The sequence below is a fragment of the Etheostoma cragini genome, chromosome 8 (assembly GCF_013103735.1).
Source record: "Etheostoma cragini isolate CJK2018 chromosome 8, CSU_Ecrag_1.0, whole genome shotgun sequence".
NCBI lineage: Eukaryota > Metazoa > Chordata > Actinopteri > Perciformes > Percidae > Etheostoma > Etheostoma cragini.
The window spans coordinates 11420362-11558805 of NC_048414.1; the positions used below are offsets into that span (position 1 = coordinate 11420362).

The following is a 138444-nucleotide window of genomic DNA, read 5'->3' on the forward strand; positions in this document are numbered from 1 at the left end:
TGTGCTTTATGTATTTAAAGCAGAGATCTTAAACAGGGGGGTCCTTAGAATTAGTCCAGGGGGACTGCCAAATTATGTAAAAAATATATTTATTTGTTTTTGAAAGTTTCTGTTTTAAAAAATTAAAAACAATGTCTAAAAATATACAGTAATATGAATCCAACATATTAAAAGCAAAGATAAATTGGCCACTTTCTGTACAAAATATGTCCATGTATTAACATAGTGAAGATTAACTTCCTATAGACAGGTAGCCACAATGGTACCTGTCCAGTAAGCCTACAGATTCACTGTGCCTTCCACATGTATTTTTAACATTAAAGAATGATGATCATTTATTTTCATCTATTCGGCCCATTTTAATATTATACTCAAGTATACACAATATATGCAGTATGGGGTCCCTACTCAGTCTTTCTTTCAGCTAAGGGACCCCTTATTTAAAGCCATGCAATTTTCAGACTGCAGCAAACGATTATACTGTTGTCTCATTCCAGGTCCCACAATGAAGCTCCGTCGCCCTGTTGTGTTGGAGATGTACCACGAGGTCATTGAAAGCCTCTATCAGGAGTAGTGTCATGCTCCTAGAGCGATGACTGTGCAGCTGTTAGTATGAAAATCACTTGTCACTTGCATATCTCATCATTCTTGGAGACATGCATAAAATGTAATTATGTGTCTTGTGTTCAGAATGCATACAGTAACTAGTAAAGGAACCATATTTAATTTTATATATTTAAGTTTAAAAATTTTACAAAGTCACACTATGTTGATGCATCTTCTCATAGTCTGAATTTGTTTTTAATTCATATTTGTCTTCTGTCAACAATTTATTTGTACTTTAAAATCATACTCATATCAACATGGACATAACTTTCACCAGGTTTTAATTACAGGGCATAGCAGGGGACACAGGTTTAATATACCTTTGAACTAAATATTATTTATATTGCACGTTTTAAGAGCAGACGTCACAAAGTGCTTCACAACAAACAACAATAGCACGTCTGACATTTTGGATATCATTATGTTAATTTCCTTATACAGTACATTCCTATTTGCAGAAAGACAAACAGTATGACACGAAAGACTTAGTGCAAAACATCTGCCACTTTCATAGTACAGAAGCCTGATTACATTTAAATCATTCATCTTTTTTTCACAATATAAATATGAAATACACTACCAGTCAGAAGTTTGGATTCACTTACAAATTTCCGTACCACTCCATTATAGACAGAATACCAGTTGATCTGAGTGGATGGCTGATCTTTAATGCAATATCTATATTACCCATTATCAGAAACCATTCATCTAATGTTCCATTCAGTTTACTAGTCTGATATCATTTCAAAAAACTAACTAGGAGAAAACAAAGCACCCTATTTGCAATTATGTAAGCACATAATGTAATCTGAAAACTGCTGCCCTGATTAAAAAAACCAATGCAACTGATCTGAGCTGGTATGATGAGTGACCCCAAACCTTTGACCGGTAGTGTATATCCACAAACAGTGGAAGAATTTGACTTGTGAGTGTTTCTCAAGTGATCATGGAGGTTACAGATTGCATCTTTTATTTCAAAATACTAGGCTATTAGACAAGTGGCCAATTCAGCCAATAAATAGACAATATCCACCTCAGATTAAACAATTTAGAAATTAAATACATACCACATTTACAGTAACTTTTTTTAAGAGTTTAAGCTTAAGTTTAAGTTTACTTTGGAGTGTGCAGAGGGAATATTAAACCATTCAGGTTCTTTAACACCTGAGTCTTTTGTTTTAAATATATCTGGTTTAAAATGTACAGATACAATGTGACACGATGAAGTTAAGAGACCCTAAAATGTAACTTGGTCTTATTAGCACGATGTTAGTCCAGATCCCGCACTCGTTGACATATTGCTCCTGTGAATTCTGAGCACTTGGAGTTTCCTCCAAGGTCTTTTGTTAGAACCTTGAAGATGGATAATAAAAGAATCACAAATCAAAACGGGAATATACAACCACAACTGCATATCTTCATTTCTTGAAAAGTAATTACCTTTTTATCTCGAATGATGTCAAAGCAGGCAGTTTCAATCTTCTTGGCGTGGCCATGCAGGCCCATGTGCCGCAGCATCATGACTGCACTGAGCAGCAAGGCGGTGGGGTTGGCCATGTCCTTTCCTGCTATATCTGGAGCAGTTCCATGAACCTGACAGGAGAAATCCATCACAATCTTTCGGAATGGTTGACTTTTCTATAAAAACATCTTATTTCTGAAAAGATAAGAAACACGGAGAGGCCAAACTTTGATGTGCCTTCACTAACTCATTGCACACCATGAACATCTGCCGTCCAACATGTACTTTGGTCATGGAAGGGAAAACTGTGAAGATGGGAATGAAAAGAACATACCGACTCAAATATGGCAACACCATTGGCGCCAATGTTTCCACTAGGAGTAACTCCAAGACCTCCAATTAATCCTGCACAAAGATCACTGTAATGGTAAACACATAGTTACTTTTAGATTTATTTTGTTCATACACATCGACCTAATTAGATTTCAGTAGATATGCATACAATGCAAATAATTTTCAACTGATGCAGACAATTTCAGTGCAATTTGCTAATGCACATCATCACCACACATTTGCCATCACTGTTATTATATTTAGTTAGGATTTCAGTTGATTTTTTGCTTGATTGATGTTAAATCATTATACAGTAGGTAGGTCAGCCTAAAATTACTCTGCCTAAGTTTAAGTTTTTGTAATTGTTAAAATATTTCTTGTTGAATCCACACAGTAAACACTACTTTCTTGGTTACAACTCATTTCTACATGTACATTAAAACAAAATTATATAATATACAATAGTGAGTAAATGTGTGTGTTTTTCTTTTTTTAAATAGGCGCTTTTAGCTTTTTTAATAAGACAGAAAAATAATGTAGAGGATATAGCTTATGTATGTATGTATGTATGTATGTATGTATGTATGTATGTATGTATGTATATATATATATATATATATATATATATATATATATATATATATATATATATATGACATGCTCACTATGTAAGAGGTTTACTTACCTTAAGATGTCTCCATACAAATTTGGCATTACTAACACATCAAACTGAGTAGGATCCTGTACCATCTATAAGAACATGTATAAACAACATAACTATTAATAAGGAATCTTAAATATGCAAAACTTCATACAAAACACTGCTTATTAGTCATCTAAAACATAATACACAATGAACAATTTCAAAACAAAAGCTATTCAACTTACATTAAGGCACACAGTATCCAAGTACATCTCAGTGAATTTCACATCTTTGTGATTTTCAGCAGCCTCTCTGCATTTTCGTAAGAAGAGCCCATCAGACATGCGCCTATGGTGAAAAAACAGGACAGAGAGCAAATAACTTTAAACTACAAAATCAAATGACAAATTAATTCAAGTAATTTGTACTAAATACAACTTACATAATATTGGCCTTATGAACAGCAGTAACACTGGCCCTCTGATTATTTCTGGCATATTCAAAAGCATACTCTGCGATGCGTTGGCTGGCTTGCTCTGTAATGAGCTTAATACTCTGCACAACTCCATCAACAATCTGAAAACATACACATCAAAGAGAGAATCAGGTAAAATCTGTTAAGCCAAAATTGTGTTCGAGGGATTTAACAACTAAAATGCTAATAATTCTATTCCCTTACATCAAAAAGTGTTTAAGATGGAGAAACAAACAAAAGACAATGCAATGCAATGTTTTGATATGTATGTTGATTCAGAGAGGAAATACTCAAAATGTCAAAAGAACAACTGTAAACAACAAAATGTAACTAGACAAGTAGTGTGTTATTGAAGGACCTTACCAAATGTTCAATACCACTGTATTCTCCCTCAGTGTTCTCCCTGATGGTGACCAGGTTCACATCACTGTAGGGGGTCTTGTAGCCCTCAATGGACACACAGGGACGCACATTGGCATAGAGGTCAAAGGTTTTCCTCAGCAGTAGGTTCATAGAGGGATGGCCAGCTGCTATGGGTGTCTTCAAAGGACCTGTAGATTGTTAAGTAATTCAAAACAAATTACTAGTTCACCTGCTAAAACAAAACAAAAATCCCTTTTTAAGGGGGAAGATCTACACCAATGTGCCATGTTGGTAATGAACAGTAATGTATCAGTCACAGATTTGTAAAAAAACACTTTCCAACACAAAGTATACACTTATTGCTTAATTTGGCAAGTGTGATTCACATCTCTAAGTCAATTTCACTTCCCAGTTTTTGCTGTGGGGATGAAAGGGGGTGAACCAATTTCTTTCATTTTTTACTTAAGTTGTTTTAATTGTATAACGCAGGTTACCTTTTAAGCCAATTTTGTTCCTGTCCATCGATTCTTTGGCATCAGGAGGGATCATCCACTTGCCACCAGGTCCTTGGATGGCTGTAACATTTCTCTCCTCCCATTGAATAGGTGCCTAGATAAAAAGAGTGTGTACAGGAAATTCATTGCAGCTTCTTTAAAGACTTTAACTGTATTTCTGAGTCGAGTATCAGAGCTGGAGTAATACAAATAAATGTATGTCTATTGCATCCTAAACAGTAGTTTTGTTGAGTTAATGTTCATGGACTTCTCCAGTACTAACTTTAGCTGCATCAAATATCTCCATGACAGCAGTGGAGATCTCTGGACCAATTCCATCACCAGGGATTAAAGTAACAGTTTGAATCTGTGAGGCAAAATAAAGAAACATAACATTCAATGATAAAATAATAATACCACACTTCAGAGTCACAGTTTGATACGAGCAATAAGTCACACAAGTAGCTCCAGAGGAACAAAACATACCCCACGCGTGAATGTCCTGGGTTGTGGAGTGTCTTTCATCAAAGCTCCAACCACCCGTGATACCTGGCAATCAAAAAGGACTAGATTAAAAAATAAATTACTGTTGTGCCAATCCTTGGCCAGTCTAGTAGACCTATCAGAACATGAAAAGCAGTGCAATTGCATTAAACACACAAGCGATTAATGTCTGGATAGACAGACAGACAGACAGATAGATAGGATTTGGGAGCAAATGTCATTCTGACAGAGGAGACACCAACCCAGTTCACTGCAAGAGTTGTCAGTCCTTAGCATAGCATGTTAGCTGTGTTTAGAAGGCGATTTTCTGTCAGTCAACAAATGAATTTGAAGATGATAAACATCATCACCCAAAGGAGGGCAGTGCTGATAAAATAGGAAAAATAGGAAAAGCGAGGCGAGGTCACCTACAGCATCGAAACAAAACTGACAGCTTACAGTAAGTCACACATCGTATCTTAGCTCAGTTGAATTCTAAAAATTGAAGCCGTGCAGTAGCAAAGGCGCTGTTGCTGACGAAAGATAGCAAAACAATGCCCATTTCAGATTTTAATGGCATTTCTACTGCGGGAGATTGCTTGCTAGCCTTAGCTTTTTTTCTAACGCAGCACGAAGAGTGGACGTTTTAATATGCTTAACTTACTTCCTGAGCCTTGATTTTATCCTTGCCATTGTGCGACAAACCCCACTGTCTTAGTAGATTAAGAATCTGTAGATAAGGGAAATTTCATTGACATTTGTTCAACTTGTTCAGCTAAAAACTAACGTTTACAACAATGTATGATTAAATAAAACATGTAGATAGCTAACGAAGTTAACCTTTTCGTTCAATGCTAGCTAACTAGCTAGCTAGCTAGCCAGCTAAATAAGTAAATAGAAGTCAGGTTGCTATAGTAACAAGCAAGTAGTGCTAGCGCCTAGCTAGCTAGGTAAATGGGTAACGTCCTCTGGCGTGCCTGCAGTCTTTTGACTGTGTGAACGACAGTCAACTAAGTTATCTAACGTTAGTTGATTAATTTAAAAAATGTGCCATGCGTTTTGGTGCAATACATACAGGCTTAACAAAACACATTTTCCTACATACCGATGACCTCCACGCCTTTCCTGCCATCTTTAACTAGCCAAGGTTGGTGCAGGGTTTCTTTAACTGTCTTCGTCTATGGGTGCACCCGGGTGCAGCACACAGCTGCGGCAGCAGCAGCAGCAGCACGTTTCCGTTCTAAACGACTTTGATTTTTCAAAATAAACCCTTATTAAATAGGTTCCCACATTAGATAACGTCATGAATTATTTCGTAGTAGCAACGGCCAGTTATGCCATCTTTCAATTTCTTATATACGGGTAACATTGGACACTTTTACACCTGGTGCCAACTGCCACGTTATAGACAGGATTCCCTTTGCTTTTACTCTGAAAGTCTTCCGTTATTGACCTTGTCACTGACATTTAGGGAAGTGACGTGGCCTCGAGTAATACTGTAATGTATATATTATATTTAATAATATAGTCTATACCACACAATGAAAAAACTAAATTAATGCAAATACCAAAGGAAAAAGAAGGTTATATGTGATCATAAACGGGCTAACGATACATGGTTGGTCCGAAGTATGAACGGACCTGTATACAGACAGGGGATGGATAACGACAAGCGCCGACAGTTGTGTAGGAACACCAGCAAGAGGCGCCAGTGGACTGCGTCTAAGAGACCATATCACATCACATCATATAATCACTGTAATGTCCACAAGTTGATCTTACACATAATAAACTTTATGGTATAAAACAAGTAGAAACAGCTGAAGCAATTGTTCAATCACTTTTTTGTGTTCAAAAGTTCAGTTTACAAAGAAAGCATACAGCACACATTAACTCCCCAAATTATCCAGCAATGCAAAATGGAAAAACACTCTTAAATTACTTAAAATCTATAGAAATTCTTAAGCAGCATATAGCTCTCAGCATAAATGCAGGCTACAACATGGTACAAAATGCACACTGTGCAAGTAAAGATATCTTTGAACCAAACTAAAGGGTTGTCAGTATGGATAAAGGTTTTCAAATCACTTCCATGTATTGTCCAATACTCAATGCATAGGATGAGATATAGTTTCAACAAATTCTTCACACTGCAACACAAAGCATGTGTGGCTGGAAATGATACAGTTCAAGCATTTGGATACAGCTTAGTATAACCTAAAGTACATTAGCCATGGTAAATCTAACAACAAAAACTCAGCCCAACTCAAATAGCATACTGCTTTGGCTGCTTCTTCAGGCTCATAGATCGCTCAGTTTGCGAAATTATGTGAGTGGCCCTGTTGTTGAGGAGCCTGCACTCATGCAGTACATCTGTAAAAAAAGAAATGCAGGGCAATGATTATATAGGATACCACACTGTAAACTTTACTGGTTACTGTAGAGTAAATGATCACTTTAGTAAGAGTAAAAGAACCTCTTACCGTTAAACTGTTTGTACGCTTCTTCAATAATGGCATTGTTTGATCTTTTTATCTCCCAGTAATTATCCTCCACCCATGGTTTGCAATCAGAATGTTCAACAAGTTGCCCATTCTTGTATAAACCAGCTAGACATTTATAGAACGAAAAACACTTTAGAAATATTTTACTTGAACAGGAAAACTTTTAGTCAAGCAAGGTCATAGACAATAGCTGCATCCCAGACAGGTCAGTGATACCACTGGATGATTGTGTGGTAGGTAAATACTTTGTTCAACAATTGAACTTAATCTGAGGAATGGAATAACAAGTTACTAGTCACAGTACAATAACACACTAATTAACAAATATACCTTTGATGGTATCATCAATGTCTTTGCATAATTGGTACAAGTCACTTCCACGTCCGACAACTCTTTCACCTACAATTTAAAAACAGAAAAAAATATTTAATACTTAGAGTTAAAGTTATGAAAAAGACTGAATGAAAATAATATGTACAGTATATGTATATATTAATCTATCTTACCATCCAGCACCTTGATGTTGGGGAACATCTCAAGAACTATATTTCTATATGCTGCGTTCCTGCACACTGTGTAGAAAGAAAGCCATTGTGAGTTAATTTATCAAGAATTGCCATCCACCAGATAGCGTACAAATAAAGTCCCCAAAACTTACCTGGATTAGTGTAATTGTAAGTGTTGTCTTTAAGACGTATATTTTCTAGCTTTCTTAAAGGCTGAAGGCAGTGTAGGTTCTCAATGCTGTTCAAAAACCAAATAGATGAGATGGTTTTACAAGACCAATTCAGAATATTGTTATTAAAAATATAACAGTATCAAAAACAATTATGTTTGATATCAAAACCAGATTAAAATTTATTTGTATAATATGTAATCAACTTTGTAGTTGGTGACATATTCACGTTAATTTTGGGTAAGTATTTGGTCATAGTGATACCTGGATATGATATTACCAGCCAGGTTTAAGTTCTGTAAACTGTCACAATTGCGCAGGGGCTCTGAAAGTACAGAAAAAAATAACACTGCATTAAACAATCTAACTATATTCATGTTGGAGTGAACATATAGCATGGAAATAAAAAGGTGCCCCTGAAATCTTACCTAAATTGGAAATCCTGTTGGCAGACAAACACAGTACAGAGACAAGCCGAAGAGATGCTAGAGGTGCTAAGTTTGTGATGTTATTTCCAGAGAGGTCCAGTTTCTCTAAATTCATACACTCGCCAATGCATCCAAGATCATGTATTCCTGTAAGACATGCAATGCAAAATCTGAAAGCTCAAATAGTATATATATATATATATGTATATATATATATGTATAGTATAGTAGAGTATACATTTTAAATCTTACCAAGACCTCTCAATTTGAGAAAAAGTATAGACTCCAAATCAAATTCCCCTGTACGTGACTTGAGCAGCACAGAAGTTATCTTTTCACAGTCTGCATCTGAAAGAATCAAGACAAATAAGATTGCAGATTAACAAACCATGTTCACTTTTCTATTCTTATTTATGCAATACAATCACAGTCCTTTTTTGTGAGTCAGCGCTGCAAAAGCAGAATGCTTGAAGCACTGTGTCCGATCTGTTCAAACAACCTATGGCTGCAATCATTATCTGAATGGCAAATACAATTCCAGCTGACCAAGATTTTGATATCTGGCGGCACACTGGGCTTTTCGTCTGCCAGCTCGAGAGGAAATGGTCCCTAACAGGCAACTGCACTGTTCTTTGTTGTTTGTGATGGTTTAGCATGTCAGTCGCATCCATGAATAACACGAGTAAGCTATATTTGGTTTAATTTCCTCAGGCAGAATGAGTCTCTAACTCTAACTACACTTGAATACTCTTTCATGAGCCTGCAGAAATAAAACAATACCCTGACGAAAACAAAATACTTATCGAGTTAACCAGAAATAATGATGCTGGGGGCTATTTTCTATTTGCCATTGACATCAACGCAGCAGTTTACATTTTTTTTTTACTTTATATATAAATTATTATGTAAGAACTGGCAGACAGAGTTCTATAACACCACTACAAAATGGGGAAACAATCCTGGGTGGGATAAGTAGGGCCAACAAAAACATATCTTGCTTATGTCACCACCCGCTAAGATGATGTTGTTTAGCTTAGCTTGACACCATTAAATGTTGTTAGCGTTAGTACCTGTTAGCTGTGAGGCAGCGGATGCGTGATTCCATGATATTGATTCAGCCGGATGAAAGTGGGTGTGTTGTTTAATCAAAATGGTAATTGTTCGTTTTTTTCCCTCTGATGATGACACACGTAAAATGTTATGCAACGAACGATACGTTGTAAGCGACATCTTAGCCGCAGCTAGCTAGCACAAGCCGCTAGCAAAGTAGCAACAAGCTATCCTTTACAACTTACCTTGGTCTTTTTCTCGCTTAGAGTCCATCGTGGGCAACTTTGAAACTTAGAAAGCTACCTATCGCAATAAAAAGCGATGGTTTTAATCAATGCAGTGGAGAGACAAGGCAGTGGTTATTTGGGGGAAATGTGAAATTGGAATCTGTCCTGGGGTGCAGTCAGGACAGGCTCACTGTGCTGCAATAGAGCTAGCACGCAGGTGGATGAGACGCACTCTCTGCAGTCCAGCATAGCACCAGCAGAGACAGAGGCAAAGCACCATGAGTTAGATGGAAGATGACGACGTGGTTGGAAAATTGTTGCAGTATTTGTTCAGTGTTGTTTCCGTGCAACAGGTTAAATTTAAATTGTGTTCTAAGGCACTTATTCAACAATTGGGTTTGGTCTTCCATATGTTTAGTGGTGGAACTGTGCTAACGTAAGTCAATTCCGAATAGTAATTAAGTAATTTAGTAACCATAGCAACGTTATAGCCTAATTAAATCTGAAGGATAAAAAATGAACATTCTACTATGTCTTATCCAATCGGGGGTGAAATAACCCACACAGACATGGAATTATCTAAGTTATTTTAATTCATTAATGTAGTTTGTTTTTATTATGATTTTCATTTGTTTTGAAAAAAGAGAGAAGGCAAATTTGATTAAGAGGAAGTAACTGGGTTCCAGACTTTTTGTCAATGCGTACACACATTACCAGTAATGGGAAGTAACTAAGTTTATTTACTCAAGTAGCCTACTGTACATTAGTAAATAAAAAATAAATAAAAAAAGACAGGAAATGCACTTCGAGTATTTCATTTATGTTTCCACTCCACTACATTGCAGGTAAAGGCTAATCAACTGCATTTATGTGGCATAGTTACCATAATTGCAGATTGAGAGTTTATACAAAACATAATATGATTAGTTAAATTTTTTTTATTGCATTTTAGATTAAATGACCTAAAACTGGCCTACAGCTTATAAAGGTTGTTCGCATGCAACTGGCATGCACAGAAAAGCTGGGGCATAAAATTAGGCCTACATATATCATGATAACCTATTTGTTTTTATCAACATTGGACAGCTCCACGAGACAGCCTCTTCATTACCAGCAGGTTATAGAACACATTTATTTATTTATTTAGTTATTTACCTGAGGTCCTATTGCCTTGACTCCGTTGGACAGCAGCTGGGTGCTTAAGCTGATCAGTTCGCAGCTCTTGGACTCTGCAGGCAGCCTCCACTGGCTCCGACACAACTGGACGCTGCTCTTCTTTTATTCTTTTTTCTCTCTCATGTTTTTAATGCATCCGCTAAGCCTACGGTTTACAGTCATGGCGGACATCTTCTCTAAGAACAACAACGACAACAACAACAACAACAACATGTTTTGAGAGTTTGCAGCGTCGTCGGCGCGGAGACTTTGTCTTTGCCGCGGACCCCTATGTCTTTCATTGAGAAAAGGCTTTGGACGTTCAGTGTTGTGAATGTGTACAAGCAACACATTGTTTGATTAAGATGGGAAATAAGCAAACAATATTTACCGACGAGCAACTTGATGCCTATCAGGTAAGCTTGCATGCCCATGCAGCATGTTGGATGAGCTGTGTCCAACTCCAGACCCATGACCATTATGTTAAAGCATAACATTAGTGAGTAAAGAACTATAGGCGTTGTAATGTTCGTACTCATTTAGCCTACTGTCAGTGTTTAAAGGCTTACTTCCACGTTACCTTATTATTATTATTATTAGGCTGCTATTACTTTTCTTAATATTTGTATTATTATATATCACTAGTACCTTTATTTCTTAATAATCACCAAGTCACTCCTCTTGACAGTGGAACCCCATGTGTCTTGGATTTAATAGGCAAAGCAAAAAAGGCTACTGAACATTTTATACGAATAGAGAAAAAGACAAATATATATGTTCAACATTAGTCAATAATACCAGGTGGTTCCCATCAGTTAAGGATAGGCAATCATTATTTTCCTCCTAAAGTGTGGTCAGTTATGTCTTTAAATATGGACAAGGTTTTGATTCCATTGCAAACTGGAGGATCTTGTGTTTGTTCTGCCACCAACTGAGAAGATCTGGCCTGTTTTTCCCTGTAGCAATAATCCAGGTTTTCTTTGGAATAAACACATCTTCATGTACACAGGTGTGGACTTAATAATTGATGCCAAGCGGGTGTGACAGGCTGTGAAACTCTACTCTCAGGAGATGTTTTTTGTTGTTTCTCAAGAGCCTCTCTGGTTACTCCTGCCGCTCTCACAAAAAAGCATAATCACACACAGTTGATATCTGGTTGCCTTATAGTTTCATACTATATAGTTTTTGTTTTCTTTGTTCACCAACACTTCTTTATTATTTTTTCTCTGTATTGGCTTTACTCATAGTGTCATCTAACATGATAGAGACTAGTAAGTCATGATGAATAGTCAGATATTGCTTTACATATACAATCATCATTAACCCAAATAGGTAGGCCTGTTTTGACAAGAGTGGATAGATCTGTCTGTTCAGCTCTCTGCAATCTGTTCTCATTCAGGAGCTCAGACAGAGTGGCTGCAAGGGAAAATGTAAAGTGCTGTGCCTCCTGTAGGACTGTTGGATAATGTCGGTTGCCAACACGTGCATGTCAGACAAGAGCAGATCATGTTCCCCTTGCCACACCATTCCTATTGCAAATGGCAGTTGAGAACACTCGCACACGTTATTACTGAAGAGACACCAGACACTTCAAAGGGACCGTAATGTTATTTTATGTGACTCAGATATGTGTCATTGAAAGTGTTTAATGGAATATCTAAATATGTATAGTAACATAAACAATATGTCATACACTACAGTCCTTTTACCAAAACTTCAGTATTGCTCATACTTGTGCTTTGACATGCTGTTTTTCTCTTGTTGCAGGACTGTACGTTTTTCACCCGCAAAGAAATTCTGCGGTAAGAATTTGATCAAGTGTACTGATCTAGACTAGGCTGGTACAAAGATCTAGAAAGCTCTGTCCTGTAACAGCATCATTATGTTACCTAAACCTTTGAAAGTCATGTTAACCTTTTGACTGCGGTGTTGTTTTCAGTGTCACATTTCTTCCTCTTTTGCTATTTGCAACCTCCAAACCTACAAAAATAAAATAAATATGATTCTACTCTTTGTGATTGCACAAGGTATCGTGGCTCGTCGGGCAGGGTCACTTCTCTCATCCTGTCAGTTGATGACAGGCAGAAATTAAACAAATAGCTTGCTTTTCTTCTTATTGGAATCAACATGATGCTCATGTTTCACTATCTTTTATCAGTGGCTCTAGATGTTGGAAGATAAATAGCTACTTAAAGAAATTAAATGCTGATACTCAAGAATGCTGCAGTATAATATTACAAAAGGATAAAAGTTGCAGTATGCAGGAATTTTGTCTTCTAAAATTACACAAACCATCAAGAATTAATGAAGGATTAAAATTCAACATGCTTGTTCGATCATACATGTGTTTTTAATTGTAAAGCAGAGGTGATAAAGAAAAACTCTATTTTAGGGTTTAACTTAGTACCCTACATTAAAATCACAGTACTGCCAACCTTTCGTCAACAATGAGATATCTGATTTTGTCTTTTTTCCTCGTAAGATTTCACTGCATTTATGCTGCTTTTTTCTTTTCAACAAAACAGTTTGTTCGTGTTCCCCCTCAGTGATATTGGTTTGTCTTTAATTCCAAAGCCATCAGTGAACTGGAAACTAAATTGACAATCAACAGTGGACATAATTGGGTCCTACACTTTTACAAGCTTCAACACTCCTTGTTTTTGTCTCTGGCCTAGTTATGTAACATCAAAGAAGGAGGTTATCACAAATTGTCATCAGGTCATAGTAATGTGAAACCTTCAGCCACACTAGATACTACCCTTTGAGTGTTTTGTATCTTGTTTTGGAAATAAAACCTAATGTCAACGGGCTACATTTGCGGGAGCAGTACTATCCAAGCATTTTCCACGCTTGGTACATTCCAACTGCAGGTGTACCTGTTTATTTGACAGGTTTATCTAAATTAATTGAAGTGAGTGTCCCTGCTGCTCTGGCAACGCAGGTACACCATGATCAGATTAGTCAAAGGACAGAGTGAAAGGGAGGCTGGAGATAAGCACCCCCTTTCTTCACACTATTATTCATCATTATTCTTAATAATGAATGGCATATAATTCAAGGTTCTCACAGAAAAGTGAAGGACAGAAGAGAGAACAAGAGGCTTATTACGTCACTTTGTGCTACAAATTTCTTGAAAAAACAACAGGTTCTCTCAGAATAAATTACGTTTTTTCTTATCATATATATTTAATACTGTTGAACACATGCTTTAAACATGTAAACATCTGATAATATACACTGTTTACTGTCATATCCACCTACCTCAGATATACAGTATAAGCAACATGTTATATTATTAATTCTTCATTTCTTTCAGCATCAATTGCACCTTTGCATTGACCTATTGTCTTACTGTTTATAATCCCCACTGAGCTTTTGGTTTACATCTATATACAGTAGGTGTTTAAAAAGTCAATGTTTGTTTTTTTAGAAGTCGATATAGTTTTTTTTTTTTTTAAATGGCACTAAAGCAGAAACATTCAGCGAAATGTAACTTTTCAAAACATGTGTTTATTTTTTCATTCTAGGTTGCATGGCAGATATCATGAGTTGGCTCCACATCTTGTACCAATGGACTACACCAATGAACCTGATTGTAAACTGCCTTTAGCCTTAATAGTCAACATGCCAGAGTTAAAGGTAAACAATTCTTCTTTTGCAGTATTTCAATAAGTCCTGTGTTGTACTTCTTTCATAATGGATTAGCCGTACTTTGCTTTTCCACCAGCAGTGTGTACCTTTGTTGCGCACCCACTACTCATGTGGACAGACACCCAATCAATACACACTCTCTTTCAGGAGACAGAAATAATTTTTACCTTTTGTCATCACTGATCTGATTTCATGACACCACATTTCGTAACCGCATAAAGGTTTATGTGCCATGTAACACTATGGCTCTCCATCCCTCCTATTTTGAAGCACCTGCCATTTGAAAAGAACATCCAGGATTTTAGAAATGGCATGCTGCAGAACATTGCAGCTACATTTACCTCTACCTTTCTCCTCCGCACCAGACACAAGTACCACACTATGTTATATGGATTCCTTTTCCACCAGCACAGAGACTCATAATGTGTCCTTTCTCTGGGCATAATTGGCGCTTGCCTGTTAAACTGTCACACAGTGGCAGTGCCTGTAAGGATGAAGAAGAAGTTACCTAAATTGCTCTACAACTCCCTAACCATAAATATATGCATATCTTGCTGAGTTTTTATGAGTTGTGTTGAGTCGACTGGACTGATTCAGGCAACATGTCTGATGCGATGTCTGTTTACACAAATAGCTTATTTTGCTGAGCTTGAACATGCACCTCTGGACAACAGCTGTATGTATATTGCAAGTCTCTGAACGCTGCCACTTCAGTGTGAATTTATAGCAAGTCAAGTTACATAGGGTGTAAAATCTTCAGAAGCAACTTATGGTTGAGTAGTCAAGAAGAAAATAATGTCTTCACCATACCAGCAAAGAGAGGAAGTCAGTCTACCTCTGTAGATTATGTAAAAACTGTTTGACAACAGCGTGAAAAAACAACATCTGCACTGTTTATGTAAATGTTGTCAACCGCTTTGTCTTTTTGTAGGAAAACCCGTTCTGCAACCGGATTGTAGAGTCTTTTTCAGAGGATGGGATGGGGAATCTTAGCTTCAATGAATTTGTGGACATGTTCTCAGTCCTCAGTGAAATGGCTCCTAGAGAACTGAAGGCCATATATGCCTTTAAAATATATGGTAATGTGAAATCCTGAAACATTCCATTATTATTCATCAAATTTCTCAGAACTAAATAAACTGAAACTTTGTGCGTTTTTTTTCTATAACTCTTTGTTGCCCACAGATTTCAATGTGGATAATTACCTGTGCAAAGAGGACCTGGAAAAGACTCTAAATAGGCTGACGAAGGAGGAGTTGACTCCTGAAGAGGTGCAGCTGGTGTGTGAGAAAGCCATCGAGGAGGCGGATTTAGACGGAGACAGCAAACTCTCCTTTGCCGACTTTGAAAACATGATTACTAGGGCTCCAGACTTTTTAAGGTGATTAAATGTACCTCACTGAAGTCAAATAATACATTCATTCAATACATTGTATCCACCTGGTTCTATATGGCAAGCCGTGTCCCTTTAAAATCAGGCAATACATGCATTTACCCTCATGCGGCAATGGTGTCCCTGTTTACATCAATCCACAGATGGCTGGTTATCATTTTTATCATTTAACTGTCAGCCTCATAACATTAGTTTAATCCTGAGCCAGATTCATTTATATGCAAATGGCGATCAAAATGCTGATCTGATCTGTTCCTGATTCCTGTGTGTTAATACTCACATTTACAGTGAGTCTGTATGTTTATGTGCACAATATCTCATACTGGTATCTCATATTGTCTTTTGTCACTCCAGTACCTTCCATATACGAATCTGAGAGGGCACCGTGGAAGGTTCCCAAGGACGGCAGAGCGGTGAACCTCAGGACTATACCTGCACCAGATCCTTGCCACAGCACAGTGCCTGTCTCCCACTCCAATTGTCAAAAAGAAATCAAACCTCTCCAGCTTCACTGAAGTCTGCTTAAAAAAAAAGCTAAATGCTAGATTGAAAGGAATTCCAAGGATTGGGAATTTCTTTTCTGCAGATGAAAATGTGTTTTCCTTTTACCACCTATAAAAGGGCTTGACCTGGATTGGTCTTCGGTTTGAAGAAAAGACATTTTGAGGGTGAAAAATGGTCGACAAAATCAGTCTGAAATGAGCCAGACTCTTGATTGCTGCATAAAATGCTCATCTACCTATATTGCACATAAATACCCCAGAGAAGTCTTCCTACAATGACACACTAGATGTTGAGTATTTATAAGGTTAAGGACAACGCTTGAAGTAAATGAAAGCACACCATTGTTATTAGGCTATACAGATCTTTTTTATGAGCTATGCAATATTTATACATGCCGTGTATTGCTTTTAATTATTTTGGTTGTGTTATTTTTGCTTGTGGACCTGATGATGACAATCATATCTTACCGTTCTCCAGTAACATGAAGGGCTCTGCCATCTGAAAAAAATGTTGGTAGCTTTCTTCTGCCTCAGCCATTATCATGAGATATTAAATACAGCCATCTTTTGGATATACTGTACATCTTACAGTATTTTACGTGACTTGAGGTATTTGTCTTACTTTGAATAAATGTTTAATTCAGTGTCTTGGTTTTCGTGTGAATGCATTTGTGAGAATTATTGTCACTGAAAAAAACATGAAATAATCCTTGAATACAGGCGCTCTCACTGTCAACCAAAATGAATCATTTTAAGTGAATGGCCTGACCTGCAACTTTAATGACTTTAGTAATATCCCCTCCTTATTACCAGTTCACTTCAACCCATTATGATCAAGGAGCTTGCACAGTAAAGATCAGGAATTGACTGTGCCTCTGCATAGCTCATCATATGAGCTGTAATAACTTGCAGGATGAGATCATCAGGAGTTTGCTGCCTCAGCAGTCACAAGCATGATTACATCCTGCGCGCACAGTTAATCTAATTGAGAAAGCTGCAGGAAATGGTGCTGTTGTTTAATTAATATTGGTTTCGGAGGTATGTACTGTAACAGGGTACAGATTGCATCAGGTGGCCTACATATTGAGTGCAAGCTTATGTTATTTTTGTACAGCATGGTTTCAGCTCAGGTGCTAATGGGTTATACTGTGCAAGTGTTTGTTGGGCAACTACACAAGCAGAACACTATGTTCATCTGCTAAGAGTCACATTTGAATCATCTTTACGTCTTTGCGCAATGGCTGCAAAATAATTGTGACCTGCTTAATTGCTGCTGGGTCTGACAAATACAGAACAGTTACAACATAGAAATTGGGACACAGGCTGCAGGCTAAAGCAACATAACGTAACAAGCAACCCAGCATAGCCCTAGATCATTTCATCTCAAGCGTGTTGTGAGGCAATAGTCTTTCCTGTTAGCTATTGCTAATAACAACTGCAACCGTTTTTACTGTGTTACTGGAACTGTGCTTGTCGAGTGTACGGGCTGGATTTTGTGTGTGTGACAGAAGACAAAAAATGCATTGGTTGGATGGTGTGATTGTTCTCACGGACATTGCCTGCTATGAAAGATGAGGAAAATGTGATATTGAGTGTCTGAATCCAGCTAAAAAGGGGAGGATGTTAAACACTGTGCAGTCATCAGAGGAGCCAGTTAATTCTTCCATTATCTCCAGTCCCTTTATGAGGGCAGCATCAAATATGCAGGGCAATACAGTGCTGATTGTGTGGCTTCAATAATTACAGGTCTCATGGAGAACATCTGTTTAATTATGATTCCAACAGAGAACCTTCTGGTACAATGTGATACTGGGGCTGTAAAGCAGCCGTTACTGTAAGCAACTGTTTCTGTGGTTGAGAGGGGCCAAATTGTGTAAAACTCACATTGATTTCACTCCTTGGGACCTTTTCTGTTTTAATTTCACGTGATTTAATTTAATTTTAATTTTTAATTTTAATCTGTTTATTGATCCCCAATGGGGAAATTACAATTTACACTCTGTGTCCACAGAGAAGATGGTGCCTCAAGCTTTCAAGCATGAGGTCTGACAAACTGCTCAATGACTGGACAATTATTCTGGAAATTGGTGCTTCTGTGTACTGTATTATATTTCCTATGGTTTGTGTTTTTCTTAAAATTAATGAACTTTTACAAACCCTACCCTGTTTAGCATTTATAAGCATGCAAATACACATGCATGATGCATGATGATGCAATATTGCGTCATTTTAGCATACTGATTTATTTATTTATTTTTATATACATCTTTGTTCACCTTCATGTCAAATGAGCAAACTCCGCTGATGAGTGCCATGAGATACAGCAGAATACTCTAGGAAAAATAAGTGGACCTTTCTTTTCTTTCTTTCTTTTTTCCTTTCAAACTAAAAATAATAATACACCTTTAACTTCAACCTTTGTCTTCATAATTTTTTAACACAATTATTAACAGTTAAAACCCCACTCGTGAGTGAGTTACTATACAATTCATTTTTTATTGCACAATTAAAAATTGTTTACACAGTGTTATCAATCATCCATTATGGCTAATTCGTAATTGTTGAAGAATACATTAATAAATACACATAATACATCATAGCATGTTATAAACAAATTATTAAATTTTTATATACTGCTTATAAATGCTAAAATAGTGCTTAAATTAAAGTGTTTACAAGATTTTCTTTTTGATTTATACTGTGTTTGAAATTATTTGAGTTATTGTACTTCTCTCTTAGCTACCCGCGCCACAGCACCAAAACACTGCTTCATGATAATGAAATGAAGATGTGTTTTCTGTTGTTATACCTATGGTGTATTGTGTTTTGTCAGTGTTATTCACATGTGTTGAAAGCCATTGATACACAGTCAGGCACATCTTATTTTTTTTTGGATTTGTTGTTGTGCTTAACCCTTAATTAGAAAGTGAGAGTGGATTGACAGGAACGTGGAAAGAAAGAGGGGATGACATGGAGCAAAGGGCCGCAGGTTGGATTCACCCGCTGCAAGGGACTCAACCTACATGGGGCGCACACTCAGGTGAGCTAGAGGTCACCCCCACTCATGACATCTTGTTCTCTTTTTTAGAAGTGACATGTTTCCTTCTGTTTTTCAGTGACACTTTATCATCTTTATCTAAGTTGTGAAAGAGACTATGTCAGAAATGTCAAAATATTTTTTATCTTCTGAGCTAAATGATAAGATAGTTAATTGGGTTAATAAATCCTGGTTTGTCTTACATCACTTTCAGGGGAAACAAACCAAGTTCTACATTAAAAACAGTACTGTTCCTTTTCTTGAATGTAATTGCTTATAAAGATAACTATGACCACGGAAAGCATTCAAGTACACAGAAAGGTTGTGCTGTCGTTTTAGTGGCTACAACTATATTTAGAGAGTTAAAAAGGGCAGCGGATGATAGAAGATATTAAATGATATTTCAACATCTTTGACACTCTTTCTCATTTATAATCTGTATGCAAATGAGGTTTCCTGTGAATAAAGAGCAGCATTGATGGTAGCAGGCTGTAGTCAAAATATTTTTTGAGTTCAGGAGTAAAAACAGTACACCCTTTTTCTCCAAAGAAAAGAGTTTTCCTTTTTGAATCTCTCATTTATTTAAATGTAAATGCATCATCATTTTAAAATAAATACATTAAAAAGCAAAAATACAGAAGATGTCATTGGATTAGCTATGAACATGTAAGATTATGTTGAATATGTAAAAGAAGCTTTCACAGAGTGTGCTGTATATTAGGCAGCCACTGTAGTGTCAGAGTAAAATTAGTGAACATTTTCATCAGCAGCTGGCAAGGTAACCTTTTCACCATTTCCTCTTGGCCTCAGGAAACAGCCATTTCCATTTATCATTCTGCAGGAGGTAAAAAAAAAAAAAAGTTAATAAATAAATAAATAGGACAAACAATAAATAAAACTTTTCAAATATTTAAATAAAAGCATTTTGACGACATTCCTAACCTTCAACCCCCAGGATGAGTGGTTGTGTTTGGGTCTGATGTCCTCTAGAGGCTCATAAGTGTTGCTGTTGGGTTTAGGTGTGTTCTCGTGGCCAGGAATCAGCTCATATGTGTTGTCAGGAGGGAAGCGGCCAACAGCGGCTTCAATGGGGACCTCAGCATACACTGAAGCACTGTGCTGCTCTGACGCCAAAGATCTGGCCCCAGAGGGAGTAGTGAGTGGGCTACCAGGCCTGCCAGCCAGGTGATAGACAGCGCTGTCACTCATGTATTCCAGACTGTTGCAGCTGCTTGCTCTGCTGCACGAGTCTGTCCTCTCTGGCGCCGGGCCAAAGTAATTGGCTTGTCTGAGCGGCTTGGGGGAAAGTCTTGGTGGCGTGTCGGGGGGTGCACTCAGCCTGTAAGACTGCTCTCCATCAGAGCTGTTGTCCAGAAGCGTTAGAGATCTGCTCTTGGTGTCCAACAGGCCAAGTTCATAATAAACAGACTCTGGTCCAGCTGGAGGACTACACCTGCTGTGATCCTGGGTTGGTGATTTTCCAGCTCGCTCTGGATTATTGCCAGGGAAATTGTTCTGACAGATGTGTTGGGATCTTGGTATCTTCCTAGGTATTTGCTTCCTGAGCTGAGCATACAAAAGGTCATTTACGGGGCCACCATCAAGGTGCCTGCTCCTCCGAGGCAAAGGTGGTACTTCCTGTTTTGAAAAACAAGTGAGGTTCTTAAAGTCAGCTTGGAGGTATTAATACAGCAACAATTTCCGTCAGCAAATTTTAGTTAGAATGACCTCCTTCTAATTTATGGACTGCACCTACCTCTGTTGTCCTGTTGCTCTTTGGTGGGCGTGCAGGCGGCTGCACTGAGGCCGATATTATCTGTGGTTTTTGTATGTTCTTCACAGCTTCACAGGCCACAGGCTTTTCTTTAGGGCTAACCTGGATGGTATCGTACAGCTCTTTATCCAGTGCCTACAAGAACAAAACAATAGTAAGACCCTACTTCTCGATCAATGCTACTTAAAGAAAGTGACTCAGGAGTTGTGCCTCACCTCAAAACACGAAGATGTCAGGTACTCTCCAAACGGCTGAATGGAGCTCGTCTTGTAGTATTCTATGAGATTAGACACAGAGTTGTGCCCTTTAGTGTCTCCACAAACGACAAACTGCCCTGATTCACTTTGGTTTATCACAAAATGCCGACACCGATCCCTGCCTCTGCAACAGGAAATTAAAATGAATTAGATTCAAAAAACAAAGAACAACATAGGTTCCTGTGGTTAAAATGACTGAAATAAGATTTGTGGTTAAGATAACAAAAATGCTACGATGTTGCATGCAGTGTTAGATTAATGCAAAACTGAAACATCCATTTGTGACTTTTGGAGCTTGGATGTCAACTAACAAAGTAATCTGTTAAAATAAATAACTTAAAGCAATTCCAGAAATATAACTTCAGCTGGTTCTGCACTTAATCCTCACATCATGAGCCCTTTGCAAAACTGTTTACTTTACTGTACTTTAACTTCTAGAAGCATTATTGATTTCTTAAGATATACATGCAACATTACTTGAGCATTTTAAACAGAGGGACACATTTCATTTAAAAACATGCCAAGATTTGATAGTGAGGTTCATTTCCAAATTAGCTTACTGTAAAACAAAAGCAGTAGTTAACAGGTTGTTCAAACCAATACTCACTTAAAAGACAGTATGTATCCGATGGCCTTATCACTGAGACGGATCAGGAAACAGCCTAGCTCCTTTTCTCTGAGTATTTCTTCAGCCTCCCTGTAGATAGACCATAAAGAACTTTAAAACCCAAACTTAGAAAAGTGTCTCCCAAAAGCTCAATTTGGCCTGAGTTTACAAGAACTGTAAGGCTGAGCACGCATTCACCTTGGAAATTACAATGCGTCAAAGGAAAATCCATTTTGTTTCCGGGTTTTTCCACAAACCTGTCATTTACCAATACACAGGTTCTGACAAAACTGTCCCTTGTGATCTTTATGTAGGTGTCTACTGTATGTCAGCCAGGAATGTCCTAAATGTCTGCTTTAAATGTCAATGCAGCAGATGTACACTCTGACCCGTATATAAATAAAATTCACTTAAAATAATAGAGCTTAAGTAATAAACCATAGACATGTATTTGCTTTACCAATAAAACATCTTCTATATTAAAAATGCAGCATTTGTTACTAATCTTTGTAGTATAGAGTTAAAAAGTAGTCGTTTGTAGTAGTTGATATATAGTTCATTATAAAAATAGGACGTATAGGCACTTTTATGGAGAACGTGATACCTTTGTTGTCACAAACAAATTATTAATTCTAAACCGGCAGTTTGAAAGAAATAAAAATCTTGGCTCATAGCCCACTTAAGATGTATTTATACTTACTTTCTTGTGATGAAGCCCAGGAACCAAGTGGGGAAGAAGCCGTTGTGAACAATGAATGGAACTTGAGTCTCTATGAACCACTTTGAAGCCAATTCCCTGAGTCTTCTTTCAGTCCCCTCAACATGAGAATCCACTGGTGGCTCCCTTTGCTCCATCCTCGCCTGGCCCTAATCAAAGCAACACAGACAGATGACGACTATAACCAAGCGTTCATTTCCCTAACGTACGCAGTGAAGGTGCATTTTAACTGTCTAATTTGCTTATTTTCCAGGAGGCGTCAACCAACGACTAAAAGTAGCTCAATATTCCAGCTGTTGCAAGAAATACAGGATCATTCATGAGTACCTAAACTTACACTTTAACATAAACTTTAATATTTGTTTCCTGTTAAATCAAAAACGTTTATTAAAATTGGGCCACTTAAACTATTCAGAACCCACAAAGTCCAAAGTCCATTCACACTCTACAAAAGAGGCCATTTTCCATTTTCAGACAACAAGGCTTTTATTTACATTGACCTCCTCGGCTGTAATGTCACACTGATGTTAAGCACACTGTTACTTTGCATGGCGATATATAGTTAATAAGTTAGTCATTGAAGCAGTAAGGGAAGTGATCTACTAACAGTTATTACCTTAAAGCAAAACGTCAGACAGGTACTAAGGACGGGGGATTTTCTAGGTCTGGGATCCTTTGTCACCGACCGTGATCTGGGTTTCTGTTGTCTGTACCGTACACAGCAGTTTTTTTCAATCCCTAGAAAAAAAAAAAAATTTGACAATGAGACTTTATTCTCAGTTGAATGTAAAGCTCAGAAACTGTTACCATAAGGTGAGAGATGTGTACATACCTTTCCTTAAGAGTGTGCAGTTTGAACCTGGTGTCATTTCAGCAAACTTTCAAATGCTTCTCTCAACTTCTGAACAGTCTGTAACATCCAACCAAAGGTGTTCTGAAGGAGTATGACACTACATGGGAGATATAGACAGATGACATTTACAGTTACACGCATATTTCCATCGGCTTGGAAAGCAGTGCTCCGAAACGGCACAGCCGAGTTCATACAGCTCATTTGCATGATAAAAACATCTAAAGTCTGCTGAACAAAGCAGGAGCTTCCTGAAGAGAAACGGAAAGTAAGCTGTGTTGAAACTGTGGTTTGTACGCACATGAGTGCGTTGGTTGGCAAGAGGAGGTGTTTTTACCCACAGGCTTTGTGATTACTGTAGCAATGGGAGATGAGTTGCGTCAGCAGTTGATCTTCTGTGTTTTCTGTCCTGAGTTTGCAATGAATTTGGATCAAGGCTGGAGCAAAATGTGTGAAAGAATGGAAATGTTTGGGAAGATTCACAGAGATTTAGAGGACATAAACAAAACTCTAATAAGATGAGAAATTTCCCAGCCCTGTTTTTAAGGTTGTCATAGGCTGAATAATAGCTAACTCATTCCCCCCATGGACAGTCACAATGAATCATCTATCTGTTGGTTTCTGCTCAGCAGTTAGGAGTCCCTGTGGGGGAGAGATAAAAACCAGAAGCAGTCTGTGTCTGAGCGGGATGAGATCTCAGCATTCCCCAATGATACCTTTGCTCCACCTTTGATCCCAGAAGCTACACTGATACTTTTTTCTGTGTGAACAGTCTGGTTCTTAATGTCTACAAAGTTTATTTTACCTCATATTTGCATGTAATAGAAATGATAGGCCTATTATCCATCTACCAAGCCACCGTTTACCCAAAAAATGCACTGTTATTTTCCATGTATGACTAAGTGATGCTACGGTGTCACGACCTAGAATTTCAACATCATCTCAACGGTGCTGTCTGTCGGTTTTAAATGTCTTTGTGAGTCATTATGTGCTCCTCTGGGGGACTGAGAGGTTTGGGGTCAAATGTTATCACCGTTTCTGCATTTGTAAAGATTCAACAGTATCAACGGCCTATACTGTAATAACCTGTGCGTGAACAGCATAGAAATGTATTTTTTCTACAGCAGCCAGAGGTAAACAAAAAGGAAGCAGCATTTTCAGAAAGTTATCAGACAAAAGGCTCTTTAGGATCTTTTTTCTGTCTTCCTGAGACAAACGTATGAGGAGGATGTGGGTGTGTAAATGTCACAAGTCAGTTGACGTCTATAAAATGTTCTTACAACACAACTACATCCCATCACCTTTAAATCTAACGGTGAAACAAGCATCCTCACAGACAACTGTGGGTGGCTTGTGGCCACGGTGTACAACAAGGTTGGCTGATCAATCCCAGGTCATTCGGCCATATGTCAAAGTGTCCATGAGTAAAACACTGAACCCCAAGTTAATCCCTGGATGCTCTACGTGTAGATGTCCGTTACTCCTTATACCTAGGGTGAGTTAAATGCAGTAATAGAATTTCACTAAACTGTTAAAATATCACAACCTCCCATAGCTGTAGATAGGTGGGCATTTTTTGTCTCAGTACATGCATTGTTTTAGTCCGGCGCAACACCAATTTCCTAGGCAGATATTGATTTGGGACTATAATGGGTGGAAGCACAGCCAAAGCACTGTCCCAAATCAGTATCTGGCTAGGAAATTGTCTAGTCTTAATCTGCATTGCTATTTGTACTTGTTGTGAATACACAAGCCACAAGAAGTAATTAGGTTGCTGTTGTTTTTTTGTTGGCTCAATTTTACTAAAACAATGCATGCATTGAGACAAAAAATGTGTAGCCCGCCTATCTACAGCTAGGGGAGACTGTGATAAGCTCTATTTCAACAAATGGTTGCGTGTTCCTTTAAGACTAAAGTTTGATGATTTGATCCTTTTTTTTATCTTAACTCTTCCAGAAGTAAGCCAAAGTTCATTCTGACCAAAATGTAATCAACTAAAACAAAAAATCTACACCGTCATCGCATGTGATTCTGGGGATATTACTGCATTATTTCAGTGGGAAGAAATACTGGTGAATCAAGAATAAGACCAGACGTACTACTGTCTGGGACCCACATCCATCATGCCATGGCATGTTCGCACATCTACAACCATCAATCAACCTAAAACATGTGGAAGGGCTTGTTCACTGGTGCAGCTCCAGAATGAAATCTGAGCTTGGCAGGAAATATTCCAACAGTCTAAACTGTGTTCTGTTACAGACCTTTTTTTTTTTTTTTTTTTACTGTATGAGTCACCCTGTGGATGGCACATAGTTAAAAGCATGTCAACATCACGTATTATACACTGGTGAAAAAACAGCTGTAGACTAGAATGATGTATTGTTCAATGTAGGCTGCTGTAGCTCCTTTAAAGAGTAGGCCTACTCTACTGAATTTTAGAGTCAAATATTCAACACAGTCACTAGTTACCTATCAGATTATTTACAACACCTGCAATATTTGTGGATTTTCAATATTGTATTGTCTCCAATTAGGATGGTTTTAATTAGGCCTAGTCGATAAATTGAATACGTCTTCAATTCAAAACATCAAAACAGAAACTACTCTTCTATTTTACTTATAATAGGTAAAACGTGTACGCTTGTGTGTACAGTGTTCACTAGAGAATCTCTGGTTGCACATCTGCTCAAACACCGCCACCCAGCGGTACTACTTCCTCAAACAAGTAGCAGGGTAGCACCCCGTCACTGTTGAAGTCGTAGGTTGAAATACACTACATCTCCCATGCTCCCCCTCTCCAAGAGGCAGGCCAATTATTCGGGCAGGATGTCATGCGGGTGGAAACAGGAGTGGGCATCCGCTGCACTGCGCGAAAAGAGAAACTTCGAGGAATGATGCACGAAGAGGAGGATGGCAGCGACGCAAAGTCATGCACAGCTCCCCGGATTATGGCCTTCAGGTCTGTGGACGTGGCCGAGGTCGAGGGAGCGAAGGAGCAGGCCTCCAAGCTGTGCGGCTACTTGAACAAACTGTCCGGCAAGGGGCCTCTTAGGGGTTACAAGCCAAGGTGGTTCGTGTACGATCCGAGGAAATGTTATTTGTATTACTTCAAGACTCCACAAGATGCCTTGCCACTCGGGCACATTGAGATAGGCGATGCGTGCTTCAGCTATGATGTGGAGAGCGAAGAGGGTCAGTTTGAGATCCGCACTGCTGGGAAGGAGTTCCTTATGAAGGTAGAAACTTTTTCGCATGTGTTGCACTGCTTTGCTGTCATTTGTCACTTCCTTTCTTGTTGTGGAAAGGCAGACACACCCATTCCAACTTGATTCCTTCTCAGCTTTGATTTCGTTCGAACATGAAAATATTTCTGCTGACAGGGTTGTGACTTGACAACTTTTAAGCTGGCTAAAGAAAAAAAAAAAAAAACTATTACCGGTTTACAAGTGGATCATGTTTGCCAGACGATATCTTAACCAGCACAGCTGATTGTCCCAATCACACTGTCAGTCCACTGTTTAGCGTTTACATGTAGAGATCATTTAGGCTCTGATTGACAAATACGTATGTCATGTGATGGTGTCTTTTTTTGTTGTCATTTGACTGATGGGTTTCAGTGCCCAGACCGGTGCTTCTGGTCTCACTCTGCCTGGCTGCCCACTAAAGGCTGGATCCTTTTTAGCATATGGTGTGAATGGGTAATACCAAACAGCTTGCACAGCCCAAGGCTGGAACTGAGACTGAAACCAGCATCTGTGCTTATTCACATGACAGATCCTAATAGTAACCTGCTATTTAAAGTGCACTTGGGCTGTTTCATGTGCTTTAATTAATTTCACAGCTGTCAGTTTTTTTTTCTAGCCAAGGTGTTATTCCATTGATATTGATGTTTGAGTTGCCATTTAACCTTTGTTCTCTATCATAGGACTGAGTTGTGTGGGTAACCCTGTTTTTGAGTATGTGTGCAACTTTGTGTGTGTTTCTAGGCCCCCAGCAGGCAGGTAATGCATTACTGGCTCCAGCAGTTACAGCAGAAACGTTGGGAGTACAGTAACACACGAGGCTCCGGCCAGAGAGACAGCTGGAGCTCCCCGGCCGCGGCCCACTCTCCCACCGGCCTCGTTGGCAAAGACTATGGTAGGCAGGTACACACACACACACACACACACACGTATGATTTGTATGGACACTCGTTTTCACTGCTCTGCTTTATCACGTCCAGGCACCAGGTGAAAGTGAACACCTATATCTGATGGATTAATATTTACACAAGTGCTACATCACAAGCCGAGTTATTTTGTTGCCAGGTTCCCAAGCTCCTACGAAACAAGCATGTAGGGTTGGTTATATCAAGCTCTGATTAATTAGTCATCAACAGAGGGCAAAAAAAGGAGTTCACATAAACTCTGTCTGGGGCGTGTTTTATTTGAATGCACTCGGAGAAAAAAATCTCATTGTGTGAACTGCTTATTGTTATATTGTTATATATTGTATAAGTGTTCTCGCAAGCATCTGCTACTGTAACATGACTAAATGAATAGAAACAATATAGACCAGAGGAGATTTATGTATGTATGTATTTATGTATGTATATATGTGTATAAATGTACATGTGTATATATGTACATATGTATATGTGTACATATGTATATGTGTACATATGTATATGTATATATATGTGTATATATATATGTATGTATGTATATGTGTGTATATATGTATGTATGTATGTATGTATATATATATATATATATGCATTTATATAAATGTGTGTGTGTGTGTGTGTGTGTGTGTGTGTAAGATTGATGCTCATGAAACCCAGACATCTGCCCTGCTGTGAATGGCATTCTGGGTAACTCAAAATATTGCTTCACCTTACTCTGGAAAAACAATTCACGGTCATGACGATCACATTTCCTCCTTGAAGCTAGCTCCTGCAGAACAGCAGCGGTGATATGTGGAATATGATATTATTATAATGTTGTTCTAATGTACTCTGTGTTTTATTTCAGATGCTCTTGTCTTGGAGAAGCTAAGTGACAGCATGGAGAAAGTCCGCAGCGACTTTGCAATGGAGACAGAAACAGATGGCGGGGGAATGGTCGGGATCCACTCAGCCAGAGGGACTTCTGCGGCGTCCACAAACTCCCTCAACTTCTCCCTCAAAAACTTTGGTACAGAACTCAGGTAAGGCTGAATGAAAGCTTTCTGCAGTCTAGCAGGATAATATGGTAACCACAGGTTTTTAAAAGGATGTGTGTTTGTTTTGAATCGCAACTACAGGCAAGCAGGCACTAGTTTGTCTGCTATGTGCCCCTATAAAGCTGCATTGAGAAAAGAAGATACCTCTTCAATTCTTCCTGAGGATGATGGCAGTAGAGGAAATGGTTGCATACATACTTCACTAGTTGCTCTAGTATACACTCCTCAACAGTTCCCTTTTTTTAGCCGTACAACACATATATTCAAATGATGCAAAACACTGAAATGCTAAAAATGTGACATGGTGTGAAATTTTGCTTTGTGACATTTGAGTTGCAATGCTGCCTTATCCTCATAGCATGTCTCCTTACCAGTCTGTTTTACCTTTTTTAATTACAATTAGCTTTCGAGACTTTGAAATGAATAGTTTTGTTTTGCATGATCAGTTCATAAGCAGCTAAAGCTCAAGAATGTTAACACCAGAAATGTGATCCTAAAAGATTCTTTGCATCGCTGCTCATAAAGCATAAGTGCATTCATTACAGGGCTGCTGTAGACATATACTTTATTAAAATCAATGTGTCTTTTCCGTTACATGGACATGAAGTGAAAGACAGAAAAACTTGGCTGAAATCTAGTTTAGTGTATTAGTTTAGAATGTCATGGACAGCCCCCCTTTAATTCACTGTGCTGTAAAACAAGCTACTTTTAGCCTATACGGCTTTTTTCCAGCTGTAGTCCCCGGCCAGCTGACAGTAAGCATCCTAAAATACAATGGTTAACAAATTAAAATAAATTGCATAATCTATAATGTAATTTGTTGTGTGTGCAAGGTTTGACAGCTGCATTCTGAGCACAAATAGTCATGTGGTTTTGTAATCTCACAGTTAGAAGTGTGGAAAAACAGGTCTCCATGGGCTTATGGCAGACATGACACTTTTTTTTTTTTTTTTTTGAGTCAAACCCAGGTCCGCTGCTTGGAGGAGTAAACCTCTATATATTGGTGCCTGCTGATCTATCTGTGCATCCAACATGACACTGTTAATTTTACATTTAGGAATGCCTTCTATTTGTGTTGAAAACTGTAAAGGCCTCAACAAAGCCTGTTTGTGCTCATGTTACCATTTACAAAGTAGCAGAGCATCAGGCTTTGCTGCAGTTTGCCCTCGATCCCTGTGGATTTCAAAAGCTTTCACATTATAGTAGTCGATTAATGGGTAGCCTAGCACTGTAGCTCCACAGTCTTCACCATCTTGTCTGCTTTCTGTTCGGTCAGGAACTCCATGTCATATCTGCGGCCGGGCAGAGGAGGTGAGAGCAGACGCAGTGTGTTTTATACCAACAGATACAACAGTGCAGAGGACTGGGAGCTGGTGGATGCTCCACCCAAGGACTTCCCTGAACAGAAACCTCATCCAGACACGCACAGACGTACGTCCACTCCCTGCTGCATAATTGTCCCTCTGACCAGGGTTTAATACTCATACTCATCTTACATTCTCCAGTGGAGAATTGTTTTTGCTCAATGCTATGAAAAATGGACAAACAATGCATTTTCCACAACGTTTCTGCCTGCTCAGGCCCCCTGAGTCACTTTTATCACGTATTTATCTTTGCTCTGTCAGATTCCTTTGGGTCAGCGTTTTCTTTCGACTTTGTGCGCAACTCATCGCGGCCTAAGAAGCTGCCTTTGGGCTCTGTGAAGTTTGGTCGCAACGCTGAGACGCGCACTGCCGAGAACTCTCCAGTGGATTGTAATGACAGCAAACCTTTGGAGATGCAGCTTCGCCTTCAGAGCCAACAGGAAGAACTGCGTTGCATGCAGCAGGAACAGGCCAAACTCAGAGAAGAGCTGACTAGTCAGAAGGTACAGTTGTTTCATTATTTCACTTATACGGATCACATGTTATCTCTAAAGATAGAAATTACAAAATGTTTCATTCCAAGTTCCATTAATTCAATTTTTTAAAATGTTTCAATTCAATTTTATTTGTAGTATCGGATCATAACAAGAGTTATCTCAAGACACTTTACAGATAGGTACAGTAGGTCTAGACCACATTCTAGAATTTACAAAGACCCAACAGTTCCAGTAATCACCCCAAGAGCAAGCGTTTAGTGCAACAGTGGCAAGGAAAAACTCCCTTTTAGGAAGAAACCTTGTGGCTGAGGAAAGCTTCCTTTTAGGGAGAAAACTTTGAGAGACCCAGGCTCTTGGTAGGCGGTATCTGACGATGCCGTGTGGGGGTGTGATGAACAGTGGCAATAATATTCACAATAAAGATTAATGGAATTATGACTAGAAATAGTAGTTGTAGTAGTTGATGGTGTAGCTGGGCACTGCAGGTTATCCCAATGTGTAACAGGGTATAGCAGGGCACCGCATAGCGTAGCAGGGTATAGCAGGGCATAACAGGGCGCGGGGCAGGACAACATGGCGACAGCTGCAACCATGATTTAGGTGCCACCCTAATCCAAGGCAAACTGCTGGGGACCGAAAAAATAAGGGCTCTGGGGAATAAGATCCCCAGAGCTGGGTTAATAACAAGCATTTCTGGGACATGGATGCACACAGAAGTAAAAGTAGAGGAGGGAGGAGTTCAGTGTGTCAAAAGAAAAGAAGTCCCCCGCCCTGGCAGTCTAAAACTACAACAGCATAATTAGGAGATGGTGTAAGGAACAACTGAGCCAGTTCCATAAGGGTTGGTAGATGACTCTGACGACTAAAAAGAGAAGCAGACAAGAACTAAATAGCACCAGGATTGATTTCATATCTGAATTATCCATATTATGGGATATACCAATAGTATCCAATAGTCTGGAGGGCTTTTACTATAATTTTAGTTAATTCAAGGTTGTGGTGTTTGACTAAGCGATTTGGTGTAATCCTGATGCTCTCACTAATACAGGAAGACAGCAAGTAATTATTCATGCCTAAGTGAGAAACGAGGAAACAGCAGTTCTCTTAACAACAATCACAGCTGTGTTGATTCTTCCCATTTCTCTCTGTTCTTCTTTTAGTGTTTTGAGAAGAGCCGATTGGTCACAATGGCTGCAAAGTGAAGTGGTTTACTGCCTGCTTAAACTTTGAAGTACCCATATTATGCTCATTTTCAGGTTCACAATTGTATTTTGATGTTGTACCAGAATAGGTTTTCATGGTTTCATTTTCAAAAAACACCATATTTTTGTTTTTACTGCACATTTCTGCATATCCTGTTTTCACCCTGTGTGTTTGGGTTTCTGTTTTATCTACAGAGTGAGATATCTAACTTGTTTGAGCTACAGAGTGAGACATCTCACTTGTTTGAGCTACAGAGTGAGACATCTCGCTTGTTTTAGCTACACATCACATCAGCTAGATAACTCTATCTCCAACTTTGGTCAGTACAAGGCAGGATTAGCTGGGATACTTCTTCTAAACAAGGGTGCACTTGTGGAATAACTGCAGAACAAGGTAGTTCTTTTGTAGATAATGGTGAACTAGTGTGTGTTGCAGGGCTGTAGTCAAGACCACCTTTGTCAAGTCCAAGACCAGGACTATTCGAGACCAAGTCAAGACCGAGTCCAAAAAGTTTTGAGTCCAAGTCAAGACTGAATCCGGGACAGAATAAAGTGTTATTGATAACATTATCAAGACAATGATTTTGGGTTATTTTTTTATATGAAAGCAAAAACAGTTTCACTACACCCAGGATTTGTAAGTATAGCCATTCCCCTTGATATCTTAATCTAAAGAAAACAGAATGACATATGGTGATACCTCATATCAGCAGTGTTAGAACTGATACTGCTACAGTAGTACAGTAGTAGCCTACTGACCATTTGAGCAACTAAATGACAATTAGCTTTACTCCAGATGTAGTGTAGAAAAGATGTGACCAGTATTACAGTGTGTACCCCTGTGGTTGGTTAATGCCTTCCCTGAACAAAATATTGTATTATATTGTTATTTGGACGTGAGTTAATAGGAAAGACGTGCATTTAAAAAAAAAAAGAAGAAGTTTGGTTAAACAACAATGAAGAGCGTAATTTAACATATGTTCTTTTTATTTGTGACAAAGTGCAGCATTTTAGTTGTTAAGGGAAGGAGCAGGTTGGGTAGGGTGACCAGACGTCCCCGGCTGGATCTGTCCCCGGAAATGTCTCCGATTTTCACTGTGACTGACGGACCCGAAGTTGGAATGAAAGAAGGAAACATTGACCAAACATAGCCGATAGTCGCTCAAGACAGCCAGAGCAAGCGCTGCTCAGAGATGATTTAGAAAGATGTATTTTACAATACTAAAATTACTGATTATTTACTTATCTTTGTAACTGACAAAGCTGACATTGTATTGGTAATACTATTGTTTTATGGCTTCCAGGTAATGTTGGGCCTTGACTGAATTTGTTAGAAACTTTGCTAAGAAACATAATTTCCCACATACTCTCTCTTGTTTATGATGATCATGGTGTTTTAAAAGAGAGGCAGTGTTTCTCTTGCACATTGTTCACATTATGATATGCAAAGCTATGGTAAAACTTTTGGTAAGAATTTCATACTCTGATCTTAACATATTGGTGGCTTTGTTACATTGTGCTGCTTAGGTCAGTACGACTGTGGCGTCTGTCAAATGGTGTGAACTAGTAGAGTTTCTCTTAGGAAATGAATTAGCCGAGGTGGTAAGCCACCCAGATTCTGATGCATCTCGATGCATGCAAATTAGTTTGTTCATAACGGCCTGAACAAAAGCCACGCTAAATGTAATTATCTCTGAAGTGTGAAATGATGCCTATGTTTTTTTTCCATGAAGTATAAGGTGAATATTTGATATTAATTTTTATGATATTTTCCATTTTAGCCAAGGTGGCCAACCTCTTCCTTAAAACATGCAGGTGTTTGTTAGAGGAGCAAATACAACAGTTTTACAATTCTAGATGCATGCCCTTATGTAAATAGGTTTGTAGTTGGATATGAGGTCCACATAGTAAACTAGTCAATTGTTAAAATAATAAAATAAAAGCATATCATATGATACAATGTACATGTTAGTAAAGAAATGAATAACTTGTTATTTAGCTTACTCTAATCTTGTTATGCCTCTGCACCCTGCAGTGTGAACTGAATTAAAATTCACTCCATAGTAAATATGGTCAGCTTCCTGCTGCATTGCAAGCAAAATCTCAGCAAACAAAATATGCAACTGTCCCTCAAGAGTGCAGTTGATTCATGTTTTACATATTTGTGAATTTGCACCACAAAACAAAATCCTCCTTTCTCAACCAGGAGCTTGTGAGACTCCTACAGCAGACCCTGAGAACCTCCCAGTGCGATAGGCAGCCAGTGCGGCGTCCAGCCCCAGCTCCAGATTCATCTACGAGTTCAGACCAGACTCAAGATTCGTCTGTAACACAGGAAGAGATCGCCCAGTTGGAGGCCCTGCTTCAGGAAAGAGATGGACAGATCCAGTCCCTGTGTGGCCACATGGAGCGTCTCGCCTTGGAGAAGGAGAGTCTGCAACAAGAGCTGAAGGGCCTGAAGATAAAAGTGGGAGAGATAAACGACCAGCTGGGAATGTTGATGGAGACCATTCAGGCCAAGGATGAAGTCATCATTAAGCTCTCGCACCAGAGCTCCGAGCAGAGCGGCAATCCAAACAACGGTTCACCACCTCCAAACAAAGATCAGCAGGAGGTGGACATCCTCAAGGTAAAGTTGAAAGTACTTTTTTTTTAAATGTTTGTAGTCAAGTTTGTATTCTGTTTAACTAAACACGTTTCTCCAATTTCAGGACAGTCTTCAAGGCTACAAATCCCAGAACAAGTTCCTGAACAAAGAGATCCTGGAGCTGACAGTATTACGCAGAAATGCAGAAAGCAGAGAAAAGACTTTAGAAGCAAAGGTACTATATTGTGTCTGTCGGTAAAGGTGCATTATTCTGTTAATAGAAACAGGAAGTCTGACTTGTTTATAGGGGATGTTTGCTGGTGCCCCATACCTAAAAGTAGGAACAATGAAAAACAAACCAAAATCTTGTCAGTTATCATACCGTTTAGTTATTTATGATAACGATACTGATAAGAGTTCTTTTTTAACTTTGCTGCAGTGTACGGCCCTGGAGGCCAAGTTGTGTCAGGTGGAGAGTAAGTATCTGGTGCTGCTTCAAGAAGTGAGGACCCCGGTGTGTTCGTCTTCAGAACAGAGCCCTGCCCGAGATGTCATCTCCAGATTATTAGAGGATGCGCTGCAGGCAGAAAGCTCCAACCAGCAAGAGCACCCCATCTTTAAACCAAGTACTGTCAGGTATTAGTATTTGTTTGCTATAGATGCTCTGTGCGAGCTCAGGCTCGTCAAAAAATATTTGTAGCAAATATATATAATAAGCAAATGTGGGTCATTTTAAAAGAGAAGTGTGAATAACTGTTGGAGTTAACATCACTGATTTGATGAACATGTTTTTGCATTTCCTCTCTTCCTTTATTTGACATCAGTGAGTATGACACGTTTGGCTTCAAGACGGTCCCCGAGGAGGAGGAAGAGGAGGAGAAGTTGGTTGCGAGGGTGAGAGCTCTGGAGCTGAAGTCCCTGTCCATGACAGATCAGGAGGTGTCCGTTGGGGTGAAGTGGGAAAACTATCTGGCTAGCACTATGAACAGGAACCTAGTGCGCTCCCCTGAACTCAAGGCCCTGTTTCGCTACGGCGTGCCCCATGAGCACCGGTCCCAGGTGTGGCGCTGGTGTGTCTCCTTTCACGTCAAGAAGTTTCGGGACCACCTGGCGCCCGATTACTATGAAACCCTACTTAATGTGGCCCAGGACAAGCCCAACCCGGCCTCAAAGCAGATTGAGCTAGACTTGCTGCGTACTTTGCCCAACAACAAGCACTATTCCTCACCGAGTGCAGGCGGCATCCAGAAACTCAGGAACGTCCTGATGGCCTTTTCCTGGAGGAATCCAGATATCGGCTACTGTCAGGGGCTAAACAGGTACAGGAGGGGTTCTGTTTCTCTCATTCTCCTTCTCGCCTTTTATGCCTTGTAACCATTATTTTTGATTTCTTCAGGCTGGCAGCTATTGCCTTGCTCTATCTGGACCAAGAGGACGCCTTCTGGTGCCTTATAGCCATTGTGGAGGTGTTCATGCCAAGAGACTATTACACCAAGACTCTGCTTGGCTCACAGGTAAACAAGCTCTAAGGTTATAGTCTAGCACAGGGACCAGTTGCTGCCTTCTTACCAGAGTTTACAGGTTTCTCTGTGTCATATTTAGAGTTGTGTTGAGAATAATAGCAGTGTGTTTAAAAAAAAGTGAATAATGCTCAAAATCAAGTATTTTGATGTAATGAAACTGATCCATGATCCCTGGTATGTTATAAATAGGCCCAACGCCACAGTATGAGAAACATCCCCATAACATGATTTCTGCACCACCATCCTTTACTGTCTTCACAGTGTACTGTGGCTTGAACTTAGCGCATGGGCGCTGTCGGACAAATTGTTCTGTTTCTCCTTTGGCCAGTCAGTGTGTCCTTTAGCATATGTCTTTTTTTTTAGGAATGGGACTTTTCTGGGGCTTCTAGCTGATAACTTTGCTTCATATAGCCTTCTTCTTATCGTAACAGTTCTCACAGGTAACTTTATGTCTTCATTGATTTTCCTGGAGCTGATCATTGGTTGAGCCTTTGCCATTTTGGCTATTCTTCAATCCAGTCAAATTTTATTTCACCATTTTATCCCAAGTTGTTTCTTTGAAATCAATTCCGAGCCCATCATTTTCTGCACTTCTTTATGTTTTCCCCTCTCCAGTCAACTTTTTAATCAAAGTCCTCTGTTCTTCAGAGTAATGTCTGGAACGACCCACTTTGTCTGAAATGCACTATAATCAGCATGCACAACATTTGCTTCCTTCCTCAAATATGGGCCAAAATTGACACCTGTTTCTTCACAGAATCAATCACCTCACCAATTGAACACAACACTGCTATTATTTTGAACATGCCCCTTTCAATTGCAGATTAATATATACAGAATGGGCAGCATGTATATCATGACCGTTGGGTCTGTTGGTTTTCAATGACTCTATAACACTTTCTAGTAAATTATTTGTCATGTAGAAATATCACTTCTATTAAAAAATAGGATTTATGAGGTTAGTGATGTTGACTGATGTTATTTTGAACACAACTGTACGTGACTGTGTGGCTCATGAATGATCATAGAAAGAATGCAGCACTGGTTGCTTTCTTTGACTCTACTGGAATTGCCCCTATGTCTTCTTCTGCTGTAAAAAATAAAAAGATATCTGTTAGCAATAAAGAATGTAAATATATGTTGGTTTTGTCTTTGCAGGTTGACCAGCGGGTGTTCAAGGACCTGATGAGTGAGAAGCTCCCCCGGCTTCATGCCCACTTTGAGCAGTACAAGGTAGACTTCTCTCTCATCACCTTCAACTGGTTCCTGGTGGTGTTTGTGGACAGTCTGGTGAGCGACATCCTCTTCAAGATCTGGGATGCCTTTCTATATGAAGGTCCAAAGGTGAGGCGGACAAGAAAGTAAAACTATGATCCTCTAACCTCACACAGACAGATCTCTAAGGAGACCTTTAAAAATAACTTTAACATTTACAACAGATGGTATGTGGATTAGTTTTCTGTTTGGGTGTAAACAAGTTTCCACATGTGCCAGTCTGCTACTGTGTCTTGTCTTTTTTCCAGATCTCTTTTAAGATGTGAAAATATGCTGGCTGTACATGTTGTTTACCCCACCCCCGCTGTCTCTCCCTGCTGAGCAGCTGCCCAATGAGCGGCGGCTCTTGCCAGGTCTTCGAAGGCTGACCATTTAAATTAGTAAAAAAAAAAAAATCAGTCACCAAAAAACAATCGTCGATGTATTCAATTGCCGATATATTTGTCATATTGCCCAAGCCTAGAGGGAAAAACAATTTTATTCAGCTGTTATCTTTGTAACGCTGGGCTGTGCTGTATGCTCAGACATTCCAAATGAATTCCGCCTCTAGTCGTCTAAAGTGGCTTTGCATGTCAGAGAAATAATGTGTTACGGTATACGGTTACACATGGAAAAAGGCATATTTTACGACTTTGATTATTTCTTCTCCATAGATCATATTTCGCTTTGCCCTCGCTCTCTTCAAGTACAAAGAGGAAGAGTTTTTGAAGCTGCAGGATTCCACAGCCATCTTCAAATATCTTAGATACTTTACACGAACAATCCTGGATTCAAGGTACATCAACTGCAATTTGCTTTGGTTTGTCCAAGGACAGTATGTGTGCTGTAATAAGGAGCGAGATGATTGGAATAACCTATATCTTTGTGTTGGTGAATGGTTATCTACAGTCTAAGAGTTTTGCATTTGTATAGACATTGCAATACGCATTAAAGCTAATCAGTAACGATGAAATTAAAACAGTGGGTCTGGATCAATGCATTCACTGATCATAATAGTAATAATTGTTTTATAAAAATGACATAAATTGGTAAGGACTGCACATAGTCACCTTAAACAAATCTATGAAACAGATACAACAGGATGTCCCATCTGCACAGCATGCAGAACAATAGAGCACTATCTCAGACTGATATGATTGTGTTTTTTTTTCCTTTTTTTCCCCAGGAAGCTGATGAACATTGCTTTTGTGGACATGAACCCGTTTCCCATGCGGTTAATCCAGAACCGTCGCTCCTTTCACCTAGAGAAAGTCCGTCTTGAGCTGACGGAGCTGGAGGCGATCAGGCAGACCTTCCTCAGGGAGCGAGAGACGAGTCAGGACAGACGAAGCTTCGTCAGCGACGATGAGGAGGATAACTGACCTTGAGCTTGTTGCATTTCTAGGCTTTGTTGCTGAAGTATGAAGACAAAGCGATCACCCCCACACACAAGTGACATGTCACATTTGCAAAGGGATTTTTTTCCCCCATTGTTGGACTTTGTCTCCAAATCAGAGCGGGACCAATCAAACTTTTATACATTTTGAGAGAAATCACTTCAAAAGACCTAAACATTACAGGCTGAATGAGCCTTCTATCAGTATTCCTGCCTTTTTTCCTTTTTTTTGGAAATGCTTTATTTGTTGTATCCTTGTGTGTTTATGTGACAGCCAAAACAATAGGCTTTATCAACAGCTCTTCAAACTTCAATGCCAGGCTACGCTCTTGCAGTCCAATCAGTATTTTTTTTAAAACATTACTGATCATTTAATAGTTGTAGATGTTATGCTTGTTGAAAGAATGATTGTATTTTTATTTTTTACTCTTGTTTTTGCTTTTTCTGCCTCCAATTCCTTTTATACATGTCTTAAAAGTGTTTCCCTAAATCTTTTTTTGTATACATATTTTCCACATTGCCACTCAAAAACACATCCCTGTGTCCCTGTGTCCCTCAATGCACTTGAATCACTTATGCTGGAATTGCAGTTTTGCTGAAACGTAAAACGTAAGTCTTAGAGCCAGAGTCAGTCCAAAATTGTACACATCATTCCTGCCTCTACGGGTGTTGGGTGTTAAAAGGGGTACAAACAAAAATGCTTTCAAGTCAAGTATTATCACTGATTTGAACCGCAGTGGAACATTTTGGGGATTTTTTAATATTACTGTATCTCAGGACTCAGATCAAATAACTACAGAAACACCAAGTGAGCAATCATACTAATGGTCTCAGCCAGTGTTGTCTTTTCCCAAACACATGTCTTAAAAAATATTTTTTCACCTACATTTGTGTTTAAACAGCCATTGGATTTGGTTAGAATATTTTGAATCAGCATTGACTAAAAAATACCCCCAGTGCATCCCTACAAATGACCTGATTATCTGACTATTTTATATTGTAATCTATGTATTAAGATGAATTAGTCTTGCCTTGTTTAAGTAATATTCTTGATTTTTTTCCAAACATTAGTTAAGTCTTTTGAGTGTTTAAGGGATTCAGTTTCCACTGACTAAACCCTATTTTGCAAGAGATACAGTATGTGCATAATGCTGGGCTTAGTTTTCTGATGTATTTGCATTCTTTGTCCTTAGTGTGGCAGTATAACATTTGTCTACCCAGTGTTTACACTAGTTCACCGGTACTCTGCACACAGCATGATTTTTTTAAGTTTAGTATACTGTATTGATAAAATGTCTGTGAAGTCGGTATGTTTAACATGATGTTGTGCGAAAATGGAAATAAGATTTATAATCTATGAGGGAAATGTTTTAGGAGACAACATCTTTTCATCTTGCACATGCAGGTACTTACAGATCACAGTTTACTCATTTGCACTGATTGCAAATTTTCACTTCACCATAATTTCTACCTTCTAACAGACCAGCATGAAAAAGTTGGTATACCTGCATATAAAGAAATGTTTATATTTGGTTTGATTGAAAATCTACAAGAGAGGAAGACATTTCTTTCTCAATTACCCCCTTTTCTTTTGTGCTGATACACTATTTACAATTTGTAATAACTTCATTTCTGTTATTTTTGTATTCCTTTTGAGCTGTTGACAGATTCTTTTCTTCTGGTAGTTACAGAATTCACTCGCTTTTCTCTGCTACAGTATTGTCAGCCACAGCACCATGTCCAATTTCTTTGTAGTTGGACTACCTGAACTTATCAACAGATGGCAGAATTGGGTTGTTTTATGATCAAATGTGAATTTAAAGAATCCCTGTAGTAGTAGAGCTTTAATTTGTTTTTCTTCATGAGAGCAGGTCTCTCTAGAGATTCAAAGAAAAAAAGTTTTTCTTAGGTCCACTCATTTTGTCGAAGGGCTCATACAGCTGGTTTGCTTATACACACATCTGTTCTAACAATAGAGCAAATGCATTTTAGTTTAATTTTTACATGGAGTAAGCTACATTTAATGCTCCCACCTTTTCTTTTTTTCTGTCTTTCTTTTCCAGCAATGTATTGCACAAGTGTAATGTCAAAATGACGTCAGGCTATAATAGGGCACTTCAGTTTTTTGTATGCACAGTAAATCTCTATGGTATCTTTGTTGGAGTTAAGCTGTATCATTTGATGAAAAAAAATGCAAAGCTTTATGTTATAGAATTACTTTTACGCCACTTTGTTATTGTAATATCAGTTAAAAGACAAAGTCAATAAACAATGGCTGATTGAGTGTGATCCGTCTTATCTGCAGGTGTTTAAAGTAAAAAAAAAAGAAGCTTTCTGTAGTTATCCTAAGTTTCTTAGATGCTCGTTAAGAAGAAACACCAGACGTGTCGGTCATCTTTATTGATATCCTGCCTCTCTCATGCATGCAGTTTCATAATGGAGCCATCAGGGGGAGGGACATATGCAAACACAAAAGCCTGATGGTGCTGCCATAAGTGACAGAAAACAACGGAGACGCTAAAGGAGCAGTTTTGTGCCTGAGCTGCAGCCATGAAGAAAGCAGAACGGCTGTAGAAGAGGGAACCGATGTAATTTTTATGGTCAGCTCTTCATCTGACAGAAGGTATTACATAAGTTCACTTTGTGGAGCCACTTGTGTGATGTGAAACTTTTCAGATAGGAAGTCAGTTTTTTCCTTAATCCTAAATAGCAGTTAAAAAAGCATATGTTGTTGCTAATGTCAGCCTGTTTGCCAGAGAAAATTTGCATAACAGGAGCAAATTCCACATATCCTGACCTAATTACCCAAAATCTCTTTTCATATGTAATTATATTATAATCTCAAGAACTAAACACTGTTGCAATGCCTGGCTTGGCAACATTGTTGTCCTTGTCAAATGTTTAAAGCCAATAATCAGTATTTAAGTGAAAGAAAGACTATGTTTTTTTACTTTGATGGTCAACTTGGAGTGTTTAGGCTTTCTCAACAGGAAGGTGAAAGTAGGTACAACTCAGAGATGGAATGCTATACAGCAAGCTGGAACATGTAAACATTTTCATCACTCCAGTCAGAAACCAAGAGGAACACCTCTTTGTGTTAGCAGGGTTGGACCGGTGGAGAAGACGGCTGGATAGACGGGCTTTAGTGGTGTACATCAAGGAGATAAACTTCATCAATGAAGACACCTGGCATGGCTGTATTCAAGCAACATAATGTGGATGATTTCTATGAAATTGGACAAGAACTTGGAAGGTGAGTACTATTCACAGCTGTACAGTAGAAGTTTATTTCACCCCATAGAACATGATCCTCCCCACTATGTGTGAGTCAGAGTGTGATTCATCTCTGCCTTGCATGCTTTTTATGCAGTGGTCCTCGTGTGTACGTAGGTATGCAAACAGCTGGCATGTTTAAGCTTGCCAGCTTTAAGCTTTGGGAGTGTCGCTGATTTGAAGTAGGTCAAGGTATACAATAAGAGATAACGTTTCATGTAAACGCAGATATACTGCTTTTGCAAGAGCTGATTCTTGTTTGTGGAACAATGTGTTCATATTAAATGTTGAGGAGGAGTGTTAATTGACATCGAGGAAACTGTGCCCCATGGGGAAATAGAATAACGGAAGTTGGCGGGGTGCAATGTGGATTGAGGAAGCTACAAATCTAGTCTGCACGTGAAATCGGCTTGGGCATGTACGTATCTTGCTAACAGAGGGTGTAAAAGAAAAATGTCTGACCTCTAACCTTTCACTTCAAGTCAACACTATGTCCTGGTGTTTGCTGCTCATTTACTGCACAGCTTTGTTGACACACTCTGTCAAGACAAACCAAGACCTGCTCTTGTTACATTTAGATGCCTGTAAAGGAAGAGTTTTTTGTCCAGCATTCACACTTTTTTATTGTACTTTACATTTATATTCCTCATAAATCTGCCTCATAAGCTATTTGAATACATCTGCAAATAATATGATTGAATGTTATTAGAATAAACAGGCAGTTTGCTGGTCTTTATATGATTGATAATTGCAGATAATATTGCAACATTGTAGTTAACCTCCTGATCCCTGATAAAGAGCTAAAGGGACAAAAAATAAGTGTCCTACTGGCCATAACCTGGCAAAACAAAAGATTTGAATTAATCTCTTAAGAATCCTGAATTGTTTCTTAACATTACAATGTCTAAAACCCTAATAAAATTGTATTAAAAGTCCTTTCTAAAGTGTTTGCAAAGGGTTGATAAAAAGTGCCTTATTGGAGAGCAAGACGTGAAAATGTGTTGTTTAAAGACTGACCATATCTCAGAGTTGTGGTTGAGCTGGAAACATGTTGCTTGATAAGACAACTCTCCACTGAGCTGAGCTTCGTACTGCGTTCAGCACTGTTGTCATGGGAAATAGAAAGCTGATGTGGTTCAAAGCCGCGGTTGCCTGCAACTGAAAATAAGATAAGTCACATTACTGCGAATTTTATTACCAATCAAGCAGCTGTTTGTTTTTTTGCTCGTTGTTCTTTTGTCTTGTTGTGACAACTTTGTTGTAAGTTTTGGAGGTTGCAGCCCATGCGCCTACAGTTTGAGAGAGCCTCATGGGTTCAGACCTCTCCATTACACACCACAGTGGAACTGTTACTCAATCCTCTCAAGACGGTGGGGAAATTTGATGAGGGGGGCCAAAACGCATCCATGTGGAGTGTTTAAGATGTTCTGTGCTCTATGGAACTTTTGAAGCATTTGCTACAGAAAAGTCGATTCATCATACAGCCACCCTACTGACAGATTTTAATGTCACTGGGCCCCACGCACTTGTACTCAATGTTTCTTTCCGCTACTGATGTGGGTTTTCGGTAAACCAATCTGTAAAACAAGATTTTGCTTAAGATGGGAGGCATTTACAGACCTGTCTTACCATCTGAGTGATGACACTGATGATGACATATAGTAGGAAGTCACAGTGTGAAACCTCAGCTGCAACTGGCCCTCCAATGAGTCTAGTGAGGCTGATGTGAGGGTGTACAAGTGACCATCAAGGCAGATGGTGGTCTATGTGAACTCCTGTCAACAACGATTTCAATCTTTTCCATGTTCGGCTATAACTTTTATATCTTTACTACCATATTTGCTAGATGTTGATATTGTGGGGATTATAAATTAAAAAACCTCATCTTTGTTAGTTATCATCAAGCAATGGCAGCAATTCACAGGATGCACAACTGGATAGGATGTACCATTGTCTTTGCATGCCTGAACAAGAATAAAATGCTTGTAAACTTCCTCCTCATTTTTAAAATCTGTAAATACTGCACGTACTTTATAGTGGAGTTTTTTTTTAGCCTTGCTAATGGCAGGGCTCCAGGGATTGAAATTTCGGTGTGTCAGTCGGTCCTCCACTTGGTCCAGACTGAAATATGTTAAAATCTTTTGGATTCATGGTTCCCAGAGGATGACGTGGCACCCTCTAAGTAGGTCTAAGTACAGCCTCACAGAGCTGCTAGCAAGTCCCTTGTTATGGTACTACTCCAATGTCTAGTTCCAACTAAATGCAGGAACACTGAAACGGTCACACCACACTTGCAGTGGAAGCAGGAAGTTTTCCCCAATTTGTCTGTGGGTGCTGCAGTGTTTGTACTTTCTAGAAATACTCGCCACATTGGTGCAGACGGAAATGAATTAGAAAAATGTTTTCAGTTTGCAGAAGTGTTTTTGTCTTTTGAGAGGATGCAGGGAGGGCAGTGATGCACATTAAAAGCTGCGACCTTCACAGACTCAGTGTGTTGAAGAGCAGACAGTCACGAGGCAGACAGGTGCTGCTGATGAACAGAGTAAAGTGCTAGAATTTCTCCAAAGGGATTTACTGTACATGGTTTATCTATAGCGCGCAGAAAGAAGCATGCATGTACTAGGAGCAGGGCAAGAATGCCCGTAGTCAGCTCTAAGAAACAGACATTCCTGCTGTTGAGTGAGTGAAAATATGTTTATTCAGGGGACCCTGAGGAAGGGAAATCCACGTTGACATCTTTGACATTCCTGGGGTTCCCGTTTTGTCAGAGGTCACCCCACAGAGGTTACTGTCAGCAGACACTCACGCAGCCCCACTACTCCTCAGATGCATTGTTTATTTTGGACCACTTCAAAACAAGTGGGAATCTAGAGCATCAAATGTGTTTCATGATAATAGCAGATAGGGGGTATTCAAGCGTTAGTTAGCTAGATTAGAAGGTTGAGCTGCTTCTCTTTTTACATCCGAGATCTCAGATGGAAGAGGTGGTTAGGGAGAGGGCTTGGTCAATTATGAATCTGGCTGTCTTTGTCACGCCACCCCAAAGGTTCAGTTGAGAAATGTGTTTAAAATTTGGGCCGGCGCCACTTGTCCGAGCATTCTTCCAACCTTGGCTGTGGATAATGATGTTCAGCTGTTGGAAGTGGAAACTCTGCAGGGAGATGGTACTTTCAACTCCACTGGCCGGCTTAGAGCTAAGACAGCCGGTACGCCTGGCCCATTGTGGAATACCACTCCCAGCATCACCACGCTCACAGCTGTTACTCTGCACCTCGTAACAATACCAAAGTAAAGCCCTTGCCCGGACTGTTGTGTTGTAAACCTTCTTGCATTCGGGCTACGACAAACACCATGAAGTTTTGTTTTTGTTCAGCCTTGTTTAACAGGCATTTGACCAGGGTTGCTGCTCCTGCCATGTGACACCCTTTCCCTCAGGGTGCTTGATGTTTGTTTTTGCAAGTGGAATTCATTGAGCGAGTTACCCCCCTCCTCAGTTTACACGTTAATGTAATCATCCCGAGCAGGGTCAGCCTTTCAGGGATGTCTCAGGGGTGGAAATTTCTTGTGAATAGAACAGATAGATGGAGCGTTTCAGATTCCTAACTGCTGCTTTGCCTATTTTTCTTTTGCTGCATGTCTGTGACTCATTTAAGACCATTGTTACAACGTATGTATCCCTCCCCCCCTTTCTGAATCTACCTCTGGAGCCCTTGCTTGGACCATACCCATCTTTGAACGCTGTCCTAATTTGGATCTCAACTAAAAGCCTGTACATTTTGGGACTGCACACACAGACAGACTCTCAAGGTAAAAAAACAGCGTCATAGTTTGCAGTGGTACTGTTCTTGATTACATATTATTGGATGTTCTACCAAACGTTTTGTCCCTCCCGTGTAACAGTCAATGAAGATCAGGGCTAGCATGAGATCACCTCAGTAACTGTTGTTTTTAAGCAAGGCAACTTTAATAAAACGTTTTCAGGGGAGCAGCTCCCAGATGTGATTGTAGAACTGGACAAGAGAGGGTGGTGCCTCAAAAAGAGAAAACTGGCTCAACCGTCCCACACTAATGTGATTATGAAAAGTTTTCCTTAATTTTTGTATTTATTCCATTTATTTGTTTAGTGATGACTTGGAGTTATCTCTGTGTGAACTGCTGTGGGAAATGAGTGTGGCTGGAGCACAGTATGTGTCCACTTGGTTTTTGGAAAGCCTTTTTCCTCCTTCGCAGCAGCAGAGATGTGGCAGGTGGAGAATGAGCCATGGGCCGGGCTATTCTTAGCCCGCTAGACACCATGATGATAGTGGACACAGACTGGCCAACCTCTCACAGCCACCCTGGAATCTCTGTGTGGACAGTTATGTCCAAAAAATGGGCCTGCCAGTCAGTATCTGTGTCATCTCTCTTTTTCAACCATGTCTAATAATGCAACCCGACTATGTTGCATTAAATAATTTGCAAAGGTAAACAAAGAAATCTTAATGTTTTATCCAATCTCTTGTCATTACTCTGCACGCCTGCTTGACTGAATCTTCCTCTTCTTTCTTGTGAAAGATAAGGTTTATCTTCCCCACTCAGAAACTTCTTTGCCAGCTCTGCCACCACGCTCGCCCTTATGTCCTTTTGTAGCCTTAGGGATCAGTGACTGAGAGGCTTGTTTTCAGAGTCTGAATGTATAGAGTGGGCAGGTCAGCCCACAGCAGCAGGAGTGGCAACAGGCTGAGATGACAAGTGCTCTTCTGATAATAAAGCTATGGAGACTTACCAAATATATATATAACCGGGCGACAGTGCTTATGTCAGTGAGTCAATTATGAGTGAAATGACTGTGTGGTTATGTCAGGGGAGAGTGACAATAAAGTTGACCAAGTTTATTGGTCACCTGGTCTCAGCTTGCAATACAAGAGCACAGGGAAAAGTGAAACAATAATCCGCTGAGAGATGGTTTCTAAGGCACACCTCTGTTGTGAAATTTTCCAAGTAACGGAGATTTTTTTTCTCAAGGATGGCTAGAAATTTGGCAGGAAGATTTCTGGAGTGGGAGAATAACATATCTGTCCACACTGCTGGCCTCTCTGATTGTTCTCTGTCTGGCCAGGAAACAGGAAGTGATGGACTATAACTTACACTAATATTTCAGCAGGATTTTGACACACAGCTTCCTCCCTGACGTCTGACTTCACCCGTGGCTATATCCTGTTGTTAATTGATAGGAATTTCATTTTATTAGTTCTCTTTCTTAAAAATTGTACACTCAGTAATTTCAGTTTTCTATTTTCATTTTGTGTCTGCAGTGGGCAGTTTGCTATTGTCAAACGCTGTATAGAGAAGAGTACAGGCGTTGAATATGCAGCCAAGTTCATCAAGAAGCGCCAGAGTCGAGCCAGCAGACGTGGTGTAAGAAGAGAGGAGATTGAGAGGGAAGTGGACATCCTTCTGCAGCTCCAGCACGACAATATTGTAGAGCTGCATGATGTGTATGAGAACCGCACAGACGTGGTGCTCATCCTTGAACTGTGAGTCAACAATTCATCACATATCTGTACAGTTGAAAGAATGTTTTTTTCATGCCTTCCAAACTAAATTAGCATTACACCTTGAAACTCCGACCATGTCCACAAAATCTTTTTTGTCCATGTTCTAATCTGTGAGTTTAGTTCTGTGTACATGAATTATTTACTGAAAACCTTTTGCCGGGATCACTTGTGCCAGAAAGAACTGAATGCGTTCACAGAGTCAATAAGGCTTGTGTTGAAAAGAGGGCCTTGTTTGGGTCCAGCAAGTGCCTGGCAACATGGACGGCACAATTAGTACTAAAAGAAAGCTCAGTCCAATCAAGGCAGGGGTGAACAGACTGATCCAGGATGTGACAGTGTCATTCAGTTTATTAGGTTGCCTTTGTGTGAATATGAAAGAACATCATGTTTATTTGGCTGCCAGCTGGTTAAAGTCTTTATACCACTTTTCAGCAGCTATTCAAGTAATTTATCTTCAGGTTGAGAACCCCCGTGATTCATAAATTGTTACCACAAACAAACATATCTAAGGCATCCTGAACCAAAAAAAATGATCTTGGGAACTCACTTTAGATAATGTAAGAGAGCCCTTGCACCATTATCTAAGCCCACAGGATGCATCACTGAGTGTGTGTGTGTTTTGTGTTACAGGGTGTCTGGAGGAGAGCTGTTTGATTTCTTGGCTCAGAAGGAGTCTCTCAGTGAAGAAGAGGCCACTCGGTTTATCAAACAGATCCTAGATGGAGTCCAGTACCTCCACTCCAAGAGGATTGCACATTTTGATCTGAAGGTATAACAAGCTCCATCTATGTAAATAGATTAAATCTATACTTGTCTTGTGATGGAGATGATATTCTTTACCTCCACAGCTTTTGAACTGCACGTACATGCCAGGTCAAGCAGGACCTAATACCAAACATATATAGCAGGTATCTGAGATAAGCTATGTGCCAGTAGAGTCTCTCTATTTTGAATCACAGTTCCTTTCTGTTTTCTGTAACTGAAGTTCAGACACCACAAGGTTATCTCCTCACTTAAAGAGAGCAGTGTCGCCCACGCTGCTGATAGTTACTGTCCTGTTTTTCTGCAGCTCCATGTCATGATTTTCATTTGGCAATTAAAGAGAAAGAACACTCAGTGAAGGGCTTGATTCAAACCGGCCCGAGACCCTGACTCATTTTAAAATGACAGATCTGTGCACAACATTTGTGCTTTGCATTTTTTAGTGAAATCCGATAATCAGACGAGGAAAATGTTGAAACTGTCTATCCAGTCAGCTCCGATGTTACAGAGCTTGTGGCCTTTATCTTGACTTATGTGAATCCACGCTATGCTAAGCACATAAATTAACGCGTTAAAAATAAAAGTGTAAAAAAAAAAGTGGCAGGTAGCTTTTTTACAAGGTGCTGAAACTTTTCCTGCAGGGGGAACATAACATCTGTTAACGTTGATTTAATTTTTTTACGCTATTTCTTTTGTAGGGATTGAATAAATAACGCACACTGTGTTAATTTGTGAGCTTAACATTGTAGTTTTTGAGGTACAAGGCTAGCTGTTTCTTATTGTTTCCTGTTTTGCTGCTGAGCAAATTAGCCAGCTGCTAGCCAAAGCTTCAAATTTAGCATACAACAGGAGAGTGGTGTTAATTTTCTCTCCACTAACTTTAATGAAAGAAAGTAAATAAGTAAAAATTCTAAGATGTTGAACTTTTTTCATTTAAGACTTTAATATGACAAGGATAACTGTAACCGTTGCAATGTTTTTCCTTAATGCTTACGCCAAAGGCAGCTTTAACCAGGTAACTTGTTTTACTTAGTGTTGTTTCTGAATCACCCAATGTTGGTATTAGTAGAAATCTGCTGAGAAGTGTTCCTGTTTTGTTCTTTTTGCACTGCAGCCTGAAAACATAATGCTGCTGGACAGGAATGTTCCTCTACCCCGCATCAAACTCATAGACTTTGGACTTGCACACAAAATAGAAGCTGGGGCAGATTTCAAAAACATTTTTGGAACCCCTGAATTTGTTGGTAAGTGTTTATATATACAGTATATATATATACTATGAGGTGAGTTTGTAATGTTGGACATTTTAAGAGGATGGTTGGCCTGGTGCTGTTTGTGATGCAGAAGTGTTTGCTCTCTATTTTCAGCTCCAGAGATAGTCAACTATGAGCAACTGGGATTGGAGGCAGACATGTGGTAAGAGCTTTTAATTACCTCTGACTCTGCTGCCTTCCATACAACAGGCTGCAGTGCATAACTCTGTATTAATCTTGTACTGTTTTTTTTTCACAGGAGCATTGGAGTCATCACATATATACTGTAAGTTTGGATGATTCATGATTGTAAATTAATAACTTAATGTGCCTAAAGAGATTATCAAGGATGGTCTAAGTGAGTGTGTGAATGTTGTTTCAGTTTGAGCGGCGCGTCACCTTTCCTTGGAGACACAAAACAGGAAACCCTTGGAAACATTTCTGCGGTGAATTACGAGTTTGACGAGGAGCTCTTTAGCAATACAAGTGAGCTGGCCAAGAGCTTCATTAGTCAGCTCCTGGAGAAGGACACAAGGTAAAAGAAACTGACAATTGACGGCCAAAGATCAAATCTGACAATTCCAATATAAAGCCCATTATTACAGGTTTCACTGCAGTAAATCCTCATAATGCACATAATGATTCAAATGAGAATGAGAGGCCAGCCAGTCCACAGGAATCTACAGAGAGGACTTACAGTATACATATTTCTTTTTGATTCACCGTGTGAAACATTGAATAAAATAAGCTAATGATAAGCTAAATCTACATACTGCAAAGTATTCAGAAGCAAAGCACGGTGTCTTTCTTTGTACTATGTAATCTTGTTGTTGTTGCTTGGCATATGTTTCCATTTAATTGCACCTCCAGTTAACCAAATATTCCTGTGAAACTTATCCCAGTCTGAACGTATTCCTGAGAGATTCACATCTGGAGCGTTCTACTCACCATGCTCCGTGTGTCATGGAGTTGTGCAGGTAGATATTTAATTGGCTGCACTTTCTTTCTCTCATCATTTTAGAAAACGGATGACCATACAAGACGCCCTAAACCATCACTGGATTACGGTATGCGCTTGGTTCAAGTGTAATATAGCATGCTTTTGTTCTGTCACCTTCTGCTACATGTGAAAACAACGTTTAACAACTGAAGTCAAAGGTAACATAGGGGTTACTGGTTTGATTCTTATTAGTGTGGAAAATCCATCTCAAATATGCCAAAAAAAATGTTGACTTCGTGCACAAAAAGTCACACCCACTAACTTTATACAGTATATGTTCTGGCTCGTTGACAATATACTTAACTACAGTTACTGTATAGTGTTTCCATCAACACACTCATCTCCACACATTCTGTGGAGCTGTGTTAGTGTTTAAACGGAAGACGTCACTAATTGTGATTTTAACGGCATGGACATTTAACAACCTTAACGTGTTGAAGAAGTCTACTCCAACATTAGCTGCTGAGCTGCATGTGACTGGTGTTTCGCTGTGGAGTCCTCGTCCTGTGTGGATACAAGCATGAAGCCAGGAAACACAGCTGAGCAGGAATGTCTGTTGTTTTTGCGGCGCTCTTACCTGCCATGGCTTTTGCTGTAGGTTCACACACTAATCCTACAGTGCCACATCTGCTGGGATGTTCACCGCTGTGTGTGCTTTCAAGATGCAACAATGAGACAGCCATTCACTCAGTGTCCCCTCCCCCCTCTGTCCGAAGTCCTGCGGCCCGATGGAAGAGGATTGTGCTGCCCGTGAGGCTGAGAAGAAAGCAGAGCAGCTGAAGACGAAGCGTCTAAAGGAGTACACCATCCAGTCCCACTCCAGCATGCCCCAGAACAACACGTATGCCAACTTTGAACGTTTTGCCCATGTGGTGGAGGAAGTCAGTCTGATGGAGACAGGTCTGTCGGACGTGGCAGAGGCCCGACACACTCTGCAGGTTGATATAGAAGCACTGCTCTCTATCTACAACGACAAGGAGGCCTGGTACAAAGAGGAGAATGAGACTGCAAGGAAGCAACTGTCCCAGGTCCGGTACGAGTTACGCAAAGTGGAGGCCACAAGGGGCCTGCTGCAGGAGGACATTAGGTCTATAAATGCCAGTCTGGAGAGCATCAGTGGGAAGTACAGCCAGAGGCAGAGTCAGCTGGACGCTCTGAGGCAGGAGCTGAACTCTGAACTGCAGTGGTTGCAGGACGTGATGAACTCTCTGCTTCCAGAAGGAACCAACGGCAGCATGCACAGCAGCAGTCCGAATACAGACACAAGGCCCCCTCTGAAGGAGCTTCTTCATCCGTCCTGCAAGAGGGAACTGTGCCCCGAGGCCAAACAGCCACTCACAGAGTCCGGCTAACATATACAAATGAAACATATTTTTAATTGACCTTAAAAATTTCATATTTTCAAAAATGAGGCTTCTACAAATTGTTTTCAGCTGCACCAACCTTTCAATGTGTATCTGTGTAGTTTTTATCTTTTCTTTATTTAACATATTTTTGTGAATTAAAGTAAACGTTAAGAATGGGAATTTGAGGTAAATTTGAGGAAATCTATTACTGAGAGTTAGATGAGTAGATTGAGCCCCCTCTCATATGTGTACGGTAAATATAAAGCTACAGGTAGGAGACGATTAGCTTTGCTTAGCATGAAGACTGGGCAATATACAAAGGTAACAAAATATCTGCCTACCAGCACCTCTAGAGCTCACTGTTACATTTAGTTTAATACTGATTTGTAAAAAGGGCAATTGTGGTTTTACGGTACAGTGACACCAAAAAGTATGTCCCCCATAAATATCAACTTGTCATTTTTACACTTTCTTTTTTGTTCTGATTAAATAAATGATACATGAAATGTATATTAGTGAGCTGCCTAAGTACTGGGAGACTCTTTGAATATTTAAGTATATCAGTTCTTTTGCAGGTTTTTTGTAATTTGTTTTGGAAAGTATTAATAGTGAAGATTAGTATCAGTTTTTTTGTGTTTTGAGTAGAAGAAGACAGAATCAAACAGCAGTTCTTTTCAGTGGAATGTATCAGAAGTCCACATTTTTTATTGATTTGTTTTTTCATTCCATTCTATTTCTAAGATTTTATATTTATTAAAATGTGCACTTTTACCAAAGGTCAAATTTCTTTACGGTATTTTTACGATACTTTCTTGGAGATGTTTATGAGCTGACAGGAAAACAACATTGATGATAAGATCACCTGTGTTTTAAAATGTGTCACCTCTTTATCTGTGTTATTAGCATTTAACAGACATCCCTGTTCATGCCTCTCACTATTGGGCCTTTGATTTGTACAGTGACATTTTTCACTGTTATCTAAACACTGAAATAAATGTTCATCATTTATGATGTATCCCGTTTACAAATTTCATATTTCAATATATTTCCTAAACGCCTCTATACTCCTCATATTCCTACATACTTCCTATTTTGTACCTCGGATTATACTGTTAAAATTAGACCAGTAATTTAGCATAATGTTTTCCTCTTGCTTGAACATTTCACATTAACATGGAAGATACTTCCACTTTTATTTCATCCCTCATTGTGTCTCTGCAGCCTCTGAATCCCAGACAGGCCATGGTGAAGAGGTTGTCAGTGATCAACTTGGAGAACTTTAAGAGACAATATGCCAGACGCAGGTGGAAGGTAAAGTAGTTAGATAATTTCTTTACAGCAGTCAAAAAGGTTGCTCTTGATTGCTTTCAGGGTTCATGCTCTTGCTTTTATCTGTTCAACAGCTCTCATTCAGAATTGTGTCACTGTGCAACCATTTAACTCGAATCATGAAGAAGGGCAACAAGCTGCCAGAGGAGGATGAGGTAAGAAACAGCTGTTGTAAAGCTAACAGCAATAGTTCAGTCTGGACATTTTGAGAAATAAGCATATTTGCTTTCTTGCCGAGAGTTAGATGACAAGATGGATATCACTTGATATTGGTCTTCTCAACTAACGCTCTGCCAAATAGCTAATAAGAACTTTGCCTAAAATGTCCAAGTATTTCTTTAAAAGCAACCATTTACAGGAATATTGCAGTAGCTGCTATTTGAACTGCACTGCATTAGACTTTTCACATTACATGCTTAAGATGGTGTATTTGTAGCTAGTAGTTAATGGACCCTGCTTTTTTTTGTTGCTTTAAAAAAAATAAAAATAGTACTTGCATTTTGTGGGCTCCTAGAACTGTAATCACCTGTCACAAAAAATGTCACAGCTTTTTTTCAACTCAAACATTTTGATTACTTCAGAGAGATTGTGAAAGTGACCAAGAAGAAAATATCCTGAACAGGAGGCCCAGGAGCAGAAAGAGAAGTAACACTTCCTGAGAACAACAAGTGTGTGGGTCAACAATGTTCTGGTTGCAAAACAGTGACTCTGCACCTTTGTGACGCACACTGTGCAGCTGGTACTTGTCATCTTACAATATCTGTTTAACTGACTGCTGTAAATGCAGTATTTTTATAGGTCAAGGCAACTTCGCTTGTCTTGGTGACCCACAGAACCAGCAGATGCTCTGCTCTGTGTTCAATACCATTACAACTACTGTTGTTCTGGCATAAAACGGTATATACTGGATCTGGATTATTGTTTGACAGAAACTCAGGAGCCAATATTAGCATGTCCATAGGAATGTTGGCAGCTTTCTTTTATAACTGTCTTAAAAGTCCCTCAGCTGTTAACAACCGGGTATTGACAGTAAAGCTACAGAGTTTTATTCTTTTGTTCTTATTGTGCACGCTGCATGTGTGGATACACAAGTGGTGTATCGTCCAAAACACTGACAGATACACAAGATGGTGGCAGATCTTCATAACCAAATGTTTACATGTTTTTCTTCTTAACACAGCAATGTCTGTGTAAACACACTGTTTACCGTTGACCTCTTAATTTGCCCCACCAGAATAACTTGCCTGTAAACTACACAGTGATGTCTGTTTACTGTATACAAAAGATATTGTAATTACAGTCAATTACTTGTGTAAGAAGTAGGCCTATATAGAAGCTTTACACATAAACATAAAATACATTTCACAGTTGAATTTCTTTAAGCGTATGTTTGATTGTGATGTATTTATGGTGTAAATAAGCAAAAAATTTCAGTCAAATGTATTAGTTTCACTGTTACTTGTATCTTAGCTCATTAAAAGGAGCATTAACTGTTTTAAACACACATAAGTCTTTTTCTGTTAAATTTTCTGTATTGTAAATTGAAATTTGTTTAATAAATTAATGATAATTAATGATTGTGGTCTTTGTGAGTTTCTATAAATTAAAAAAACAACATTAGGACATTCCATGCTTCTTAGGTTCATGAGCTGAACAAACAGGCGTTTTACATCATGATTTTATGCCCCGAGCCAACGTTACTGTCAAACCACACACATACAAAATGTTTTTCCATTGGGCCTTGATAATATACTTTTTTTATTCTCAGAACATCAATGACCACTAATTGTGCATTCCTTTTTTTTTTCTCTGACCATTGGTCAATTATTTCTGCTCACAACAGAAATGTTGTTTGGGCCCAGTTGGGCTGAAAGAGGTTGGAGGCATAATTTGACCTGAACTAAATACATTTTGGCACTACACACACAAGGCCTGTTTGGAGACGTAATCAACAAGTGGGTCAGTCTGAAATCTGTAAGCCTGTTTGCGCTTCAGATCCCATTACATAATTACGTGATGTTCAGCAAACAAGCCAGTACTGCATTATGCACTTAGACATTATGCACCTCAAAAAAGTTGGATGACTCACAAGTAACACATAACAAAGAGAATCAAAATAAAGCAAACAAGGCTTTAGTGTGGGTAAAGCTACAAAGCCACTAGATCTTACATTTCCCATAATGCAACCAGTTACATCTCTTCATTTGACCCTCCCTGCCTGGTAAACACCCACGTCTTTCCAGCTCCATGACCCCAGTTTGAGACTTTTAGAAAATGGTAGTCTCTGAGCCCAAGCAGAGAAAACCCTGTCAACCTCATCAGGTTCATTTTCCAGAGTTTCCTTTTTTACTTTAGAATAGAGAAAACATGCTGTACACTATCCAATGCAGACATCAAAATAAGTCGAAATACCAAAGCTGAAAACGGTTGTTTCCAGGACTTTTGCACAGCTGAACTCCTCCTTATGCTGAGTAAACTGACCTTTGTGTGTATGTGGATTGCCCCTTTAATATGTTGTTTTAATGTGAAAAAAATGCTCAAAGGTTCAGTGCTTTTATCTACATGATATTTTTGTGATTTCTTCTTTACATTTTGAACAAATAAATACACAAAGACAGCAGGATACATCCCATGTAATACACATTATCACAATGCAGTACTAGATTGGGAAAAGTTGGTTGAGCGATCAATCCCCTCTTACATATATCTAGATTTGGCATGAACAAGCATCTTCCTTTTATAAATATTATTCTTACAATAAGATCAAATAGTTAAAAGCCTGCTTTTAACTATTTGTTAAAATCACAAAAAAAGCGAGTTTGCAAGTAAAAAAAGTGAGAGCAAAACAGTTAATAGTAGCTGTCAACAGTCACACTGTTGACTTATCTCAAGTCCTTATTAGAGCATACACAAACAGGGACTTTCCAATGCCAAAGTACAATAGTACGTTTCTGTCCAATGACAACCTGTGAGTTACTGGCATGCGATGAGAAGAGAAAACATTGTGGCATGCTCAGGTCACTTGTCCCTTGAGTCTCTCCCTAGGCTGGAATAAATAAATAAATATTTCAGCCATGTCTCACTGAAATGCAACCTTAGGAGTCCTTTGTAGCTTTGTCACTGATAGTTGGTGAAATGATATGGCTTCCAGTTAGTGGTTACAGTTACGTCTCAAGTATCTCATGTAACAGAGTCACAGCTCGTATGTTGGGATAAGTCCTGTTGTCGACCAGCAACAGGGTTCTAAGATCATGGGATTCCAGCAGACTTGGGGGGATGATCTGAGGGATGGATCGACAAATAACGAGTGTCGTCAATAATCGTATGCTAGATATGTGAAACACTAAACCATGTCTTACAGAGAAATACTCATGTATTTAAGGCAGTTCTTGACTCAGTGATGTGTCAGGAGGCCAGACTGTTATATGTAACTCGGTTAAGAAGGTATCATCCAATGACTCTTCTCAGTACTGTTAATTACTTGTAATGGGCACCTGACACTAAAATGCACACAGTCATAACTCGTATTTAATAGAAATGAACACGTAATGACTTTTATGGCGTGTTGGACCTCTGCTGGAAGTAACTATATGCATAATAATACACTGTTGAGACCTTGAGATCATTGCATTAGCTACAGTAGTGACACATAACCTTATTGTTGAACAATTACGTAAACTTTGGTCAGAGACGTAACTTTCCAGTTATATTTTGTTTGTCATTCTTTCACAACGGTGCCATCTAGTGGGCAGAACAAGACATCTGGAAGACCAATGGTACACGGAAATAATGCCGATACAAAACATAATGTGAGCATTAAGCTGTGCAAAAAGCAAATTATCATTAAACATCCATGGACCAAGAATGGTTAGTGTTATTGTGTGACTTACACAGATAAGAATAAAATCTCATTAATAAAGCATTTAGACAAATGAAACTTATGTGAGCATGTGAAGTAATACATTGTAAACCTCCAATTTGTGTTTACAGTATAAATATAGGCCGTGTCTTATTTACAAATGTGAAAAACTAAATATTAGTTGTAAGTATGAATCTCTCCTTACAGCATAGACTAAAGATGTAGCTATAGAGCCAAGAAGCTTTCTAATGGTATGTTTTGTTCTTAATGGACTGGTTACATATTTGCAATCAACCACAGGTCACCCGAATGTTGTGCTAATTTTGTTGTTATTGTATTCAGAAGTGTATGTCTGATATTAGAGCTAGCTGGGCAAATAGTGACAAATGTCGTCAACACATTTTCTGACTCCAGTGATTCAGTGTGTTTTTACCTGTGAGCATCTGATGCTGCATGCTGAGCAAAAAAAAAACATCAGAAGATGAGACAGCGGAGGCAGTGTAACTCTGGAAACAGACCTGAGTGCATTAATCATGAAAACCAGCCTCTCACTTTATCTGTGTGATCATTAGGCCCTACTTTAGCATGACAATTAATCTCTGGAAATGAGCTCAAGGAGGCTGCTTACATTATTCATACCTACAAGAGCACAGTCTACCCCTATTCTTAGAAATGGTACTTAATAAAGGGCGGCCATATTTAGGTTCTGTGCTCTTGATATGTCACTGAGTGGCATGTCTTTGTGAGTGGTCTCAAGCCCCCATTTTTCATCCTTAGCAATCTGCTAGCACAATGATTAGACCCAAGAGAGGTGACAGATGTTGCTCATTAGGATGCAGAGGTTCAGATGTGTCCTGCTTTAAAGTAAAAGCCTTATATTTGATTGGTTGACCTTTCCATTAACGTTTGCAGCAACTGCATACCCACAGACCTTCAAAGTGGGCCACTGACTCATGTGGTAGACAGCTAGCTACTGCCTCAAGCATGTAGATTTTTAAAGTGATAATATTCTTCTTAATTAAAAAAGATGGAGTTTACTGCATGGTCCGTTTTTACATAGCTTACTTCATAATTATTTTAAATTCAGAACCTTTACATGCCTTTTCTGATTGTTTGAAGTGGTTGTTGAAGGTGTTGTGGTTCTTACATCCAAATATCCCACTGGTATAATGTTGTTTATGTTTTTCTCCTCTGTCAAATATAGGTGCATGTTTTGGAAGACATCCAGGTCCATAAGAAGTGCCCTGCCTGCACCTGCCTGCAGCCTGGGAGTACATATAGTCCAACACCCAATGTGAGAATTCCTAAATGCACTGGTATTAAATGCTTCTTGGTTGTTCTTTTTAAAGCTTAAGTTTGCATTTTCCAGGAAGATGAAAATCCTACAATAGCTCAGTTCTGCTCCCGTGCTACAAGAGTAATTTGAGATAATTAGCTGGCAACATGTGGATGGTTGCGGTTTGAGGGCTTGATGATGCCTCGCTCACATAATTGGTCTCTGAGGCTGAGTCCACATGTTGAAAAACGGCATGCAAATGACCTGTGACAAACGGAGCTAGTGTGTGATAATCTTCTGGGATGTTAAATCAGATGACCACATTGCAAAACCATACGGAGCAAGTGTTCTGAATGTAATCATTTATCTTAGAACTCCATGTCAACGTATTATTGAATGGCTATCATTGGGGATTTCTTGGATTAAATGTTTTAATGATCTTATTAGTGGCGCCCATTATTTCAGCACTGAGCATGCTCTGTTAAGCATTTATCACCCCTTTAATAGTCTCCTCAGATTAGGATTTAGCTTTTACATTACATTCACACCATTCACATGCCATTCTTGTCATTTTCTTGTGCGCTTGCCATTCACCATTTGCCATTTGAAACATCCAAAAATCTGGCATCTGAACAAATATTCAAAATCGGCTACTTGACATGAATATTAAAAAATGTTGCTGATAAGACCCACCCGGAATAGCAATTGTGCTCTTTGAATATTGTTCTTCCACCTAAAAAAGCTGAGGACAACCTATCAGAGATGGCAAAATCAATTGCACTATGCTGAACTTGCAAAAGCCACTGCCGTCTGTATCAGTAATTAATGTTATTGGTGGACGTTTGGCTTCAGGGACCAGAATGTTTCCACTGCAGCATCAGGAAGATAACAGCAGCCACCCTTGTACAGCATTAATCTATCCCCAACAATATACTGTGGAATTACATTTGTTTCGTCCCATTAGAAATGCCTTGTTTCTGTAAAGAACCAAAGCTGAGATATTGACTGACCAGACCTCCCCAGTTTATGCAAGCTCCTCCGACTTTTGACAAATTTCCCCAGTGATATTGCTGTGGCTGTTTCAGAATTGGAGCAACCAGTTCTTCTAATGATTGAGCGGAAGATATTTTGGGTTCACAGGTCTCTTAATTAAAGGTGTTCAGTCCTCTGACAGATGAGATCATTATCTCTGTGGGGTGTGAATCAATCCGCTGTACAGTTCATAATAACACAATGAGTTCATTCCTTGCTTTTTTTGGATCAGATCAAAATGTGCGACAGTCTCTTGCAGAATTTTCTGAAACATGCTGTTCTTCCTCGCAACTCCTCTGCTCCTCTGGCAACCTGTAAATCATCATGCAAACAGGTGTTCTTTTTTGGTATTGATGGATTCCTCAGCAAAAAAGCAGACGTAATGGCTTTGATTTTCCAAGTGATTTCCACTGGCCTTCATTACTTGTCCTTAATGCTCACTTGAGTGTCTGACATGTGTCACTTGTGAGTTAACAACAGAGTAATTCATCCCTTTCTGGGTCTGATGCTACAGGTTACAATTTGCTGAAATCATCAGTTTTCGTCACAGCATGTAATTATGTGATATTTGTGATGACTCTGGTTGTGACTGCCTTCTAAAATTGTAGGATTAAAGAAGACAGCCATGAGTAGTGTCAACACAAACTGTATCTGTTGAATTACAGAAGGATATGTTTGGTCTTTTGAATTTCACATCTTAAAGAGGAAGTTTTTAGAGGTGATACTGCAATAATTTGGCCTTCATTCACAACCTTAACTGATGTCATTAGACTTTTTGATAGCATGAATAGTTGTTTTGTTGTCATTAGTTGCTGTTATATTTATTTTTTAAATGTATTAACTGATTGGGAGGTGCACTCACATCTGCCAACTACAGTTACATAGAAATGGTACATGTAAATAACTGCAGCTACAACAAAAACACACACATTAGAGTTAGAGAATGTCCTTGTATCCCTTCACGGTCTATCATTTTTTATTTCTAATCACCCAAATATGACGTCTTTATTGTCTTTTTTTTAAATTACATTTACAACTTACTTTTTATTTTTCATACAATTTCCCTGCATATCACATGTTCAACATTGGCAGCCTGATCCCTGCACATTGTGATTTAGTCCAACTTGGTTAGAGAGCTTTATGAGAGTGCCTTTTGTTGCTGCACTTCCCTTTTCTGGGCGAGTGCGAGGCAGATCTGTGCCAGCTGTCACTGGATATGGATGCTGTCAGGTCGACTGTGCACGTGAGTCCAGACGATTAGCCTTGCCCTTGGAGATGGAATGTGTGGTGGCAATGCTGAAACAATGCAGTCTGGGTAATCGACCCCAACATACTGCCAACCATTCCTTTTAATCTGGAAAAAGAGGCATGTGACTATATTGTGTAATTCAGAGAAAGACAAAAACCAAAAATAAATGGTTAACCAATATTTTGTATCTACTTAACTTTCTGACAGATTTTTTTCCAAGCCACAAACTTCTGTTTTCACCCTATATGAATACATCTTGTTCTTACTGAAGAGAATAACATGGGGGTGGCATGTGTTGACTGAAACTGAATCCAGTGGTTTTAATAAAATGTTCAAATTCACCAAGTTTGGCTTCTGAAGCAACTCTAAAGCACCCGTGTATTGCATATTTGAATAAAGTGTATTTTCCAAATGAGAGTAAAGGTAAAAAGATACTTGCTTTCATGACATGTTATATTAACCACAGTGCTAATGCATAATAAAGGATAAATCAATTTGCAGAGCAACAAAGGGAGAACTTGTGATGTTTGCCTTTTCATCTATAGGGGGCAGTATTCCGTTATAGATTTGGTAACACTGTTTTCTTTTTAAATTCTAGTTGGAAGGATTTGCCAGTTGAGGTATAATTTCTTAAAAGAAAAACTCTGAGTACAGCGCCAGGCAGTTGAAACAGACGACAGAACTTAAAAAGTGCATTTAACTGGCACTTAAGGTAACAGCACAGTTATGATCTTCTCAGTTTCTGAAGCAGACAGCTCATTGTCTTTTCCTGACATGTGCAAAGGCATTCCTGTGTTTTTTTTCCTAAAAATGGTGCTCATACACCTATAATTATCAGTTGTCATTGTTTTGGTTGCAGGTAGCTTCCATAGTTAGTCTGCAGTCTGGTTTGTCAACAGGCATGTTGAAGTGTACTGTACATAAGGGGAAAAAACAGAACCCAAAACAGCAACCCTTCTGAGAAATGTGAAGTGATACTGAGCTGGTAAATTTTACTACACTTCTGTGGAAGCAGACATTTTACTGTGTCTGTGAAGCAGAACGGAAGTACTGGAAATTATATACTGCCTTACAAACAATAAATCATATTATTCTTTCATGAAGTGAGCTCCATTTGAGTGTTGCCGGTAGACTCACCTTACAATTCCTCTAACTGTGATATAAATCAGATCTTTGATGCTTAATTGAGCTATTTTGTAGATTCCTTTTACTGACAGTTTGTCTTTGCTCCTGTGTCTTACCCTTTAAAATAAGCCTTTTTGTGCAACTACTTTTTGTGTGGTGCTGAATATTTCACTTACCATAAAGGTGAAAGAGCTGAGTGGAACATTAGTACAAAGAGATACCTAATATAATCCTCACAAATTCAATGTGGAAAGTGTGCCTAATGTTCCTAATGATGAGCCTAATGTGCTCAAACCCATGAGCAATTGCTGATTCTCTGCATTTAAGGTCATTTCTACCAATCCGTATTAAGAAAATTCACACAAAAAACAATTGATAGCCATTTGAATCAAACAAATATTACCACATTTATTTTGAAAGTATAAAATTTCACACTATAAAGGCCACTTTTCAGGGTAAATCGACAACCTTCCTGTAACATTTACACAGAGTAATACCTTGTCCCTCTCTGCTGGTCTAACATACACATATGTCCAGTTCTGTGGCAAAATAAAAAATAATTGTTCTACTCCACCACAGAAAGTAGTTGGCAAGATCTGAATAATTTACTCGATACAGGAAAATGGCGGGAGAGTGAGAATTCCTGATTTGTACATCCCACAACAGAGCAGGTATTCTTAACGCTTCTCTCTCTTCGTCAAACCGGCTTACAGGCACAGTTTGACATTACAGGCACTGTTTGCCTTCTACTGGGAGACTTAAAAAAAAATCTGCAGTTGACATTCTTTACAATGACACCAGTCAGGCCACGAGAGCATCCCCATGGACAGAGCATCCTCCCGTTTGTATAAGCGGAGCGACTCGTAGTACAGACCTCGCTGTAAGAGGCCGTTTGGCTCACTGCAGATCTGGTGAGGTGTCCAGACTTTAAGCTTAGCGTTCACATTCCTACTCACCAACTGTGACGTGGTGCCCACTGAGGTAGAACAGTTGTACCAAAAGACTTATTCATAAAGTATACAAATTAGTAACAGTCACATCAATAAACTTAAGAGTGGAGTTAGGGGGTAGGGTGTGGTGGGGGGGAATAACATTACATTTTACCCATATTTTCAGCACAACAATATGTAGACCACTGACATGTCTGGATATCTAAAGAAAGAAGAAAAATCCCTTCCAGCACAAACTGCTCCTGTAATGCTTTCCTTTTCAGGCATAACGGTGGTTTCACAGATACTGAAATTGTATTATTGCATCTACAAGCCAGTAGGAACAGTTCAGTTGTGAAATCACTTGCTTCGGTGATCTTGCAATGTGAAATCTATCCTTCCCACTCTCACGCACGCTATTCAAGAGTGCAGACAAAAACAAAGATAGGTCAACAAAAGGGAACTAAAGCGGACACTTGTCATGTTAGAAAGGGGACATTCCCATACAGAGAGTACAACATGTTCGTCCACACTCCTTCCACGTGAAAGTGGAATCTGTGACGTCCCTTTTGAAGGCTGCCGTCGGCCCTGAAGGCTGGAATGGGCTGAGCGAGTTGACTAGCTCTCGGCAGGGTGGGAAAAGCTGGGCTGTGCGGTGTTTACAGCTGGACGCCCAGCCGTCTGTGTGGACTAGGACCAGCTGCTGTCTGTCAAACCCCCAATCCCTTTGCGGGTGATGATGCTTTCTGTGGACTTAAGGAGCTTCTCTAGACAGGGTGCGTTGATTTTGCCCGGCGGAGGGCCCATGGGCACCAAGTCTGTCTTAGTGTGGCTGTCTGTGCTGGAGGACACAGCGTTGTCCTGCGTTAGGTCTCTGGGGAACGGCAAGTGCCTGGAGCCAGTCTGGGCCTGCTCTGCTACGGGGGAGCAGATGGGTGACGTGTGAAGCCACTTCAGGTTACTGGCGGAGTAGGCTCCAGGAGGAGTGAGGTCGGTGACTCTCAGGGTGTTTACGCCGGCTGGAGGATCTCTGACAGTGATGGGGCTCACAACTGCAGTGTTTGTCACTGGAGATAGCTGTAGGGAAAGAAGGAAATGCAGTTTAATTTAAATGAGTAGCTTATTAATCTGGGACAAACGCATAAATATGCATATAAAAAACATATAAACTGCATAAAATACAATATAATATTCAGCTCTTTTAAAGCCACTATAAGAAGGGTCCAATTTTGGCGGACCAAGTGGTAGCAACTAACCAAGGACCACTAAGATAAATTGGGTGAAAGCATCACATAACTTGCACCAATTTACACTGGAATTTTCTTATTTTTCTACAAACGTGATGTCATGTTACAAGTGTTATAATCACATGACGATTCTTCACATTGTGGCTTTAAAACCTGCAATAACTGATTAAATGGGAGCACATCAAAAAACACAACATATAGTATCACCTAATAAAACAGCTAATCTGTTAGCAAATAGTTGCCAATTTATGCATTCAGTAGACACAGAGCAACATGAGCATACATTTGAAGATCTGGGTCTGAAATGGTTAACGCTACACTGTGTGTTCTCTTGCTACTTGCTAAATTAATTTGTCGGCTGTTAAGTGATGGGCAGGAAGTGTACACTGGGTATTTCAGAGCTTTATCACTGAAAACAGATGCATGTAGAGCACAAGCAGAAGCAGAATGGGGTGATTATTATTTGTCATTCACACAATTTGTAACATTGTAAATAGCAATTGTATTCATTGGTCATATAAAAATATGATAGCAGTTTTAAAGTTGCTGTGTTGCCTTAGACAGCAGTATTACCATTTACAAATTGCAAAACAGCGTTGTTGTGTTTTGAAATAAAAATTCTAGATGTACAAATCAATTTGAGGGTGTGTCAGGATTAGTCACAGAAATAAATCCTAACCAATTAAATGCAAAGAAATGTTCCAAAGTATTCTGACCTTTCTTATCCCCTTCGGAACACTCCTCCAAAATTACCTTTTCTCTTGTCTCATTGTTTTTAGCAAACCTGAGACTGCGGTAAAGCGTCAGTAAAAATAGCTTTTAATCCCCCCCTCGCTTGTCCCAGACCTGTGATTAAATAATAATAGATATTTGCGTCTTTTACTGCGTAATCAGAATATGTTCTTGGCAGCAGGCCTTCTGTAACCAAAGAGCTCTTAGACAGCATTTCTGCTGTTGTACAACTTTACCTTCTGTTTCTTGAAAGGAACAGCTTCCTCTGTCTGGGTGACATTGAGTTGGTCTCGGAGTTTTACATTAGGGAACCAGCTCTTCAGCATTTCCTCCATTTTAAGAATGATATTAATGTATTTCTCCCTGAAAAAAAGAAGGAAGGAGAGAAAGAAACAGGAGAAATATTTACTATTTAATCATGCATGAATCTGAGTAATGTAGAAATAATCTTGCCAACATCTTCTCTGAAATCGTGTCTCCCCATCAAGCTCACACAGGAAATAGGCAATCTTGAACAGCGGGTGAACACTTCACTCACTTAGCAAAGCCTGTAATGTGTTTGTGTGTGTGTGTGTGTGTGTGTGTGTGTTTGTGTGTGGATTGTCTGAAATCACACGTGGCCTGATATATAATGGCCCCACTTGCCTCTAAATATAAAACACCAAAGCCACAACGCTCTCCAACAGCGTCATTGTGAAAGTAAACTAATCGTTGTGACGCAGTTTGCGTTGGAGGTGGGCAGCAGAGCGCAGCACCCAAGTATTTACTCCCACCAGTCAAAACCAGATGGTGGGTTGGGATTAGCCTGTGTCATATGATCAGGACCTTCCTGCTATACTCCATTCAGGGCATGTTAAATTTATGTGAAAGATTAATCGCAACAGTGACTGCTAAAAAAGTCACTTTGATCCTACCTACCATTGTGTTGCTGCCAGGGCTGCCAGCTGGCAACACACAGCAGACCCGGGAAGGAGGGAGGGGCTTAGTCCACCATCCAGCCTCGGTCCCGGCTGTCTGCAGGGAGGCTGCCACACCCACTCTTTGTCTCCCATATGAGGGCAGCAGCTGGTGGGTGAGCTCTCCAATTAGTCTGTGCCAAACTCAGCAGCACATTCTTCTTATATAAGTATACCTTGATGCTTTACAAGTACCAGTAGAGTTGCTTTAAATTGAAATAGGATATCAAAGAAAAAGCTGGTACGTGGAGCTTCTATTTCATCTATATAATTCCAGCGTAATCATATGATGCTGGTTCCTCTTTTTTTGTATTTTTTTTTTTGTAAATGAAATCCTGTTAGTTGGTGGAACAAAGCAAGCAATTAAGACGTCACATTAGACTTTTCACTACTTTGACATTTCTTGACTAAATTAATAAATTCTGAAAAATTAATAGACTAATATAATTAGGCTATATAATACAGCCCCCGTCAAAATGATGTATTTAAAAAGGAAACTAAAATCATAACATATCAAAAGATTGTATGGAAGGTTGTGCTTTGCGCATGTAAAGTTTTCTGTCAAGCAATGTCAGAACATATCCTTATTGCTGTTGTGATAATAATTTTAATATTGCCTTGTGCTTAAGTATACAAAATCAGATGCTAAAGAGCCCTAGAATGGCCGTCATTTGCTATTTTATAATGTTAAACAAATATGTAAATGTAAAACATAAAAACATTTAAAATGATTGTATTAAGGGACAAAAGACTCTCTCTGTTAATGAGGTGATAACATACTCCATTATACCAACTGGCCAGTGGAGAGCTAATCAAGTGAAGCCTTATACATTTTTAACAAGATGTCCAGCTACAGCAAGACCCAGCTATCTCTGCAGTACATGTATCCTGAATGTGTGGGGGTTGCGGCTCCTTGCAGGGCAACCTGCTGTAAACCATGTGTCACAGATATGTTGTGGACCACTTTGACACCCAGATAGCAAGCACCATTTCTAGTATGTTAGAGATGTCAGAAAAAGTAACACATTTGGAAAGGCAAAGCATGTCTCAAAATGTGTTTGTAGCTACAAAAACATGCAGGTGATATATGAATATCATAAGATGATCTCATTGTTTCATGCGTAACAGTATGTGGGTCACGCAGAGGACACTTACCCCATGCAGGGGTTCTGCAGAACACCCATGATCCTCTGAATCCTGTCCATGGCCACACTCTCCTGGAAACTGCTGAGTCCTGGAAAATAATAAGTTGTACCATGAGCCACATGAACCGTGTTGACAGCAGGGCTGAGTCTGTGGAGCAGATGGATTATGTGAAATGTGTGTGTGGGGGAACAGACTCCCTGACTCTGTGGCCTGAAAGTGTTGGGTCTCACAAAGATCCCAAATGAAGCCATTTTCAGAGCCTGTCTGAAGATTACGCTATCTTCCAGATACCTTTATAAATCAGACAACTCGCAAACAGCAGCTTCTTTACTGGAGACTGTGGTACAGTATGTTCTCACTCCCCTCTGTCAACAACTAATTTACAAGAGGTCTGAAATGTGACAATGCTCTCAACTGGGAAAAAATAACATTTCAATGTGTTTAAAGGGGACATTTTTAAACAGTTTAGCTGCTAAGAAGCTTTATAAAAAACGAGCTCCATCATATAAGATAGACACACACGGGTGCACACAGGAAATAGTTGTGGTTACTTGATCGCCGTACAACAATGCATGTTTCAGACATCTCACTCGCCAAATCTCAGGGAAACGTATTCCGAAAAAGAGTGGTGTGTTGTCTATCCAGTCTATTGTTATGTTTTTCTCTGAGAAACAAGGAGAACAGAAGCAGAGACAGACAGACACGTTGAAAAGATAAAAAGACAAAAACAGAAAAGACATTAAATGAACAACTTACTTTCTCTGTATCTGCCTGAACGGAGGCCATTCAAGATAGATGACAGTGGATGAATGTAGCATTGTAGCTCCGTGCACTGAAAACAAAAAATAGATTAATTTGTAAGGGATATCATGCTTGCTGATCATGATTAAGATAACTCCTGGACTCCCCTTATTGTTCTGCTGATTGACTGAATTTGAATTATGACTCTAGTTATTCAGAAAAGCCAGACTTGTTCTGCTTATAGTTACACTGTCATCTTTACAGGGAAAATATGATGAATGAGACTGTAAAACCAGCAGGGGAGGGGAGTCAATCTAGGTGATAGTGCATGCTCTAGTTTTGCTGACACTGTCAGTACCTCTTGTGGGAAACAGCCATAAGTCAGAGGTGCTCACCTTTCTGCTGAAAATTTGGTTTTTCTCTGACACATTGGAAATGAGCTGCCGTTCCTTGCATTTCTCCTCAGTGGAGCTGTGAGGTCTCTTCAGTGCTTGCTGAATGTTTTTGCCATTTGCTGCTTTGTCTCCTTGTTGTGTTTTACACAGTCCAATGGCACTGACCCATGTCTCAGTGCAGCCGTGGGGAAATCCCCGACTGGAGGCCTCCCTGACCTCGCTCCAGTTACTGTCTCCCCTTTTCACCTCGCTGCTCTGGCGGCAGCTGCTGTCGGACGTGCCCAGGTGTGGTGGGGTGCTGGGGGAAGAAGGAGCCTTTGTCTGGCTGGGCTTTCCGGTAATGTCAAACTCTTGTTCGCACTCATTGTCCTCATTGTCACTAGCCAGCCAGTCGATGGAGTTGTCCGAATCTGTAGCAGACATCCTCAGCTGCAGGCTCTAACTAGCACTGACCATCACTGACCTGACAGAAAGAAAGTTATGGTTACTATAATTTTGACAATACAAAAAAGCACAAAAAGCAGCTGGCAGCACAGTGATGAAGATGAGAAACTGAAGCTAAAAAGCGACAAATTCAAGCTATATAACAGCTTAAATATATTCAGTGTGCTTTGGCAAACACTGCAGGTTAGTCTGAAAAAAAAAAACCTGCACCTCCAACCAAGCAGACATGAATAAAGGCATGTCTGTACCTTTATTCATGTCTGCTTGAGCACTCTGTGCAGATGGTGGCAGTGAGACCTCAGTTGTTGAGACCACAATGACCTGTTTGTTTTGCAGATGCAACACCTGAGCGAGCCAACACGGACTAGCCACCATCAAAAGCAAACACCAAACATTCTAGTGTCAACGATGATTCTCTTGAATCCCTCAGGCGGTCAAATCTTATTTTTCTTTTCTTTATAAATTCCCCAATCGCCAGCTTGAGTGTGATTCCCCATTCAGGGCCTATTGGCTACCACCACAATCATTCATAAACATTGTCCGTCTGTTTATTCAAAGGGGGCAAGGGTCTGCCACCATGACGACCGGTGTCTCAGACTGCGGACCTCCCATCAACACAAGTGACACTTGGTACAAAATGAGAGACTGGCAACGTTTGTTTGCGCTTAAGAGTGCCTCGTGAATAAAAACTCCTCTGATCAAATGCTCTTTGCACATTTTAAATGGGTTTGGATCTCTCTAACATGTTTCCTCAGTGATTAGTATATAAAAAGGAAGTGAGAACAGGATTTTCAGCACAGAGATTATTTTTGGTGTTTTGATTGGTTAACGCCTGCCATGTAACCTACGCCTCCAGTAAAATTTGAGGGTAGGAGAGTTAATTGCTCCCTGGGTCTTTGTCACCAACGACCACCTTCTGATCTTATTGTTACAGAGGAGGGTGGAGCAGAGATTTACTATCTATTCAGATGTTTCCGTTTGCAGGTTATAATATTGCTCCTTTGAAGCCACAGTTGCAACCCCAGAACAGGGGGTAATAAAAATTTGGAAAATTTCATATCCAAATATAGAGAGCTTTGAATTACACAGTATCAAGATGTCCAGCCCCAAAGGTTTAATTAAACTATGTAACTTCTTCTGTTTTAATTTTCAATTTCAGATGGTTCTGATGGTAGGCCTATAAATGTATAATGTATGTACTGCATACTACATTAAATCTAATTGTAATATATTTAACTTAACCTTGATCAAGAAAAAACATGTTTATCTAATTGAAACTCAGCTGTGCAAGTGCAAAACGTCCATGATTCAACTTTTGTGGAATATGATGTTGCATGGCATATCCCATATATCTTATTATATCTTACACCCTATAATACAATCATCTTCTCAGTCACATGTTGTGCCTTTCTATAAAAAGACTCCATACCAACACGATACCAGGGAAAGATCAACCACTAGTCAGTTTCTAAGAAAATAAATATCACAGTAGCCTACACACCCATATGATTAGTTATATTGAATTGTGTCATTAAACAGCATGCACATAGGCCTACCACACTTGTTCAAATAGTCACCACATACACCACACTGTCCTGCAGTTCTACAAACAAAAAAAATCAAATTGCTTACTGATAAAAGCTTCTACTTCAGTTTGTTTTTATGGAACAGATATTCCTTTGATAAAACACAGCAACATATATCCTTTATGATATCCATCTCTCTCTATCTACCTGTGTAGCCTAGGTTGGGCACATGAAAAGACATGCGACCACTTCACACATTTACACTCTGTTAAACCTAATTATATGAGAATAATTCCCATCCAGAGATCAAACATCGCCATCTTTCCCTGAGAAGAAAAAAAATGCTAAAATGAATGATCCGATGTATCCGCCTACATGCAGGTTTCAAATCAGTTGGGTAACAGACACAATATAGGCTACTTCCTCAGCAGGCATGGTAAATTTGGTAGCAACCCAGAAACAACAGAACCATTGTCACACCTTTATCTGTCACGTTGTAGTAGGCTATCCATCGCAACAAAAATATGTTTGCATGTGGGCTATGGGCCAAATTCCTTTGGATATATATATTTCTTTAGATTAAATGTTTAACCTCCACACACACAAAGATAATCAGTGATGTTGATCAGAGTGGGTACGTACCTTCCCAGGATGGGGCGGCTGGTTGTTCAGCGTTAAATCCAGCAGGACTGCCGGGTCGAGAGTAGAGCAGCTGATGTGTTGGACGTGCGCTGTGCGGAGCATAGACTGTGTGGTGTGGAGACAGTGACGTTACATCCAGCAATCGGCCCGTGTTGCTTCTCCCAAGGCAACGTGTCTGGGAGGGCGGGATTAGCGGGGACCTGCCCTCCCATTTGCTCCTCAAATGCCCCCGACTGACAAATGGGTTTCTTCTTTCGGTGCAGCTGCGCAGCGATAGGCGATGCCGGTTTACATATGCAAATGACATGGAAATGACACAAACACGTGGACACGCGGATCGGTTTCCATTCAGCAGCTGGGCAAAATGTCAACGTGGGGTTAGTTTTTGGTAATTCTACAGGCATTCTTCGTCCTTATATCATCTGGGTGATGACGCCTGTCTTGTGGCATGTTAGTAAACTGATAAGCCCGATAAAGGCGCAGTCAGCAGTTTCAAGAACAACTGTTCACGAGAGCTTTTGCTCAAGGACGCTTCCGCTGACTATATTTGAACAGGGATTGTCTAGCAGTGTGGTCTAGACAGTCATTTTCCTGAGTTTAGAATACATTTACTAGTGGTGGAGGTAGCATTTAGATCATTTAATAGAGTTATAATTTAAAGTAGAACCACAATAAATACTCCATATCACTGTATCATAATGTGTGAACTAATATGTTTAGTAGCCTATGTATGATAGCTGAACAGCTTTGGGGTAAACGGGAGAAAAAAGTAATTTTTCTCAATGCAAAGTAGGCATAAGGAAATATAAAAATATATACACAAATATGAGTATCTCAAACTTGTTCTTAAATACAGTTAAGTACTTAGGCTGAATTACTTTTCGCCACTTAAATACAGTCATGAGGTTTTTATAAGGTGACTGAATAAGTGATACATTACCATCAACTATGATCAAATTCATTAGTCATTATTTCATTTGCTTTATCTGTAAAATAATCCAACCTTTAAACACTAATAAGTAAATAAATTAAACAGGCACAACTGGCTGTGTTTAAACACGCAATTGACATGAGTAGGCTATTGTTCAAGCTGCATCTTTTGTTCTTTTTGGTTGTTGTTGGACCCAGTGACGGTAAAGGCGTGACTCACAGGTCCTCTGTTTAACTGCCTGAGGAGAGGGTGTGATTAGGAGCACTCAGAGGCCAGACGAGGATCCTGAGCCTGGAGCCAGGGAGTTACAAAACCACGAGCAGTAAACGTGATCACGTGCGTTTAGGAGACACCCACACACAAAAATCACAACCAGCCTCCTCTCATCGTTGCCCTCATTTGACAACGGGGACAAGCAGAATTTAAACAACACGTTGTGAGGTGTTTAGAGAGCGGGTTTAACAAATTGGTGCAAAAGCTGTCAGATATAAAATGGAAAAGGACGTCCTGGACTATCTTCTGTGCTTTCTATAATGTGCCTGCACCATGGTAATTATATTCTAAGAGCATTTTGTGGCCAGATTATCACGAGAGAGCGTATGTGGCTACTTTTGTTTGATATGCCGCTGTCAAAGGGAGGAGCAGGAAGGTGCCAAGGGCACCAGCAGCCCAATGTCCTAACAGTGGGTTTACTCGTTGCTGCTGTGCCTTAAATCACATCCTGCTGCGAAGAATGCACCACCACAGACATCAGAGCACCCATAAAGCCGATTGATGCGACATGCCTGCTGGCACAGTGAGCCACTCATGTTGAATTTTAATTGTCGTGTAAGCTGCTGCAATCTATTAAACATCCAATAAACAGCATCCTGTCGTTCTGCTCCCCGGGCCCAGATCCTCCGGCGACCCCAGACTTTGTGACGACCGAGAGCTTCCTGAAGATTCCCAACAAATTTCCCTTTTTTGTCTTCAAGGTTCCCATGTCACGGTCGAGTACGCTGCATCCACTTCAAAGCCCAAGAAAACAGACATCTCCAGTATATTATTTTGGGATCAAAGAGATATTTAATGCATTTTAAACTGCACAGATTGTACAATGTAGATAAAACAGTGTCTTTATTTAAGTTAACAGATTAGCACAGTTTCTCAGTTGTCTTTTGTTAAAAGTGGTTTTCAGTGTTTAAACCGCCGATTGTTCTAAATGTTTTATTAAATCTTCTGTGTGATCTCTGAAAACGTTTATGTAGCCTATTTCCAATAACCATTCAGTTGTGCTGCAATTATTCATCCCCAAAAAGAACAACAGCAGCAGCAATTTGTAATCTACTCACAAAGGGACTACTCACAAACTCTTTTATCTGTGCATGCTCCTGTTAGAATCCAGGATGAGTCACACAACACAAACTGGCACTGTGATTTTCAATTTGTCAGAGAGGCTGTCTGATCCTGTATCCCACAGAGACTGGATGTCTCTCGCGTTCATTCATAAAAAATGCAAGCCAAATCAGAGTCCAACATCCACTTTATTATAGGGCATACACTCAGCATCTGTCCTAACCCACCCTTTGATGGTGCATGGGTGAACATCGATGCCACACCTCACCATGTGAACCAAGCAAGTTTGGAAGCCTTGTGGCCCGTTGAGGGTTTCATGCATGTGTGTACAATTTCCAGTATTGCAAAATCTGTTTTTCATTTTCAAACAGGATGACGTGATTAATGCAATAGCTAGCCTCCGAAAACATTCACTGGAGTGTGGCGCACGTGCTGATAGCCTAAGTTGACCCAGCATGCTGTACAGTGAGAGAATGTGTCCTCACCTGCAAGTATGCTGCAAGTAGATACGGGTGTATTATATGGGAGAGTGTTTGGGTGCCGCTGACAGGGATCATGTTTGTGTATGTCTTATCTTACTAACAGCTGTCCCGTGAAATGAGCTGTCCATATGACTCAGCTGGGTGGACCCAGGCTTTGGGCCGTAAGCTGTCCTGTAACCAAATCTGCCCCTATACTGACGTGTGTGTCTGTCTGAGTGAGTGCGCAGTCTGTTCACCATGCACTACAACTCTACATTAGGACACCAATCAGTGGGTTTCTCCACAGCATTGTTCCCATTACAATTGCTCACAACTGATAGTTTCAGTTTGAGCTAAGAGGAAGGAGAGAAACAACTGAAATGTTCATAACTATGTGAAAGACAAGTCAAGCCGCTGCAGGGCACACAAACAAAAACATAATACATGTGATCCATGACAGTGTGGATCAGACCTTAAAGACACATGCTCTGACTGGACACAATTGATGTTAGGTATTCAGTCATTACAGCGATTCATAGCTTTGATATAATTTAAAATCATTTTATTTGTACAGTTTAAGGCCTTGGAGCAGCTGTTCGAGTCACCTCTAGTGGAATCTGAAGCTCAAAGATTTCAGCACACTCCAAAGGCCCTTATTTTGTAATGATCTCCACATTATGTTCCACATTACTGTAACAGAAAAGCTGAAATCATCATGGACTGATACTTACAATCTAAACAAGTGTGTTTCTTGCGTAATTTGGACAAAGCTGCCCTGAGTCAGGACTCTGTAACTCTTGTTAATCTCGGTTAGAAAACGTGTCTTCCACTTCTCTCTAGTGCAGCTCACTCCTCCAGATATATCATCCTGTTACAGTAAATGCTCCTTCAGTCGAGTTAACCCCACCCACACACCAGAAATGTGACTGCACGTAGTGTGGGTATGGTGCAGCAGTCTAATGGGGGGGGTTGGGGGTGTGTGTGTCAAGGCGCGGGCAACAACATTTAGAGTTAGTGTTAGAGGTTATGTAGTCAGAGGAGAAGTGATACTGACTTTAAAGGGCTGGACTTCCGGCATCCCGTCATTTACCCTCCCTCTCCCTTTGTGGCTTCTTCCCGGTCCAGCTCTACTCAGTCACATGCGCTTAACTCAGAGAGAAAGCTCCCTGACTATTTTCCACACAGTGCACGTGTGTGTGTGTGTGTGTGTGTGTGCGTTTATACGACAATCTCTAATGTCTGAACGGCTGCCAAACAGCTTAAGCGACAGTAGGATATCTATCTGCAGGACTGAACGTTACATGTGACTGGGGTATATTTTAACTGGGTTATGTAAGCGCTCTCCACGCACAGATGAGGAGAGCTACGCATGATGCAGAGGACTGTGAGCTCACCATGAGCATTACCTTTGCACATTGAATAATTCCTTTACTTGGCTGGAACTTGGGGCCAGTGTGCATATTACAGAAACCAGCTTTTCAGTATTAAAAGACCTTTTAAGAAAGACTGCCGTCAACAAATTTGTTCATATTGATTTCAGATTATATAACTTTTTGAGTTAGTAGCAGTATAATATAAACTTAATGTTAAGGTTTGGATTGCATAAGGGGATCTCTTAGAATAAAAAAAAGTTGTAATGTGATCACGTGGCGTGACATAAGCAGAAAATTGGGTAGTCATTACGTGCAGAAGTGAGACAGACACTTTACTTGAGGCTCCCTGTGGAGAGCTGCTGACAACAAGCTAGACGCCAAATCCATGTCCAATGCAGAGCTACCCACGCTCCCTCTGCTAGCACTTTTATGGGATCGTTATGTGGGAGTTTTAGTGTGAGATCCTATCTAAAAGTGATGCGATATGGGCTGATAATTTCTTAGTAGGCAGCCATCCAACCTCACTTAGAAAGGAGCTGATGATAAAAACGCTTTCGTAGCAGAGTTTTGACCCGAAACTTCATCACAGGCATGCTCAGACAGACAGCATCACACGTGTACTTATAAAGGTTTTACAAGATGTTGATTAATGTTTAACACCATTGTATTAGGACTAATGTAAACCTCAAATAGGTAACCTAAGGTACCTTTTGTTCGATCTTTTTATTCTGTCTATGTTACTTCACTTGATCAGCGTCACAAATTTTGGTTTAAGGAAAATGTATACCTAGTAGATTACAGTACCAGAAAATCACGCAATACACAAATATAGTTTATAGCAATAACCATAACAAGCACTCACACAGACACACAGGAGCATTGCGGTATAAACAAGTTCTAAACTTGGGCAGCAACTAACGTTTCTTCTCAAAATCAATCCATCTGCTGCTTATTTTTTTAATAATTGTTTAGTCTATAAAACATTAGAAAACTGTATAAAATGGTCATCGGAAGTAATCAATTAATGGATTAATCGTTGCAGCTTTCGTAATAGAACTGCAGGATAAGCTGCAGGGTTTTTGAAAAAGGGCAAATAGAAGAATCAGCTTGTAATTCAAAATAATAAAGTTCATCTGAACATTATATTCTTAATCACCAGTGAAGCCAATAATGCATTATAATGCTGCTCCTGCAGTCATACACTTGCATAACATTGTGAGGCCCACATTAGAACTATAGCTCTTCTGTTTGGATGTCATCCCAACCTTTTCAAGTGAAAAAAGTACCTGGCAATCTTCCAGCCTTTTTTAGAAGATCAGCTGAGATTCAACAAGGCCACAGAAAGGAGTTGATGCTGCTCCATTACATCCTTTTAAAACAGGAACACCAAGATGGCACTTTAAGTGATGACTGTACACCATACTGACCCATTGGACCCCAACGCCTGCTGACATTCATGGGCATAAATGAGGCAGCACATGTATAATGGCTTTCAATAACATACATTTACAGTTAAGCCATCCTACATAAGAGCACGCGCACTGAGTATGTAGACATGAAATCATTCTAAATCCTCCATGGAGCGAGAGTAAAGCATGGGGGGTTAGGTTAGATAAGCCGAGGGGGTGGACAGGTGTCAAAGAGTGGTTGCTACAGAAAGAATGTGGAAGGAGCGTAAAGGACGTGAGGGACTGAGGTCTGACTCGCTGCTGATGCTGCTGCGGTGTCCAGAGAACGCCCCTGTGCATCACTGTGCTTGTTCTGACATACACGTGACACAGTCTCCCTCAGCTTTAAATGATAAACACCATTATATCAGGAATATTGTTAACCTCAAATGCACAGGGTAACACCAAAGTTTTTTTTTGTTCTATCTTTTTATTCTGTCTATGTTACTTCCCTGGATCAGTGACATGAACAAGTCAAATTTGACTGCTCCTGACTTGCTCCTGCTGCTGTGCCCAGAGATCGCCCCTGTGCAGCTCTGTGCTTATTCTGGCATACACGTGACACACTCTCACTGCCCTGTCCCCTAACTTTGTCTCACACACACACACACACAAACACACACACACACACACACACACACACACACACACACACCCACACACACACACCTTCTATCACTCTATATACAGAACTAATCCTGTTCCGGCCACCTCCCTTTCCCATTCTACACTCCCTTTCCTAACTCCCCCCCCCCCCCCCCGAATCATCTAATTCTCTTGTAATCCTGTCATGCCCACAAGTGAACACATGTGCAGACATCCACATCCACATCCTCCCTCCATGTGATCGTTAGCATGATGACTTCATAGAAGCCTCTTCTCTCAGTGCTTCATACACACTTGAAAATTCTGCATATACAGGAATGCATGATTCACAGCATTTCTTGCTAGAGGCATATTTGGTTACATTTTATACAGCTTAGCTTTAAAATTGTTTTTGAGAAATTTGAATCTTCTATTGTTAAATAAAGACACCATGAGGCTGAAGAAGAGAACAAATATGACGTGAGCAGCAGTGTGCCACAGGGATTTTTTCTCACATTCAAGGAGAAGAAAGGGCTGGATGATTCATCGTAGTTAATGTGATCTCTATTTAGACTACATTTCCAGGCCTGTGACTCCATATTTAGGCAATAACAGTCTGGTGACCTGAGAAAAGAGGTGTTTTAAGAGACCACACTAGCCATGTGCACACCCACAAAACTTCAGTAGGGCTAGGCAATGGATAAAAAAGATCATTAAAATTGCAATACAAGAGGTACACGCACACTGGAATCACAGCTCCCTTTATAAGTGACATTTTATTAAACTACATGTCTTCATTCAGACACAGCTTAGACCATTCCCACACAGACACTCGCAACAAGTAAATCAAGGGTCAAATGATGACAGTAAGCCAGTAAGCACAACACCCGGACATTTTGGACACACTATTCATCATATTATGCATTATTTTTCACCATAGTAGATTACAAGCCATACATGTTCCCCTTATCCTCCTTTTCATGGACACTAACCCAGTCTGTGAACTGGGTGTGTAAGGTATGGAAAATTCCAGGTTTTCTGGAGAGGACAAATTGCATGTGTTTACCTCCATCGCTCCAGAGACTTTAACTAGGTCAATCACAAATGAATCTGCCAACAGCCTAAAGAGTAGCGGCGACAGGGGGGAGGGTGGTGGTGGTGAAGGGGTATTCTGTGGACTTTGGGCACAAATCTCGTAGTCAGGAGGAAACTCAGTTACCCTAATTTTAGCTGAAGCCTCCCACGTGGCCCATCAACTTTCCAAGAAGGTCTGAATTCACGCAACATTGGTTGGAGCTCAGCTTAGTGGGATCCTGGTCAAACAATTTAATCGTCACTCAGCAAATTATGTGTAGCCACAAACTAAGCCAGTCAAGGACACTCAACATTACAACCATTTATCCTGCACTAAATCTTCCTTTGCTGTAAGCTCCAAGACTTTTCAATGACATGTTTTCTGTCCTACTAAAGCCTCACATTACATGCATTTGACTCTACTTCTTCCCATTTCATACTGTGTTGGTGGGAGTACACCAGATTTAAGTCAATCCTTTCTGTGGTAATACAATTTGGTCAAAACGTGAATATGTAACAAGGCTGTGTGTTATTTTTCCAGACACAGCTTCTCAACTTACTCCGAGATAACAACTGCAATTGTGATTGTGTGTAACTTTTTGCTAAGGACAATAGCAGCATGCAAATCAAAATAAAATAATGCTCCAACATTTGAAGAGCAGGTAGCGGAAACCATATATATATATATATATACGAAACCAACATCAATTGAGGTTTTTACGCAATGTAACGTACCTCTCAGACACATGCGTATGACGCTAAAGACATGTGAACAAAGTACAAATAGCTTCAAAGCATAGCTCAGCACATTGAATCTGACATCTGATCCTCAAGAGAACAGGTTTCAGCCAAATGTTTTAGACTAATTTGCGGGTTTGCTGTTCCACAAGGTCAGTAGGTTCAGAGTGTCACAGATGGCTGAGCCCAAGGAGCTGGTATTTCTTAGCTAAGAGAAACAGAGAGTGGGTGGGGTGGTGGGGGCCGCCAGCAGGTCAATGAGTTTGTGTACAATGTGTATGTGGAAAATGTATGTGTGGAGCAAAACGTGAATTTGTGTGTTTGTATCAGCCTTTTTTTTTAAAGAGCAACCACTTGGATTTGAGTGTATTTCTGAAGGAAAGTTTGTGCTTCCATTTTACAAAAACAAACGACTGGACCGAAATTGACGTCATCTCATTTTAAAGGCATCTTGTTTACAGATTGATGTGATAGTGGAGGTGTACAGAGTTATGAGCAAAGAGGAATGCAAGCACAGCCAAAATCACTAGTTGGAGAACAACTAATGCTGTTTAACCCAACTTGTCTCATGCACCTGATGTGGAAACACTGTAAAGTGATTGTGCACTTGCTGGTGCTTAACATATTATGAAACCATGAGTGTTATGAAAACATGAGCTCTGGCCCAAACTACTTATGGATTGACTGACATTTCATCCCCTTGCTGTGACTTAACTCTCACTCCACATACATGTAGAAGACTCGCGCTGATTCAGTGTATATTTAACATGCTAAAATATTCTTTTCATTTAAGAGTAAATATATGTAATGGTATTAAGATTATGAGATTGGTATTTTTCTTAAAGCTTCTACTATGATGATCACATTGAATTTTACTTGAACTTAACTGACAGTTTACAGGTTGGCTATATATTGTATTTAAAAGACTGATACCATTCTTACATCTGCATGGTAAATATGTACAGATAACGACAGCAGCCGGTTAGTTTAGCTTACCATGAAGACTTGAAACAAATGGAAACAGCTAGCCTGGCTCAGTCCAGAGGCAACTAAATCTACTTTAGAATTATGCTTTAGACTAGTTATTGGCCTGGAGCAGTTGCCAGGCAACCAGCGTGACTCAATAGAGTTATTGCTCTCAGTCATAGTCCAGCACATGATGGTCCCTAAGCTGACAAATTGACGTTTTTAAAATTCAGGTTTTGTAGGGTTTCTACTAGAAATAACATGTTTATTAGTGAGCTTTAGAGCTGCTTGTAGCCGGACTTTGTTACATTTGGACAGAGCCAGATAGAAGAGACAGACAGAGCCCCCAAGTATTTGTGCAAATAGGCTAAACGGCGGGGGGCTTTAGCCTGTTAACAAACAAATATGAAAACAGTATCAATCTTCTCATCTAATGGCTGCATGCCATCCGTACTCTTTCTCCCACATGTAAATGTTCTAAGCTACTTACTTTGTACCGGTGAAGACTGCAAAGAGTAAATATTGTCAGAGTGGCATGTCAGAAATTAACACATATGTTCTTTCAACTTGGTGTCTTAAATTTACTCAGCAAGTAATACTATCCCAGAAGAAAACTGATGTTGACACCAACTATCTCTACAATTTGTGTCAAACCACAAGGAATGTCTAAGTGCCTTAAATGTAGGCCTAGTCATTATTTCAATTGTTTCATTATTTTCCCATCATGTCATTGGCCAACAATTATTGAAATGCAATAGGGAGCATACATGACCTCTTTCCATTCCATTGAGCGTCTGCAGGAAGGTATTGACAAGAAATACCTCCTAGCTATTCCTACAACACCTGACCTGACCTTTGGCTTCAGCTTTTACATAGAATGTAACATGACACAATGTAAAATGTGAGGTCAAAGCCTAACCTGACAGAGAACATTGACAGATAGCCAGCTCAAATGTCAGAGCTGACCACATGTCATGCAGGAACTCATGTGATTGAATTCAGAGGTCCCAGGGTTCACCATGAGATGCATTAGGTTGCTTTGTTGTATATTAAAGATTACCAGTAGTGGAAACTAACTACATTCACTTAAGTACTGTACTTTTCTGAGGTACGTGTGCTCTACTTTAGTACTTTCATGTAATGCTACTTTTTACTTCTACTCCTCTATTTTAAGAGGGAAATATTGTACAATTTCTCGACAGTAATCAGAGGCTTCATTCACATAGTTTTGATTAGGACAGTTTCCCATTCTACTTAAGAAACAACTTTTTTAATGGAGTCAAACAGTATGTTTTTTATTTGGATGGTTGTTTCTACATTCTGCCTTATCTGTAATAAAAATGTGAGGGTAACTGACCGTTACACGTAACATACCAGCGTGCACACATGTACAGTGCTGACCTCTGATAGACCGTGTTAGAGACGGTGAAGTGAAGGATTAGCCTGATGCTGCTGCATTCACAGAAGTTAGAAACAAATTACTGCTCTCTGTGTTTCTAATCCTTTCCATCCATGTTCCCTCTGCAATTTGAGTGCTAACAACAAAAGAGTAAACACATTATGAACTCAAGTTGAAAGCCTGTCATTAGAAGTAGCATGTGCACATGTTCCCATGCTGTGATTCACGAGCGTGCTTCATTCAGCCTCCTACTCCTATCTGCACATGTCATCTGCTGCTCTGTCCTCCATCCATGCTAACGTCAGAGGAGGCTGCATCCCCTGCAGAGTGTGACCAGTTGGATAGGAAGCCTGGTCCGAGTATGCAACCTCTAGAGGCTGTGATCGACAGCAGACACAGAGGGCCCTCATACGGCCTGTCTAATTAACAGTCCACATGGGGGACAAGCAAAACAGAACACGGTGTCCGATATCAGCTCAGTGTGCTCCTTTACATCCTGCACTGCATTGATTCTGTCCTTGCCTGAAGCCCAGCCAAGAAGCATCCTCAGTGTCTTCACTGTCTTCCCCTTTATTGCTCCTGTTACTCCCTCACATGCACTCTGGCCTGCACTCAGCAACCTTTGTGGATGCTTTGACAGACGGAAACAGAAATAGCTCCACAAATAGATCCATCCTCTGGCTCACAGGGGAGCAGTAGCCCCACTTCTGTGTGCTCTTGCCTCCTATTTTGCACGTGCCTCGGGCCAAAACAAGTTAGCTAAGAACCACAGGGAAATCAATTTTGGAATGATTAGATCTAACCAAAAGTATCGAGGGAGAAAGAGAAATGTGAGCATAAATACATATTGTTAAGAAAATAGGTTGATTTCTGGAGCTTTCTGTGGTCTGTCAATAACCCAATCTGGAACAGTTTAATTTGAAATGACAACATAACAGTAAATGTAGGTGGCTGCATTTGCCTCGCATGAAACGTTTGTTTCTGTGGTCTGTTTTAATCTAGAGCATGATAAATTGAGAGACATACTAGCTCTGAATGTAGTTTATGAGAAAATGAAAACAGGCATTTACCTCTAGATGCCATAAGTGTGGTGATCAGATTACTTAAGACCTCCCTTTTTAGTCAGACAGGTGTGCTTTCCGGGGGATGGAGGAACAGCACTATAGTACTATGCGGAAACTGGGTCCACACAATGCCAGCACAATGTGGAATAAAAACAATTTCTGCTTTTGAATTTTCCTTCTCAGTTCACTCTTTGACTAGTAAGCGTTTCAAATTTAAATTTAGGACAAAGTGTCCATTCAGTCAAGCTCACAATCTCAATGTGGTTTCACAGCATGGGAAAGTGAGAGGTGAGAGACTGTCAACAATTGAGTCAAACCTCTGTTTATGATGCAGTTCCTGTTCTTTTTTTTTTTTTATGTTATACTGTGACCGACACAAACTTTTGGTTAGTTTACATGCACAGCTGTAACTGGGGCAGCCTCATTTGAAACTGCATTTTAACGCACTGTTGCTTTCCCGGATTCCATGGGTCCATGAGCCGGCCTTCTGCTTCCCACTGCAAGGATGCTGCTCTGCATCATCCCTCCTAACTGTATCTCCTTTTCTGCTACGTGACTCATCTAATTTCAACACCTAACACAATATCAGTATGTGTGTGCAGAGAAGGAGACAAATCTTAGCGTTCAGGTTGATGTAAAGAAATCAGCATTGAAGGGTAAAAATAAAAATGTAACCCTGTGTGCATCCTGGATTTGAATCATCACACCTAGGATTATAAAGTATATATAATTTAGAAAGTCTACAGCTCTCTCAATAATTTACAACTGAGCCCTTGAGCAAAAAGCTTGTGTTATTCCAGCAGGAAATATGGAGAAAAAAGAATCCTTGGAAAGGGAGGGGCTTCAAAGATATTCTACTTCAAAATAGTCTCTCCATCTGCAGACTGGCCCAGAGGACAAGATAGCACACGTACAGGCGTTGACGTACATGGATGCAACAAGCACAGCATTGAAATGCCATTTAAAACAAGACTCAGTGGGGAAGTATTTCTACACAAACTCTGGGAGTGACTAAAGAGATGTACTGTATCTGCATGAGCGCAGGTTGCAGGTAAGTAGAGCTTTGGTGGTCAGTGATCTTAGATACACATCTTTCCTTAGCAAGAACTTGTAAATTAGTTGGTACCAGTGAGATGGATATGTAATGAGGGCCAGCTGACTAATGCTTAGAGGTTGCAATGGTGGGTATTGTATGGGGCTTGGGTGACAAAAAGTATGGCACTGTGACACACCACATCAAATTGTTCCAGGAGCAGGTTTGGAGCATTTTTATAAATGACATCACTGAAAACTAGAATCGGTACGATAGTCATTTTCACCGTGGCTAGTTTGGTGGATAGAGTAAATGAGGCCCTGTTACGGAATAGAAAACCGATTCTAGACCTATTTTTAGATTGGAGTTGGTTTATGTGGGTCTGAAACAAGAAGGAACTACCCAGACATCTAAGTATTTATAAGTTGCCACACATTCTAATTCTGAACCGTCTAGCATAGTGATGCTGGCCAGACAGGCAGGTGTGGGCAGCGATCGATTTAGAAGCATGCACCTAGTTTTTCCAGAGTTTAAAAGTAGTTGAAGGTAGTAGTTTTCGGAAAGAGTCCTGCGTGGCATTAAAGCTCTCCTGGAGGTTAGATAGTACAGTATCCAACGACAAGCAATTATCACCCGGAGTCTGGCCCTGAACATGGACTCAGCCACAGAATCACAAACAAAATACTCCAAGAACCACAAACCCTCCCTCTTTTTACTTTTCATTTCTCCCTTCTGCTGAAGCCTCTAAACCCCCTTCCTTCTCCCCTCCATTGGTGAATTATCAGTGGTTGGATACTGAAATGCCTCCCATGGCTGACCTTATAAGGCTGTCAGGAAAATAGCTGATTTCAGGTTTCAGGGCTCAAATGGCTACCCCTTCTGTTTTGCTGTTCTGTGAGAAGTTGCAGAACAAAAATTCTTTAGTTTAGTTGAAAATTTATTCACACAGCTGTTTTCTGAATGTGAAGTCACAGGAAAAATATCCACACGTGTAGAATGATATTTATATAAGCAGAATGACAGCTGCAGACTGGTAATGCAACATTTACTAAGAATATGTACTCAGAATATATCCATATTTTGTATTACTTGAGTTCCTGGATGGAGCCTGCTCTCCCTGCTCCTTTCCCTCAGAGCTCTACAGCCTAAGTCCACATGTACAAATTAGTTTTGCACCAAATTCTTCCCAAGAAGTGTTGCAAAAGTTGAGGTATGCAGATTTGCAACTTTGTTGATGCGAGAGAGCACATATGTGAGAGAGGTTGTAATCACTGAGTTGTGATTGTGATGGAAAAGGGACTGAAGAAAAGAATTATGAGTAAATGTTGCCTTACAAGTTTGCGGCTGTCATTGTGTTTATGTAAATAATAATCTTCACATGTGAATATTTTTTCATTTTTATTTAATTCAGCATGTGTTAACAATTGTTTACAAGTGCATATTTTAACGTAAAAGTTTAGATTTGTGTTCTGCAAGTACTTACATCGTGTTCTACATGTACTTACACCAAGTCTACAAGCTCTCACATATTACGCCATATTTACCTTCATATTTGGTCCTTCCATCTAAATGCAAAAAAAGCCACACAGGCTCTCATCTCTCCACATGAATCCACTTGTCGAGAGCAGGGCAGCTAATTAAAATGATTAGAAAGTTAGAGAGTTTCACTCGGGTGTAATTTTGTAATGAAATTTGTTATTCCAATGAGCAAGGGTAACACATTTCACCAATCACTTTACCCAGTTCTATGGAGAACATAATTTAAACCTTGTTGTTCATTTAGTTCAAATGTTTCCAGCCAAGTGCCAGCGTAGGCCTAGAGTTTGATCCTTTATTCTTGAAGATGTGCATTTGGTCAGAAGGTAATCTGAAGCTGAGCATTTTTTTAGTTATGGAATTTTACCCATGAAGAACAAGGCAAGTAGTTTACTAACATGCAATTTAGATACTAGGTACGAGAGACCTATAGGCTACTTTACGTGAGCTCTTCCATTTTATTCTTCTTTATACTCCTACTTCACTAAATTCTGCAGACATTTGTATTTTTTATTGCCTCTGTATTTATTTGACATCCAGTTACTCTGCAGATTAAGGTTTTATGAACAAAATTTATGAGTTTATCAAATACAATTCATTTTTACAGATTATACTTGCCAAACATAAAACAACCTCAATCAGCTGCAACATCAAAATGCTGCTTATAAATTATCGCGTAAGTGATAATAATCCAATAATATAATGATATAATATTTATCTAGAAATACAATATATGACAGTGACTGAGGTCATTCTGAGCAGCTTACTCTAAATGTTGATACATTTTTTGTGTGTTTTTTTATCTGAATACTCCAGCAATGAAAAACGAAAAAATGAAAAAGAGAAAACCGGTAATATCCCATCCAACAAGGTTGCAACTGAAACTCCCCTCGGGCCAATCAAACAAGTCTGTCTTTTTATCCCAACATGTCCTCTGAAGTTGATCATAGAGATAAAATGTTTCATCTGCTTCAACCAGAAATCTTTTGACACAATCTTCCACTTAAGCACTTTTAAAACATGAACTGTCTAGCAGACTGTTCACATAAAATAGGATTTAATTGCAAAGTTACCAGTCTGTTTCACCTCAGGCTTAAACTACTTCAAGCTCCTTTGCAGTCCACGGTGGAGACAGACGTCCATGTTTGATCTTAAAGAATTTATATTACACCAGCTCTTTCATGAACTATCCTTTGTACAGCAAAATTATACCAACAGTGGCCGAGGATAGTAACATAGAAGGGACCAACACAATGCAAGAGGAGATGAAAAAGAAAACAGTTGCATTTCATGAAGTGTTTGTCACACACAAACACACACACACAAAAGAGGTGTATGACTTTCTCTTACAGTATAAAAAGATGATCTCTTTTCAGACATAATGCCCTGGATTCCATTAAAGTGAAGACTTGAACACTTTCAATTTAGATTGAATACTTTCAATTTACTGAAGGAGCTCTATAAACGAGGAGTCACACAATTGTACTCGCACATTGGTGAGGTAACAAAAAGGCTGCAGCTGCCTCAAACTTAATAGATTGCACAGTAAAGGTAGTATTTTTAAGAACACGCATCTGGGCAACAGGTTTTTCAAGATTGTCATCTTTTTATTTTAACCTTTCCCCTAGTGAAAAGAAGCAGAGGAGTTATGCTTTGATACAGTTGTGTTATTACACGTCTGGAGCTGAGTCTCATATTCAGGCTGATGCACCTCAGGAGTGTCCCTACCTGGAACTCATGAATCTTATCGGTCTATTCTGGCATGCGTTTTGCTATTAAGGTATATTTCTTTATAGTAAATTATACAGTAGTCTTTGTCTGACTGCTAAGCAGCGAGCCTGTGTCTCTCTGTGAACCAGCAGAGTTATATTTATTTAGTTGGTTTGGGTCTTTCTCTGAAGCCTATGTATGGCTATGTAAAAAGGCAGAAGCTATAGCATCCTAATCCAACCATTACCGTGTGCCTACAGAGCTATCATGAAGAGAAATGTGCGGCCATATTGTTTTTTTTTCCAATTCAAATGTTTACCGACTGTATCAACTCAATATGAAAATCTTCAGTTTCGCTGGACAGATATAATTACTCTTGAATGTAGTCTCAATTCTTGTCTAACAACTTAAAAGCTAAATGGAATTTTTGAAATTGATCCTATATCCAAATCCGCTCTCACCACATTCCTCAGCTCATTCTGTTTAATGTAACCAAACATCCAACTTGTCACAGGGCTGGGAGGACCAACAATTATACTTCAAACACAATATATGTTCATTTTGTTTGATTACATAACACAAATCAGATCAATTAGCAAGGGGACACTGTTTACCCAGATATATTATATTGTCACTGAATGCAATTTACCCAAAACATTTTGCATGATGATCATCATAGAGATTCAGATTCACATTTAGAAAAACTTTATTGTCCATCACAAAGCAAATGACAAAATGTAACACATTTAATAGATATGTTGATAAATAAGTGATAAATGATATGACATAAACAGTCAATATGATATTGTGATGTTTCAAACAGAAAACGTGCTACATTAGTACAATATCTGATTGGATGGAAATGAGCTCTTTATTTAGTTAGTCTTGCTTTGCCAGACCCTCATCCAAGGCACGGTGGAGGAGAGTATGGCTACCCCTACTCCGCTAGCAGGGCTGTGGTGGAGGAGGGTCTGGCAAAGTGAAACTAAGTTGACCCAAACTATGGTCATTCTTCTGAGATGCACTTATCGGACGGGGTGCACCCTGCTGCGGCAGCAGCATCCAATAAATCGTTCACATGGCATTTAAAGACAGACACACTCACCTATTCTCATGTCTCACAATCTGATCATCATATATTTGTACCATTTCCATGTTTATTGATTAGGAGTTATTAATGAGGCAACATGTGTATACTGTACATTATGAGACTTTATGGGGGAGTGTTTTAAATTCTCCCTGGTTAGAAATACATGGAAAAGATACAGCTTAAAAGCACATGTCTTTGAGAGGAAGACTCATATTCAAAAGGTGTTGTATAAAAAAAGGTTGCAAATACACTTCTATTAAATATAGACACAAATCCAAACAAAGATATCATAGTCAAGTCTTGATTAAGTATTACCTTCAAGAGAACTGCAGGACTTTCTGCAGTGTCCTCCTGAGGGGCACCCTCTCTTCAGGCTTGCTGTCTGGGATCATATCAGCGCTTCTCTCTGCACTCAGCTGAATGGTCGGCCTCTTCTCTCCGACAGCCTGCAGCCCTGACTGAGTGATGTTCCTGCAAAAGTCCACCTTCACCTCGTCCAGACTGTGTCCATGAGCCGCTACACCCTCCAGGCTGCAGTCAGTGATGCGTACGCAGTTCTCCAGGTGGAGCCGGCACAGCTTCCTGCAGCTCAGCAGCACGGAGATCACATCCTGGTCTGTGATGTGTCCACAGCCAGACAGGGTCAGCCCGAGCAGGTTGGGACACCTGTGGCACAGACAGCAGTCAGTTACATCTATAACCAATGACAGGTTTCCACAAACGTGATGGAGTCAACCTGTTCTGTGTCATATTTACTCATCACACCTAAGGACATTTGTGTATTGGGGTGGGAATTCATTTGTTTGGAGATGGACTTGTCTTATGTAAGCAATGTTATTTGGCATGTGTGCTTAGTTTCAGGTCTTCAGGTCTCTTGAATAGAATCAGATAACAGAGCAGAACATAGAGATTGGGGACCTGATTTGAGCTATGTGTGAATGAGATGTAAACAATGATAGAGCAGTTTCATGTGTAGACCGAGCTATCTTTTCTTTACATGGTGTCCCACTGGGCGTGTGTTTCCGTCCTCTATAAAGCTTTTGTGAATAAATGAAGTAGGGAGAACAATTACAGGATGTTTGATAAATTGCATGACAGAAATGCATTTTCCCCTCCCTACTTTTACAGGAATTACTTCTAAAAAATGAATGTGAATTGTTGCTGTGAAATGCATGTTTACATTATGTTTAAGTATCAGGAGTGCACTGCAACCTACTGTCAGGCCGGCAGTACAGAGCTGGCAGACATACACTCTGATGGCAACAGATCGAGGATGTCATTCACGTTCACTGATGCCGATTACATAAAGACTTACATAATCTTACCACTTTACCACATGTGAGCCAAACATATCCCAGTTGCCTGCAAGTGTTGAGGGTGGTGCCCCAGTAACCTCTGACCATGGGATAGCACAGACAATCCACGTGCCCTGTTACATTATGGGGCCAATGTGGGGCTATATAAACCGATGTGACTTCACAGTATTGACATTAACCAATAAAAAACTAAACAAGAAGGAGGAAGCGAAGGGAGGCACACGTAACAGGAATAAAAACTTCATCAACCTTTATTACATAATCCACCCTCTCAATGCACCTTCACTCACTCTGTGCAGGTTTATTTAACGTTTTTGTGTGTTTGATTGTTAAAATAAATGTAATGACCTAGGATGTTTTTTCCAAGCTTTGAGTTTTGCCTATTCACACATGCAACAGTTTCTATTTGAGAAATATAACTCTTCCGGGGCTTTAAACTTCACATTGTAATTTGACAACATAAAAGTAAAAATGCCTTGACCAACAATAAAAAAAGAAATTTTTTGTTCAATAAACTGTTGCCAAACCTTCTTGTGCCACCCACACTGTATGGCATGTTGCGCATTATTTCAAGTTGTATAATTCTAATACTGTGACCTCAAGATAATCAAAGTCTATTAACTGACTTCTTGATCCTTGCTTTAAAGTAGTCATTAGGCATAAGAGGTACAGCACACTGAAAACTACACTATAAAGAGGCTCAAAGACGTGCAATGTTTCATCGTTTTTCTCCTTACATAAATAAAAAAGAAAAGAAAAAAAGACAGACATGAGCTTGGCGTCAGTTTGCGTGAAATCTTATTTATTCAGGAAGAGGCAGGCAGAGAAAAACGCACATGTTCATTCCTCTGACAGCAACAAAGAGCCAATTGTAGGCTCCACCTGCCTGCGCAGCCTCCAGCCTGCAGCTGACTGGGAGGGTCTGCGGCTAAATCTTTATCAAACCCACAGCTTCTCTACGTCCCCTCCCACTTTGTCACGTGCACTTGCTCTCTACTCCCTTTGACAATTTGGGAGGGTTTATCAGTATGCAATGAGTGTGCGTTAAGTGCGTTGAGATACAGCACCCAGACAAAGTAGGTGGTTCCAGTTTTGACTGGTCTCACAGCTCTTGTGTCTTGTGCCTCAAATTTCACAATACAGGAAATCCTCAAATGGGTCATACACTGAGCCAATGAGCCAGCCGCTTTTCCCTCTTCTTGTCCCGGCCAGCTGTGGTGGCCAAGATCCCTCACATCAACGGTTATTACTGGCTGACTTGAAGAAATTATCCAGAGACCTCATTACTCCTCTCCAGGCTGAGTCCTGCATGCAGCCAGCCATGCACACAGGGCCAATACAGCTACATTTCAGTGACCTATCGAATCCAACTGTCACATCAGTTCAATAAATAAACTTTGATATTTGACCACAGTTATGTTAGTTAATAGAATCAGTCTAATGTCTCACAGATGTGTCACCTTTCTGTCTCTATAGTCAGCTCCGGATACACCATCTGTCTCTAATGATTTTCTTCCCTGCTGCCTACAGCTAAACATGGCAGGTTCAGTAAGCCATGTGCCTCTAAATTAAAACTAGTTTGTTCCCTGTAGTGGGTGTAAATGACCCTGAGAAACCCAGAAATTATGGGATCATCCTCAAGACACAAAAACTGACCAAAACTAAGAAACTACTTAAAGTAAGAGTTTGAATTTCCATGTGCAGGGACGGACTGGGACCAAAAATTGGCCCTGGCATTTTGTCCCAGACTGGCCCACTATATAAGATCACAAATACCACCCGCCCTTGCGCTCCCCTGAATATGTAGGCTATAGCCTACCAACTACTACTCCTTAAAACTACTAGTTACATAAATCGGTATTCTCCTCATGAATCATAAAACAAGCTATATATACAGAATATATATATATATTTATATATACACACACTATACATATATATATTATTGACTGAAGAGGCCCTGTGTGAAAGTTTGCATGATGTGCAACGTTTATCCAGGCTCAAGGTCGTCTAGGGGTGAAAGACACACACACACACACCAATGGTCCAAGGTCTAATGAACCTAAAGGTGGTGCTTATTATTAATGTGTAGGTTACTTTGTTAAATGTAAGGAAGGCTAATATAGCCTCATAATAATAAAACAGGGAGAACATCAGTCAAGATTCAGATACCCACACACACTAATGCAATCATACAGTATAGCATGCCTACTTCTTTTATTGTTGTAGTGATATCATCAACAGTTTGTCCACAAGTTGTTTTTGGCTCAGTTTTATCAAGGGGCAAGTGTTTGAAGGGGAGTTGTGTTTACCGCAGGTTGTACCCATCTCTGTCCCTTTCCTCCTGAGTCTCCTCGATGTGCATGCCACATACACCACCACCGACACCACCACCACCACCGTCACTATCGGCATCTCACACAGGTGCAGCCTAATGTGCTCTACAAAAAGCCTCAAGGTCTACCTAGAAACATTTTCCACAATTTTTAATTTGTTGAAATCTCCTCCTACACCGTACCTCAAATTGCCACCACATTTTCAGTGAATCATCAATGAATCAAGCTTATTACAAGTTGTATAAAGCATGTCCATACCTCAATTACTTTTTATCTTGTTGATCAATGAACTGAAAAAAGGACATGAATGAACACAAATCAGTAGTAAGGCTAATCATCACCAAACTCACAGGTTATGTTCACATAAGTTCCCCACACATACCCAGACAGTTTTATATACATACACCACTAGGGGGCGCTACAAGCGCAAGATAGGTGAGTGGCGGTACACATGTTTTACCATAAATCACATATTCATTGCCCAATTATCACAAATCTCTCAGGATATGTCCTTATTAGTACCTGAACCACGCCCTGAAAGTGTCATTCAAATGTAACACCAGGGGGAGCTATGAATACAAATAAACTGCAAGTGATATAGCAAATCAGGCTATAAATGACTAAATGTTTGTCCAATCAATACAAAACTTCCAGGAAACATCTACATAAAGACCTCACACATACACTGCAAGTCTCAAATTGACCACTAGGGGATGCTTAAATGCACAATTACTGGATGTGGAATAACGCAAATCATGGTTTGAGTTTTGATCGCAGTTTGCGGCTTTATTAGCAATTCTTCTTGTGTTGGTCATCTGCTTTTCTCAAATCGCTGTGAGCTGGACTGAGCTACATATCACACTGTATTGAAAATAATTGTTTGTTTTTTTACAAATCAGTCTTAGGCATTTAAACGAAGTGCACTGTTTGTCCAATCGTTGGAAAGCTTGCAGGATATGTTTGACAACGACGTTGGACCAGATTTGGGAAATTACATTGAAGTCGCTATTGAGAAAAAAGGTTTGAACCCGCGAACCTTTGCTGCTATCCTTTATAAAGTAGGCTAACTGTAACTTCAGAAAAATAGTGGAGTTAGATTATAAGGGTATGTATAAAGTTGCACACAATGGTAATACTCAAGTGCTATTTTTTCAGACGTTTTTCAATACAAATTTTTTTGGGTGACTTTTTTGGAAAATTACGTTTAACTCTTGAGAACTCTGGTATCAAGTAGCCATTGTTTGTTTAAGGGGTTACAAGCCAAAAAGCCACTGTTTTAGATTAAATTACAGTTTGCTGTGAAGTATAGTGTTGTTTAGTAAAGCCTCTGTTGGTCTATTTCCTCACAAAATATACAGCAAAGCAGGAGGGGAGAATGACACACAAACACTCACATGTGGCAGACATGGGCCAGGAAAGTGCTGACCAGGCTCTCATGTTTCCTGCAGATGTCCTTCTGAAACGAGCTTTTTAACCAGTCCTCAATGTTGCACACTTGCAGGACCCTGCTGGAATACCAGCAAATTGTCAAGAAACGTAATGAGGGTCCCAGCACAAAGTTGTCCTTCGTCAGCTGACACGGGGAGCTGAAGTTGAGTAGAGTCCAGAGGCAAGGTTCCAAGAAGACTTCGCGTAGCTGATGACAGGTAAGAGACAAACTTCTCCGGCTGTCCTTGTCAAGGAAGGAGAAAAGGTGGAGGAGACATTCACGGTTGAGTTGGGTGAGATGCATGGTGAACCGTCCCAAGACAGAAAGAGAGAGAGGCCTCGTCCCTGTGGTGGCAATAGGCCTGCTGGTAAGCAGCAACAATGCGCCTGCAGCCTGTATTGTGTGGCCCGGATACATGATACCTCCTCAGGCACACGCTGGAGGCCTGCACATATAAGGCCAGGGAGTGTTGGCTATTTTGGGAAGACAACTGGCATATACGGTCAAAGATGGAGGTGCCTGAGCCATACGCTCCCTCTCCATCTGTCATAGCTCTCAACAGGCGGCAAGCGCTGAACTGAGCCAGATGTTTAAAGTGGCCTGGCCTAGTTCTCGGATACATACACACTGAGGGACACCACACAAAACAACCTGCAGACTGATGTGCAGTTTGACACTAAAAGGCTGTTTTCACGTTTTTATTGTTTAATGCAGGAGAAGGAGTAGATGCCATTTTAAGAATCTTTAAATAGGTAATCAACTTGTTGTGGGGAAATCATATCAGATGCTAATTAATATTTTAAGCTGAGTATTTTTAAATGTCTTAAAACATGTCTGGGGGGATCTTTAAGTTGTTGTTTGTGTGCAATGCAATTTTGATAAAATATTTTAAAGATAGAGGTGGTGCAACAAATGAAACATACTAATATTTTGCCTCCTCCATAAAGGAAGGAGAAAATAATATGAAGGTCAAATTAAAATGTAATGAAATCCACTGCAAGACCATCACAAAGTCAAATGATTTGAGTTAGCCTCTGTGCACACCATCAACAGCAATTACGTTTTACATTTACAGTATTGAACCTGTTGTACAGGATTAAATGAAAGCCCGTAACAATACGACTTTAATAACCCACTTTATGACCTTCCTGTTTAACATACCAGGTAATTCATTACACAGCCTTATCATATCACACCCTTACCTAAACCTAGCAAACCTTTCATGTGAGTGAAAGTCACAAGAACAAACAGCTTATGTAGGTTTGCCTGAAGGAACACGGTAAACTATTAGTCACTGTGTGGGTTGCTCCGTTAGAGTGCAGAAGACATACTGAGATGGCAAACCCCCCCACAAAATACCATTAAATCCATGGCATCACTGCACACTAAATTACCAGGATGCCCTGTTCCCATTGCTATCACCAATCTCTAAACAAAACACAGGACATTGAGAAATGCCACTGTTGGGGAGGCTGATTACAGTCTGCACTCTATGACTCACTGTGTCATGATGTTCTTAACCAGACCTCTGATCAGAAAAACAAAAAAAAGTAATGTGTGTGTAATATTAGCAGCTGTGATCTAGCCTCTCCACGAGGGAAAGAAAAAGAAAGGGGGGTCGGGGGGGTCGGCCACATGTGTGTCATTAATGGGGACAGAGTAGCGAGCCCAGAGCCACCTGTGAGCAGGCGAGGAGGAGCAGCTGTTCATCATCATACAGGAGTGCTTGTTCCTGCCTGAACGAGGAGGCTGACTGGCTGGCACGTGTCCCGAGGGGAGCTTTTATGTGTATGAGTGTGGGTGGAAATGTTTGCTAAAAGAGGAAAACAACACAAAACAGCCTTAGTAAAAATGTTGCTCTCTCTGCTTTAAGGTTGTACTTGGACATATCTAATACTATTTTCTATTATAAGACATAAGGGTGTTGGGGATAAACAATGTACCTTCTGGTGTGCATGTGTCCAGCTTGACATGTGAAAGAAAAGTTACTAATTTGTACATCAAATTGTGCAATTATGATAAAATAGCTTTTATTTCAATTTTTTATTTTAAAGTAACAGTATATGCTGAGAGAATTATAGGCATAAAAGCAAATTTGAGTTTTGTTTGTTTTTAATTTAGAGCTGCAACTTATGATTATTTTCATCGTGATGAATCTGCCAGTTATTTTTCTGACAATTGGATGGTGTGTTTGGTAACAAAACATAGTGAAAAATACACCATCAAAATTTCCTAGAGATAGTTTTCAAATCAAGCTTTTTTTTGTCTGAAGAGCAGTATAAAACCCAGGCATAATAGACTAGACAAGAACTGCTCACATTTAAGAAGCATGAAGCATTTAATGTTTGGCATTTTTGCTTCAAGAATGACTTCAATGCCTAGTAGATTGTCAAAATAGCTGCATATCAATTTTCTGTTGATCTAATTATTGTTTCGGCTCTACATTAACTGACCTTTTAGTACTGCAGTTTAATCTATCACGCCGCAAACTGAAATCAGTGAACATTAGTCAATCGTTTTAACGTTTCAATATTTTTCTAGGGTATTCATTTTATAGTTCACAGTTCACAAATAAATTTCACTTGGACTTTAAGGGACATTCTTCCTTATGAGACAATATTGTCTTATTATTCTGACTTTAGTCATTTAAACAATAATGGAAGCTTCTGCCACTTAAAAGATTACTGAAAGCCGATATTTGCACCTAGTGGATCAGAAAAGGTAATGTTTTTTTCCATGGATAAAAAAAACAAACAGATTTGAAAAAGATTCTCCATTGTATTTTGTCATGTTAACTTTGTCCGATACATGTTTTTAAAAAGACAATTTCCTCAGGAAATCAAATAAAATGGCAAATTAAACTTCAGCATCAATACAGATAAACAAAACAATTTAAGAACAATGATTTTTCACATTGGTTCTGGTCAAGAGTTAAAACAACTTTCTAAAGCCTTAATTAGCACTTGTCAGTCCATAAATGCATTGCATTCTATATCCTAAAATCTTCCCAAATAACTGGAAAACAAAACTACAAGGTTCTCAAGAGGTGGGAATGACAAAATTAGAAACTTAAAAAAACAAACAATAGAAACTCCAAATATTGTTACAATGACAGTGTCTTGACACAATCAATATCTTCAGTCTAGGCTACATTGGACCAACAGAGTTTTCCAACACTACAGCTTTAGTTCTTTATCGTAAACCTTTGGAATCTATGACAAAGAGAAGTCTACTTCAACTGATACGGGATATAACATCAAGGAAATGAGCACAAAAAGTCATACTAACAAAATTCAAGCAGCAAACTTTGCATGTTGCTGTCAAGCAGGTCATAATCAACTAAATAGTTGGACATGCTTACAATAAAAGATGGAAATTAACTATTTAAAATCAAGCACTGTGGGAAATGTGATTGAGGTGAAGACAACATGGAGTGAGGAGCTGGTCTGAGGCAGTCTGACAGAATCATTGTGCAACGGCTTGTATAGCTTGGCTGGCTTCCTCTCTGGCAGCCTTGTCTGAGGTATCCCGATCTGTCGCGGCCTCCATTGAAGCTGTGTCGGCTTTATGCAGTTCAGCCATGTCTTCACCCACATTTTCTAATGCAGCATTATCTGGGACTGCCAGGTCCCGGGTATTCATGTGTGAGGCTGGCACAGCCATCAAAACCATGTCTGTGGCAACCGTATCTGCTGCTGCAGCCTTGTCCTGAGCAACTGCTTCTGAGGGACCACTGTCCATGGCTGCTGTGTCCACAGCAGGCTTGTTCCTGGCCGTCTTGTCCGAGGCCCCCTGTTCAGTCCTCTCCACATAGAAGAGGATGTAAGCCTTGGCCTTCCTCACTGTGTCCTCATTGGTCAGAGTCACTGTGCTGTCGTTGAAGTGGTACCACCGACCCTCGTGGCTGCCATATGCTGTATAATGTCCTGATCCCACCCTGTGAACGGACAAACATTTCACCTTCTGCTGTCTGGCTTCTTACAAGAATAAATGTATTGTTGCTGAAGGCAGAGGGAAACATTCTGCTCTGCAGTGCAACATTGCCACCTAGAGGCCAAAAGGTAAAACAGCAGCAGTTTGAACAGTTATTTGCATATCTTAACCCTTGTGGTGTCGTCCTGTAAACCATGAAAAAATATCGCTTTTCCCAACATTTTTGTCACTTTTTTAATGTTGTGGTTGCTTTTTTTATGTTTTTTTCCATGTTGACATTTTCAGCGCTTATTTCGAAGGCCCATTTTTAAAAAAACAAACTGGCCAAATTTGACCCGAGGACAACATGAGGTCCCATGACATTGTGCACTTTGGATGCTTTTATATAGGCCTTAGTGGTCCCCTAATACCATATCTGAAGTCTCTCTCCCAAAATTCAGCATTGGTGCAAAATTACAGCCACTAGAGCCAGTCCCACAATGAGCTTTCCTAAGTAAGAGTTATTTCTGAGTCTGTAGCTTTTTAAACAAGCAAACTGCCACTTTGCTTGTTTGGAAGCCATGATGTCTGTCTCCCATGGGTGGGCCAAATTCTCTGGGTGGGCAAAGCAGAGAAAGGGGAGGTAATCCCCTTATGACCTCATAAGTGTCAAGATTCCAAATTGGCGCATCTGAGCATTCATTTTCTCAAAGGCGGATATATGCAAGAATAATGCTGCAGCGATCTGTGTTCATTAAAACTTATATATATTATATACTATATAATATTGATTTCCGCATCTACTCACCCAGATCCATGATGAACTACAACAGCAACAAGGTCATACAGGCAGCTCTCCGGTAAGGAATTATCTGGCTGCAAACATAAAAAAGACAAGATAAGATTCTTTTCTGGGCTCTCAATTCCATCCAAAAAATCATTCCTTAGAAAATGTACAACTTAAATAATAAACTAATCAGCTGGACATGAGTGCAAGCCAGCAAGGTTTAACATGAAAATGATTGTGTTCTAAATTCTCAAAATCCTTGGTGGTTACACAGTCTGCACGACAGAGGTTCACAACTGTTTTATACAAGGACGAGAGGCTCCACCAACTCAAAAACAATAAAACTTAAAGAGTGACAACAAACAGGAATAATTTCAGGGGAAACTCAAGTTTACACTACAATCCCTGCTCAGAGTTGAACAGATAACAGAATGACTGTGGAACAGTGTCCCCTGGAGGCAACTCGTAAAACATGTTTTTTTTCCTCTGGATATAAATTCATCATCAGCTGACTAAGAGGAAAATTCAGTTTGACTAAATCACCAGTTTGGCAAAAGAGCTATTGTAATTTATGTATATAAGACCATCTATTATCTATTTTTCAAAAAGTATTTTCTTCATGCTGTCTGCGGCCCCTCTGTTCACAACTTACAATTCAGCCATTTTAGTTTATATTTCCCATGTATTACCAGGTCAGCTGTCTAGCATTTTGCTTGAGATCTTTCCGTGGTGTGTCTTGATTCATTTTTCAGTTTCCAAACCATACCTCTTCATTGCAAAGGTTTGAATTTAGCACACATACTCTAAATTATTGTGGTATTGTCTACATAGTAACTAGTTATAACTGAGGTAATGTGAACTATGAACATTTGCCAAACTTGTATTTCTCCTGGAATTTTAATAACATCGGACACAGAAAAGCGGGAATGGCTTTTTGTGAGGATGTTTACGAATATTACAAAACTGCAGCTAGTTTTGAAAAAGCACAGCTGGCCTCTGGCGATGGTTCTTACTGTCGCAGTAATGTGGGCTATGAGCCAGGATTGTTTCCTGACTTTTCCTGACTAAACCGCAGCACTTCCACTTATATAAATTTATTATTCCATGTTTTTTCATCATTTTTACACTGATTTCAAATGTACAATTTAAAAACTATATTGTGAGATTTTGTGATTTTTCTGTTTTGAGCTCACCTCAAGTAAGTAGCCTCTCATGTCCATGCCTTTCAGTGGAAATTCCACATAGGTATCCACCTTGTTTCTCAAAAAAGCCGTCCAGTGAAACCTTTTAAGGTGCAGACACAAAACCTGATAATATAGGAAATAACACAAATCCAATTATACCAAACATTTTTTCAACTACTTTAGATGCACACAAACATTAAATGAGATTAAAAAAAAAAAAGATAAAAAAGTATTGAGAATTTCTGTCTCTACCTTTGGCAGCTTCTGGATCCAGAACTTCTTTGTGGATTTCTGTCGCTTTTTACACTTATGGCAATAGTACAGCTCTGTTTCATCAAGTTCTTCCAGGTCAGTGAAGCTACGTACGCAGTCTAAAGAAAAAGACCAAAAAAAGAAAGAAAGAAACTAGGGCCGTTAATCTCAGGAGTACAGAATTAGAAACTAAACTGCCACCAAAAAAACAACAATCTAATGACTCATTACCTCGGACAGTGGAAGACTTACCACGTAAAGTGCAGGTTGGCCCTGGCTCCTTGTCCTTACTTCTCTTTTGTCTGAACTGGCTGGGAATGTCCAAAGACAGATCTGAGTGAAAAAGAGTGGAAATAAATTATCTCATTCCTCTTAGTGCTTTCCATATATGCCCTTTAGTAACTGTTGGCAGTCTTTTTTCCAATATGCTGTATCTGGATGTTTACTGACAAAGGCTGTTGTCTTACCAAGAAATGGATCAAACTTCCGAGATTCTGTTCCACATATCAGGCAGTTGACTTCATTCTGAAGTATGCCACCAAAATTGGATGTGACAACACTGGCAGTCCCATTTCTGTTCAACATAAAGCCGTTTTAATTAAGACGGTCAATCAATTAAAAAATTGAATCAGAATTAATTGCATGAATGTCCATAGGTAACTTACAATTGATTACAAATTATTCTCACATTTTTTATCTCTTCAAAATGTACTTTATAAGGTTTTTTTTTTTCTTCAAATTTTTAATGCTGTTGTCTGCATGGGGGCAAGCAAATATGCACCCCTACAGGTATGTGGGAAAATAAAAAACATCCCTTTCAAAGTGGGATCAAAGCAAGATGACACAAAAAATAAATAAAAAACAAAGAAAAGTGTGAAAGAAACTGACTTGGTGGAAGCTATGTGTGACGCAAGGCATATGCTGGAATGGGAGTTGCCTGGTCGCTGCAATGTTGCGTGCATCATCAGAAATAAGTGTGCCAACTGTGTTAATGTTCCACTGTCTGGCTACTTGCAGAAAGCGCACACGTTTGCAAGATGCATCTCCTCTATCGTCAAATAAATTCAACTGGTAAACAGCAGAAATACATTCAACAAAAACCATAAGGTTGCATTGGCTTACATGTAGCATTTGCCCTCTGCTGTGGAGAGTCTGACCCCATCCTGAGGTGAAAGAGAATGAGGCGCACCGTTGCGGCTATACTGGAGCTCCCTGTGGAGGTGGTCCAGCAGGTAACGCATAAACTCATGTGCATCCTGCTGCTGATAGCCCCTGGACATAAAAACAAAGATTTAAATGGCATTAGTGTGATTAATCACAATAGTTTCAGTCTGTGATGCAAAAATCTTGATAATATCTTAACTATGATATGCTACGCTTAAAGAGATATTTCGATTCAAATCCAGCTCTATGCCATCTTAGTGTGGGCATTATATGTTGGTTTAAAATCGGCAAGTATCCCTTAAAGAAAAATAGAACTAAGAAGTAAACACTTCTACTGCTTAGCATAATGGGCAAAAACTGTATATGTTGGCGTACCTGAAACTTGGCATGATTTTCCATATAGCATAAAATAAGGAGTCTGGACTGAAGGCCGTCTGGCTTCCTTGCCACAGGGAACAAAGGGTTTTTCTGAACTCCTCCACCAAAGACCTGTTCAACATAAAGCAACCCCCGTTACCCTGCTGCACAACCGGGGAATATCAACATCTTAAGCCTGTCAAATACTGTATGGGTAAAACTATAAAGTTGACAAAAGACACCAAGACTTATAAATACTTGACACACAAACAACCTGTCAGATTACAGTACAATTTACACTCTTTTTTCCGTTCATTCGTTGTAGTAGTGCAGTGCCCATTCAGGCCAGTTTGGAATGGGCTGATTGCTTGGCCTCCTTTATTGCTGCTTGTAGCTTTCTTCAGAACCACTGTACTCTGAAATGACTTACAGAAGGCCCCCAAACCACTTAATATGCAACCATAGGCCTATATTAGTGACATACTGTGTACTTGTTCTTCAGTAGAAAACATTTACCTGACAGAGAACATTGCAGATTCAGGTTCTATTCACAAAATGTGACAACTGAAATGTGATGAATTTACTACCCAGCATTATATAAGAGTTGAAAAATGGGGCACTCAGCCCTTAAACCCTCCCTCCTGCAGAAGAGGACCTTACACACTGTTGTCCCCCTGGCTTCGGGTGTGGTACATCCTTCTTCCTGCCGTCTTACCACTGCGTAGAGCCACTGCAGGCAACTCCTTGAAATAACAGCTGAACTGCTCGATGTTGCTGTCAAAGAAACATTACTTTGTGATAACAGTTTTGACACAAGTGAAATTAGCAAAAAATATAACAGGCAGGAACATTCGTAAATAACTGAGTGGCCTAAGCACACAGATTACAAAGCCTTTACATACAAGACATTTATGCGTTTTATTGCCGATAAATCAAGTCTACATTACATTAGGCATTCCCTTTTACAAATCATGCCAGTTTTTTTTTAGATTTACTGATTCTTTGAATTACTTATTGACTTTATAATGGGGAAATGCTTTGGTATGCTTATGTAAATAAATGGCCAGCAGTACTATAAAATGTACTTGATGTAAAAGTTTAATGTGAAAGCAAACCAGTCTTTTGGGGATAAAAATGTGTGTTGGCTGGGAAATACATTATTTGACTGTGTCTATTTCCCAAGCACCCTATGTGATTCCTGACTGCATTAATAAAAGGATGACTGGTCGTTGGGCCCTGGGTCTACAGGGGCAGTTTACCATTCTTCATTTTCAGTGCAGAGCTTACCTGAGGGATTGCAGAATTGCATTCATAAAGCAAGTGTTGCCTAAATTCCGCAGGCCTGTAGCACCTAAAGCCGCCCCATCCTGACAGAGACAGAAGAAATGCATAGAGATTTACATTCAATATACCTTTTTTATTTAAAAGAAGAAAAAAAATCAAAACTAAAAAATGTGGATTGGCTGCAACGTACAGCAGCAGCTTCTTTCAAAAGAAATCAGTCATAATATTTTAAGCCAATTACATTGTCTTTCAACAACTTTCCGTCTGGAGCTGGGCTTTCCTGGAGTTTTCTTTTCCTTTGTCGGTCACCCATCAGTGCTGAGCTTTAAGAGAGAAAACATGTTATTTCAGACACTAATCACATATTGACAACCATATGTTGCGTGCATCTTTCAGATACTTTTGGATAGATACATCTTAAATTGGCATTTTTAGTCAAACTACCGAAACTAATGCTACATTTGAAATATGTATATACATAATTTGACATGTGGTATGATGGTAGAGTTAAACAACGAAACATAAACAAAATATTTAAAGAAAAAATATCTTTATTCTTGAGCTGTGTACTTACTTTTCTAAGCTCTGCAGATGTTCCCTCACTTTCTGCACCTGCACAAGTTTGGTGTCATTGACAACAAAGTCATCACATCTGTAACTGTAAAAACCACATTAGTCAAGACACGTACATGTTTAAAAAAAATATATAATATATATATATAATTGCCGTATTGTTTCACTGTGGCAGCATGAAACATTTAACCACGTGTACATGTGTCAGGAGAGATATTCATCAAATATTTAATATAGTTTATTATATTTGGATCCTTGGGTTTTTGCTTGTAATTAACACATAATCATTTTGTGGCGTGTTACCAGAAGAATGTTCAATCACTTACAAAGTAACTGATTGGATTCAAGATGATGATATAAAGAAAAATTTGGTTCCCATTACCACACCATAACAAACTATGCTTTTATGACTGTACATTTGCAGGCCCCACAGCGAGTCACAGATTGTAGAAATGGATAGATTGAAGGACACTTACCAAAATATGCTGTAGTTGCTGCAGTCCATGCAGACAGAATGATGGGATTTCTCTTTTTCCGGTTTCTCACCCTTCCTTTGACTACTGCCAACAACTTGGCTGTCTTCAAAGTGTTTCTTTGCATGTCCATTGACATATCTATATAGTAAGAGATTACTTTATAACACACAACATCTATAACACCCGAAAATCATAATCAATACATCAAAAATAATAATGATAATCTAATTATAAAAGTTTAAACAGCAACTACGGTGCTCCCAGGTAACACTGACTGACTTCTGTAGACTTCTGTAGTCTGTGTGTATTGCAGCCATTACATTGTTGTATGCAGTGGTGCCCAAACAAGTGAACAAGTGAAAGACCCCTGAACTGATAAAAAAAAAAAAAAGATTGACCATTATTTAATTTAATAAGAATTCATCCCAGAACTGATATGATTGTTGATTTTATATTACAGAAAGAATATGAAACCTAGGACCAGACGAGTCGTACATTCTGTCTTTGTGTCATTAGTGGATGGAATAACAGTGAACCATTTAGCGGAACCCCATGAAGGACCCCTGTGAATCAATGGTATAATGGACTTAAAAGGATGGAGACACACCAGAGCATTAGCTAGTTTGGTATGTTTGCTACTCTAAGCACAGCTTTAGTTGCCAACAAAATGACAACAACTTACCTTCCACAATGGACCATCAGACAGGTAAGGCAAATCCATGGACTTTTATTAGACCTGCAAACTGGAGATTAAAGAATACGTCTCAGTTAAAAGTGTAACATTATATTTTAAGAAGACAATGTAAAGATGTGTTTTGCTTTTGCAGGGGTTAAAACAAGAAACCATTTGTGAGCCTGAAATGCTACCCTGAAGAAATGCGTACAATGTATTGAATAAAGTATTACATTAATGTAAAACTGGACAATTCCTTTGTGTTCATTTATAATCGCAATCTGCCCTTGTGATATCTGTTTTGTTGACATGTAGCTACATTATCTATCTAGCGTTAGCTTGGCACGCATGTGGCAGTATCGGCGCCAGCTAAGGCTTGAATCCAAATTATTGCACGCACACACTGTAAATGATGTATCCACTAATACTTAAGTAAAGTTAAATTAAAGGATGACAAACACTTATCTTACCGTTGCAACACCAGGAAGACGGAGTACCGTTAGGGAACCTAGAGGTATCGATGGGACAGCTCACGTTTGAGTTCAGATGAGGGCACTCCATCCGTTCACAATTCTGAGTAAGTCAGCTAGCTAATGCGTCAGATTCTAGCTAACACTACCACACCAACGGTAACAGGAAAAGGCAGCTAACAATAGTTAGCCAATTAACCTATACTAGCTAGCTAACGTTAGCTGGTCCACTAACGATACTTCTGCTCGCAAACGCACGTTTTTTTGTCTTTGCTGACGCTAACACGTTAGGTAGTTGCTATTTCTTGCATCATTTCAGGGTAGAACAGTTTACAAAAAAATCAGACAACGTCGTTTCCACCTTAAAATATTGTAAGTTAAAATAGTAACGTTATCTTTGGTGTATAATGTACTCGCTAGATAACTGCTGGCGCTTGCCTCAAATGAAAATAACTTGAGGAAGTGACGTTAGTCTGCCGGCTCGGCCAGAATCTTTGGACAAAGATGAAACAGGGAGTTAGGTTTGACTACTTCCTACTTCGCTTACACTCCTTTGACCGCTTAGAGATACTGTAGGTGCCTCATATTTCGGTTGGCTGTCTTTTCTATTACATTTATACGTATAGTTATTGGGAAGCTCTACTATTTATCCTAATTAAGCCATGTTGTGAGACATAACTTTTAGAACTCTTCGTGTCACGCATGCGTAGTAGCGAGTCACTGCCTCGCTTTTGATAACAGTTTCTTTCTTATTTTTTCCCTAAAAAACTGAATTTTTTAATTAAAAATACAATAGCCCGTGGAAAACAGTAAATTGTATAATAAATCCATTGTTCCCGAGTGGGGCAAAGGCATGACCTGCCCTACTCTGCCTCTGATTGGCTAGTTTGATTGGTTTAGGAGTGGAATTTGTTAGGGTCAAATAGAAGACACGTTCAGCCACGAGAAAATGTAGCAAAACGTTTACTTAAACTGAACTAAGGGTGCGAGTCAACAGGCCTATAGCAACGGTTAGGCCCTACTTATGGGTACAGGCGATAAATTGTGAGTTCAATGTGAGTTCAATGATATAACAGAGAAATTGTTTAACCGTACTTAGCCTATATCAATGTTAAGTGCTTAACACTTACGGGCATGGGCAATTTTAGACCATTTTTAGGGGGGCTCAATTCCTAACCCTAACCCCTAACCCCCTCTACCCACACACAGACACACTTAAAATTATACTAATAAAAAACTTTTTTTAATTGATTTTGGTGCTTCAAGTTAGAGTTGCAAACTTGTTAGTGACAGAGTACAAACAATTACAGTTCAAAGGGCATGAAACAGGTTTAATATCCTGTGTTGCTTTCGCCCAATGCTATGCACGGGTTACCCAGTCCCATCAGACTCCTGTCTTTGGCTGAGTCTCTACCAAATCTGTCTGAGGGAGAGCAGGATTGCAGTTGTGAAGTTTAACGTTAGAAGAAATTGGTAATTTCATGGCGCAGATCAGAACCCAAATAAAAATGTAAGAAACTAAAATTGCTGAATGTTAGATCATCGTGTCAAATTTCTCGTTATTAATGTGACTTATAGAGTGTCTGGTTTAGTTCCATTATATTGTTAATAGTGTCATAAAAGTTACCTGACTTTGTTCAGAAGAGAGCTCTAAGATTTTGGGCTAATGAAATAACTGATTTAGCGGGGGTGGGAGTTGACACTTCCGTCCGTGTCACATTTTCAGTAGGGGCAGAGCCCCCCTAAAGGTCGGATCATAGAATCACTCCTGCTTTCTGGAACACTGGACCCCTCATCCGCTGAGACGGTAACACTTCCTAACACTTTATATTCAACATTGAGCATTTTAAAGCAAGTCTGAGAGCAATATGACTCAATTAAAAAGCAATGTTCTCCATTTTGATTACGAGAAACTTTTATTTTACTCCCATATGATTACTTCTACAATGAGTAATTGGACATAAACATATGTCATGAAGACTTTACAGAGTTCCTGGACATTCTTTTAATCTTTAAGTCAATGATAATAATCAAATATGTTATGAATATGTAGATCGGAAAACAAAAAATGGAACTCCACCAAATCTCCCATAAAATAAGACAATCCAGTGATTATTTAAAACTGCTTTTATTTCCCAAATACAAAGCACAAGCATTTGATAATACAGTAACACATTTTAGGATAAATGTGAGAAAATGTGAAAGTTTGTTTTCGACACTTTTTTTGTTGAGTTGTTTACAGCCTAAAACAAAATGTTCACAAAGGATGAGCAGGTCAACAGAATTAAAGTGTGCAGTAGGCAACACTTCACAAACAGCTCTAAGTATATGAGTTTTGAATTGGCACGTGCCTTCAGAAGACTTCAGACAGTTTTCACCAAATCTTTGAGCCAGGTGATGTTGAGTTATATTTTGGAAACACTGCACGACCGAGACCTCTTTGTCAAAAGCATTTTAGGTAATTGTGCACAAGCAGATGAGTACCTGAACTTGTAATGATGCAGTTCTACTCCTGGTTGAGTTTTTGTCAGGAAAAAACATGGACTTGCTTCCAATGTAAAAATATTTCCCTTAAGTTTTGATTTGTTTGTTTTTAGGCCAGCACTTGAGAATTAATTGTATTAATAATTGATCTGCTGACTGAATTCATCGTATCAAATTTGTGAGAATGACAATCCTAATTTCATGGATCCCAAAGGTTTTTGTCCAACCAATAGTCCAAAACCCAATATATGTTCAGTTTACTATCACATTAGGCAAATAAAAGCAGAAAATCCTCACAAGTGGAAAGCTGGAACAAAGGAAACCATATTGCCATATTTCCTGGAAAAATGACTTCAACAAATAATTAATTAATTATTAAAATGGTGGCAATGAATTACCTAATCGTTTCAGTTCTGGTTTCTTTTGATTACACTTTGACGGATCAGATTTAATTGGGGTTGCGAAATGAAAATACGTGATGAAGTTCCAAAGAAAATATACAAGAAACATTACTTTGCACATGATGTAAGTGAAACAAACTAGTAAATTGAACAAAATTGTAGTTATTACATGTCAGTAAAAAATCTGAATTGAACATAAATGTTGTAATCGCTTGATATGTTTTGTATCAAGACTAGTAGAGTTAATAATAATAAAAAACCCAGCTAATAAAAACTCCACATATTGCTATTGAGGTGACAGCTTTCTATGCCATTTCAATCCCCTTGTCCTGAAGAGGTGTGCCAGACTGGGGGTCTTTACTTTTCCCTGCTGCCTTCTTCTTGGGGCTCTTTTTCCTAAAGAAGTATATTAAGATACATTACAGGGGAGTCAATAACTGTAAGTAATGTTGATGTTTTTTTGTTTTATTTTTTTTATGTAAAACAAAAGACGAAGAAAAACAGGTTTACTCACTTTGACTGAACGGTCAAGACAATCACAGTTGTTAAGACGGCGGCAATAATGACAGCAAGCAGAACTCCACAGATGATTGCTGTTAAGAGGACAGATTAGCAGGATTCATGTCAGTAGATACTAAATTCAAACAAAGTGTAAAACAACATTTTTATGCAGATAGTTGCAATCATTTAGAGCCTGTGTAAAAACCAGTTTGGGATAAAGCAAACCCAACTATAACAGCAACGTGTTATGTGTGTCTACTGACCAATAGGAGTATCTGGCTCCTCCTCCTCCTCTTCCTCGCCATCATCTTAGAACCAAAACAATTACCATCAGCATGTTACAAAACATATGATTGTATCAGATTTTAACACTGACTCATTTGTTTCAAAACATGCATTAACATATTAATACATTAACATGCACAATTATCCGCAACGGAGTACATAAGACAACACATTAGTGCTCACCATGGATGCCAGCACAGGTGGAGTTGCAGCTGCCCTGGTCAAAAAATCTGTTTCCGTTTCCGATGCATCCAGTCCAAAGGAATTTTTTGCATTTGTCATGAACAGAATCGTAGTAGTATCTCAGTAACTGAGCACTGCATTTACCTACGGCCTTTTTGAAGTGGCAAGCTTTGGACACTGTGAAGAGAAAACATCATGCTCATTAGAACCATTGATACCATTGGCAGTTTATTAAAGTCTCGGGTATATTCATTCACATTTTCATCCGTCCTAAGCAGGACTGCTCTTTCCCCACTTGGTGGCGTATTGGTAACACTCATGCTGACACTGTCTTTCCTGTAGCCTCTGAACAAATAAAATCAAACAGGTGGACAAAGTTAACATCGACAGTATCTGGTTTTATTAAAATGGCACGCAAAATAGCATTTTACTTCATTTAATAAACCTGCCATTTTCCCCTTTTAATCTTGTTAAGGCAGATCTCAAGAAGCCACCCCTCCCCCTCTCTTTCAGTTGTAACCTAGAGGCTTGATGATGGTGTAGTGTTTCCTTTTATGGTCCTTTATGCCATAAAACTTCACCTCATTAGCCATTTTATGTTCCAAAGTCCTTACAACAGTCAGGAAGTACAGATTTCTTTGACTGGGTTCATCGTTTAGGCGGTCTTTGAAGTTACAGTAGACATTTTGCATATTGAAAACAGAGTTAGCGGTGAATACAGAAAAACTGTTACATCACTAGTGTTCAAAACTATCTTACCATCCGTGGGGTAGATATCCTCTGCATTGGCGGAACAGTTTCTTATGCACTCTCTTTCATTTAGAAAACGGTTGGCATTTCCTCCCATGCCTTTATATAGGAAAGGATTGCACACACCCTGGTCACGGTCATAATACAGAGCAAAGGTGAAGCTCGTTCCTTCACCTTCATCATACTGCAAATTACAGTAATCTGTTGGATGATAAAAAAAAAAGTTATACTGCTGGTTAGATAACTTTTATTTGCAAAACATGAAGCACTGTTTTTTTTACTGTGAGTATTGAGGTCAGAAAATTATTGGCTACAGAGAAAGCTGGTAAGGTGACTATTGCCATGGGTGTTTCACTGGAAATCATCAGCAAAAAAAACTAATATTTAACTAACCTCATCACCAGATACCCACTCCTTCTTTTTATGATGGCAATAAAAAGTGTCATTCATTTATGGTGCATTGTTAGTCCCGCCCTTTTTAGATTTCACAAAAGGGAAGTGGTTTCAAATGATTCTTTTGAGATCAGACTTTTTAACCCCAAATACACTTGATTTTGGAGGGAGACTACCTAACTGGCTATTCCTGGATGCTCAAAATGTGTGCTTCTCCGAACTCACAACTGTGACATGAGATGAAGCTGCAGGTTCTGCTCATCATGCTCAGACTCAGACAGAAATGATCTCACTGTTTAAAAGTGTGAAATTATAGAGAAAAGAATTATCCAGTCAGCTTGACACAATCGTTAGCTGTGTGTAAATAACATTTCCAGGAGAGTAAATGTCCGGTAATACCAACTGTTCTTCTTCTTTGGTCAAAGCTAAGGACAATCATTGTTGACTTGTTGCATTGTTGGCAAAAAAGGCAAAATGCAATTATATTCTGTTGAGAGATGCAGGCTAGACTTACTGTATATAATTAACTGAAATGTTTTTACAACACTTTTTGTTCATCAAGTCTATTGATTTTTATTTTTGTCAGACATCACTTTTATTTTATATAATTCAGCCTATTTCTTTTAGTCTTCCGCCAACGTAACGCCATGATGCTGTGAAAGGACTGACGTTAAAACTTCTCCTTGATTCAGTTTCAGTTGAAACTAAATAATTACATTAAAGTAAAACACATTGACAATCATATACAAGATACGTAAAACCCAATATTTTTGCAGTAATTTAAAAACAAAACCGCAATACAAACAGCTAACACATTTTTCACTAAAGCTGAGCCTGTGTATTCAATAGTAAACCTCTGTCCTAAACCGTTGATTACGGTTTTAAATTAAGGAGAAAACAGTTTGATGTACCTGGAGGATTCGTATGGCTGACGTCGAATGCAGAAAATGCGATCCCCAACAACAACAGGTGCTTCATCTTGCTGCTTGTCTTTGTCCTCTCTTTGCTGGAATGAGTGAGGGTTGTAAACTACAGTGGGAGTGGGTTGTGCTCATTGACCTTTGGACTGACATTTCCCTAATTGCAATCAAAACAAAAGTTAACAGCAGGGATAGACATCTTCCTCTTTTTTATTACTTTATAACGTAAGTGTTTCTAATATGCTATATTAGGGCGTAACTACTTACATGTATGCTACATATCAATATGCATTAGTGTGTGATAATATTGCTTTGTTCGGTGTCTTGTTTGAAACACCTCACGCCTCATTCAGGGAACATTCAGACTGCAGTAAAACATGATACCTGCACAGAGGCAAAATACACAAATTAGCATAGATTTGCATATCACCCAACAGTTGCATTGTAGATAGTTTATAGGTTATTTTTTGTCATTTTATGGAGCATGTTATGTTATGTATCAAAACTGAGACTACCTGAAGTTATTTAAATAACTGCAAATACAACCAAGAGAGCATGTTTAGAAACTTAAAATCCTCCTGCCATAGAGTTAGGCCAGGAAGTTACTCTATCCTCTTATTTTGGCTGAAATAAGTCTGCTTTATTCTCCCATTGTAAGGCTTTCATCTTTAATGTTTAATAGCCTAATCCTCCTCATGAGCCAAGTTAAAAGAAAGAAACTAATTGTAATTATTTAGTCTTCTACGTCTAAGTAAGCTAGATAGATAGATAGAATAGTTGTTGCTTTTAATTTTGATTTTTAAGTTTACACATTGCACTTTTTCAAGTTGCATAAATAGCCTACCGTGATAGGCTGTAATATAAAATCATGCTTGTACCTTTAATTAAGATTTACGGTGAGCACAGAAACTTTCCCCCCTAAAATGATGAATGTGAAAATAAATTCGCAAAATGCATCATCACATGCTTAAAGAGAAATAGGCTATCAAAAACAAGTGTTTGAGTGGAGGGTGGCCAAAATAAATTCTACATAGGCTAGAACTAAATGTATCAGTGTATATAATTTAACTTCGACATTTGGACCAGAGAAATTAAACAACCCAACCTTTTAACTTTGAGAAACATTTAACATGCATTTTACAGTGTTTGAGTGGGGGAACTTTATGAATGTCATATTTTCACAGTCAAGCCATTTTGCTAAAGGGTGACAAATATAGATAGTTTAGCACAAACAGGTTGCTACTTTGTAGTGTGCAGGTCTTATAGAGACCACCTCACCTGTCAAGACATGGTCAACACATCTGTCTATGTTTGTCACAAAATAAGAAGGCTCGCATATTTCTGTGTAACACCGTGGCACGTGCTTGCCTCGCAGTTTACCGCATCTTTCGTCCGCCGGGAGCTCGAGCTGACTTCGCTTGGATGCGGACGCCGCCGTTGAGCTGTCACTTTCCGGTGACCAAACAACTCTGGAGGTTGGTTATGTTGTTGCTCTGACGTCAGCGTGAGCGACAATGGAGATGACAACAGGAGTAGAGTCTATAAAAGTCGGTTTGAAGACTGGCGTTCTAGTGCTCCAAGCTTCTGCTTTGCACCGGGTTCACATCAGACGTCTGCATGAGGGAGGGCTGAGGGGATCAACATGCACTTTCTGAGTTTCACACCCATCGTCTTACTACAGCTGACTTTCCTCTCTGTACTGCATGGTAAGTGTAAAATATAGCCTGGGATGCAGATACTTTGGATGCAGTTTTAGATGTGTGTTAAATAGAAAGAAGAAAACGTTTGGGCCGTTTTAACACTTGGCAAGCCCTTGAGCAGAAAAGATGCTTCATGCTCCATGGCAGGTGTCTCCATCCACCTGCTGCACTAACTCTTTCTAAGGAATGAGGGAGACACTTGTTTCTGAGATGAAATGTCTGTTCCAAATAAATGTTTTATTTTTATTTTTTATAAAATTACTATTATGCTGCATCCTGTAACATGTGTGCAAGTGTAGGCTAGTTATTCTAATAGTTTTGCATGTACATTGGGAACAAATGTTTTTTTTTTCCTGTCTTTTTCAGGTCACAAATGGAAATACAGTGGTAAGTTATATTATATTTTCCACATAATTTGTCAATAGTCGATAATAATGGATATAGCTATATATCTTGATTTTTATTTAGATACATTTACAATTTATACTTATTTAGTGCAAACCCAGTCCATGTTGGCACGTATTAGGTCTTGATCACTCACAGTAGCATACCCTTGAACCAGCATTAACCAAGTGTTAGAAGTGAGTGTTAGAATTCAATCTGATGCAACTCTCTGATTGGCAATAACTGGGAGTCAGAGAAGATGCTAATGCCGTTTTGCCCCACGGCAGTGCTTTGAGCTGACAATGCCACATAAGACCAAAGTGATGACAGCAATGCTTTCCAATTAAGAGGAAAAGCCCTCTTTGACCTTGTTTGACTTTCATAGACAACCAGCACTGACATCCCCCCGCCCCCTCATGTTATCATAGAGTTCATTACAGACTCTGTATTTACATTTTATAAGTGGCTGACTGCCTTTGTCTCAGGCCTTAAGGTCTGTGGGCAACCATAGCTATCTCTGTGCTCAGAGCATGACCTCTTGTCATTGTGTCACTGCTTCTTAAAGGTCTGTCACATTTAGGGACTGAACGTTAAACCAACAAGTAGGCAGGTGAAGCAAGTCAGTACAATTCTCTTAACTATTTCTTTAGACAAATATTAAAACACACTTTTGAATACTGGAATCATTGGTCAAACCAACTGTCCTCTTTTCAACATACATTTATAGTGTGCACATCCTTTCAAAGACACACCAGGGATATATATGAAAAGAGATACTTCCCTACACAATAATTCATGGTCAAATAATTATAGTTGGAGGAAATTATACTTATTCACATCAAACCTCTAAGAGCGGCTGATCCACTCTTTATTTAATTAAAGCATTGGCTTGGCATTAATGGGAAAATGGCCCTTTGATTCTACTTACACACCTGTTAATCTCCTCTCTGTAGAAATTTGGAAAATTGAAACAACACCTTATCAAACAATGGAACATTATTTAAGTAAATGTATAATGTATGTGTCAGTTCAGGGGAATACCTTAATGTGGTGGCAAAATAAATGATTCACCCTTTGCTGTACTTTGCCTAAATTGTGTAAATATAATCACTTGGATCTTTCCAAAAATGCATAGAGTGCATGATACTAAACAAAATACAGTAACCAAACATTCAGAAACCTGTGCTATTTTAATGGAAACAAACTTACTCAGAGCAAAAGTGGGAAGGTTTGTGATGACTACTGAGGAAAGAAATGTAATATATATATATAAATGTAATCCCTCTGGCCTCCTTCGTGGTGGATTTCATCCTCAGTTACAGTCAAACCCTCAAGATGCCTTGTCATAGTAGTCAGTAGTCTTGGGGGCGGCTAGCACTTTCTGGTGACGGGGCACGGCTGAGTCATACAATTTATCTCCACCTCAACACTCCACCCTCTGACAGAGGACAAAACAGTAAACCTTTACATGGGAGTACAATAACAATGTTAAGGATGATGATTACTGTAGTTTTCTCACCCGGCTCTAGGCTACTATTGTTTTTAATACAACAATTTATGTTATGTTGAACCATTTACTTAGCCAGTACAAATTTATGTAACATTATTTTTACATGAGAAAGATCCCATATATATGCGTTATGTCAAAGACTGCCAAGGGGCCACTGAAGGCCAATCTTAACGGGGCAGAGTGGGTTAACCCTCATGTTGTCCTTGGGTCAAATTTGACTAGTTTTCAGTAAATAATTTCGGCACAAAGAAATTGACCATTGAAATAAGTGCTAAAAATGTCAACAGTAAAAATATAAAAAAAAACGTTGGCAAAAACATTGAAAAAAAAAAAATCATGGTTGACACGGGTTAATTAAAATAGCAAATTAAGTGGACACTGAATAATTATTGTGACGGAGGTAACAGAAAGACTCGAATGCAAAGCTCAAATAATGATTAAGTTTATTGTAGTGCGAAATGGGAAGTGGGGAGGTAGACGCCAGTGACAGGGAAGCGCTGACGGGAAAGCTGGGGAACCTAGTGGGAGACCCGGGGGCAAAGAACCGAGGGGAAGACACCGGGGCTAGAAGCTGGTACGGAGACAGGCTGAGACAGGGCGCCGAGGGAGGGAGACCGAGGGAGGAAGCCAGCTGACCGGAGACGAGATGCAGGAGTGGTGGTGAAAACTACGAGAGAAATGACAGAAAAGGTAAGTGATCAAAGAACTCACAGATAGACTAGGTATTAAAAAAAAATAAAAAATAAAAAAAAGCTTGTAAGAGGTTCACCAAGGTAGCAGAAGCAACAATCAAGCGAGGAGTGGTCGGAGAGTCGGAGTTGGTAAACTGTGGTTGATTGCAGATGGCAGGCAGGTGCGAGCGGCGGGGAGCAGGTGATCAGAGATGGGATGCAGGTGTGTGTAGTCAGCTGGCTTCAGCAGGACAAGGAGTAAGGGAAAAACAAAACACAGCAGGGTCAAGACAAGGCAGAATAGTAGAAAACTCTGAAAAATAGAAAACAAAACAAAAACTCACGGCCAGCCGACCCCAACCACAACAAGTATAGCCATAAGAGTAAGGCCTCATGCTGCATCATTCACATTTAACCACATGCTGGCACATGGTTAATGGTGGATTTTTGTTTGATGAATTCTTGATAGATAATAAATCAGTGGCAAATACGCAGAAGCGATGAGAGCTCTGGTAAGTTCAGAGCCTTTTGTGCCATTTTCTATTTAGTTACAATGATGGTATTTGAGAGTTGATAGGGTTCATTCATTGCAAACCCTGAGCCTCACTTTATACTGAGCACCATGTTTGACAAGCTCTGCATGGATCCTCACACTTCAGTCAATATACTGAATAAAAATATCAGAAATCAAGAGCTTCCCAAATTTATTTTCTTCCGCATCATTTCTCATTAATATTTATTTTTCTCTCTTGTATGATCTCCAAGGACATTGCATCTGCAGACATACCATGGAGAGACGCCCTCATGCAGCTGAGGTCACTTTGTCAACTGCATGACTTTAACTGCAAATGTGGCAGTTTATGGTGTCCTGTGCTTTATAGAAACCTCTCATTTGGAAAGAGACAGCGTTCTCACTGTCTCTCCCCACAAACAACAGCCTGGTTCTGCTTTAGAAAGGGACAAGAGTGGAGCCACAGGCCTCTCCCATGCCGCCTTGTGCATAGATAATAATACTACACTTTGATTACAGATAAAATTCTCTATAGGCCAAGGACAAGCCCTGACCCTCTTTGGATCCATCCTCTATTCACCCTTACACTGGGACACCCTCTGCTCATTTACCCTTAAAAATAATACCGTTAACATTTAAAAAAGCCATGCATTGTATCCCTGCCAGTGCTATGAGGTGAAATACACTTCGAATGAAGGATTAGAACATAGATTAGAATATATTTAGTAACAGTGAAATAGTATAGTGAAAATTAAACATTTTTATAAGTGTTTCATTGGCAATCCTTTTTTATTGATGCTGTTGCAGGGCCAGACGGAGAGCACCACTGGGCTAACCATTATCCGTATTGTGGTGCAGCTTTTCAATCTCCAATAGACATCAGGTCAGAGCTGCTAAGGTTTGACCCAACTTTGCGTCCAATTGAGATTCAAAACTACAACCTGTCGCTCAATGAGCGGCTTACACTTGGAAATAATGGACATTCTGGTGAGTAAATAACATTATTGTTATCAACAAAATAGATTAAAGTACAGTTTGTCAAAAATATGTATTTAAAAAAACACAGGTGACAAAACTATCTATTTGTTAACTAAGCAACTGTTTTTCAAATCAAAGTGATGCACTAGTCATTGTATTCATTGGATATGGTCCCACATAAATGTGGTGGTGTCTGTTCTTGCTGTAAAGACCTAATTTATGGGTCAACCTAAAATAAATGATAGGAGGATCTTCTGCCACAGCAATTTTCCAAAATCACTCTCTTATTATCTTAGCTGCCCTTCCAGCCAAAGAAAGAGCTCCATGTTTTGTCTGGGGAAATATGAACAGAGATTAGTCATCTGTTCCCTTGCTGGGTCTGATGCACCTTAACAAAAGAAACCAGCTTAGGTTTAGTGTTTGATATCTGTACATAACACAGTCTTACATTTATTTGCCAAATATAGCAATAAGAACACAAACAACTATGCCCATGTTCCACAGAAAAAAAGTTTGGATGACTTTAGACAGATAAATATGATTATTCCACCAAATTATAGTCTGTTGAGTGATTTGGTTTTGTTTGAAGAGTTTGAGGACGTTTCAGTCAGAGAAAAGTGAGGTTGTTTGAACTGTGGCACTAAACCGCAGAGATGGCATAATTTGTTTCTTAACTGTTACTGTAAGCATGCTGTACAAATTGCTGTATATGTGAAATTTTGGTGGCAATTCCGAACAATGCATGTAGTCTCTGCCTTGTGTAATTAAACTGTTGTTTAAATTAAATGTGCAAAGACCACCAACGAAATGCTTAGGTGTGCATGCCTCAAGCATCAGCATGATGTGTGTCCGAAATAAGCTGACAAGAGGTTTTTCACTTGTAATCATTGGTCACACTGACGAACACGCGGAAAGTGCCCTGCGTCATTTCAGCATAAACTAAACATAATTACACAGATTTTGTAAAAGGACAGCACAGAGTGGACTATGCTGTCTTTCTCGTTTTAGATAAAGTTGATGTTTTTTGATACCCTGATGTTAACTGAAGTAACCCCCTACCATGCTGTGTTATGTGTGGTGGCGTGTCATGTCTTTTGAAACGCAGTGCAAATATCACTGCCCTCTAAGATGCACATCTCCAGCCTGCCTCATCGTTACACTGCAGCTCAACTTCATTTCCACTGGGGCTCCTCCAGCAGACCTGCAGGCTCTGAACACACGGTGAACAGTAAGCAGTGTGCAGCAGAGGTAAACAAAGCAAACAGCTCTTCTTGCTACTCACTATTATTGGAAAAGACGCAGGTGGACAATTTCAAGATACTTAAATAATAACATATCACTTAATATAGCACTCCATGCCATTTTGCGTGAGTACTTTAAGTACACTTTGCAAATAATACTTGACTTAATGTATTTTTTGGTGTAACATTTTAAATGATAAGATCTTGTTAGTTATCAGTGATTAAGGAGGTCTTTCACTTTTCCGCAACGTCAGGTGACAGCCTCTCTGACACCAGACAAATAATGTAATACTTTCTGGCTTAAACATTTGACATTTGACTGACAGATGAATCGGAGACACTGACTTTCTTCAAGGCTTACAGACGCTGCTTAAGCTCCAATGTTCTGCATCAGCATATCACTGTTCCAGTTCCTTGACACCGTGGCAGGCGTTCAGTTGACATCTAGTCAGACAGTTTCAGACCATGCTTATTATGCCTCTTCTACTTCCACTATTGTGTGATGACTGTGGAGTCCAATTGACTGGTTGTACATAACGCATTCAAATTAAAGTGACTTAGATCATACATCAACATATATTATTTTATAATTTAGTTACACAAACACTAAAAGGATAAGACATAATTCTAGTCAGCCTCAAGATGTACAGTATGACAGCGTGTCTTATTTCTGCAGGGTTTAGGGAGATTAGAGGGCCAGACTATTATATGCTTTGGCTTTCAACCACCTCAGGAAAATAGTGTGTGCTATTAAATGTGTCAAGCCCTGTAAGCAGTTTTCACACACTAGTTTGCTCTGTTTACTTTAGTACTTAAAGCAGACAATGAAGTTTAAAAGTAAGAGTCTCTTTTATCATATAAACCAAAATAGGTTACTTTTTAAATATAATTTGATGTCTAGTTACAGTGGGTAGAAGCTGAAATGTTTACAACCTGTGTGCTTTTATGTGACCATGCCCACGTTGCTGCACTGCCACATGTAAGTTGCTGCGGTTTGACCTGAAGTTTTGAGTGGACACGTCGAGAACATGCATCTTTTCAAGTCTCTCCAGACTCCAGAACCACAGATCCTTGATGACATGTTTTTTTGGAGGGATGAAATGATGAGAAATGGAACATTTCCCCAGAAATAGTTCAAATGTCTACCTTAACAAAGGCTGAAAATACAATTTTGTCAAATTTCCAGTGTTGCTCATGTGCTTGTGTCATAGACTTCCTGCCAATATTAACCTGAACACTACCCACTATCTACAATCCAATGCATCTACGGTGCATGGAACAGTAATAACCTTGAATCCTAGTGTCTGTTATAGTACTTTGCAAAACATTGTCCAGTGTTTCTGAAGTTTCCAAAAACTAGTGTGAGAGTGATCTACATCAAATAATCCAGACTCTTTCCAACACATCTGACGTCTATGTTACCACTTTTCTTTCCCATTGGATGTAATAAAGGAAAAAATCCCATTTTGCGGCCACTCTTCTCAAGGTTTTGACTTTTGCAACTATATGCTATTTTAGAATTTTTTTTCTTCCACAGTGTCTTTTCTTATTTCTCTTTTCTTTCACAGATGCATGTAGTGCACTTCAATTCAGACAAGTATCCCAATATGTCCTCAGCTTTAGACAAATCTGATGGCCTGGCTGTGTTGGGTGTCCTGATTGAGGTGAGACGTTGAGGGGGGTTGGGGCAAATTTGTGTGGATCAGAACCATCTAACTATGTTTGTCAAGCAGGTTGGAGACTTCAATCCGGCCTTTGAACAGTTTCTGAAGTTCATCAATGGTGTCAAATACAGGGGTAAGTCTAAAGTGATGATTATATTTTGTTTTGCCACAGTTAAAAACAAATAATGCGTATGAGAGGTGACCAATATCAGCTCTAATTCTATCTGGGTTTTGGGGTTACAAATACCTTCTCTTCTGGCAGATCAGAAAGTGCAGGTGCCCGGTTTCAACATCAGAGCGCTGCTGCCTGCACGTTTGGATGAGTATTACCGCTACGACGGGTCACTGACGACTCCTCCATGCTATCCCAGTGTCCTGTGGACAGTGTTCAGGAATCATGTAACAATATCTCGCAAACAGGTACATGATTGATTTTGTAGTAATTTGAATATGGTCTGCCCCTTTAAATGTAACCTTTATTTGTGTGTTGGTTAGGAAAAATGCAGATCTGTGCAAAACATGCTTTTGTTTTGTTGTGTCTTCTTAGTTTATGACCCTGGCAACATCCATCTACTCCTCCCATGCCCAGGAGTCAGCCCCTGTGTCTCTGAATGGCAACTACAGGAAACCACAGCTCGCAGACAGCCGAGTTGTGCTAGTATCTTTTAAGGAGGGTAAGTATGGTCTTCAAAGTGGGCTCGCTTTAATGTTTAAGGATGACTGCAAAGTTTACTTTAACATGGCAAAAGGACATGTTTGAATGACGTATGGACATATTTTCAGGGCTTTTCACACTTTGTTTGCTTTCACGTTGTCTTCCTTAATCATCTTTAAAGTTGATTGACATTGTTGAGCTTTTGGGAAAGTAGGCCATCTTTTAAACAACAGATTAACTGTACCCTCTGACATGTTTAGAGTCTGTATTTAGTCCTCCTTCAAAGGCTTTTATGTGGTTGACTGGTTTACCACTCTGTATGGTATTTAGCTCCATATTGAGTATGAATCTGCATGTTTTTTGTCATTTTCAAAGCTTCCTTCTCAGAGCTTTTCTTTTCTAATGGCACGTTTTGATACGTCATGTGGAATCCTCTGCTTTAATCTTTGACGAGGTGCATTTAACAGGCGATGGTTTGTGCTTTTAGTTTATCGCTACAAGCAGGGCTGTTGCATGCTGGCCGTGAAGGCCCAAAGTCGTTCCAAGAAATATCCCACAGGCTGGGATGTTTAACAAGCTGTGATTGGCTGTGTGTCTGATGTAGGCAGAGGACTGCAAGATACTCTTACAGTGACATCTCCACTCACTAGAAAGAAAATCGTTCAGCAACTACTGGTTGGTGACCTAGCAGACTTGGCTGATGAAGGGCTCTATCAACTCCTGCCAAGTGGCGCAGAGAAGCTTCATGCTGGCAAGAAGAAAGACCTCAGGAACCAACAGAGTAAGACTTTGGCCAAATCCAAACAACAAACGCTGAATCCGTCCCTGTGGAAAAAGAGCCAGACCAAGCCCTCTGTGGGAAAGTTCGGGCTGGCTGAAGACTCTCTGTGCTACGTCTCACTGGAGCAGAACGTTCTCCATCAGCTCAAACTGTCTCATGCTCAGACCAAGGTGGTTGAGGCTTTAAGAGATGCAGTTTTTCCTGAGCTCAACCTCAAGAGCTACCTGGACTGTAAGTCAGACATAGCACTCCCCACTATCAGACACATTCTCAGTGGACGGCCAACTGATGAGGCTTTAGAGTTAGAACACTCTCTGACAAAAGCCTTGATGAATAAGAGAAAGACTTCCACATCAATCAAGCAAAGTGTGCCAGTTACAAATTATGGCAGTTTCTCCCCTGCTACTGTTCCCAGGAAACCACACATTCTGGGTTATCCACATCCTTGGCTTTTGCCAATGGAGTGGGAAGACTAGAGAGATTCCTGAAATAGTTGCGACTCACATTATGTCACTTTCTGTAGCCGACATCTGTTGCGTGTCCCACAACAAAAGACTTGTTTTCAAGTCAGTGCTTTAAGCAGATTTTATAACGTTAAGCCTACATCAATATGTAGATTTTTGGATCTTGATGCCTGCTTTTATAATTTTACATTCTACAGTAAAAAAATGTATGGCAACATTTTTAATAGCGTACTACTGTATGCCACGTTCTGTTCTTTAATATGGTCGTTTTGGAGCTATACTAGTAATTACTGTCTTGTACAATATAGAGATGCAGCTAAACCAAAAGAATTTGCAAGAGCTTAAGAGCTTTACATTACATCCTCTCATCTGTTGCAGTTTGTTATTCTGTTCAGAAATGCCATTTTCAACAAGTTAAGATAAGAAACAGCTACTGTACAAAGGGGACTATTTTTAATAAAAGCATTTTACACAAAGTGATTAATGGCAAATTTATTCCCTGCTTTATGTCCACCTTTCACTGAACTATTCTTTTTCAGTAGCACACAGGGCTGAAGTCTGAATTGTGCCAAACTGCCTGAAATAGACTTACTGTCTCATTTAAACATTATCATAGCATATTCTTTAAACAATGTTAAGTTATATATTTAGTTCAAGACAATACAATTCTGAGATGCAGAAATTAAAGAGAGGGTTGCAGTTGCTTTAAACAACTGATGTACTGTACACAATTAACACTATGTACTGGAGGAAATGGAGAAAAACACACTCTGTTGTTTCTTGAAGCTGTCCATGTCCAGGACCCTGGTGGAGATTAGAAGAAAATACTATTTGAGAAGTAAAGCAAGCATGTGTGAATCAAAATGTTGGGAAGACAATATGGGATAATCTAAATATAGCATGTTGTACCTCCACTTACATATACACATATACAGCTGTGCAGCATGTAATAAGTAACTGACATTGTTTATGACTGACGCTATGGAACCAAGAATTTCTCATTTTCCAGCCTCGGCTTCTCCGTCGTCAAATCTCTTACTTGCATCTCTTTTAACCTCCTCGCTGGGAGAAGCGATAACACAAGGAAAGCGAGGAGACACGTTAGCATCATGAAAAGCAGACATGAATAGGGACATACCAAATATTTCCTTGCATACTTAATAATATGGTAATAGGTAGTATGGGTATTGGAATGCAGGGCTCAATAGAAAAACATTGACAGAATATTTAAAGAACATGAAAATAAAAGAATAAATGAATTTGATCAGTTAACAAAAAGCATTTCAGAAGAGTCAGGTTTAAAACTAAACCTAAAAGCTGCTTCACCGTGTTTAGTTCTGTCAGTAACCAACATCTTTCTCTCTAATTGTCTGAGAGGTCAAGCCTGACTTCTATAATAAATCTGAGATACATTGTCTGGCCACATTTAGTGATTCATAAACAAGCAGCAGTGCTTTAAAGTCAATTGTGTGGCTTACCAGAAGAGTAAGTGATTTTGGAATAATGTGTTTAGTTGTTTTGGTTTTTGGAAGAACTCTAGCAGCTGCATTTTGTACAAGCTGAAGCTGTTTAATGGTCTTTTTTTATGAAGGCCTGTAAGACCATCGTGGTGGTCAACCCTGCTGGAATTAAAAGCATGAATGAGTTTTTCTCAATCAAGTTTTTGTTCAATCATAAAGCCTCTAAGTTTGTGTTGTTTTCGCAGTCTATTAAGACACAATGTTTTTTACCAGTGTCCTTTGCTTTAGGTTCTTTTGCCTCAAGATAAGTGGCAATCTTAACTCTACCCTTCTTTTCCCCTAATACGATTCTTTGTTTTTTTGTCAGCCATGACATTTTTGAGACATTCAGTTGTTTATTTCATCAACTGGTATTGCTGCGTACAGCATTGGGAATGTGTGCCATTCGGAGCGGTCCAATTGCTTACCACCTGGAAGTATTACTTGCAGCATTCTTGAGAACTTGCTCATCCGGCATTTTTCCACTGTGTGGCATCAACTTGACTCGCCTCCACTCTACTCTACTCTAAACTTTGAGGGCCAACTATAGCAAAACTGCATGGAATATAAAAAAATCGGAAAGAATACACAGCTTGGTCTAGAGATGTTCTGTTCTAAATTTGGTGATGATTGTTCGAAAATCTGTAGGTGGAGAAGCAAAAAAACAGATTTGGGCGCATGTCAAAATGTTGTTAAATCGTTACACAAATGGGCGTTTCTGAGACTAATAGTTCTAAGGTTAAAGTAAAGTAGTGCAGCTGATTGTCAAAGCGCAACCTTCTGGCCAAACATCACATACATCACATTCAGCACTCCCCTGTGTCACCAGCATTACACCCCCCAAGTGGGAAGTAGATTGCATATTAAGGTTCTCGAGATATGTGAGGGACAGACAGACAGCCGAATAGACACTACAGACAGATTTCTTTGTTGTTTGCTTTATATATAGATGCACTGACTAAGGGACCAAAGTCATTAGATGAGAGGGCTAAGTGAATTAGGTATCATCAGCATGGCTATGGGAAAAAATCGTATTCATCATCATTAATGGTTTGTCAAAGCGGGTGCATATAAAGGTTGAAAAATAAATGCCCTAAAATCAACCCCTGGGGGACACCACAGGTCAATAATGTTGGTGTTTAGGGCTATGACCAGCTGGGATTTGGAGTGTGTGATAGTGTACCAGACAATATTATCAATTCTAGAATGTCTTAGGATTGGCTACATAGCTGGGATGATTTTACATCGTGTTGAAAAAGTTGAATAGAATCCCAAGAACAGAAGTGAGGATAACACCTCTCTGCAACACCAAGTGCATCATGTCTGAATTTCTTTGTGTTATCTTTAACACTTTTAACTTTTTTTTAGTCAGGCAGTACTATATCTGAGGTGTCTGTTCTTCTGTGAATTTCATTTTCATCTTCTTTTCTCTTTTTCTCTGTTACTTAGCTTACCTTTCTTGGATAAACACTGGTATGTTGCTTTTGGATATTTTGTGCTTCTTTCCTTCTTGTATGTTGTCTTTAACTTCACACACAGCATTGAGGGTTACTCTCTTTTGTAGGCCAACAAAGAATACATACAGTGACATAAAATAACATAATATAAACATAATTCAATTTACCTTCTCACTGTCTGGATTTGTCAACTAACTAATAACAGAAAAGGATATCATGAAAAAAAAAATCATGGCTTCAAATTTAGACAAATGTATAACCAAACTAAACCATTAATGGAATAAATGTATATACTATTGCATAGAGTAGTCTATAATACACTAGTGTGGAATATAACACCATAAATAGTTATAATACCACTAAAATGCTTGCTTTTAAAGCTTGTAATTATTTGGGTTAAATTCTTTTTTCAATTTAAAATCTTTTTTTTCCACAAAAAAATCATTAAACTACACACACATACTGTATGTGCACATGTCAAATGAAATAAATGGAGAAAAAAAGTATTATACCCTAATTATAACATAATCGTTTCTGCTTCTGTTGCTCCATGCTATGCAGGTTTACTGGTTCCCATACTGGTGGGCTCCACACTGGGACTTGTTCTCATTGTCTCTTTAATGTGCTGTATAATAAGGCAAATAAGGTAAGCAAAAGGCAAAAACAACAAAGCAAGACCACAATTATGCCGGTTGATATGCTGTTCTACACTTACCACTGCATTAAAGTGCTGTTTGTTAAACTAGACAGCTTGTCAACTTCAACATCTTTAGTAGCATCATCAAGACTTGAGATAAACACTTTGTGATTTGTTTGTCAGAGGGTTCAAACCTTGTGAACATCCCAATGTTTAAAGACATTTATATGTCTGAATCCAAGTGAACAAATGTAGAGCTTTCCATGATTTATTTTAGGTGGTGACGCCTCCATATTTATATAGGCCTATATTTATAAATTGGACAATTGCCAAGGATAGTTAACTTGTGATTATCATAACGACATCAAAGACTTTATACTGTAGGGGTGTTGTCCTCATCAGTTGAGATTTTTGGTAATGGACACTCAGTTGTGGCGCTCTTAGACATCATTGAGTGTGACGTCGCATAAATCATGCAAATCGAGCTTTGCTTTTTGCAGGACTGTTAAACAACTAGACAAACAAGATGATAAAATTGCTAATCTTTTTAGGTTTTAGTATGCAGGGACCTTAAAATCCACAGGAGGAACCGTTAGGTTTATAATAACCATTAACAACTTCTACATTCAGCAGGCAATAAATATGAAGAGCCTCAAAATATAAATGTCAATATATGTCATCGCTCTATCTCTATTTCTCTACGTTGAGAAAAAACAAAATAAAATAGTTTTTTAAAGAGATTGTACTAATTGAAAATCTAACTGGGGCCTTTCTTTTTTATCATCATCACCAGACAGAATTCCTAATTGTTGGGATTTTAATGATGAAATGGCCAAATATCTTACAAATGATGTTCCAGACATCTGTAGACAATATGAAGACATTGTGCATTTCAACAACTCCTGATTTCACAAATACATCTGGGGAAAAGAAAAATGTCTTTGAGATAAAATATGTAAATTAGAGACACTACAGACGTCAAATGTGCTTTGAAGCTGTCTCCTCATCAGTGGTCATCACTTCTCCTCTTTCATTTCTTTATGCTAATGATGCAACATCCGCTTTTTGGATGTCTCATCACTGATGGGTCAGTGGCAGACTTTCTCCTTAGAACGGTGTCAAAAGCTCCATCAAATTATCTGTCTCTTTCTTCCAGCTTCCAAATTATTTACTGCATAGGTTTCTTCACACCAACAAGAGCATGAGCAGCAATTCTGTGTTTATACATGGCTTACCTCTTGCTCACAAACATCAGGGAACTAACTAACAAACATCTTGACAGCAAAAGAAAACTCAGATAAAAGATATTTACAGCTTAAATGAGAAAACTTCATTTAAGAATTCAAGTTGCATGTATTTCCAGATATAATAACATTCTGAAAGCATTTTGGTTCTTTTATTTCTTAGAGCTAGTGCTGAACAGGATAAACGCAAAGGTGCTGGATACAACTTTGGAGAGAGAGATGAGTACGGCTCAACAGTATAGCCCATTGTTGTGGACCTTGCTGCAACAGGACCATGAGACCATTGTCCCTTTCCATCACTAATTCTGTATTCATGTCCCGGGTCCAGGGTCAGTTGTAGAAGCATGAAAGCTTTAAATAGAGCACATGATAAAGTTTGCATGCAGCTCTGGGGTTTGGGAAGCACTACTTTTTCCTTAAGCCGCAGGCTGAACTCCCTTTGCTGTGAGAACATGGTAGGTTTGCCTCCTTTGGTGTTTTATGCTGAATGACAACTTCCTTAGAGCAAGAGAAACCACTGTCCTCTCTAATCCCCCTATTGTTTATCTGACATGATAGGGTGAGTTTCTTAGGGAGAGCTCCACGCATGCGCTTCCAGGCAAACAAAGTAAGGCCAGAGTTGAACTGGTGAGACTTTCAGGTCAAGTCTGACCGTGGCACTCGTTCCCTTGGGCTGTCCCGGCATGGTGGAAAGCCCAACCACAGTCCAAACAATAGGGGGATAGGAGTTGACAGACATCCCTGATGGTAGTCTGGCCTAAGAGGGATGGGCTATACCAAATTTCTTCCACCAACCCTGTACTTAGAGCTGCTCCATGGATTTTATAATAAAAGGGCGCTTGGTCCCGTACAAACACACAGCTCCTTCCCTGAGAATAATGCTATGAAAAAAAAAAGAAAGGCTTTTGTGTTTTCAGGCTGCACGTGGGCTGACCTCTAACCCATGTCCGCCTGTCTGATCACAAGACTCCTGAGAGAACTTCTCAGTTAGACTGCAGCCTGTCCAGTTAATCACGGGATGGCCAGGGAGTTGGTGCATCACGTCATTCTCACAGGGTTCCTTTGGCCATTGGGCTATTTCTTGTGTTAATTATATTAATGCATTTCTTAGGGATCATTGTTGATGCTAGAATTGATGTTCAGTGTACAGTATTTGCATGCATATGACATAAAAAGGTGACTCATTTACTTTAAGACCAGCCCTTAGATACTTTGGACTGATTAAACAAGGTATATGGTAAAAATGAGGAAATGGTAAAGAGAAGCAAAGGGTGATTGTTTCTCAAAAAATAAAGTGTTACAGTAGTGCACACCATCCTAATGACATCCATTAGTCCTTTAGCAGAAGATTATTTTGCCCATTCAATGGTGCTTGTGACCTCATTATGCTGTCGATATCCTGTTGCCGTATCTTAAAAACAATGTGCTTTTTCATGTGTTGTGTTGTTAAGTACATTTTATCTGTGCCATAATGTTCTTCAGTTGTTACTTTGTGTAACTAGTATCTCAGAATAAAAAAATAAAAATAATTATTAAGTGAAAAGTATTTTTTGTTGCATTTTATAATTCTCAATGGTCTCATATCCAGCAGGTTTACTTTAAGCAGCACCATCTGTGAGCTACAGTCATATTTAACCAAGCGCGTCTCCACAAAGCGTCCCTTCTATTTAGCCATTTTTATGCTAATAAGCCATCACCATTCATTAGCATTCCATTGATTGCCATTCATTTTGGCAAATAACTTTACATCTGAAGCATTTAAAGACTCTATTTGTTGATTGTTTATTTCTAAAGAAACAACAATGAATATGGTAACAACGCAAAAATAGGATTGTGTCATAACTACGCAACTGTTGCATAGTAGACATAATACCGTACAGCCTCTGAGACACATATTTTACATATCTATCATACTTTTTAAATAGTTGCACATTTTTGTATTCCCAACTTGTATATATTCAAAAATGTGTATTTTATTCCTATTATTATTTCTTGTATATTATATGTATTATATTGCATCCTAGTATTTAATTTATATTTATGTTCTATGTTATCTATCTATCTATCTATCTATCAAGCAGTTTGGACTTTCATTAGCTGTTTGGGTTTAATTACCAATGCATTTTAGTTAGCAACAATTAGCCTGTGCCTGTGTTATCTCCTTACAAACTGTATACCTACGCTCTTCTTCTTTGCAAGATTCGGAATGATAGAGATTTCTCTTGGCACAGCTAGAAGACTTCCAGCTTTCAGTCAGGTTGCTAAGTCAATCTATGTCGTCAAGCTCACTTTGCAGCTGCGCAGTAACGCCTAGCCATCATCGGAAAGTGCTTCTTCTTCACTGGTCTCCGTGGTAGTCTACTTCGTGTCCATTCATTTTACTGTTTTAATGTTTTTGACGTGGAATACCTTGCTGTTCAAACAACCCAAAAATAAATCTGTCTGTTTTACACGATTTAACCAATGTTATCTGTTCAAATTAAAAAAACAATATGCCCAATGGTAACAGTTCACGTGTCTTTCCTGACCCCTGAGAGTAAAAAAAATGACACTTGTTGCCAGCATATCATTGCAGTCCATGGTTTCCAGTTGTTGAACATGGTCGCCATCTAGCGGCTGCTTGCCTTAGGTACAATAACAATACGTTTTACTTCCGGGTCTTCTGGCAGATTTCTGTATTCCGTGCGTTTTGAGCGGATTTGATCGGTGGTCGCTGTTGTCTGCAAGTCTGCAGGTGTTTTTCATGTTGTTTTCGTGATGTATCACCAGCCTGTGCTGAAGAACAGGCGCACTCTCCTCGAGAGGGCAGAGAAATTCATCTCTGATATTTATTTTACAGACTGCAACCTGAGAGGACGGTAGGCAATTCTTTCAAGATAAAGCTGTACTGACTTTAACTACAATTAACTCAAGTAGCTACAGCAGACCAAACATGTTTTTGTAATTTCTACAGTGGATTGTTTAATATAACATAGTGTGTAAAAAGTTTCTGCTACAGGCGATAAGAAAAATGTTCATCACTGTAATCTTTACAGTGAGTAGTTTAGTTTTCTACTATATCAGATAGTACTGAGCTCAACATACTTAAAGCACTTTATGATTTTAGGTTATGTAAATAAGTTTGTCTTTTTGACTTTTTTTCTCTGCAGACTCTATGGAGACTCTTACCCACTGGAGTCCCTGGCCTCCTTTTTGTCCTCTAAACGGATCACTTTTACAGAAGCCTCCAAGCAGGCCTTTGCACCTTATAAAGTGGCTGATACCTTTGGACCCACGTAAGTAATATTGAAAAGTTATCACCCTCAGTCATATCTTTTAATTCCCTCTAAAAATAACCCACTCTGTGTGCTTGTTAAAGGTGGTGGACTTGCTGGTTTAAAGTTACCCTGAAAATCCCCGACACCTGGAGAGGGAAAGAGGTCCATCTTCTGTGGGAAAGCGATGGGGAAGCAATGGTTTGGAGAGATGAGCAGCCAGTGCAGGTAACGTAGCAGGAGTTTCATTTAAGTCAGGCTACATTAAAGTGCCAAAACGGAAAACAAGCTTTCATTTGTTTTTTTAGGGCCTGACTAAAGAGGGTGAAAAGACGAGTTACATCCTGTCTGACTGTCTGAAAGATGAGGAGCCACACAGGTTAGTTATCCAAACAATACATTGTTTATTGCTGCTTCTGTAACCAACCTTGCTTACTGAAATATTCTTATTTTCTCTTGTTCTTTAGTGTCACCCTCTATGTAGAGGTGGCCTGTAATGGGCTTTTTGGAGCTGGTCAAGGGTCCATGATTGCAGCCCCAGATTCAAACAGGAAGTTTTCTGTACAAAAGGCTGAGCTGGTGGTATTTAACCGCGATGTGCGGGAGCTGCTGACTGATTTTGAGATGCTGATTGACATCGTAAAGGTGAAGTTACAGAAGTCAGGACATGTTTTTCCATTACTTTGCTTTAGTTGATGTTTAATGACAGTAAACCTTTCTCTTCCGTCACAGGAACTTGGAGAGGGAGATCAACGAGGCTACCAGGCACTCTTCACTGTCAACGAGATGGTGAACCTATGCGACCCCTCTGATCGCAGCTCTTTCTCCAAAGCTCACAGTCTAGCTCACTCTTTTTATAGCCAGCGGAACGGGGACAGCCAGCACACTGCACATGCGATGGGTCACTGCCACATAGACTCAGGTCTCAGTTAATGTCTAAAATGTGTCCCTCTGAGTATGGAAAACTGAGTAGAAAAGCTGGCGTTGACTGTCTGGTCAGATTTGTAGTTTTGTTCACTAATTAGTGATCAGATATTTACTGATTTAAATCATAATTTTAACAATGTTTAACTATTTTATGCAGGCACAATGAAGGCACATTTCTTCTCTGGCTTCTTGCATTCACCTTCTTTTGTTAAAAGTAACAATGGATTCTGTAGTGGCAAAACAATATTAAAAAACACACTAAAAATGATACTCTGCCGTCTTTATCAAGTGGAAACTAATAACAAATGTGCATGACATCTTCCACTATTTTTTGTGAAATGAGTTAATTTTTCTGAATTGCTGTATCTGCAGCTTGGCTGTGGCCATACGAAGAGACCATTCGCAAATGTGGCCGAAGCTGGGTGACAGTGATCCGTTTAATGGAGAAGAACCCAGAGTTTGTTTTTACTTGCTCACAGGTGATACCCGACTAACAGTTTTGTATAAGCCTAAAGGGTTCTACAAATATGAGCGGCCTCAATTTTGAACTTGTTTTGCTTGACTGGAATATCAATATGCACTGCCAACTGTTTATTTACTGTACAAATTGTTTACATATACATTTTTAATACCGTAGGCTACTTATAACTGTAATATGCAATTACTTTCCACTGCACTTTAATTTGGATAGCTTCTGTCCAAACTTTATTTGTACTACCTTAAATCCATTGTTACACTTCTCACTTTAGCCTAACTTATTATATATATATATATATATATCTGTAAAAAATTATGTTTATAGTAATAGCCATCTGTATATTATGTTCACATTCTGTCTATAGTAATAGCCATCTGTATATATATTCATAGGACATATTCACCTGTAAACTCTGTTATAGTAACAACCATCTGTATATTATGTTCATTGTACATATTTGTAAAAATTCTATTTATAGTAATATTCACCAGTATATTATATTCAGTACTTATCCAGCTGATACAATACTGTTTATCTGTATATTTTATTCATAGGACAAATCTATCCATAAAATTCTGTTTATAATAGTATTCATTTCTATATTTATTCAGTACATATCCATGTCCTGCACTTATGGAACCATTGTATATCCTGCACTTGCTGCTATTCCACTTCTGGTTAGACCTAAACTGCATTTTGTTGCCTTGTACCTGTACCTGTGTAATAACAGTAAAGTTGAATCTGAATCTAATTCTTGTCCAGGCCCAGCAGTTCCAGTGGGTAAAGAGCTGGTACCCAGGACTCTTCTCCCAGATTCAGGATTATGTGAAGAAGGGCAAGTTCATTCCAGTTGGAGGAACATGGGTGGAAATGGTAAACCTTATCTTGCAAATCAATCACATTTAATGTATCTTGTGAATGTAAATGTATTATTGAAGCTGCTGCCTCTCAGCACTTTTTTATAAACATAATATCCTAAGTTGAACTAACTACATGTTTGCTTGTCAGGATGGTAATTTGCCTTCAGGTGAGTCCATGGTCCGGCAGTTCCTGGAAGGCCAGCTCTTCTTTAACCGCGAGTTTGGAATCCATTGCAAAGAGGTAGGGATTCATTAGAAATAGTGCTGTCAGTTAAACACCTTATTAACAACATTAACGCAAACCTATTTTAATGGTGTCAATTATTTGAACGTTCTTTTTGACGTAGCAAACTTTGTAGTTATTTTCTCATGCTGTTGTAACAACTAGTAACGTTAGAAAAACTACAACACCACACCGGATCTAGCTAGACCGGAAACAAAACAACAGGCACGCCGCACATACTTGTTTTGGCTTGCGAACCGGCGAAAGAGTAGTGCCGTTACGTTTTGCGTGGATGGCCAGTGCAAGATGTCAAAATGGATGGCAATAAGATTCTGAATGGAAAGTTTACTTTTTAAAAGTTTCCATATGGTTCCATTGACAAGACCAAAATTATCTGTGGGTTTTATCGTTGAACTGAGCTATCGTGGCAGCACGTCCAGTCTGAAACTTGATGGGCAAGCACACAGCTGATGCCAATTCTCCGCCCCCTCGTTAAAGTACTTTTTCACCCTTTTATTGATGGACAGTGTTACATTGTGTGAGAGATTATTTGCTCTGAGTGAGAATGTTACGTGTAAAATTGAACACTAGTATAAAAAACATTTGCACAAAGCAAGCCGATCCACTTTTCCACGTTGACAAGAGCATTAAAATGGGAGAATATAATGGGACAAAAAGAAATCAAGGGACATTTAGAATAGATAAAAATGTGCGATTAATTTCGAGTTATCTATGACATTAATGCGATTAATCGTGATTAAATATTTTAATCGTTTGACAGCACTAATTAAAAATGTTTACATAAACTGACTTGACCTCCGTATGTAATGTCTGCTTCATGTGTGGCATCTTTTTCATCGCACATGCATAATACAAGGATCTCTTTCTAGTTCTGGCTTCCAGATACCTTTGGCTACTCTGCCCAACTTCCTCAAATAATGCAGGGCACCGGCATTTCCAATTTCTTGACACAAAAGCTCAGTTGGAACTTGGTCAACACCTTTCCTGTAAGTAGGTACTGGGCACAGATTTAAAAACAACAAGAAACTAAACTTTTGGATTGTTAAGTTTTGATTTTCTTTCTTAAGCACAACACATTTTTCTGGGAAGGCCTGGATGGCTCCAAGGTTTTAACCCACTTCCCACCAGGAAATTCGTATGAAATGAAGGGCAAGGTGGAAGACGTGAGTAATGGTACACTGAGCATGATGAGTCTGTGAATTTTTACAATCCTCACAAAGCTTACATGCTGGTTTTCCTCTGCCCACAGCTGGTGAAAACAGTGAAGAATAACAAGGATAAAGGCAGAGCTAACCATAGTGCAGTGTTGTTTGGTTTTGGAGATGGTGGGGGTGGACCCACACAACTGATGCTAGACAGACTGAACCGGGTCCAGGACACAGATGGGCTTCCCAAGTCAGTTCCTGTCCCACACTTAAACTCAACAATCATCAGTTTAAAAAACCAAGCCCTTCAATACATTCCAATAGTAAATTAGTCATGAGTTATATATTTACTTTTCCTGGACTAGGATTGTTTTTATAGGGTGGGCCTGCACGTAGGCAGAAGACTCCTCCAAGCTTGATGTCATTATTATGATATGGTTTTAGTCATAATGAATAACAAAAAGTAGCATTGGTCACTCCCATGTCCATTTCTTGTGTGTTTCTCAGAGTCCAGATGTCCAGTCCTGACCAGCTTTTCTCTCAGCTTCAGGCTGACTCAGATCTGCTCTGTACTTGGACTGGAGAGCTCTTCCTTGAGCTGCACAACGGCACCTACACCACACAGGCGCAGGTAGAATAGAAATCTGTTTTGAGTCCTCACTAAAAGAGGAAATTTAACTTTTTTTAATAACAAAAAGTAATTCCTCTTAAATAAAATCCAAACACACAACTAGTCCAGAAACAGTAGCATAATAAAACTTACATAAACAAATATGGTGCAGCTTTAACACTCAGGTAGAGTGTCTGGGAAATAGTAAAGATTATGAATATGAATGAATAAATATATAAAAAGGCCGATTCACGTGCACATATGCAGGAGGGCGACATAATTACCGCTAACACAAAATAACAAGACAGACCCACACAACACCACATAAGAGGAAAGGTGTAACACAATTAGATAGTGTTTGTACTGTATAATAAAGTGCAGTTATTAACAGCTTTTCTTTATTGTTTCCAGATTAAACAAGGGAACCGGCAGTGTGAGACCTTGCTTCATGACATCGAGATTGCCAGCAGTTTGGCGCTGTGTCGGGACAGGACTTATCAATATCCTGCGGAAAAACTGCAGGAGCTCTGGAGGTCTGGATACATTTTTAAAGGTTTGATGATGAATAACTAAAGACGTGGTCTCTGTTGTTACAGAATGAACTTGGTTTCCCTTTCAGGCTCCTTCTTCTGAACCAATTCCATGACGTGATTCCTGGTAGCTGCATAGAGATGGTTGTGGAGGATGCACTTAGGTATTATGAAGGTATGGTAATAGCTGTTGACTAAAACCACAGCCATATCAATGTGTCGTTTTTCAAATAAAAAGAGCATTGCACTGTGTTTTAGTTATCCGAAGTGATGGTGCTGCACTGCTGCAGGGTGCCTGTGGTGCCCTGGGGTCAAAAGGCAACTCCACTGGCGTGTTAAACTCTCTGCCATGGGAGCGCCATGAAGTCATCCAGATTCAAGATGGCGCTGGTAAACCTGATCTTGGTATGTTGGATATTTACAATACTTATGTTGTTGCCTTCTAAACTACAACTGCATATCTGATGCTCTGTGGTATTTCTTGTACTGCAGCTTTGGTAAGAGTTCCCAGCATTGGTTTTTCCCCTGTCAGACACACACAGCCTGAGGCTCCAGTCACTGTCGCTCTACAAGTATGAAATATACATGTGTATATATATATATATATATATATATATAGATAGATAAAAAACATTTTTATTTATTTAGCTAGGTTGTAATTTAATTTGGCTAAGCAAGATGTGTAATTGCAGGCCGACGGCACTGTCCTCATGGACAACGGGATGTTAAAAACTGTCATAAACAAAGATGGCACTTTGGCGTCGCTGTGTTTGATCAATGCCAACAGGTACCGTAAGACCACATATGGCCATATTTTCTTCTACTGACTATATACAGAATTAATTTTCTTGTCTCATCACTTGGCTGGTATCAGAGAAGCCATTTCGGACAGCTGTCATGGGAACCAGTTCCTTATTTTTGATGATGTACCTCTGTACTGGGATGCTTGGGATGTAATGGACTACCATCTGCAGACAAGGTGCCAGTCATAACATCTATCTTTTGCCACCTTGATACAGATGATAGTATTTGCAGGTATTGTAGATATGAATAACAAGAAACTAACTGTAGGATTGCCTTTATAGGAAGCCGGTTCTGGAGGTGATGGAGCCTCTTCGTGTGGTGTCCTCAGGTGGGCTCCGAGGCAGTGTCAGCTTCACCCTCAGGATCAGTGATAAGAGCACTATCACACAGGAGATTGTCATGGACGCCATGTCTCCTTACATCAAATTCAACACAAAGGTACTTTAGAACTGTATATAATATTAATAATAAGTTGTACAATATGCTATCTGGAGGGATCTTGAGAACCACTGATGTAATGGACAAATTCTTCAAATCCCAAGAAATGCCAAATGTTTCATCCTCCAATTTCAGGTGAAGTGGGCAGAGTCACACAAGTTTCTTAAGGTGGAATTCCCTGTGCGAGTACACAGCCCCAATGCTACATATGAGATCCAGTTTGGCCATCTGCAGAGACCCACGCACAGGAACACTTCATGGGACTGGGCCAGATTTGAGGTACAACACTGTACAAGTAGATTTATATTAAGCTTAACATACACTGGTTTTATTGGCTATTTTGACATTGACGCCTAGTGTTCTGTTTTGGCCCTGCACGCCTAAACTGTAGGGCGACCATTAGTCCTCCAGCATAAGTTACCATAGGAACTGAGATTTGTTTTTTGCTTTATGGAACCAGATCCACTTATGAGTCCAACTAATCAAATTAAGCTTGGCTTATTCAATAAACTTGCTTTATGGGTGTCAGTGAAGCTGTCATAAAAAGAATGCTGTTGAAAGGCTTTGTGTCTTTGCTGTTTTTCATCATGGCTTCTTTCTCAGGTTTGGGGTCACAAATGGGCCGATTTGTCGGAGCACAACTTTGGGGTTGCACTGCTGAATGATTGCAAATACGGCTATTCAGTCCACAAGAACACTATGACACTGTCCCTGTGAGGTTTTTTGCAGTTCACATACAACAATTCTATAAACAGTTATAGCTATAAACAATTCAGCTTCACCGGATTTAAACAATACTTGCATCTAACATCAGATGTCTTTGTCTTAGACTGAGAGCACCTAAGGCACCAGACGTCAACGCTGACATGGGGACTCATCATTTCACCTATGCAATCATGCCCCACACCGGTAGGATTGAATCGTTCTCATCAAACCTTAAAATTCTGACTGTGGAACTTGTAATATGTTTTCTGTTTTGAATTATAGGCTCCTTCCAAGGTGCCTCCGTCATCCAGTCTGCATACAACCTTAACTTCCCTTTGAGGTCATTCCAGTGCGCTCCCGACACCGAGCCCTGGAGCGCCTTCTCCATCAGCACTGCAGCGGTCATCCTTGAGACCATTAAACAGGTATCCCATCAAATGCTAAGCTTGAACGAGCGTGACTTATCAACTCAGCCTTCTAATGGATGTTTACTCTTAACAGGCTGAAAAAAGGAAGAGGGCACTTGTAATCCGACTCTACGAGGCCCACGGGAGCAGCGTGACTGCAACTCTCTGCACCACCCTTCCGGTCAAGGACGCATGGCAGTGAGTGTTTCAATTTCTTTTTAATAGTGTTCCCCGCTGTCTGGCATCTTTTGTTGTATTGTCTAAAAACAAAACTCTTTTTTTCTTCCCCCCTCCATTTCAGTTGTGATCTCCTAGAAAGACAAGACGCCACCCGCCCAGCACACATTACATCAGAGGGAATCACTTTGAACTTTAGCCCCTTTCAAATTGTGTCACTTCTCCTCATCTTGTAAGAGATGTTCCAAAACCTCAGGGTTGTCCCAACACTTAGGCCCTTAGGGTAGAAACTTCATCTAATGTATCATTTGGTGCTGCAGTTTATTAGAAGACTTCAAAGTTGACTTTGTTACTTAATTAGCTCATTTTTTTGAACTACTCTAAAATAACGTGCATCCCTGTGCATAGATTTTGTAGAAACACATTTTATTAAAACATATTGAATAGTATAAAAACAGTCTGCCTTCCTTGTCTTTTTATTTACTGTTCTGTCTGGTCACTCTGCAGCTCCGCCTCTGTGGACCTGCAACAAGGACGATTATACTATTAAAATTATGTTTCAGTTTCTTTCCAATACTCCCGCAGTGGGAAAAAAAAAATAAAGAAACTTTTTTTTTTCTTTTTGAGAATATGATGAGCACACCTGCTGCTGGCTCTGCGCTGGTGTTCTTCCGCTTACGTGCAGTGGCTCTCTTTTCATGTTGAGGTGCAGTTACTTCTCGGGACTTTTCAGCCTTTTTGGTTCCTGCTTCCTTGAGACGTGCTCTCTTTTCTTTCTTTGGGGTTTTAGTCACAGTTTCCTGTTTGACCATCTTCTTTGATGTACTTTCTGAGCGTTTCCTGGCCACCTAATGAAATCCAACTAGTGTTAAGAGTTGCATCTGTAGAGTTCATCACTTATCAAACAAAAAACTGTTGTGTGTGTGACTGATTTGGGACCTTTTTCTTGTCTGTGTAATCATGGTCATCTTCTTTCTTTGCTCTCTTTTTTGCCTTGGGTGACTTTGAATCTATTAAGTAAAAATAGACAGCTTAGTTTATGCTTCGAATATTCTCAGATACAAGTTCTCAGTTTCATGTATTCAAAGTACCTTTAGGAGCCATGGGGCCGGGATCCCCCTGAAATTGGAACAGTAGGCATAAGAATCAATGATATATAATATTCTGTGCCAGAGATTAAAATATAGCATTTCCTGTTAACTCACTTTAAACCACATAGTTCTGCCATTGTGGTCCCCGATAGATTTCATTCCATCCACGTAGTAACACTGCAGCCATGCCTTAAAGTCAGAGTAGTCTGTTTTCTGGGGGTCGTAGCCCTTTCCACCTAAGACACAAAACGTGAGCCATTTGCAGTTTCACTGTACCGTCCTTGTGTGCTTAGACTTGCATGGCTTAATCTTTGAGACAAGCATATGCTACTGGCAGGATCAACCAGGTAGCCATCAGTCAAAACTGGATTGACAAAAAGCTGTGACACTGGTCACCCAAAAAAACAGTTGGCAAACTTTTCAAAGTAAAGAAAACAAATGATAACCAACCTAAGTTCACCACCTCTAGAGGAACTGTATGACACAGTCTGAGCAGGTCACCCGTCTCCCCTTTCACCCGTTTTTGTTTTGCACTGTCTGAGGTCTTATGAACAGAAAAAAGAAAGGCATTGTTAGAAAATGTAAAACGGTAATTGTTGAGCGTCTGATGATCTGAAAATTGTGAATCTCTAGGTTCATTCACCTTTGTGTCTGTGGTCTCGTTTTTCACAGGCTTCTCGTTTTCACATAAATCTTTTGACTCAAGGCCTTCCAGTACAGTCCTGGCGGCCACAAAGGGTGGGATGTTCAACCTAAAAAAGATAAAACAACTTAAGACCCATTCTTTTGCAAAAACAGAAAGGCTCCTTTGTTTTCAAAGTATGTCTGAATCACTCTCCCTCCTGCTGGACGCAAAAAAAACTAAAACTGAAAGAGTCATTTCTTTCATCGCTGGAGGGAAACAGAGCAGGAGACCTTTTCCCAGAACCTCACGGGAAAAACGTTTTACAGAGAAAACTGAGCTTTATAGTTTGACCTTCATTTGTATTAACAAGCACTACAGCGAAGATACTACCAGTGGCCTTCTTCCCAATCGATTTGTTTCTTTTAAAACTGTAAAGGCCTTCTGTTGGTCAAGGTCTGTCAGTACCAGGCTTCTGCCCCATGCACATTCCTGCTCTTTTTGTTCTTTAGAGCCACTAGTTACATCTAGCAAGTTACTACAGGTGCAATGGAGCCATATGAGAACATTTACAGAAATTTGGGTTGTCTGTCAATAAGTAAATGCTATAATAGTTAGGGATGCACTGATCCAAATTGTTCTCTCCAAATTCAGATTCTGATACCTCAACTCAGGTTTTCTGTCGATAACACTGATGTAGCAGTTAGAGGAAACACTGCATTTTATAACGACTGATGAAAAGCTGAAACGATTAGTTGTTTGCCTGAATAACAATCTGCAACCTTTTTGATAATTGATAAATACTTTGATAATTTATAATGATCTTTTTGATGATTCTCTTTTCTAATAAAAACAAAAAAAAGATTTCACTGGTTCCAGCTTTTCAAATTATATGATTTGCTAATTTTCTTAGTCATATTTGATTGTAAACCCAATATCTTAGAGGTTGTTTGTTGGACAAAACATGTCATTTGAGGATGATATTTTCAGCCATGGGGAATTTATTTCCTCTCTGAATAAATGGTTTGTAAAAAGTCAAAAGGAAATCCTTTAAATTCAAGATTTAAACATTTTTTTAAACACAGGACTACAGTATATTTTAAGTGGATTGTCATGTCTAAAATTTGATCCACTTAAGCTCAGTATCAGTGCATCCCTACACAACCCCCTAACCCATAGTGTGTCATCTGAATGGTTCATGTTCATCACCTGAATAGGATTTCAGCCCTCAGGTAGTTCCCGATACCGTTGAAGTACTTCTGGTTGAGCAGAACTTCACAGATGGGCTTGTCAAAGGCACGGTCAGACAGGTGCGACACAACCTTCTCCCTGCAAAGTTATGAACTGGTCAGTGTGACGGTGATCAT

The 138444-nt window shown here is 39.4% G+C and overlaps 14 protein-coding genes and 4 long non-coding RNA genes across 31 annotated transcripts in view; 9 read left to right on the forward strand and 9 right to left on the reverse strand.

Moving 5' to 3' along the window:
* acsbg1 (acyl-CoA synthetase bubblegum family member 1) overlaps positions 1 to 1745 on the forward strand; it is a 6172-nt gene extending 4427 nt beyond the window's left edge. The window contains exon 14 of the mRNA XM_034880184.1: positions 498 to 1745. Coding sequence (XP_034736075.1) covers positions 498 to 574 — 77 coding nt within the window. The 3' untranslated portion in view covers positions 575 to 1745. The remainder of the gene's footprint in view (positions 1 to 497) is intronic.
* A 37-nt stretch (positions 1746 to 1782) lies between these two features.
* Positions 1783 to 6186, reverse strand: idh3a (isocitrate dehydrogenase (NAD(+)) 3 catalytic subunit alpha). Of its 2 annotated transcripts, XM_034880187.1 has the most exons (12): positions 5965 to 6186; positions 5524 to 5589; positions 4863 to 4925; positions 4660 to 4743; positions 4377 to 4491; positions 3883 to 4070; positions 3487 to 3620; positions 3290 to 3392; positions 3087 to 3151; positions 2403 to 2487; positions 2047 to 2199; positions 1783 to 1959 (listed from the first exon to the last, which is right to left on the reverse strand). In XM_034880187.1, the coding sequence occupies exons 1-12, from the start codon at positions 5989 to 5991 to the stop codon at positions 1876 to 1878; spliced, it is 1167 nt and encodes a 388-aa protein (XP_034736078.1). In that variant the 5' UTR covers positions 5992 to 6186; the 3' UTR covers positions 1783 to 1875. The 2 variants fall into 2 exon arrangements, with proteins under 2 accessions (XP_034736078.1, XP_034736079.1); XM_034880188.1 differs by lacking the exon at positions 5524 to 5589 and having other exon boundaries at positions 5965 to 6156.
* Positions 6187 to 6635: 449 nt separating this feature from the next.
* On the reverse strand, positions 6636 to 10030 carry lrrc61 (leucine rich repeat containing 61). 3 transcript variants are annotated; one of them, XM_034880190.1, is made up of 9 exons: positions 9763 to 10030; positions 8720 to 8815; positions 8468 to 8614; positions 8304 to 8364; positions 8022 to 8107; positions 7870 to 7935; positions 7694 to 7762; positions 7343 to 7468; positions 6636 to 7232 (listed from the first exon to the last, which is right to left on the reverse strand). In XM_034880190.1, the coding sequence occupies exons 1-9, from the start codon at positions 9788 to 9790 to the stop codon at positions 7126 to 7128; spliced, it is 786 nt and encodes a 261-aa protein (XP_034736081.1). In that variant the 5' UTR covers positions 9791 to 10030; the 3' UTR covers positions 6636 to 7125. The 3 variants fall into 3 exon arrangements, with proteins under 3 accessions (XP_034736081.1, XP_034736080.1, XP_034736082.1); XM_034880189.1 differs by lacking the exon at positions 9763 to 10030 and adding an exon at positions 9538 to 9753; XM_034880191.1 differs by lacking the exon at positions 9763 to 10030 and adding an exon at positions 9014 to 9301.
* cib2 (calcium and integrin binding family member 2) lies at positions 9487 to 17088 on the forward strand. 2 transcript variants are annotated; one of them, XM_034880194.1, is made up of 6 exons: positions 9487 to 9620; positions 12667 to 12701; positions 14427 to 14538; positions 15482 to 15629; positions 15736 to 15931; positions 16298 to 17088. In XM_034880194.1, the coding sequence occupies exons 1-6, from the start codon at positions 9618 to 9620 to the stop codon at positions 16317 to 16319; spliced, it is 516 nt and encodes a 171-aa protein (XP_034736085.1). In that variant the 5' UTR covers positions 9487 to 9617; the 3' UTR covers positions 16320 to 17088. The 2 variants fall into 2 exon arrangements, with proteins under 2 accessions (XP_034736085.1, XP_034736084.1); XM_034880193.1 differs by lacking the exon at positions 9487 to 9620 and adding an exon at positions 11087 to 11315.
* Positions 11038 to 11352, reverse strand: LOC117949694. The gene is made up of 2 exons (XR_004657720.1): positions 11291 to 11352; positions 11038 to 11094 (listed from the first exon to the last, which is right to left on the reverse strand). It is a non-coding gene; the product is annotated as an uncharacterized LOC117949694 (long non-coding RNA).
* A 2444-nt stretch (positions 17089 to 19532) lies between the features above and the next one.
* LOC117949481 (SH2 domain-containing protein 7-like) lies at positions 19533 to 24388 on the reverse strand. The gene is made up of 8 exons (XM_034879784.1): positions 23672 to 24388; positions 23456 to 23577; positions 22822 to 22988; positions 22122 to 22211; positions 21473 to 21638; positions 21240 to 21392; positions 20426 to 21121; positions 19533 to 20318 (listed from the first exon to the last, which is right to left on the reverse strand). Exons 1-8 carry the CDS (start codon positions 23706 to 23708, stop codon positions 20271 to 20273), a joined length of 1479 nt encoding a protein of 492 aa, XP_034735675.1. The 5' UTR covers positions 23709 to 24388; the 3' UTR covers positions 19533 to 20270.
* A 2117-nt stretch (positions 24389 to 26505) lies between these two features.
* tbc1d2b (TBC1 domain family, member 2B) lies at positions 26506 to 40047 on the forward strand. The gene is made up of 13 exons (XM_034878782.1): positions 26506 to 26928; positions 27679 to 27829; positions 28705 to 28879; positions 30171 to 30325; positions 30520 to 30761; positions 34164 to 34586; positions 34669 to 34779; positions 34984 to 35180; positions 35369 to 35863; positions 35941 to 36058; positions 37226 to 37411; positions 37996 to 38117; positions 38508 to 40047. Exons 1-13 carry the CDS (start codon positions 26524 to 26526, stop codon positions 38701 to 38703), a joined length of 2976 nt encoding a protein of 991 aa, XP_034734673.1. The 5' UTR covers positions 26506 to 26523; the 3' UTR covers positions 38704 to 40047.
* A 1087-nt stretch (positions 40048 to 41134) lies between these two features.
* Positions 41135 to 54045, forward strand: dapk2b (death-associated protein kinase 2b). Of its 4 annotated transcripts, XM_034878786.1 has the most exons (12): positions 41136 to 41340; positions 41822 to 41970; positions 47285 to 47506; positions 48158 to 48296; positions 49404 to 49533; positions 49657 to 49705; positions 49802 to 49828; positions 49925 to 50077; positions 50564 to 50609; positions 53110 to 53199; positions 53292 to 53372; positions 53799 to 54045. In XM_034878786.1, the coding sequence occupies exons 2-12, from the start codon at positions 41894 to 41896 to the stop codon at positions 53874 to 53876; spliced, it is 1092 nt and encodes a 363-aa protein (XP_034734677.1). In that variant the 5' UTR covers positions 41136 to 41340; positions 41822 to 41893; the 3' UTR covers positions 53877 to 54045. The 4 variants fall into 4 exon arrangements, with proteins under 4 accessions (XP_034734674.1, XP_034734677.1, XP_034734676.1 ...); XM_034878783.1 differs by lacking the exons at positions 53110 to 53199; positions 53292 to 53372; positions 53799 to 54045 and adding an exon at positions 51259 to 51954 and having other exon boundaries at positions 41135 to 41340; XM_034878785.1 differs by lacking the exons at positions 53110 to 53199; positions 53292 to 53372; positions 53799 to 54045 and adding an exon at positions 51259 to 52409 and having other exon boundaries at positions 41151 to 41340; positions 41786 to 41970.
* An 8100-nt stretch (positions 54046 to 62145) lies between these two features.
* LOC117948481 lies at positions 62146 to 87707 on the reverse strand. Of its 2 annotated transcripts, none has more exons than XM_034878110.1 (6): positions 87575 to 87707; positions 67905 to 68367; positions 67525 to 67600; positions 66778 to 66856; positions 64903 to 65029; positions 62146 to 63764 (listed from the first exon to the last, which is right to left on the reverse strand). In XM_034878110.1, the coding sequence occupies exons 2-6, from the start codon at positions 68325 to 68327 to the stop codon at positions 63378 to 63380; spliced, it is 1092 nt and encodes a 363-aa protein (XP_034734001.1). In that variant the 5' UTR covers positions 68328 to 68367; positions 87575 to 87707; the 3' UTR covers positions 62146 to 63377. The 2 variants fall into 2 exon arrangements, with proteins under 2 accessions (XP_034734001.1, XP_034734000.1); XM_034878109.1 differs by lacking the exon at positions 87575 to 87707 and adding an exon at positions 70517 to 70740.
* Positions 71631 to 72673, forward strand: LOC117948483. The gene is made up of 2 exons (XR_004657455.1): positions 71631 to 71996; positions 72083 to 72673. It is a non-coding gene; the product is annotated as an uncharacterized LOC117948483 (long non-coding RNA).
* LOC117948485 lies at positions 74953 to 77055 on the forward strand. The gene is made up of 2 exons (XR_004657457.1): positions 74953 to 75257; positions 76408 to 77055. It is a non-coding gene; the product is annotated as an uncharacterized LOC117948485 (long non-coding RNA).
* Positions 80422 to 95090, forward strand: LOC117948484. The gene is made up of 3 exons (XR_004657456.1): positions 80422 to 80431; positions 91347 to 91350; positions 94905 to 95090. It is a non-coding gene; the product is annotated as an uncharacterized LOC117948484 (long non-coding RNA).
* fbxl22 (F-box and leucine-rich repeat protein 22) lies at positions 87116 to 94267 on the reverse strand. The gene is made up of 2 exons (XM_034878111.1): positions 92306 to 94267; positions 87116 to 87925 (listed from the first exon to the last, which is right to left on the reverse strand). The coding sequence occupies exons 1-2, from the start codon at positions 92755 to 92757 to the stop codon at positions 87577 to 87579; spliced, it is 801 nt and encodes a 266-aa protein (XP_034734002.1). The 5' UTR covers positions 92758 to 94267; the 3' UTR covers positions 87116 to 87576.
* Positions 95068 to 103957, reverse strand: usp3 (ubiquitin specific peptidase 3). Of its 2 annotated transcripts, XM_034878107.1 has the most exons (16): positions 103473 to 103957; positions 103012 to 103072; positions 102330 to 102467; positions 101855 to 101938; positions 101522 to 101603; positions 101284 to 101363; positions 100657 to 100770; positions 100015 to 100128; positions 99598 to 99747; positions 98943 to 99049; positions 98728 to 98808; positions 98476 to 98594; positions 98233 to 98346; positions 97061 to 97128; positions 96104 to 96277; positions 95068 to 96073 (listed from the first exon to the last, which is right to left on the reverse strand). In XM_034878107.1, exons 1-16 carry the CDS (start codon positions 103561 to 103563, stop codon positions 95806 to 95808), a joined length of 1845 nt encoding a protein of 614 aa, XP_034733998.1. In that variant the 5' UTR covers positions 103564 to 103957; the 3' UTR covers positions 95068 to 95805. The 2 variants fall into 2 exon arrangements, with proteins under 2 accessions (XP_034733998.1, XP_034733997.1); XM_034878106.1 differs by having other exon boundaries at positions 95068 to 96277.
* Positions 103958 to 105581: 1624 nt separating this feature from the next.
* si:dkeyp-73b11.8 (kunitz-type serine protease inhibitor bitisilin-3) lies at positions 105582 to 109546 on the reverse strand. The gene is made up of 6 exons (XM_034878203.1): positions 109381 to 109546; positions 108086 to 108277; positions 107327 to 107503; positions 107122 to 107166; positions 106872 to 106950; positions 105582 to 106753 (listed from the first exon to the last, which is right to left on the reverse strand). Exons 1-6 carry the CDS (start codon positions 109445 to 109447, stop codon positions 106663 to 106665), a joined length of 651 nt encoding a protein of 216 aa, XP_034734094.1. The 5' UTR covers positions 109448 to 109546; the 3' UTR covers positions 105582 to 106662.
* Positions 109547 to 110688: 1142 nt separating this feature from the next.
* Positions 110689 to 120428, forward strand: ca12 (carbonic anhydrase XII). The gene is made up of 9 exons (XM_034878196.1): positions 110689 to 111095; positions 111456 to 111476; positions 114973 to 115152; positions 116249 to 116391; positions 117953 to 118048; positions 118118 to 118181; positions 118311 to 118468; positions 118596 to 118722; positions 119308 to 120428. Exons 1-9 carry the CDS (start codon positions 111032 to 111034, stop codon positions 119958 to 119960), a joined length of 1506 nt encoding a protein of 501 aa, XP_034734087.1. The 5' UTR covers positions 110689 to 111031; the 3' UTR covers positions 119961 to 120428.
* Positions 120429 to 127446: 7018 nt separating this feature from the next.
* On the forward strand, positions 127447 to 135824 carry man2c1 (mannosidase, alpha, class 2C, member 1). Its single transcript, XM_034878191.1, has 26 exons — positions 127447 to 127643; positions 127935 to 128060; positions 128144 to 128267; positions 128348 to 128418; positions 128507 to 128684; positions 128772 to 128961; positions 129339 to 129445; positions 130207 to 130317; positions 130453 to 130545; positions 131418 to 131534; positions 131616 to 131711; positions 131798 to 131943; positions 132201 to 132324; positions 132715 to 132836; positions 132923 to 133008; positions 133092 to 133238; positions 133326 to 133405; positions 133526 to 133620; positions 133708 to 133812; positions 133919 to 134075; positions 134211 to 134354; positions 134679 to 134788; positions 134905 to 134984; positions 135063 to 135205; positions 135282 to 135385; positions 135489 to 135824. The coding sequence occupies exons 1-26, from the start codon at positions 127543 to 127545 to the stop codon at positions 135598 to 135600; spliced, it is 3069 nt and encodes a 1022-aa protein (XP_034734082.1). The 5' UTR covers positions 127447 to 127542; the 3' UTR covers positions 135601 to 135824.
* Positions 135738 to 138444, reverse strand: part of neil1 (nei-like DNA glycosylase 1) — a 7012-nt gene continuing 4305 nt past the window's right edge. For 4 of the 5 annotated variants that reach the window (XM_034878200.1, XM_034878199.1, XM_034878197.1 and 1 more), the window contains 8 exons: positions 138287 to 138406; positions 137099 to 137207; positions 136906 to 136999; positions 136570 to 136691; positions 136456 to 136483; positions 136304 to 136374; positions 136008 to 136212; positions 135738 to 135887 (listed from right to left, as the gene is read on the reverse strand). In XM_034878200.1, coding sequence (XP_034734091.1) covers positions 135841 to 135887; positions 136008 to 136212; positions 136304 to 136374; positions 136456 to 136483; positions 136570 to 136691; positions 136906 to 136999; positions 137099 to 137207; positions 138287 to 138406 — 796 coding nt within the window. In that variant the 3' untranslated portion in view covers positions 135738 to 135840. The remainder of the gene's footprint in view (positions 135888 to 136007; positions 136213 to 136303; positions 136375 to 136455; positions 136484 to 136569; positions 136692 to 136905; positions 137000 to 137098; positions 137208 to 138286; positions 138407 to 138444) is intronic. The other variant, XM_034878201.1, reaches the window with a different exon arrangement.

Excerpts from the sequence above, each read along its gene's own strand:
- ca12 (XM_034878196.1), top strand. The coding sequence starts at position 111,032 with ATGCACTTTCTGAGTTTCACACCCATCGTCTTACTACAGCTGACTTTC. Across the intron at positions 111,096-111,455 it reads TTTCCTCTCTGTACTGCATG|GTCACAAATGGAAATACAGT; the intron begins GTAAGTGTAAAA and ends TGTCTTTTTCAG. Across the intron at positions 118,723-119,307 it reads GCTAGTATCTTTTAAGGAGG|GCAGAGGACTGCAAGATACT; the intron begins GTAAGTATGGTC and ends TGTCTGATGTAG.
- LOC117948481 (XM_034878110.1), bottom strand. The coding sequence starts at position 68,327 with ATGTCTGCTACAGATTCGGACAACTCCATCGACTGGCTGGCTAGTGAC. Across the intron at positions 67,601-67,904 it reads ACCAAATTTTCAGCAGAAAG|TGCACGGAGCTACAATGCTA; the intron begins GTGAGCACCTCT and ends TTTTGTTTTCAG. Across the intron at positions 65,030-66,777 it reads CTGCAGAACCCCTGCATGGG|GGAGAAATACATTAATATCA; the intron begins GTAAGTGTCCTC and ends TCTTTTTTTCAG.
- cib2 (XM_034880193.1), top strand. The coding sequence starts at position 11,265 with ATGGGAAATAAGCAAACAATATTTACCGACGAGCAACTTGATGCCTAT. Across the intron at positions 11,316-12,666 it reads AGCAACTTGATGCCTATCAG|GACTGTACGTTTTTCACCCG; the intron begins GTAAGCTTGCAT and ends CTCTTGTTGCAG. Across the intron at positions 15,630-15,735 it reads ATATGCCTTTAAAATATATG|ATTTCAATGTGGATAATTAC; the intron begins GTAATGTGAAAT and ends TGTTGCCCACAG.
- LOC117949481 (XM_034879784.1), bottom strand. The coding sequence starts at position 23,708 with ATGACACCAGGTTCAAACTGCACACTCTTAAGGAAAG. Across the intron at positions 23,578-23,671 it reads CTGCACACTCTTAAGGAAAG|GGATTGAAAAAAACTGCTGT; the intron begins GTATGTACACAT and ends TTTTTTTTCTAG. Across the intron at positions 21,122-21,239 it reads AGAGCAACAGGACAACAGAG|GAAGTACCACCTTTGCCTCG; the intron begins GTAGGTGCAGTC and ends TTTTCAAAACAG.
- fbxl22 (XM_034878111.1), bottom strand. The coding sequence starts at position 92,757 with ATGTATCCGGGCCACACAATACAGGCTGCAGGCGCATTGTTGCTGCTT. Across the intron at positions 87,926-92,305 it reads CTGGCCCATGTCTGCCACAT|GTGTCCCAACCTGCTCGGGC; the intron begins GTGAGTGTTTGT and ends TCTGTGCCACAG.
- dapk2b (XM_034878783.1), top strand. The coding sequence starts at position 41,894 with ATGAAGACACCTGGCATGGCTGTATTCAAGCAACATAATGTGGATGAT. Across the intron at positions 47,507-48,157 it reads GTGGTGCTCATCCTTGAACT|GGTGTCTGGAGGAGAGCTGT; the intron begins GTGAGTCAACAA and ends TTTGTGTTACAG. Across the intron at positions 50,078-50,563 it reads CTCCTGGAGAAGGACACAAG|AAAACGGATGACCATACAAG; the intron begins GTAAAAGAAACT and ends TCATCATTTTAG.
- si:dkeyp-73b11.8 (XM_034878203.1), bottom strand. The coding sequence starts at position 109,447 with ATGAAGCACCTGTTGTTGTTGGGGATCGCATTTTCTGCATTCGACGTC. Across the intron at positions 107,504-108,085 it reads GGATATCTACCCCACGGATG|TGTCCAAAGCTTGCCACTTC; the intron begins GTAAGATAGTTT and ends TTCTCTTCACAG. Across the intron at positions 106,754-106,871 it reads GTCTTGACCGTTCAGTCAAA|GAAAAAGAGCCCCAAGAAGA; the intron begins GTGAGTAAACCT and ends ATACTTCTTTAG.
- idh3a (XM_034880187.1), bottom strand. The coding sequence starts at position 5,991 with ATGGCAGGAAAGGCGTGGAGGTCATCG. Across the intron at positions 4,744-4,862 it reads CCAGGACATTCACGCGTGGG|ATTCAAACTGTTACTTTAAT; the intron begins GTATGTTTTGTT and ends TTTGCCTCACAG. Across the intron at positions 4,492-4,659 it reads AGATATTTGATGCAGCTAAA|GCACCTATTCAATGGGAGGA; the intron begins GTTAGTACTGGA and ends CTTTTTATCTAG.
- tbc1d2b (XM_034878782.1), top strand. The coding sequence starts at position 26,524 with ATGCGGGTGGAAACAGGAGTGGGCATCCGCTGCACTGCGCGAAAAGAG. Across the intron at positions 26,929-27,678 it reads GGAAGGAGTTCCTTATGAAG|GCCCCCAGCAGGCAGGTAAT; the intron begins GTAGAAACTTTT and ends GTGTGTTTCTAG. Across the intron at positions 30,762-34,163 it reads AAGAGCTGACTAGTCAGAAG|GAGCTTGTGAGACTCCTACA; the intron begins GTACAGTTGTTT and ends TTTCTCAACCAG.
- man2c1 (XM_034878191.1), top strand. The coding sequence starts at position 127,543 with ATGTATCACCAGCCTGTGCTGAAGAACAGGCGCACTCTCCTCGAGAGG. Across the intron at positions 129,446-130,206 it reads TTGTTTTTACTTGCTCACAG|GCCCAGCAGTTCCAGTGGGT; the intron begins GTGATACCCGAC and ends ATTCTTGTCCAG. Across the intron at positions 131,944-132,200 it reads GACACAGATGGGCTTCCCAA|AGTCCAGATGTCCAGTCCTG; the intron begins GTCAGTTCCTGT and ends TGTGTTTCTCAG.
- lrrc61 (XM_034880189.1), bottom strand. The coding sequence starts at position 9,697 with ATGTCGCTTACAACGTATCGTTCGTTGCATAACATTTTACGTGTGTCA. Across the intron at positions 8,615-8,719 it reads TCTCAAATTGAGAGGTCTTG|GAATACATGATCTTGGATGC; the intron begins GTAAGATTTAAA and ends CATGTCTTACAG. Across the intron at positions 7,763-7,869 it reads CAACATCAAGGTGCTGGATG|GTGAAAGAGTTGTCGGACGT; the intron begins GTAAGATAGATT and ends TTTAAATTGTAG.
- usp3 (XM_034878106.1), bottom strand. The coding sequence starts at position 103,563 with ATGGAGTGCCCTCATCTGAACTCAAACGTGAGCTGTCCCATCGATACC. Across the intron at positions 99,748-100,014 it reads AAAATCATGCCAAGTTTCAG|GGGCTATCAGCAGCAGGATG; the intron begins GTACGCCAACAT and ends TTTTATGTCCAG. Across the intron at positions 98,595-98,727 it reads GCCAACCTGCACTTTACGTG|ACTGCGTACGTAGCTTCACT; the intron begins GTAAGTCTTCCA and ends CTTTTTCTTTAG.